At 38.5% G+C, this 107965-nt stretch overlaps 2 protein-coding genes across 2 annotated transcripts; both read left to right on the top strand.

The window, feature by feature from the left end:
- Nucleotides 1-25460: 25460 nt before the first annotated feature.
- On the top strand, nucleotides 25461-54720 carry TMPRSS12 (transmembrane serine protease 12). The gene is made up of 5 exons (XM_070454845.1): nucleotides 25461-25708; nucleotides 26314-26600; nucleotides 38883-39151; nucleotides 48384-48526; nucleotides 54186-54720. The coding sequence occupies exons 1-5, from the start codon at nucleotides 25472-25474 to the stop codon at nucleotides 54435-54437; spliced, it is 1188 nt and encodes a 395-aa protein (XP_070310946.1). The 5' UTR covers nucleotides 25461-25471; the 3' UTR covers nucleotides 54438-54720.
- A 6498-nt stretch (nucleotides 54721-61218) lies between these two features.
- Nucleotides 61219-107230, top strand: TMT1A (thiol methyltransferase 1A). Its single transcript, XM_070454436.1, has 3 exons — nucleotides 61219-61382; nucleotides 96474-97060; nucleotides 105867-107230. Exons 2-3 carry the CDS (start codon nucleotides 96563-96565, stop codon nucleotides 106101-106103), a joined length of 735 nt encoding a protein of 244 aa, XP_070310537.1. The 5' UTR covers nucleotides 61219-61382; nucleotides 96474-96562; the 3' UTR covers nucleotides 106104-107230.
- Nucleotides 107231-107965: the final 735 nt, after the last annotated feature.

Below are 107965 nucleotides of genomic sequence, written 5' to 3'. Positions count from 1 at the left end.
AGACTTATGTCCATCAAGTCGGTGATGCCAGCCAGCCATCTTATCTTCTGTCGTCCCCTTCTCCTCCTGCCCCCAATCCCTCCCAGCATCAGGGTCTTTTCCAATGAGTCAACTCTTGGCATGAGGTGGCCAAAGTACTGGAGTGTCAGCTTCAGCATCAGTCTTTCCAATGAGTATTCAGGACTGATCTCCTGTAGGATGGACTGTTTGGATCTCCTTGCAGTCCAAGGGACTCTCAAGAGTTTTCTCCAACACCACAGTTCAAAAGCATCAATTCTTCAGTGCTCAGCTTTCTTTGCAGTCCAACTCTCACATCCATACATGACCACTGGAAAAACCGTAGCCTTGACTAGACAGACCTTTGTTGGCAAAGCAATGTCTCTGCTTTTTAATATGGTATCTAGGTTGGTCATAACTTTCCTTCCAAGGAGTAAGCGTCTTTTAATTTCATGGCTGCAGTCACCATCTGCAGTGATTTTGGAGCCCCCCAAAATAAAGTCTGACACTGTTTCCACTATTTCTCCATCTATTTGCCATGAAGTGATGGGACCAGATGCCATGATCTTAGTTTTCTGAATGTTGAGCTTTAAGCCAACTTTTTCACTCTCTTTCACTTTCATCAAGAGGCTCTTTAGTTCTTCATTTTCTGCCATAAGGGTGGTGTTATCTGCATATGTGAGGTTATTGATATTTCTCCCAGCAGTCTTGATTCCAGCTTGTGCTTCTTCCAGCCAGTGTTTCTCATGATGTACTCTGCATATAAGTTAAATAAGCACAGTGACAATATACAGCCTTGATGTACCCCTTTTCCTATTTGGATCCAGTCTGTTGTTCCATGTCCAGTTCTAACTGTTGCTTCCTGACCTGCATACAGGTTTCTCAAGAGGCAGGTCAGGTGGTCTGGTATTCCCATCTCTTTCAGAATTTTCCACAGTTTATTGTGATCCACACAGTCAAAGACTTTAGCATAGTCAATAAACCATAAATAGCTGTTTTTCTGGAACTCTCTTGCTTCTTCGATGATCCAGTGGATGTTGGCAATTTGATCTTTGGTCCCTCTGCCTTTTCTGAAACCAGCTTGAACATCTGGAAGTTCACGGTTCACGTATTGCTGAAGCCTGGCTTGGAGAATTTTGAGCATTACTTTACTAGCGTGTGAGATGAGTGCAATTGTGCGGTAGTTTGAGCATTCTTTGGCATTAACTTTCTTTGGGATTGGAATGAAAACTTGCCTTTTACAGTCCTGTGGCCACTGCTGAGCTTTCCAAATTTGCTGGCATATTGAGTGCAACACTTTCACAGCATCATCTTTCAGGATTTGAAATAGCTTAACTGGAATTCCATCACCTCCACTAGCTTTGTTCATAGTTTCCTTAATATTAATTACTATGCATAAGAAACTATTAAAGTAGACATTCATTCAGAAGATACTTATTGAAGGCCTTTTATATGCCAAGCATTACAGGAAGAGTAACAAGGCAGAGTTGTATCTCTTGTGGAACTTAGGTAAGTACCAGTCTCACAGGATGACATTAATATCTAACTAAGGTTATATGGAGATAAGTCCTGGGTGTTCATTAGAAGGACTGATACTGAAGCTGAAACTCCCAATATTTTGGCCACCTCATGTGAAGAGTTGACTCTGGAAAAGACCCTGATGCTGGGAGGGATTGGGGGCAGGAGGAGAAGGGGACGACAGAGGATGAGATAGCTGGATGGTATCACCGACTCAGTGGGCATGAGTTTGAGTAAACTCCAGGAGTTTGTGATGAACAGGGAGGTCTGGCGTGCTGCGATTCATGGGGTCGCAAAGAGTTGGACACGACTGAGCGACTGAACTGAACTGTACTGAAGGTTATATAAGTATTACTAACTAGGGATCTGGGATTTAAACCTAACTTCTAACCATTCAATATAAAACAGCACATATACCCTTACCCCCAACAACACACACCTTTATTTTAAACTTGAAGGGGAGAATGCATCCTATGCTTTTCTGTACCCCCAGTCTAGGGCAGTCCTTACCTGGTTTAAAGGAGTGCTCTATTGTTGTGTTAGTCACTAAGTCGTGTCCGACTCTGTGACTCCCACGGACTGTGAAAGTCGCTCAGTTGTGTCTGACTCTGCCACCCCATGGACTATACAGTCCATGGAATTCTCCAGGCCAGAATACTGGAGTGAGTAGCCTTTCCCTTCTCCAGCCTTTACCCTCTCCAACCCAGGGATCGAAGCCAGGTCTACCCGAGGATTCTTTACCAGCTGAGCCACAAGGTTCCTCTGTCCATGGGATTCTCCAGGCAAGAAGACTAGTGGGTTGCCATTTCCTTCTCCAGGGGATCTTCCTGACCCAAGGATTGAACCCAGGTCTCCTGCAATGCAGGCAAATTCTATACCTAATGTCACTCTACCCAGGGTTACATGGCAAATAGCAAAACTAGGGTTTGGACCTAAGTTTGATCAACTCCAAAGTCTGTGGTCTTAACCTAGAGTGTACCTTCTTAACATGGGCTGGAAAGTCTGAAAAGCTTCACTGAATCTCTGCACTCGAATAGCAAAGATTTTTAAAGTTCTATTTAAATGTGTCCACTAGATGGCAACCTCTGTTTTAAAAAATCACAGAAATTTTCCAAACTTTAAAAATTACATAGAAAACTACACAAGTTAACATATCAAATCCTTGTACATGCACCATTCAGAATTAATAAATGTCAACATTTTGTTGCCTTCAGCCCATTTTCTAAAGAGGAAAAAATACACAGATAAACTCATCTTTCTTTCTCTAGTCCAATCTCCCTGAAGGAAACCACTATCATGAATTCAATATGGAACCAGTCCCATGTTTTTATGTTTACTACATGAACCCATAAATAACATATCAGACTGTAGTATCTCTTAGAAATTTAAAAATGGTACTTTACTTCCCCAAATGAAAGATCAAGCAGACCAAAGAAAATTTAGGATTTTAGCTATGATAAAGTAATACTTTCTTTTGGAAAAAACCTGAATATGAGAGCAATTTTTTTTTTCTCAGCTGACAATTCTTAGAATTTACCATCATCTCTGAAAAATATACTTGCCAAGAAAAAAATTATTTTTTAATTCATAAGATGTGCAAGGAAGCTTAAGCTTAGTTGATAAAACAGTAAACAAAAACAGACCTGCAATGAATTTTAAAAAGGAAAAAAAAAAGTCACGTAATTTCTTTCCCCACTACCCACTGCCATCATAAATAAGCAATCAAATAAAATTTTGAGGAATTAACTGCTCAGTGAAGGATACTAAGTAAACATGAAACATGGTGTTTCACAAGCTCAAACTACTTGGGGAAATGACACAGGACATTGGAAGACCCCTCTACTTTTCACTACATTATTTGCATGTTGTAAGAAATCTAGAAATCTATACCCACTAAAAAAACCTCAGTAATCCAAAAGAAACAGGCAGGACAAATTGCGCCCCCCCAAAAAATTAATAGAAATCTATGCATATTAGTAATCATAATAAATGTAAATGCACTGAACATTTTAGTTAAATATTAAAGATTGCCATGTTGGATTAGAAAACAAAAAAACTCACTTGGAAGATAAAAATACATCTAAACTTCTATACACCTAATAATAGAGTCAAGATGTTAAGCAAAATGCAGAAATAAGAGAGAAAAATTCATACTCTTAGCAGAATTTAATGTACCTCTCTCATAATTGATATAAAAAGCAGGAAAGTAATCAGTATAGAGACTTGAACAATGAAAAAACTTGACCTAACATACTGAATTTCATAATCTGTAAGCCATTACTGATTATAAGACAAGCTATTATCTTAAGTACCACTAAGAGGGAAAGGCCATTGCCAGTTAAACTATACCATGCCATTGATGGCCAGATGCATACTTCATTTCAGAGATGTTTCAATGTGGAAAACATGTATCTTTTAATCAATGAAATTTGATGTAGATGCAACTGTAAATAACACATAAGTATTATTTATGAAAGTAGAACCATATAATATGGGCAATAAAGTAAGTCTCAACAAATTTTGAGGGCTTCCCTTGTGGCTCAGCTGGTAAAGAATCCGCCTGCAATGCAGGAGTCCTGGGTTTGATCCCTGGGTTGGGAATATCCCCTGGAGAAGGGAAAGGCTACCCACTCCAGTATTCTGGCCTGGAGAATTCCATGGACTGTATAGTCCATGGGGTTGCAGAGAGTCAGACACAGCTGAGTGACTTGCACTTTCAACAAATTTTCAAAGAGTTGGTTTGTTACGGACTATGTTCCATTGGTCTATATGTGTCTATCCTTTCAATAAAACCACTGTCTTGATTACTGTAGCTTTATAATAAATCTTAAAATTGGATGGTATGAATTCACATTTTATTTTTTGGTTTTTTTCCCCAAAATTATTTTAGCCATTCCAGTTCCTTTGCCTTCTATATGAATTTTAGAATCAGCTGGTTTCTATCTACAAAAGATCGTTCTAGGACTTTGACTGGGGTTGTGTTAAAAATATACATAGATCAACTGGGGAAGATCAACTGACAACTGAACAATATTGAGGCATCCAATCCATAAATACAATATATCTCCACTTAGTGTTCTTTGATTTTTTTTTTCTTCACTGTTTAGTACTTTTTGGCAGAAACCGTGTACATATTTTATTAGATTTATACCTAATTACTACTTTTTCTTTTTTCTTATAGGGATTTTAAATGTTTAAATTGTTCTTGGCTAATATATGAAAAGAGAAACTTCGTCCTGGGATCATACTAAATGTACTTAGTAGTTCTAGGAGCTTTTAAAACAGATTTTCTTGGGAGATGGGGGGCAGTTTCTATCTAGATAGTGACATTTGTGAATAGAGACAGTTTTATATCTTACTTTAAAGTATGTCTTTATCTTGCTTTATTGTACTGCCTAGGAGTTTTTGTACAGTATTAAATAGAACTGGTAAGAGTGGACTTTTTTTTTATTTTGGCCATGCTCTGTGGTTCGTGGAATCTTAGTTCCTTTCCCAGGGACTGAATCTGGGCCCCGGCAGTGAAAGCACTCAATCCTAACCATGGACCTCCAGGGAATTCCCACTAGTTTTCAGCACCATACTATAAAGTCCTAATGCAATAAAACAAGAAAAGGAGATAAAAGGTATACAGATTGAGAGAGAAGAAATAAAATTTTCTTTGCTCACAGATGATACAATAATCTATGTAGAAAATCCAAAAGATTCGACAAAGGAACTCCTGTAATTAATAAGTGATTACAGCAGGGGTGCAGGATACAAGGTTAATACACAAAAGTCAATTGCTTTCAAATATAACAGCAATGAATAACTGGAATTTTAAATTAAAAATATAATACTATTTACATTAACACTCCCCAAAATGAAATACTTAGGTATAAATCTAACAAAATATGTACAAGATCTATATGAGGAAAACTACAAAACTTTGATAAAAGAAATCAAATAAGAACTAAATAAATGGACAGGTATTCATGTCAATGGATAGAAAGACAACACTGTCAGGACGGCAGTTCCTCCAAACTTGCTCTACAGGTTCAAAGCAAGGCCAATCAAAACCCCAGCAAATTATTTTGTGGATATTAACTGACTCTAAAGGTTATACAGAGAATAAAAGACTCAGAATAGACAACACAGTATTGAAGGAAAAGAACAAAGTTGAAGAGCTGCCAGTACCTGACTTAAAGATATACCATAGAGATACAAAAATCAAGATGACATCACAAAAGGACAGACAAATAGATCAATCAACTAGAACAGAGAGCCCAGAGACAGACTTACATAGGTATAGTCAACTAATCAACAAAGGAGCAAAGGCAATAAAGTGGAGCAAAGACAGTGTTTTTAATAAATGATGCTGGAACAACTGGAGATCCACATTAAGGAAAAAGTGAATCTAGATACAGACCTTGTATCCCCCACAAGAATTACCTCAAAATGGACCACAGACATAAATGTAAAACACAAAAGTATAAAACTCTTAGAAGATAACATAGAAGAGGGCTTCCCCGGTGGTCCAAGGGCTAGGACCCCATGCTCCCAATTCAGGAGACCCAGGTTCAATCCCTGGTCAGGGAACTAGATCCCACATGCTGCAACTAAGACCCAGCACAGTTAACTAAATAAATAACTATTTTTTAAAAAACAGGAAAAAATCTAGATGACCTTGGGTTTGGCAATAATTCCAAAAGTATGATCCATGAAAGAAATAACTGATAAACTAGACTTCATTAAAAATAAAAGTTTCTGCTCTGTGAAAGACAATGAAAAGAAAAGCTATAGACTGAGAGAAAATATCTGCAAAAGACATACTTAATAGAGGACTAGGGGCTTCCCAGGCCGTGCTAGTGGTAAAGAACGCACCTGTCAATGCAGGAGACAAGAGACACAGGTTCGACCCCTGGGTTGGGAAGATCCCACATGCTGTGGAGCATCTAAGCCCGTGTGACACAACTACTGAAGACCACACACCTCGAGCCTGCGCACCACAACAAAAGCCCCTGTTCTCCACAATTAGAGAAAGGCTACAGGCAGCAAAGAGGACCCAGTGCAGCCAAGGACTAATTTTTAAAAAACAAGATTCCACTAACACTCGCTCACTGTTGGGTTGCTAAGACTCTGCGGCCCATAGACTGCAGCACACCACGCTCCTCTGTCCTCTACCATCTCCTGGAATTTGCTCAAACATGTCTATGGACTTGGTGATGCTATCTAACCATCTCATCCTCTGCCACTCCCTTCTCCTTTTGCCTTCAACCTTGCCCAGAATCACGGTCTTTTCCAGTGAGTTGGCTCTTCACATCAAGTGGCCAAAGGACATGATGGAGTTTCAGCATCAATTCCTCCAGTGAATATCCAGGGTTAATTTCCTTTAATATTGGCGGGCTTGATCTCCGTGCTGCCCAAGGGACTCTCAAAAGTTTCTCCAGCACAATTCAAAAGCATCAGTTCTTTGGCACTCAGCCTTCTTTTTTGGTCCAGTTCTCACATCTGAACATGACTACTGGAAAAACTATAGATTTGACTATATGGACCTTTGTTTGCAAAGTAATGGCGCTGCCTTTTTTTTTTTAATTGAAGCATAATTGCTTTACAGAATTTTGTTGTTTTGTGTCAAACATCACAGTCATAGGTGTACATACGTCTCCTCCCTCTGGAACCTCTCTCCCATCCCACCCGTCTAAGTTGATACAGAGCCCCTGTTTGAGCTCCCTGAGACATGTGGCAAATTCCCATTGGCTATCTATTTTACACATGGTAATGTAAGTTTCCACGTTACTCTCTCCATTCATCTCACCCTCTCCTCCCCTCTCCCTGTGTCCATAAGTCTGTTCTCTATGTCTGTTTCTCCACTGCTGCCTTGAAAATAAATTCATCAGTACCATCTTTCCAGATTCCATATATATGTGTTTGTACATGATATTTATCTTTCTCTCTCTGATTTACTTCATCCTGTATAATAGGCTCTAGGTTCAGCCACCACATTAGAACTGACTCAAATGTGAATATTCCATTGTCTATATGTACCACAACTTCTTTATCCATTCATCGGTTGAACGTCTAGGTTGCTTCCATGTTCTAGCTGTTGTAAATAGTGCTGCAGGGAACATTGTGGTACATGTGTCTCCTTCAATTTTGGTTTCCTCAGGGTAAATGGCTAGGAGTGGGATTGCTAGGTCATATGGTGGTTTTATTCCTAGTTTTTTAAGGAATCTCCATACCATCTTCCATAGTGGCTGTATCAACTTACATTCCCACCAACAGTGCAAGAGGGTTCCCTTTTCTCCACATACTCTCCAGCATTTATTGTTTATAGACTTTTTGATGGCCATTCTGACAGGTGGGAGATGATATCTCATTATAGTTTTTATTTATATTTCTCTAATAATGAGCAATGTTGAGCATCTTTTCATGTGTTTGTTAGTTATCTGTATGTCTTCTTTGGAGAAATGTCTGTTTAGGTCTTTTCCCCACTTTTTGATTGAGCTATTTCTTTTTCTGGTATTGAGTTGTATAAGCTGCTTGTATATTTTGGAGTTTAATCCTTTGTCAGTTGTTTCACTTGCTATTATTTTCTCCCATTTTGAGAGTTGTCTTTTCACCTTATTTATAGTTTCCTTTGCTACACGAAAGTTTTTAAGTTTAACTACGTCCCACTTGTTTACTTTTGTTTTTGTTTCCATTACTTTAGGAGGTGGGTCATAGAGGATCTTGCTTTGATTTATGTCACCAAGTGTTCTGCCTATGTTTTCCTGTTAGAGTTTTATGGTTTCTGGTGTTATATTTAGTACTTTTATCCATTTTGAGTTTATATTTGTGTATGGTGTTAGGAAGTGTTCTAATTTCATTCTTTTACATGTAGCTGTCCAGTTTTCCTAGCACTACTTACTGAAGAGGCTGTCTTTGCCCCATTGTATATTCTTGCCTCCTTTGTCAAAAATAAGGTACCCATAGGTGCATGGGTTTATTTCTGGGCTTTCTATCTTGTTCTACTGGTCTATATTTCTGTTTCTGTGCCAGTACCATACTGTCTTGATGACCGTGGCTTTGTAGTATAATCTGAAGTCAGGAAGGTTAATTCCTCCAGCTCCATTCTTCTTTCTCAAGACTGCTTTGGCTATTCAGTCTTTTGCATTTCCATATGAACTGTGAATTTTTTTGTTCTAGTTCTTTGAAGATGTGATTTGGTAATTTGATAGGGATCACATTAATCTGTAGACTGCATTTGGTAGCTTAGTCATTTTCATAACATGGATTCTTCCTACTCAGGAACATGGAATATCTCTCCATTTGTTTATGTCATCTTTGATTTCTTTCATCAGTGTCTTATAATTTTCTGTATACAGTTACCTTGTCTCCTTAGGTAGGTTTATTCCTAGATATTTTATTCTTTCTGTTACAATGGTGAATAGGATTGATTCCTTAATTTCTCTTTCTGATTTTTCATTGTTAGTATATAGGAATGCAAGTGACTTCTGTGTATTGATTTTGTATCCTGCAACTTCGCTAAATTCACTGATTAGCTGTAGTATTTTTCTGATAATATCTTTAGGGTTTTCTATGTATAGTATCATGTCATCTGCAAACAGGGAGCATCCACTTTTCTGATCTGGATTACTTTTATTTCTTTTCTTCTATGATTGCTGTAGTCTAGACTTCCAAAGCTATGTTGAATAATAGTGGTGAGAGTGGACACCCTTGTCTTGTTCCTGATCTTAGAAGAGATGCCTTCAGTTTTTCACCGTTGAAAATTATGTTTGCTCTGGGCTTATCATATATGGCCTTTACTATATTGAGGTAGGTTCCTTCTATGTCCATTTTTTGAAGAATTTTAATCATAAATGGGTGCTGAATTTTATCTGTATCTATTGAGATTATCATATGGTTTTTATCTTTCAATTTGTTAATGTTATATCACACTGATTCATTTGCGTATATTGAAGAATCCTTGCATCCCTGGAATAAACGCAACTTGATCATGGTGTATGAACTTTTTAATGTGTTGGTGAATTCTGTTTTCTAAAACTTTGTTGAGGATTTTTGCATCTATGTTCATCAGGGATATTGGACTGAAGTTTTCTTTTTGTGTGTCATCTTTGTCTTGTTTAGGCATCAGGGTGATGGTGACCTCGTAGAATGAGTTTGGAAGTGTTCCTTCCTCTGCAATTTTTTGAAAGAGTTTTAGAAGGATAGGTATTAGCTCTTCTCTAAATGTTTGGTAAAATTCACCTGTGAAGCCATCTTGTCCTGGGCTTTTGTTTTCTGGGAGATTTTTTTAATCACAGTTTCGATATCAGCGCTTGTAATTAGGTTGTTCATAATTTCTATTTCTTCCTGGTTCAGTCTTGGAAGATTGAACTTTTCTAAGAATCTGTCCATTTCTTCCAGATTATCCATTTTATTTCCATATAGTTGCTTGTAATTGTCTCATAATCCTTTGTATTTCTGCATTGTCTGTTGTAACATCTCCTTTTTCATTTCTAATTTTGTTGATTTGATTCTTCTTTTTTCCTTGATGAGTTTGGTGAAAGGTTTGTCAATTTTATCTTCTCAAAGAACCAGCTTTTAGTTTTATTAATCTCTACTATTGTTTCATTTCTTTTTCATTTATCTTGCTCTGACTTTTGTGATTTCTTTCTTTCTGCTAATTTTGTGTGTGTGGGGGGGGGTCTGTTGTTGTTCTTCTTTTCCCAGTTGTTTTAGATGTAAAGTTAGGTCATCTATTCGATGTTTTTCTTGTTTCTTGAGGTAGGATTGTATTGTTATAAAATTCCCTCTTGGAACTGCATCCCATAGGTTTTGAGTTTTCATTTCATTTTGTTTTTTCTTGATTTCCCCTTTGATTTCTTCAGTAACCTGTTCCTTATTTAGAAACATATTGTTTAATCTCCACGTCTGTGTTTTCTACAGTTTTTTTTCTTGTAGTTGATATCTAGTCTCATAGTGTTGTGGTCAGAAGAGATGTTTGATATGATTTCAGTTTTCTTTTATTTACTGAGGTTTGATTTGTGACCCAAGATGTGGTCTATCCTGGAGAATGTTCCACATGCACTTGAGAAGAAGGTGTATTCTTCTGCATTTGGATGGAATGTCCTGAAGATATCAGTGAAATACATCTCATCTAATGTATCATTTAAGATTTGTGTTTCTGTATTAATTTTCTGTTTTGATGATCTGTCCACTGGTGTAAATGGGGTATTAAAGTCTCCTGCTATTATTGTGTTACTGCCAACTTCTCCTTTTATGTTTGCTAGTGTTTGTCTTATGTATTGAGGTGCTCCTATGTTGAGTGTGTAGGTATTTACAATTGTATGTCTTCCTCTTGGACTGTTCCCTTGATCATTATGTAGTGTCTTTCCATATCTCTTTTAATGGTTTATATTTTCAACTCGGTTTCGTCTAATGAGAGTATTTCTACTCCTGCTTTCTTTGGATTTCCATTTGCATGGAATATCTTTTTCCATCCTCTCACTTTCAGTCTATATGTGTCTTTAGATCTGAAGTGGGTTTCTTGTAGACAGCATATATATGGGTCTTGGTTTTGTATCCATTCATCCAGTCCGTGTCTTTTGGTTGGAGCATTTTTAATCCATTTACATTTAATTATTGATATATATGTTCCTATTGCCATTTCCTTAATTGTTTGGGGTTTGTTTTTGTAGATGTTTATCTCTTCTTGTATTTCCTGACTATATAAATCCCTTTAACACTTGCTGTAAAGCTGGTTTGGTGATACTGACTTCTCTTAACTTTTGCTTGTCTGTGAAGCTTTTGATTTCTCCATCAATTCTGAATGAGATCCTTGCTGGAAAGAGTAATTTTGGTTGTAGATTTTTCCCTTTCAGTACTTTAAATATATCCTGCCAGTTCCTTCTGGCCTGAAGAGTTTCTATTGAAAGATCAGCTGTTAAACATATGGGGTTTCCCTTGTATGTTACTTGTCGCTTCTCCCTTGCTGCTTTTAATATTCTCTGCATTTAATCTCTGTTAGTTTGATTAGTATGTGTCTTGGCGTGTTTCTCCTTGAGTTTATCCCGTATGGGACTCTCTGCATCTCTTGGACTTGATTGACTATTTCCTTTTCCATGTTGGGGAAGTTTTCAACTATAATCTCTTCAAAAATTTTCTCATACCCTTTCTTTTTCTATTCTTCTTCTGGGGCCCCTATAATTTGAATGTTGGTGCATTTAATATTGTCCCAGAGATCTCTGAGACTATTCTCAGTTCTTTTCATTCTTTTTACTTTGTTCTGCTCTTCAGCAGTTATTTTCACCATTTTGTCTTCCAGCTCACTCATACATTCTTCTATTTCAGATATCCTCTTGATTCCTTCTAGAATATTTTTAATTTCAATAATTATGTTGTTTGTATGTTTATTCTTTAATTCTCCTAGGTCTTTGTTGATTCTTGCATTTTCTCCATTTTCAAGATTTTGGATCATTTTTACAATCATTATTCTGAATTCTTTTTCAGGTAATTTGCTTATTTCCTCTTAATTTATTTGGACTTGTGTGTTTCTAGTTTGTTCCTTCATTTGTGCAGTATTTCTCTGCCTTTTCATTATTTTTTTTAACTTACTGTGTCTGAGGTCTCCTTTTTCCAGATTACAGGTTGAATTCCTTCTTTCTTTTGGTTTCTGCCCTTGTAAGTTTGGTGCGATGCTTTGCATAAGTTTCATTAGGGTGTAACTTGTGCTTCTGTTCTGGTGGAAGGAGGGGAGCTTTTTTTTTTCTCTCTGATGGGCAGGGCTGAGTGAGGTGGTAATCCTGTCTGCTGACAATTGGGTTTCTTTTTTTGTCCTGTTTGCTGTTTGGATGAGGCGCCCTGCACAGGGTGCTACTGATAGTCGGTGATGCCAGATCTTATATACAAGTGGCTGCCTTTGTAGGAGTTCTCACTATTTAATATTCCCTAGGGTGAGGAGTTCTCTGGTAATCTAGGGTCTTGGAGTCAGCACTCCCACTCCAAAGGCTCAGGGCTTGATCTCTGGCCAGGAACAGAGATTCCACAAGTGGTCTGTTATGGCATTAAATGAGATTAAAATAAATACCCAAAAACGAGAAGCCAAAGACAACCCCAGACAAATGGCAATTACAAAATCAGGCAAATAATAATTAAAATAATGGACTACACACACATACATATAAACCCATAAGCAAAATCAAAATAGTCCAAAAAAAATAAAGTACAATAGATTGACCCAGTGAACAAAGGAAACCAAAAATGTTACCCACCAGTTAAGAACAAAACTAACTAAAGCACAAACTGGAAAACAAAACTAAAGCAAGGTACCAACTGGGGAATAAAGCAATGAAAGCAAAACTAATAAATATGGTGAGAAAAAGAAAGGAAAGAAAGAAATAGAAATGCAAAGCTAAACAGCAGCAGATAAAGAATATTTATATATATATATTAAAGATTAACATATATATATTAAAGATTAACAGCAAGGGGTAAAGAACAGTAGTAAAAGCAAACAAAGGAATAAATGTAGAAAAAATAATAAGTTTTAAAAATTTAAAAAAAGAGAGAGAAAAAAGGAAAACTCTACAGAACTGCAAAAGGCCAACATAGAGACAGAAGTTTATAACAGAAATAAAAGTGTGATTGAAAAAAAAAATCTCAAAAGCTTAAATAGATTTCACAGTGCTAATAAAATCAACAACTACAACAGAGGGGAGGGGGGAAAAACAAAAATAAATCCAAAGAAACTACAGAACAAGTCAAAATATAAGAATAATACATGTTTTTCTTGAGCCTCTGCTGTCAGCGTCCTTTCCCTCACAGAGTCACAGTCCACCTCACCTCGCTAGGATGCCCTCCAACACTGCGCTGGTCTCTGGACCTGCTGTGAGGGCAGCTTAGACTATAATCTGGTCCTACTTCTGTGTGTTCTTGCCTCTAATGTCCACAGCTGTCAGAACTAGTGCATTTTCTTTTGTGGGAGCTCTCAATGTCTTTTTAATATATTCCATAGACAACAGGGTCTGACTAGTTGATCATGTGGATTTAATCTGCAGCTTGTACAGCTGGTGGTAAGGTTTGGGTCCTCTTCCTTAGCCACACTGCCCCTGGGTTTCAACTGCGGTTTTATCTCCACCTCTGCATGTGGGTAGTCCATGGGGTTTGCTCCTGATGCTGCCTTGAAGAACTCAGGTCTGCCCAGTGAGGGCCAGGTACTGAGGTGGTGCAACTGCTTGGGTTGCAGGGACCCTGGTGGCACCAAGTGTGCAAGGATGCGGACTGCCTCGGCCACAGGAGTTAGAGGAGTGTGTCAGGCACTTAAAGGGGCACCCTGGATGGAGTCTACTCTACCGTTCGCATCAGGCAGTTGATGCGCCAGCCTCTCTATTGTTCAACTGCCGGTGCTGATGTGCAGGGAGAGAGAGGCTCTGGGGATGGCTCCACCCCCTCTGCATGACTCAGCAGCATCCCTGCTTCCACGGCAGCCTGGCTTTCCTCTATAGGCCTTCCCACCACAATCTTCTCCCTCATGCCCTCTCAGTCTGTCTCCACGCAGCCAACAACAGCCCTCACCCTGGGATTGTTCCACAGTCTTTATGCTACAGCTTCCAGCTGCTGCACCTTCTAGGGGACCTGCGTCCCTGTCCAGGGTATGTATGTCTGTAGTAAGGGTGTCTGATTCTCATTTCATTTAGGCTGTCACAGATCAGCTGCTTTATGTTTCTCAGCCTCAAATGTTTCTCCTCTGATCCAGACAATGGCCCCAATGTGGGGATCAGATCCCTGCTTCAGTTCCCCCACCCACCAAGGGCATGTCCAGCCCTACCAACACTCCCTGTTTTTCCCCCTAGTTCCTTCATCCTACCGAGATTTGAGTGGTTCTGTATATTCTTTTTCAGTGGTCAGGTACTCCTGCCTGTTCTCAGTAGATGTACTGCAAGAGCTTCTGTGTCTGAAGGTATATACTTGATGTATCTGTCGAGAGAAATATACACCATGTCCACCTACTCCTCTGCCATCTTGTTCTCTCTTGAAAACTTTTCTGCTTTTTAATACACTCTCTAGGTTGGTCACAGCTTTTCTTCCAAGGAGCAAGCGTTTTTTAATTTCATGGATGCAGTTACCATCCACAGTGATTTTGGAGCCCAAGAAAATAAACTCTGTCATTGCTTCTACATTTCCCCCTTCTACTTGTCATGAAATGATGGAACTGGATACCATGATCTTAATTTTTTGAATGTTGAGTTTCAAGTCAGCTTTTTGACTCTCCCCTTTCACCCTCAAGAGGTTCTTTACTTCCGCCTCACTTTCTGCCATTAGAGTTGGGGTGGTTCTTGTTCGGTCACTAAGTTGTGTCCAACTCTTTGTGACCACATGGACTGCAGCCAGGTTTCCCTGTTCTTCATCATCTCCCAGAGTTTGCTCAGATCCATGTCCACTGAGTCAGTGATGTATCTATCTCATCCTCTGCCGCCCTCTTCCTTTTGCCTTCAATCTTTCCCAGCATCAGGGTCTTTTTCAATGAGTTGGCTCTTCACATTAAGTGGTCAAGGTATTGCAGCTTCGGCATCAGTCCTTCCAGTGAATATTCAGGGTTGATTTCCTTTAGGATTAGAATGATATCATCCATATATCTGAGGTTGTTGGTATTTCTCCCAGCAATCTTGATCTAGCTTACAATTTATCCAGCCCAGCATTTCATACGATATACTCTGTATATAAGTTAAATGAGCAGGGTGACAATATACAGACAGCCTTGACGTACTCTTTTCCCAATTTTGAACCAGTCCATTGTTCCATGTCCAGTTCTAACTGTTGCTTCTTGACCCATATACAGGATTCTCAGGAGACAGGTTAGGTGGTCTGGTATTCCCATCTCTGTAAGACTTTTCCACAGTTCGTTGTGATCTATAGTCAAAAGACTTTAGTGTAGTCAATGAAGCAGATGTTTTTCTAGAATTCCTTGCTTTCTCTATGATCCAACAGATGTTAGCAATTTTATCTCTGGTCCCTCTGCCTTTTCTAAATCGAGTTTGTACATCTGGAAGTTCTCAGTTCACGTACTGCTGAAGCCTAGCTTGAAATATTTTGAGCATAACCTTGCCAGCATATGAAATGAGTGTAACTGTGCAGTAGTTTGAACATTCTTTGGCATTGCCCTTCTTTGGGACTAGAATGAAAACTGACCTTTTAGAATAGACAAATCCAAATGACCAAATGCTGGTAAGAATGTAGAACAACAGGAGCCCACACTCATTGCTAATGGGAATGCAAAAATGGTGCCGCAAGTTTGGAAGACAATTTGGCCATTTCTTACAAAACTAAACATACTCTTATCATATGATCCAGCAATTGCACTGTTTGATATTTGCCCAAAAGAGCTTAAAACTTATGTTTATATAGATATCTGCACACAGGTATTTACAGCAAATGTATTCCTAATTGTCAAAACTTACAAGCAACTAAGTTATTCTTCAATAGGTGAATGGATAAGCTGTGGTATATCCAGATAACAGAATATTATTGATCACTAGAAAAAAGTGAGATCTCAAGTCATGAAAAGATATAGAGGAATGTTAAATGCATATTGCTAAGTAAAAGAAACCAATCTGAAAAGGCTACATACTGTATGTATGTATTATATGATATTCTGAAAAAGGCAAAACTATGGAAACAGTACAAGTGGCTGCATTAACGAAATCTATAAGACAAACACATAAAAGACCTAAGCAGGTACTTAATATGACATAATTAATGTCCCTTAAATACAGGAAGAAAACATATTCAAATACTCAAATTCATTTAAAGTCAGGAAAATGCAGATTGAAACCATGAGTCCTCAATTCATACCTATAAGGCTGCTAAATTAAAAAGCAGCAGAAAGGAGTACGTCAAGGCTGTATATTGTCACCCTGCTTATTTAACTTATATGCAGAGTACATCATGAGAAATGTGGGGCTGGAGGAAGCACAAGCTGGAATCAAGATTGCTGGGAGAAATATCAATAACCTCAGATATGCAGATGACACCACCCTTATGGCAGAAAGTGAAGAAGAACTAAAGAGCCTCTTGATGAAAGTGAAAGAGTAGAGTGAAAAAGTTGGCTTAAAGCTCAACATTCAGAAAACTAAGATTATGGCATCCGGTCCCATCACTTCTTGGCAAATAGATGGGGAAATAGTGGAAACAGTGGCTGACTTTATTTTTTGGGGCTCCAAAATCACTGCAGATGGTGACTGCAGCCGGGAAATTAAAAGATGCTTACTCCTTGGAAGGAAAGTTATGACCAACCTAGACAGCATATTAAAGAGCAGAGACATCACTTTGTCAACAAAGGTACATCTAGTCAAGGCTATGGTTTTTCCAGTGGTCATGTATGGATGTGAGAGTTGGACTATAAAGAAAGCTGAGCGCTGAAGAATTGATGCTTTTCAACTGTGGTGTTGGAGAACTCTTGAGTCCCTTGGACTGCAAGGAGATCCAACCCGTCCATCCTAAAGGAGATCAGTCCTGGGTGTTCATTGGAAGGACTGGTGTTGAAGTTGAAACTCCAATACTTCCTTTGGCCACCTGATGCGAAGAGCTGACTCATTGGAAAAGACCCTGATGCTGGGAAAGATTAAGGGCAGGAGGAGAAGGGGACGACAGAGGATGAGATGATTGGATGGCATCACCAACTCAATGGACATAGGTTTGGGTGGACTCCGGGAGTTGGTGATGGACAGAGAGGCTGGTGTGCATTGCAGTTCATGGGGTCGCAAAGAGTTGGACACGACTTAGCAACTGAACTGAACAATAATATAAACGATGGGAAATTTTATATGTTGTCATTGGAGAGTATATTGGTACACTTTAGAAAACTATCTGACATTATTTAGAGAAGGTGGTGGGCTTCCCTGGTGGCTCAGTGGTAAAGACTACCTGCAATGCAGGCGAGGTGGGTTCAATCCCCGGGTTGGGAAAATCCCCTGAAGGAGAGCATGGCAACCCACTCCAGTATTCTTGTCTGGAGAATCCCATGGACACAGGAAGCTGGTGGCTACAGTCTATAGGGACTCAAAGAGTCAGACACAATTGAAGCGACAGAGCATACACACATGCAAAGAAGGTAATGGTGTATATTCACAGAAGGTGACGGTGTATATTCTGCATGACTCAGCAATCCCAACGTAGTGCATAATCCAAAGAAACTCAGAGTCATACTCTTAACAGTATCAGTTAAAAAAACAAAACTCTGGAAACAATTCAGATGTTCATCAATAACAGATTCCAATGTAGGTAAATACATTGTGGCATATTCACACCATGTGTATGGTAAAAATGATGCTGTGATCACTCTCACCTAGGGACTACAAAAAGTCTCTAGGTGACTGATGAGGGGGAAAAAAAAGGTAAATGGTAGGGGAAAAAACAAACAAAACAATGAACCTAGAGCCAGACATCCTCGAATGAGAAGTCAGTGGGCTTTAGGAAGCATCACTATGAACAAAGCTAGTGGAGGTGATGGAATTCCAGCTGAACTCTTTCATATTCTAAAAGATGATGCTGTTAAAGTGCTATACTCAATACACCAGCAAATTTGGAAAACTCAGTAGTGGTCACAGGACTAGAAAAGGTCAGTTTTCATTCCAATCCAAAAGAAGGGCAATGCGAAAGAATGTTCAAACTACCACATGCTAGCAAGGTAATCCTCAAAATCCTTCAGCTAGGCTTCAACAGTACATGCATTAAGAATTTCCAGATGTAAAAGCTATATCTAGAAAAGGCAGAGGAACCAGAGATCAAACTACCATCCTCTGTTGGGTCATAGAAGTAAGAGAATTCCAGAAAAAACATTGACTTCTGCTTCTTTGACTACACTAAACCCTTTGACTGTGTGGATCACAACAAACTGTGGAAAATTCTTAGAGATGGGAATACCAGCCCACCTTACCTGCCTCCTGAGAAACCTGTATGCAGCTCAAGAAGCAACAGTTAAAACCAGACATGGAACAATGGACTGGTTCAAAATTGGGAAAAGAATACATCAAGGTTGTATATTGCCACCCTGCTTATTTAACTTATATGCAGGGTACATCACCTGAAATGCTGGGCTGGATGAAGTACAAGTTGGAATCAAGACTGCCTAGAGAAACATCAATAACCTCAGATATGCCGATGACACCACTCTAATGACAGAAAGCAAAAAGGAACTAGAGTCTCTTCATTAAAGTGAAAGAGGAGAGTGAAAAAGCTGGCTTAAAACTCAACATTCAAAAAATGAAGATCATGACATCTGGTCCCATCACTTCATGGCAAATAGATGGGGAAACAATGGAAACAGTGACAGACTTTATTTTCTTCGGCTCTGGAATCACTGTGGACAATGACTGCAGCCACAAAATTAAAAGATTCTTGCTCCTTGGAAGACAAGTTATGACAAACCTAGACAGCATATTAAAACGTAGAGATATTACTTTGCAGATTAGGGTCCGCATAGTCAAAGCTATGGTTTTTCCAGGAGTCATGTACGGATGTGAGAGTTGGGCCATAAAGAAGCTTAGTGCCAAAGAATTGATGCTTTCGAACTGTGGTGCTGGTGAAGATTCTTGAGAGTCCCTTGGACAGCAATGAGATCCTAGGAAATCAACCCTGAATATTCATTGGAAGGACTGATGCTGAAGTTGAAATTCCAATACTTTGGCCACCTTATGTGAAGAGTTGACTCACTGGAAAAGACTCTGATGCTGGGAAAGATAGAAGGCAGGAGGAGAAGGGGACAACAGAGGACCAGACAGTTGAATGGCATCATCGACTGAATGGACATGAGTCTGAGCAAGCTCCAGGAGATGATGAAGGACAGGGAAGCCTGGCATACTGCAGTCTATGTCACCGCAAAGAGTCAGACACAACTGAGCAACTGAACAACAACAGTTACAGGTAACTACATGAATGAATGTTTGGAACCTAACACTGAAAGAAACAAAGCTAGCTACAAAAGAAAATGAACTGTCTGATTTAATTGCTATAAAGTTTAAAAACATGCAAAACTAAAATTGTTTAAAGCACTGCTGTCCATCAGAACTTTTCAATGATGCAAATATTCTATAACTTGGCTATTCAGTATGGTAACCACTAGCCACAAAACTAACATGATTGAGAAACTGAATTTTAATTTAACCTTAAATGGTCACCTGTTGTTAGTTGCTACCATACTGTACAGTCAGGTTTATAAAGAGAATCAATGGAATAGTAAGTATAAAATTTAGAATGTTGGTTTTTTTCAAAGGGAAAGATAAAGGGACAGAATCAGAGATGGGTACACAGGGGATTTCCAAAGTAACAATAATGTTCTTTTTCTTAAATAGGTGGCCTTATATTATTTTAATTCTTTAAACTGTACCATAAATATTCTTTCAGAAGGATTAAATATTTAATAACAAGCAAAAATAGTGAATGAGGTGGTGGGTACACAGAAATTTACTTTGTTATTATTTATAGTCTACATAATAAAATATTTTTATTAAAAAGATTTCTAGCACTAACTCAAGTGGACAAGGGAAAACTAGGAAGAATAAAGTCTCCCCTAACTCAAGACCCAGTCAACCCTACCATCCTACCTCCCTGCATCCAACCCCAGGCCGAGAATTAATGCCCTCATCCTCTTTCAAAGACAGGAGAAACAAGATGCATTATCTGCTATGCAACAAGTTATTCCAAAACTTAGCAGCTTAAAAGAACAAATATTTGTTATCTCACAATTTCTGTGGGTCATAAGTCTCATTTCCAGAGTGGCTTAGGGGATGCCTCTGGCTTAAGGTTTCTCATAAGGTTGCATTTATTAGGGTCTTAGCCAGAACTGTAGTTTCATCTGAAGGTGTGACCTGGGAAAGTTCTGCTTCCTAGCTCACTCATGTGGTTTGCTTCCTCATGGGCTGTTAGACACTCCATGGGGCCATAGGGCAGCTCACAACATGGTAGCCAACTTCCCACAGAGCAAGAGAACTAGACAAAAATACAGGCCACAATCTTATTATAATCTAATCCTGGAAGTGACAGCCCATTCCCTCTGTCACTATTTGCTACAAGCGTGTCATTAAATCCAGCCAACTCTAAACGGAGGCAACTTACCAAGGGTGTGGACAGAGGCCATTTTTGAAGCTGCCTACCACTCCAGAGGATATTTGTCTGCTGACTGGAGTAATCCCACAAAGAAAGGAAGTAACAGTGCAGGAGAGAAGAACGAAGACCTAGAGAAAGCAAAGGCATTCCACCACAAGTGCAAAGGCATCCGAACCTTTGCACATATTGACTGGTCCACTGTACTTTTCATTGCCAGTTTATGACTTGGCTGCATGCACCTATTTTTGACCAGGATATTGAAGAGAAATTTGTCAAATCTCTATTATTTGCCACAGCAAGACCCATCATCTTGCCCTGCTTACAATGCATACCCAATCTGATCACATCTCTCCCCCACAGAAACATACCCCAACTGTGTTTTCCCACTTTCAGGTATCACCTTCCACCAAACTATTTGGGGAACAGGAAATTTGTTTCCTTTTCTGCTCCTGGGTCGGGTCAGTTTGTGCTGCAATGTGTTTTGCCAATACCCCTGCCTCCCTCTCAGTGAATTTCAGTTCAGCCCTACACTTCTGTTGTCTTTCTACTTCTTAATACCTGTAAGCCTCAACGGATAGCCTCCTTAGATTTAATGCTGCCAGCCATGACAACCTCAGAGGATGACATGAGCTAGGCACTGTCCTTTTGCTGACCCTTACTTCCAATCCCCACCATGTGACCAGCCTCCCAGACTACCACAGCCCACACTATGCTCTTGTTACTGAAGTAGTTGGGTTAACAGAGGCAAACTTTAGCACAGTTCAATATGGCAATGATAAAACAATTTAAAATCAAATGTTACACATCATTGTTCATAAAAACCTTGGGTCAACCTACCACAGTGAAACTCTCATAGACATCTTTTTGGCTCAAGCCTGGCCTGCCATGTAGCTGGGCAGCTCGCTTCTTTCTTCTCCCTCCCCCAGCCTCCTCTGCACTGAAAAATTTCTCTTCATTATGCTGAGCATACTTACACCCTTAAGTACAAAGCAGGGTCCAAGGCTACTACTGCATATCCAAAACCAAAGTTTAATTGTTCTGCTAAGGGAAAGAAGGGTCATATATGATCCTGAACTCCAAACAGAATCAAATCAAATGCAAAACCAGGAAGACTTCAACTTTGGTTTTTCTCTTATATACCCTGATTAAAATTTTTAAGACATGGTTTCCCTCTTTAGACTCTGTAAAACAACAGAAAACAGTAAAAAATAAATAAATAAAGTTATAAACAAACACTGTATTATCATTGTTGTTCAGTCACTCTTTGCGACCCCATGGACTACAGCACTCCAGGCTTCCCTGTCCTTCATCATCTCCCAGAGCTTGCTCAAACTCATGTCCATTGAGTTGATGATGCCATTCAACCAGCTCATCCTCTGTCCCCCACTTCTCATCTGCCCTCAATCTTTCCCAGCATCAAGGTCTTTTCTGATGAGTTGGCTCTTCGCATCAGGTGGCCAAAGTACTGGAGCTTCAGCTTCAGCATCAGTCCTTCCGATGAATATTCAGGACTGATTTCCTTTAGGACTGACTGGTTTCATCTCCTTGCTGTCCAAGGGGCTCTCAAGAGTCTTCTCCAGCACCATAGTTCGAAAGCACCAATTCTTCAGCATTCAGCCTTCTTTATGGTCCAACTCCCACATCTGTACATGACTACTGGAAAAACCATAGCTTTGACTATATGGACCTCTGTCAGCAAAATGATGTCTCTGTTTTTTAATATGCTGTCTAGATATTATCACTACTGTCGTTAATTTTATGTGTCAATTTGATAGGGCTAAATGACACCAAAGTCACTGGAAAAATATTATTTCTGGGTTTGTCTATAAGGGTGTTTCTGAAAGAGATTAACCTCTGAACTGGTAGACTGAGTAAAAATCTGCCCTCACTAATGTGGATAGCTATCATCCAATAAAATTCATTAAGGGCCCAAACATAACAGAAAGGTGCGGGAAGGGCAATGTCTACCTCTTTACTCTTGAGTAGGAATATCCATCTCTCCTGTCCTCCCACTTCAGAGCTCCTGGTTCTGGTTCTCAGGCCTTTGGCTTGGGGCTGAATTATAACACTGATTTTCCTAGTTCTCCAGCTTGCAGATGGCATATCATGGGATTTCTCAGCCTCCATGATTGTGTGAACTAATTCCCATTAAAAAAATCTCATATATCTCTATATACCTATCGGGCTTCCTTGGTGACTCAGTTGTAAACAATCAAATGTGGGTTCCATCCCTGGGTTGGGAAGAGCCCCTGGAGAAGGCAATAGCAACCCACTCCAGTATTCTTTCCTGGGAAATCCCACAGACAGAGAAGCCTGGCAGCCTACAGTCCATGGAGTCACAAAAGGGTCAGACGTGACTTAGTGAGTAAAACAATACATCTGTATATCTACATCTGTATATCCTATCAGCTGTTTCTCTGGAGAAACACATAGATATAAACATATAGATATAAACATATCGATGCCTTAGTCCGTCTTTATTACATCTCCTTCTTGATCTTCCCCTTCTAAGCTCAGCTCACATCCTCCTCTTACAGGCAGTGTTCCCAAACTGCCACAACTGCCACCAATCCCCTGTGTCTGAATTCATACTAGGCTTGGTTTTCAGGACTTCCTTCTTCATTAATCCCAAGTGAATGATCCCTGATTTTCTCCACTAACCAAGGTATAATGTTCTCCGGGTTGGAGGGCCAGGTCTTAACAAACCTCCCTTAATATGATACTTATTTTGGTGTATGGTACAAAATGTGAGGTTAATATCTACTTGTTCAATGGATTGAATAACTAAGCCCATTTATCTGCGCTCTCTTTCCACAGTGTTGCAACCACAGTGTTTGCAATGTCGGCAATCTAATGGGGCAAGGAAAATTATCTCTCAGGCTGGGGCCTGAAGAGTATGTGTGTGTGTTTGGGGTGAGGTACAATGATCTCCAGTCAGGCTGTGGCCTCACCTTTGTAGGTCCTTAAATTTGATCAGTTTTCATTCCAATCCCAAAGAAAGTTAATGCCAAAGAATGCTCAAACTACTGCACAATTGCACTCATCTCACACGCTAGTAAAGTAATGCTCAAAATTCTCCAAGCCAGACTTCAGCAATACGTGAACTGTGAACTTCCAGATGTTCAAGCTGGTTTCAGAAAAGGCAGAGGAACCAGAGATCAAATTGCCAACATCCGCTGGATCGTTGAAAAAGCAAGAGAGTGCCAGAAAAAAAATCTCCTTCTGCTTTATTGACTATGCCAAAGTCTTTGACTGTGTGGATTACAATAAACTGTGGAAAATTTTTCAAGAGATGGGAATACCAGACCACCTGACCTGCCTCTTGAGAAACATCTATGCAGGTTAGGAAGAAACAGTCAGAACTGGACATGCATGGAACAACATACTGGTTCCAAATAGGAAAAGGAGTATGTCAAAGTTGTATATTGTCACTGTACCTATTTCTTATATGCAGAGTACCTCATGAGAAATGCTGGGCTGGAGGAAGCACAAGCTGGAATCAAGATTGCTGGGAGAAATATCAATAACCTCAGATATGCAGATGACACCACCCTTATGGCAGAAAGTGAAGAAGAACTAAAGAGCCTCTTGATGAAAGTGAAAGAGAGTGAAAAAGTTGGCTTAAAGCTTAACATTCAGAAAACTAAGATCATGGCATCCAGTCTCATCACTTCATGGCAGATAGATGGGGAAACAGTGAAAACAGTGGCTGATTTCATTTTTGGGGGCTCCAGAATCACTGCAGATGGTGATTGCAACCGTGAAATTAAAAGACGCTTACTCCTTGGAAGGAAAGTTATAACCAACCTAGACAGCATATTCAAAAGCAGAGACATTACTTTGCCAACAAAACTAGGTCCGTCTAGTCAAGGCTATGATTTTTCCAGTAGTCATGTATGGATGTGAGAGTTGGACTATAAAGAAAGCTGAGTGCCAAAGAATTGATGCTTTTGAACTATGGTGTTGGGGAAGACTCTTGAGAGTCCCTTGGACTGCAAGGAGATCCAAACAGTCCATCCTAAAGGAGATCAGTCCTGGGAGTTCATTGGAAGGACTGATGTTGAAACTGAAACTCCCAATATTTTGGCCACCTGATGCAAACAGCTGACTCATTTGAAAAGACCCTGATGTTGGGAAAGATTGAAGGCAGGAGGAGAAGGGGACAACAGAGGATGAGATGGTTAGATGTCATCATCGACTCAATGGACATGAGTTTGGGTAAACTCCAGGAGTTGGTGATGGACAGGGAGGCCTGATGTGCTGCGGTTCATGGGGTCGCAAAGTTGGACACGGCTGAGCGACTGAACAGAACTGAACTGAAATTTTATTCTATCAGCTCACGCTAAGATGATCAGTTGAAGGTAAACTACTACAAAACTATAGTAAGATCAACGTGTACAACTGAAATTGGCCTCAGATCCCAACCTCCGTGTTTGTCTGCCTTCTGCTTTACATCTCCCTTCTCCAGCTTACCCACTTCAGTTTAGATGCTCTTCCTTCTGGAAGCCTTCCTGGCTCTGGAAATCTGAGCTAGCAGCGCCCTCCAGTGGTTCCAGCAGCTCCCTTCTTACCACAACAGTCTTACAGTACCGTCTACACGTGCAGATCTGGCTCAGGAAGGCCTCATCAGTTAGGGAATCCCCAGACCCTGGCGGAGGGCGAGATATTCCGTCTGTCCGGTAACTGGAACAGGGGTGAGGCCTGCCTCATCCAAGTTATCTCGGCAGCCTCACCAGCCTCACGTAATGCTCCTAGCCTACTTCACGTGCGCAGTCCTCCCCCGCCGCCCCGCGCGCCTCGACACCGCCTTCCGCTCCCCTCTTTCCCACCTCGCAAACCACATTACCTAGGCCGCAGGGCCACGAGCTCGTGGCGAGGCGGGAGCCGGCAAGAAATGCCTGCCGCCATCTTGCCCACCGGGAGTTCAGACATGGCGCTGGGGCTCCTGAGCGCAGCGCTGCTGTTTCTGGCGAGCGCTCGCGTATGTTCAGAACACTACTCGCTCTTCTCTGAGAGCAGTAGGCGCGGCTCCTCGCGGGAACAGGCTGGCCGTCTGGGGTGGCCTGAGGCCGTGAGTAGGAGGCCCAGAGTACAGAAGGCGCGCGAGGCCCGGGAACAGGAAGAGTTGGACGCAAAGGGCAGTATCTGTTCTCTTCTTTAGACAGTCGCCCTTTCTTTCTTTTGTCCCACTTAAGTAGTGTTTGAATTTGGGGCCCTCCTTTCTGTTTTTACCAACTGCCTTTACCTAAACATTTACAGACCCTAGCAGTTCTATTTTAATGATGACTGTAACAGTAGTGCTTAGGTAGCAATGCCATACACTTGTGCGTCTGTATATGCACCTTAGTCTGGGGTGTGTCAGTACCATTTTACAGATTAATAGTTCACTGAAATTCAAAGCTGAAAGGGCTGTTAGGTGACTTTTTCATGCTACAGTTGATAAAAATTAACCCCACAAGTTAAACGTCAAGTTATTAGAAATTGTAGCTCTTGGTTCACCAGTCCCAGGAGCTCTCAGTTGCCATTTCAGATAGGGAAAAATGCATTACCTGACCAGAGAAACTTATCTCAATATTACACTTTTCAGAAGTAAAGTTTTAAAATTCATGAATTGAGCTTATTTGATGTCTATTTGTGTGCAATTAGAAATCGTTTGTTTTAACTCGCTAAGATTTTTTGGTCAAAATATGGGCATAGTTTAGGTATCCAGCTTGCTCTATCAGTTTTTTAAAATAGGAATTTAAAGATTATATTAATGTATTAAGATTAGAAACTAATACATATAATAATATGTTCAGTTCAAATAATATATCGTTTTTATTTTTAGATTGTGGAATAGCACCACTTATGCGTATGTTCAAGGGGTCTCGGATTGTAGGGGGCACAGAAGCTCAAACTGGCGCATGGCCATGGCTAGTTAGCCTACAGATTCAGTCTGGCAGATATCGTGCTCATGTATGTGCAGGAAGCTTAGTGAAAAACAGATGGGTCCTCACGGCTGCCCACTGCACTAAGGACGCTACGTATGTATTCAGAACATTCCTACTTTTATTCTTTTAGGGGATTTTTTTTTTTTTTTCTTTAGGGGATGTTTTAAAACTCTTCTCACCTATTAAGTCCTGACATTGCACCTTTACTGGTCTGTTCCTTTGACATGGTGGGGAGACTAACACATTTGGAAAGGGGCAACCTGTATCCTAATCCTCCTCTGATACTTTGTAGTGCAGTGGTTTTAAATAAGGTTCCAGAACCTACAAGGTGTACCAATGTGATCAAATAATATAGCTGTGTTATACTGTCACAGAATCTTAAGAGTTCAAAGAGGTATTTTAAGGGTTTAGTTCAATTCTCTGTCCTATATTTGAATCCTTCTTACAGTACTGAAATAAAGGGTTCTCTAGTCTGAAATAATTATTGAGCCAGGCATTTTTTCATACACAGTTTCCACTACTCCCCACAACCACTCTTTGCTAGAGGGAGACCCAGACTGGAAAGCAACAAAATCAGGGGTCAAATCCAGGTGCGTCAGAATGAAAATCCACACACATAACCATAACTATACCATTTGGCTTTCTACTTAAAATACCTTTTGTGGTGATGAACCTTGGAAAGAACCTGATTTAAATTTTGTACAGCTTTAATTCTTAGAAAGCCTTTCCTTATGCTGAATAAGTGTCTTGACTTTCATTCTGCCTGTTGAAGCCATATGTATTAAATTTCATTCCTCTTCCAAGCATTTGAAGATAGTATTAATTTTCCACCTAATGGTTCTCAAGGCTAAAGCTTGATATTTTTACCTTTTTCTCAACAAAAATTTACTCAGTATATACTAGGAATTGGGCAAGATGCTGAGGAAGCCAACATTACTGAGGTACAGTCTATTTTTTAGGAGTTCCTCTTGTTTCAGAAGACTCTGCCACTTCTATTCCTGTTCCCCTTCATTTTCTAAATCTTGCACCATCAGCTGTCCCTTATTCCTTCTTAAAACAACTATTTATCAAAGACCTGCTCTGAGATTAGGTACTGTTTGAGGATGTTACATATAATTCTGATTTAAATAAAATACCCTCCCAGTAGCCCTCTGAAATTGCTGTCACCTCCATTTCACACTTGAGGAATCCAGAGATCAGAGAGATTTGGTAACTTGCCCAACATCACACTGCTGTAAAGTGGCAACCTATTGATTTAAACCTATTCTCAAATCTATGCTGTTTCATTATATCTCACTGTCTCTTGAGTATTTTTCAATATTTTCCTCTTGTTTCTTCCCTACAGCTTTCAAACATGTGTCGGTCATCATTATTTAACAAACAAACAAACCCTACCTGTTTCTGTTCTTCCTTTCACTACTAGATTCCTTGAATAAAAGACTCCTTTTGCTTCATCTGCATTGACTCATAAAATCCCAGTTGCAATCTGATTTCTGTGGCTAGAACACATTATTAAAGACCCGCCTCCATGCCAAATCCAATGAGCTCCACTCAATCCCCATCCTATTTTCTCTCTATAACATTTGGCAAAGTCGATTACTGTTCTCTTCTTTTTCTTTCTGGCTGTACCACGTGGCTTGTAGGATCTTAATTCCCTGACCAGGGACCCAACTCACACCCTCTGCGTTGGAAGTGTGGGGTTTAACCACTGGACCACCAGGGAAGTCCTTGTCATCTTTTAAATTACAGTATTTTCAAGAGTTCCACCTTCTATCCTCTTGCCTTATCATCTGAACTCTTTCCAAGAGATGTCTCATCTCGGAAATGAGATGAGACTCCTGTTTTAGCAGTCATCATGTGCTAGTAACTCCCAAATCTCTCCAGCTGAGTCATATTTCCAGCTCCCTCCTATACATATATATTGGAGTCACATTCTCAAGAAGTCTAAACATGAAATTTTAAAATCTTTCTTCTAATTCTCTTCTCTATTTTCTTAGATAATAGCTTCACCAACAGTTCCATTACCCAGAGAGTTAGTTGACTCTCTCTCTGCCGTATCTCTTAAATTTGTTTCTTTTTGTCTCCCAATACTACTTCCCACTGCTTAGAAGTAGATTCAGAATATCAGTCTCCATATCCTTAGTTCATTACTTACACTATTACTGTGGTAAATATCTGAATGAGTGTGAAGTGGTATCTCATTGTGGTTTTCATTCACATTTCTCTAATGATTAGTGACAGTGAGCATATTTCCATGTGCTTTCTGGCCATCGTATTTCTTCTTCCTTTTTTGAAGGTTTGTTTTACTTTATTTTTGGCTGCATCATGCAGCATGTTCTGTATGCAGGTCAGGAAGCAACAATTAGAACTGGACATGGAACAACAGACTGGTTCCAAATAGGGAAAGGAGTACATCAAGGCTGTATATTGTCACCCTGCTTATTTAACTTCTATGCAGAGTACATCATGAGAAATGCTGGGCTGGAGGAAGCACAAGCTGGAATCAAGATTGCTGGGAGAAATATCAAATAACCTTAGATATGCAGATAACACCATCCTTATAGCAGAAAGTGAAGAACTAAAGAGCCTCTTGATGAAAGTGAAAGAGGAGAATGAAAAAGTTGGCTTAAAGCTTAACATTCAGAAAACTAAGATCATAGCATCCGGTCCCATCACTTCATGGCAAATAGATGGAGAAACAGTGGAAATAGTGACAGACTTTATTTTGGGGGGGCTCCAAAATCACTGCAGATGGTGACTGTAGCTATGAAATTAAAAGACGCTTACTCCTTGGGAGGAAAGTTATGACCAGCCTAGAGAGCATATTAAAAAGCAGAGACATAAATAAATAAATAAATAAATAAATAAATAAATAAATAAATAAAAAGCAGAGACATTACTTTGTCAACAAAGGTCCATCTAGTCAAGGCTATGGTTTTTCCAGTAGTCATGTATGGATGTGAGAGTTGGACTATAAAGCAAGCTGAGTGCCAAAGAATTGATGCTTTTGAACTGTGGTGTTGGAGAAGACTCTTGAGAGTCCCTTGGACTACAAGGAGATCAAACGAGTCAATCCTAAAGGAAATAAGCCCTGAATATTCATTGGAAGGACTGATGTTAAAGCTGAAACTCCAATACTTTGGCCACCTGATGCTAAGAACTGACTCATTGGAAAAGACCCTGATGCCGGGAAGGACTGAGGGCAGGAGAAGGGGACGACAGAGGATGAGATGGTTGGATGCATCACCAACTCAATGGACCTGAGTGTGAGTAAACTCTGGGAATTGGTGATAGAAAGGGAGGCCTGGCGTGCTGCAGTCCATGGGATCACAAAGAGTCGGACACGACTGAGGGACTGAACTGAACTGAACTGATGCAGCATGTGGGATCTTAGTTCTCGGACTAGCAATCAAACCTGGAGGCATGAACCACCAAAAAAGTCCTGTATTCTTCTTTGGAGAACCATTTACTCAAGTCCTTTGTCCATTTTTGAACTGGGCTGTTTGTTTTTTTGTGGATATCGAGCTGTAGGAATGCTTTATATAGTTTCAATATTAACCCCTTATTAAATATATATGATTTGCAAACATTTTCTCAAATTCTGTGAGTTGTCTTTTCACTCTCTTAATAGTGTCCTTTGCTGCAAAAGTTTTAACTTTGACCAACTCCAATTTATTTTTTGTTGTTGTTATTTATATGTTTGATGTCACATCTGAGAATCATTGCCAAATCCAATATGATGAAGCTTTTCTTCTGTGTTTTCTTCTAAGAGTTATATATCTTTATTTTTACACTCAGGTCTTTGATCTGTGTTGACTTAACTTTTGCATATGCTATAAAGTAAGGATCCAATTTCATTCTTTTGTATGTAGATATCCAATTTTCCCAGCACCATTGCTGAAAAGTCTTTCCTTTCTCCATTGAATAGTCTTGGCACTGTTGTCGACAATCAACTGACCACATATGCAAGAGTGTATTTCTAGGCTCTCTAGTCTTTTCATTGCCATATATGCCTGCCCTTATGCTAGTACCACACTGTTTGATTACTGTAGCTTTTCAATAAGTTTTGAAAACTGGAGGTATGATCCTCCAACTTCATTCTTCTTTTTCAAGTTTATTTTGCCTACTTGGGGTCTTTTGATATTCCTTATGAATTTTAGGATTTTTTTAATTTCTGCAAAAACATTGATATTGGTATAGGTATTGCATTGACTTTATGGAGCATTGTTTAGTACTGTCATTTTTAACAATATTAAGTCTTCCAATACATGAACAAGGGGTGTCTTTCCATTTATTTACATCATCTTTAATTTCTTTTAGCAAAGTTTTGTAGTTTTCGGTGTATATAACTCGCTTTCTTAATCTTATGGTCTGAATATAAATTGAAGTCAGTTCAGTTCAGTTGCTCAGTCATGTCCAATTCTTTGTGACCCCAAGGACTGCAGCATTCCAGGCTTCCCTGTCCAGCACCAACGCCTGGAGCTTGCTTAAACTCATGTTCATTGAGTTGGTGATGCCATCCAACCATCTCATCCTGTCATCCCCTTCTCCTTCTGCCTTCAATCTTTTCTAGTATCAGGGTCTTTTCCAAGGAGTCAGCTCTTAGCATCAGGTGGCCAAAGTATTGGAGCTTCAGCTTCAGCATCAGTCTTTCCATGAATATTCAGAGTTTATTTCCTTTAGGATTGACTGGTTTGATCTTCTTGCAGTCCAAGGGACTCTCAAGAGTCTTCTCCAACACCACAGTTCAAAAGCATCAATTCTTTGGCACTCAGCTTGCTTTATAGTCCAACTCTCACATCCATACATGACTACTGGAAAAACCATAGCTTTGACTAGATGGACCTTTGTTGGCAAAGTAATGTCTCTGCTTTTTAATATGCTGTCTAGGTTGGTCATAGCTTTTCTTCCAAGGAGCAATCATCTTTTAATTTCATGGTTGCAGTCACTATCCACAATGATTTTGGAGCCCAAGAAAATAAAATCTCTCACTGTTTCCATTGTTTCCCCATCTATTTGCCATGAAGTGATGGGACCAGATGCCATGATCTTCGTTTTCTGAATGTTGAGTTTTAAGCCAGCTTTTTTACTCTCCTCTTTTGCCCTCATCTAGAGGCTCTTTAGTTGTTCTTCATTTTCTGCCATTAAGGATGATGTCATGTGCATATCTGAGGTGATTGATATTTCTCCCAGCAATCTTGATTCTAGCTTGTGCTTCATCCAGCCCCACATTTCTCATGATGTACTCTGCATATAAGTTAAATAAGCAGGGTGACAATATACAGCCTTGATGTACTCCTTTCCCAGTTTTGAACCAGTCGGGTTCTATGTCTGGTTCTAACTGTTGCTTCTTGACCAATATACTGGTTTCTCAGAAGGCAGGTAAGGTGGTCTGGTATTCCTATCTCTTTAAGAATTTTCCAGTTTGTGATGATCCACATAGTAAGTAATATAAACTGATTTAGCTATTCTTTGTCATTTGATGGAGGGTTTAATCTGTTTACATTTAAAGTAATTATTGATAGGTAAGGACTTACCATTGCCATTTTGTTAATTGTTTTCTGGTTGCTTTATAGATCCATTATTCCTTGTTTATTAGCCTGTTGTTTTGTGTGTGCATGTGGTTTGATGTCTTTTGGTATCAGTATGCCTTGACTTCTTTTTTTTAATTTATTTTTAATTGGAGAATAATTGTTTTGCAAAGTTGTGTTGGTTTCTGCCATACAACAACGTGAATCAGCCGTAAGTATATATATATGTCCCCACCCTCTTGTCACAGAGCACAGGGTTGGGGTCCCTGTGTTACATAGCAACTTCCCACTATCTGTTTTACATATGCTAATGTTGCTTTGACTTCTTTATCATGTCCTTTTGTGTAACTGCTACAGGTTTTTCCCTTGAGATTATAAAAAAGCTTACACAAACTATCTTAAAATTATAACACCATATTTTAAGCTGTTACAACTTCAATAGAATTCCTAAACTTTACACTTTAGCTTCTCCTCCACCTCACATTTTAGGATACTGCTGTCATGATTTATGTATTTTTATGTAACTAATGGATGATTATAGTTATGGTTATTTTTACTACATTAATTTAACTTTTAAAATAAAGTTGTAAATAAATTATGTGCCACTATTACCAAATTACAGAATTTATGTTTGTGTGTTTACCATTACCAATGAGTTTTGCACTACCTTTTAATTTCTTTATGATGTTAATTAGTGTCCTTTTACTTTCACTCAAAGAAGTTTCTTTAGCACTTCTTGTAAGGCTGTTGTTGTTCAGTTGATCAGTTGTGTCTGACTCTGCGACCCCATGAACTGTAGCACACCAGTCTTCCCAGTCCTTCACCATCTTCCAGAGTTTGCTCAAATTCATGTCCATTGAGTCAGTGATGCCATCCAACCATTTGTCCTCTTATCTCCTTCTCCTCCTACTTTCAATCCTTCCTAGTATCAGTAAGTGTGTTAGTCACTCAGTCATGCCTGACTCTTTGCAATCCCATGGACTGTAGCCTGCCAGGCTCCTCTTTCCATGAAATTCTCCAGGCAAGAATACTGGAGTGGGTTTCCATTTCTTTCCCAGCATAGGGTCTCTTCCAGTAAGTCAGCTCTTCACATCAGGTGGCCAAAGGATTGGCACTTCAGCTTCAGCATCAGTCCTTCCAATGAATATTCAGGGTTGATTTCGTTTAGGATTGACTGGCTTGATCTCCTTGCTGTCCAAGGGACTCAAGAGCCTTCTCCAACACCACAATTCAAAAGCATCAATTCTTCGGCATTCAGTCTTCTTTATGGCCCAGCTCTCACATCCATACATGATACTGGAAAAACCACAGCTTTGACTACATAGACCTTTGTCAGCAAAGTAATGTCTCTGCTTTTTAATACACTGTCTAGGTTTGTCATAGCTCTTCTTCCATGGAGCAAATGTCTTTTAATTTCATGGCTGCAGTCACCATCCACAGTGATTCTGGAGCCCAAGAAAATAAAATCCGTCACTGTTTCCATTGTTTCCCCATCTATTTGCCATGAAGTGACTGAACCAGATGCCATGATCTTCGTTTTCTGAATGTTGAGTTTTAAGCTAGCTTTTTCACTCTCCTCTTTCACCCTCATCAAGAGGCTTTTTAGTTTCTCTTCACTTTCTGCCATTAGGGTGGTTATCATCTACATATCTGAGGTTGTTGATATTTCTCCCAGTAATCTTGATTCCAACTTGTGATTCATCCAGCCCAGCATTTCAAATGATGTAGTCTGCATATATGTTAAATAAGCAGGGTGACAATATACAGCCTTGACATACTCTTTTCTCAATTTTGAACCAGTCCATTATGTCCAGTTCTAACTGTTGCTTCTGGACCTGCATACAGGTTTCTCAGGAGGCAGGTAAGGTGGTCTGGTATTCCCATCCCTTTAAGAATTTTCCACAGTTTGTTGTGGTCTACACAAAGGCTTTAACGTAGTCAATGAAGCCAAAGAAGATGTTTTTCTAGAATTCTCTTGTATGGCTAGTCTAGTAGTAATGAACTCCTTCAGCTTTTGTTTGTTCAGGAAGTCTTTATCCAACAATTTGCTGTCTACAAGGGACTCACTTTAGCTTTAAAGGCACACAGAGAGGACTTGCCTGGTGGTTCAGTGGCTAAGAGTTTATCTTGCAATGCAGGGGGTGCAGTTCAATTCCAGTGAATTAAGATCTCATATGCCATGGAGCAACTGAGCCTGCATGCCACAACCAGACAGCACACATAACCAGTGAAAGTTTCTATGTGAGACTATGAAGATTCCATGTGCAGCAACAAAGATTCCATGTGTAGCAACCAAGATCTGAAGCAGCCAAATAGATACATTTAAAAAAAATTTTTTTTAAAGGCACACATAGACTGAGAGTGAAGGGATGGATAATGATATTTCAAGAAATTGGTAACCTCCTAAGAAGCAAGGGTATTTATATTAGACAAAATAGACTTTAAGCATAAAATGGTAAAAGAGACAAGAAAAGATCAGCATACAATAGAAAGACCCTGATGCTGGGAGAGATTGAAGGGAAAAGGAGAACAGGGTAGGAAAGGATGAGATGGTTAGATAGCATCACCCACTCAATGCACATGAATCTGTGCAAACTCCAGAAGATGGTGAAGGACAGGGAAGCCTGGCATGCTGTAGTCCATCAAAGAGTCAGACACAACTTAGCGACTGAACAACAACAATAATAAAGGGGTCAAGCCATCAAGAAGATATAATAACAGTAAATATTTATGCATCCAACATTGGAGTGTCTAAACATATAAAGCAAGAACTAACAGAGTTAAAAGGAGAAATAAATAGCAATTCAGTAATAGTTGGGGAGTTTAGTTGGGGATCTTAACAATTGACAGATCATCGAGAAAGAATCAATAAGGAAACAGCAGATTTAAACAATGCTATACATCAAGAAGGACTTAACAGACAATAGGCAGAACCTTCTAGCAAACAGTAGCAAATTATACATTCTTCTCAAGTACACATGGAACATTTTCTACAACAGACCATATGTTAGGCCACAAAACAAGTCAGCAAATTCAAGGAGACTGAAATCATACCAAGGATCTTCTCTGACCACAATAGCATGAAAGTAGAAATCAATAAAAAGAGGAAAATTGGAAAATGCATGAATACATGGAAATTAAACAATACTCTCCTAGGAAACCAATGGATCAAAGAAGAAACTAAAAGAGAAATTCAAGAAGGATTTTGAGACAAAAATGGAAACACTACTTATGCAGCAAAAGCAGTTCTAAGAGAGAAGTTCATGGCAATAAATGCATATATAAAGAAGCAAGATGATACCAAATAAACAACCTACCTCTGTACCTGAAGGAACTAGAAAAAGGAGAAACTGAACCTAAAATTAGAAGGAAGGAAATAATAAAGATTAGCACAGTGTTAAATAGATACCAAAAATATATAAAACATTAACCAAACTAAGAGTTGGTTCTTTGAAAAGATAGACAGAATTGACAAACCCTTACTTACCAAGGAAAAAAGAGGGAGGACCCACATCAATAAACTTATAAATGCAAAAGGACATAGTACAACTTATATCACAGAAATACAAAGGATCATAAGATTTTTAAAATGGGTATAGAATCTAAATAGATATTTTCCAAGAGAAGATATATGAATGGTCAACAGGTACCTGAAAAGACGCTCAACTCACTAGTCATCAGGGAAATGTAAATTAAAACCACAACGAAATATCACCTTACAATGGCCATCATCAAAAAAGACAGATAACAAATGCTGGTGTGGATGTGGAGGAAAAGAAACACATGTGAACTCCCATAAGAGTGTGTAAATTGGTATATCCACTATGGAAAAACAGTACGGAGGGTTCTCAAGAAATTAAAAATAGTACTATAACATGATCCAGCGATTCTATCTCGGACGATATCCAAAAGGAAAGAAACACTAACTCAAAAAGATATCTGCACCCCCTGTTCATAGCAGAATTATTTACAACAGCTTTTAAGTGACAAGTGATGGATGAATGGATAAAAAAGTAAAGAAATGTGCTGTGTGTGTAATTTAGCCATAAATAATGAGGAAATCCTACCATTTGTGACACTGTGGGTGGATCTTGAAGGCATCATGCTAAGTGAAGTAAGTCTGACAGAAAGACAAATTCATACTGCATGTTCTCAGTTATAAGTAGAATCCAAGAAAAACAAAAAATCCCCACCAAATTCAGAGAAAAAGAGATGAGATTTATGGCTGTTGCCAGAGGCAGGCTGTGGGGAGAAGGGATATTGGAGGAAAGGTAGTCAAAGGTACAAACTTCCATCATAAGACAAATAAGAACTAGGAACAACGTAAAACATGATGAGTATAGTAGGTAAGACTGCTGTGTGATATACAGGAAAACTGTTAAGAGAGTATGTCCTAAGAGTTTTCACCACAAGAATTTTTTCTTTCCTTTTTATTGCATAAAAATGAGATAATGGATGTTAATTAAACCTACTGTGGTAATCATTTTATAATATATGTAGATCAAACCAATATGCAGTATACCTTAATCTTATACTATGATGTATGTCAATTATTTCTCAATAAAACTGAAAAAATTTTAATTCAAGAAAGATAAATTAATTTTACCTTTATCTTTAAAATAAAGATAATTTAATTCAAGAAAGAAAAGAAACATTATTTAAAAGTTCAGTTCAGTCACTCAGTCGTGTCCAACTCTTTGGGACCCCATGAATCGCAGCACGCCAGGCCTCCCTGTCCATCACCAACTCCCAGAGTCCACCCAAACCCATGTCCGTTGTGTCGGTGATGCCATCCAACCATCTCATCCTCTGTCATCCCCTTCTCCTGCCCTCAATCTTTCCCAGCATCAGGGAAATGAGTCAGCTCTCCACATCAGGTGGCCAAAGTATTGGAGTTTCAGCTTCAGCATCAGTCCTTCCAATGAATATTCAGGGCTTATTTCCTTTAGGATGGACTGGTTGGATCTCCTTGCAGTCCAAGGGACTCTCAAGAGTCTTCTCCAACACCACAGTTCAAAAGCATCAATTCTGCGCTCAGCTTTCTTTACAGTCCAACTGTCACATCCATACATGACTACTGGAAAAACCATAGCCTTGACTAGATGGACCTTTGTTGGCAAAGTAATGTCTCTGCTTTTTAATATGCTGTCTAGGTTGGTCATAACTATCCTTCCAAGGAGCAAGCGTCTTTTAATTTCATGGCTGCAATCACCATCTCTGCAGTGATTTTGGAGCCCCCCAAAATAAAGTCAGCCATTGTTTCTACTGTTTCCCCATCTATTTGCCATGAAGTGATGAGACCAGATGCCATGATCTTAGTTTTCTGAATGTTGAGCTTTAAACCAACTTTTTCACTCTCTTCTTTCACTTTCATCAAGAGGCTCCTTAGTTCTTCTTCACTTCTGCCACAAGGGTGGTGTCATCTGCATTATCTGAGGTTACTGATATTTCTCCCAGCAATCTTGATTCCAGCTTGTGCTTCCTCCAGCTCAGTGTTTCTCATGACATACTCTGCATATAAGTTAAATAAGCAGGGTGACAATATACAGCCTTGATGTACTCCTTTTCCTATTTGGAACCAGTCTGTTGTTCCATGTCCAGTTCTAACTGTTGCTTCCTGACCTGTATACAGGTATTTAAAAGTAGCTTAAAGCATTTAAACACAATAGAACTAGGACTTTAAAATATTTTTACAGAGTTTTTAGAGGTTACCTAGTCCACTTTTAAGATAGTTAAATATCTTCTACTTCCTTGGAATAAACTCTAGAAAGCTGAAATGCAGTGTCAAATACAACGTAGCTTTTATAGGTTACTGGTACATGCTGCCAAAGTAGCCATCTATTTATATTTTCCCCAATGACTAAGAGTAACTTATGTTCCTCTGACTCTTGTCTGTACTGAGCATAATAATCAAATATGCATACATACGGTTTGCCAATTTGAAGGGTGAGAGGAGCTTCACCATTTGTAAACAACAGGGTATAAAGTAAATAGTTCCTCCAAACCAAATTCAAATGCAGTAACTATTAACCACTTGAGGCTTTAATTGCTGATTTTTGACCTACAAAAGATTTTTTGGTTTAGTTTGATTTCTGCTTGCTTTTGCTTCTAAAGACTGTCAAGATCCATTAGTTGCTTCTTTTACATTTAGTGTCTTGCTTTATAAAGTCCTTTCTCACAAAGATACAGTCCAGTGGAATATATAAAGTCCTTCCCAACACCAAAGTTATATATTCATCTATATTTTCTTTCTGGTTTAAGTTTTAAACCTCTCATCCTAATTTAATATCCAAATGTTTTATTCAAGGATTTAAAAAATGTTAAAAAGTAAATAGTTTAGTGAATTCCCAATACATATTATGCAGCTTCAGTTCATCAGCTCATGCCTGATCTTATTTCATCTTTATTCTTGCCAACTCCCCCTCCAATTATTTTGAAAGAAATCTCAGACATACCACTTTATGTATCTCTGAAAGATAAGTCTTTATTTAAAAGATCTGTGTGTTTAAATATTTAATCTATTTGGAGTTTATTTTACTGTTTAGTATTTTTCAGAGATTTAATTTTATTTCACTTTTCAAACTTGTTTGTTAGTTCCAAAGAACTGCTACCATATATTAAATTCTCAGGTACTCGAATCTGTTTGAGACTTTCTGTCCCACTGATCTTTTTCTCCTTTCCTATATCACAGTAGTTAGGTTTTTCCTTGATATGACTTTGTCAGATGAAAGTAGGTTTAATTTTTATTATTATTAATCTAACATGAGAAAAACAAAAACTAGTGGGAGAAAAAATATTTACTTAAATAACCATGTTTATAACAAAAGCATTTACTTTCTTTCAGAAATCCTGTAATGTGGAGAGCTGTGATTGGAACTAATAATATAAAAGGGAGTGAGCCACACAGCAAGAGGATCAAAGTTAATGCAATCATTGTCCATCCAGACTTCAATGTGGAATCTTATGATAATGATATTGCACTTTTTTACTTAAAAAAAGCAGTGCGTTATAATAATTACATTCAACCTATTTGTCTACCTTTTGGTGTTTTCCAAAGACTAAACAAAAACACAACATGTTTTATAAGTGGCTGGGGAAGAACAAAAGAAGAAGGTAATTATAATCTGAATTTTGCTGATACAGATTTTCCTGATAATCGGCAGAGGGTGAACTCTTTTATGTATGTCTTTTATATCTCTTTATATCATGAGTTTGAACAGTAGGTCTTTATAAACCAGTGAAAAAAAAAATGTCTTTTAATTTTCTTTTTAATTTTTTTCTTCCTTGTGGGAGAGAGAAAGTTATCTTCCAAAGCAGAAATAGAGACTTCTTTTGTTATACATGCCTACATCTTTTAGACTTTCTCAGAGAGAATGATGGTTCCAAGTGTTACTATAGTTTCTGAGACTCCTGGGTGATAAAGCAAGTTCTGTGGCAGATTTACTTATCTTAGATGATAAGCTTCTGGCTATAAGGAATCAAATTTAGTATCCTTTTTATTTAGTGTACTGTTTAGTATCAAACAGGTTGATTGCCATGTATTTTCTATGGTGCACAAAGGGGCACAAAAAACTGACTATCTGAACTAATGGAAGGAATAAAAAAACATAGAAAACAGTCTCTGCAGGCAATATTAAAGAAAAATAGAATTGTATGACAAACATTATAACTTCCCTATGATAGTAGGGGATTTTCACACAACTCTTTTATTATTGGCATATTAAGCAGATGAAAAATTAGTAAAGATTTAGAATGTTTGCCTTTCCAGTAAGTGGCCTGAGGTGACCTCTAAAAATAGTGCGCTATTCACTCGACCCAGAAAACCCCACAAAATCATGCAAATCAGGAGGTTCAAATCTTTGTGTTCACTTTAAGAACACTTGTGGAACTGCCCAGGCCATAATTGGTATGGATATCCGAAAAGCCACCAAGTATAAGGGTGTCACTTTATTTTTTTTTTGTTTAGTTTTGTTTTTTTCATTTATTTTTATTAGTTGGAGGCTAATTACTTTACAATATTGTAGTGGTTTTTGCCATACATTGACATGAATCAGCCATGGATTTACATGTGTTCCCCATCCTGAACCCCCCTCCCCCTTCCCTCCCCATCCCATCCCTCTGGGTCATCCCAGTGCACCAGCCCCGAGCACTTGTCTCATGAGGATGTCACTTTAAAGAAGCAGTGTGTGCCATTCTGTCGTTACAATGGTGGAGCTGGGAGGTGTGCACAGGCCAAACAGTGGAGCTGGATGCAGGGTCGGCGGCCCAAAAACGGGTGCTGAATTTTTACTGCACATGCTCAAAAATGCAGAGAGTAATGCTGAACTTAAGGGCTTGGATGTAGATTCTCTGGTCACTGAGCACATCCAGGTGAACAAAGCCCCCAAGACGTGGCACAGGACTTACAGAGCTCAGGATCAACCCCTACATGAGCTCTCCCTGCCACATTGAGATGATCCTTACTGAAAAAGAACAGATAGTTCCTAAACCAGAAAAGGAGGTGGCACAGAAGAAAAAGAAATCCCAGAAGAAACTGAAGAAACAAAAACTTATGGCCCAGGAATAAATGCTGCAGAAAATAAATGAAAATAAAAGTGTTGGTTGTTAAAATATATATATAATGTTTGAATTAGAAAGCTTGATTTAATAGCCAAATCAAAAAATTCTGCACCCCAAAATCAGACACTTTCATCTTTTCAAGTACAGGTAGAACCTTTATAAAAACTGACTGCTTAACTAGGACATAAAGAAAATCACCAAGTTCAAAGGACAGGTAATGTACAGACTATATACTCTGATTACAATTAATTTAGGAATAAGAGAGATGGGAATATGATGGAATAAGGAGGTCGGCAAATCCTCATCCCCCAACATAAGCATAAATTGGAAAAAAACTCAAAAACTGTCAAAAGCAACCATTTCAGAGCCCTGGAAATAAAAATGCATAATAAATTGAGGAATATTTGTTTATTATAAGCATCTAGAAATTTGGGTAAAAAGAGGAACTTGTAGTTTTCTTGCTCTGGCTGCTCCTAACTCCCTTTCAGATCAGTCAGTGTAATAGCTTTATCAAGACCATGAGGATTATGGGGAAAAAGGATCTTGCTACCAGAGGATAAGGACTTGATTTGGAATAGTAGTTGATAATCCAGGCCAGCAGCACTGTCAATAAAAGTAATTGATTCAAAAAACTAAATAAAAATCTTAAAGAATAAATTTTAAACAGTATTGGACTCAGCAAGAGATGAATGGGGGAAACACACAGCTCTGCTGGTCTGGGATTGTGATCCTAGACGCAGCCAGGAGTGGAAGAGTTCAGAAATTTGACAAGAAGAACCTCAAAATGAGACAGCTACAGAATGGCTAGATAAGCTCTCTAAACATCCTTGGTTTACTGGGAAACATACATGTATACACGTGTGGGGAGAAAAACCTGAGAGAGCTTAGCATAAAGTGAAACCAAGGCAGACTTGAAATCTGACTGAACTCTGAACACACTCCCCAAACCATACATAGATTCATCAGCAGAGGATGAAAGCCCAAATCATTAACTGATAAGCAAACTATGCAGACATATGGGTAAGCCCAGTGAAGGCAGGTTAAAAGGTAAAAATCAGAATTAAAAAACAGCAGAGACATCAACAGTCACACAGTGTGTGACACACAGATTTCTACAATCTAAGTCCAGGCAAGTTATTTTTAAGAAAACACAACAACAGTGTTGAGAAGAGAATAAAAACCCAGAGTTGTTAGAGTACATCAATCTGAAAATGCACAATTTTCAACAGAAATACTGTAAGACATCCAAAAAACTAAGAGAAAAAAAAAACCCCACAGAAATGTGACCCATACTCACGGGGGAAAAGTGGTCAATAGAAACTGACTCTGGACAGGTTTAGATGTTGAATACAGCAAAGACTTCAAAGAAGCTCTTTAAATATGTTTGACAAATTAAACAGAAATTATTGTTCAAAGAATTAAAAACATGATGACAATGACTTAATAGGGAATGCCTGTGGAGAAATAAACAATTTTAAAAAGAACCGAATGGAAATTCTAGAGATTTGATATGGCACAAGAAAGCACCTGTGAACTTAAACTACAGAAACAGAAATAATATAATCTGGAGAAAACAGAGAAAAAATTCTTGAAGAAAAATAAACACACTCAGAGAGGCCTTTGGCACAACATCAAGTATACCAGCGTACATATAGTAGGATTTCTGGAAAGGAAAGAAAATTAAAATGGGGACAAAAAAATAGCTGAAGAAAATAATGGCCCCAAACTACCTGAATTTCATGGAAAAAAGAAAACACAAAACTTTAATTTATAAAAAAGAAGCTCAACAAATCCCAATTAAGATTTTGAAAAGACTAAAAACGTGCAAAACATGTATACTTAAAACTACAAAATGTTACATAGGGAAATTAAAGAAGACCTAATAAATGGAAAGACATACCACATTCATGGATTCAAAGACTCAATATTGTTAATATGGCTATTATCCTCAGATTGACCCATATATTCAATGCAATCCCTATCAAAATCCCAGCAAGGTTTTTCATACAATTTGACAAGCTGATCCTAAAATGTATATGGAAAGGCAAAGAACCTAGAATAGTCAAAAAGTTTTTTTGAAGAACAACAAAACTAAGTTACTCTACCTAATTTAAAAGTATACTAAAAACTACAGCCATTAAGACAGTATGGTATTGATTTATTTTCTGGTAGCATGTTTTGAATTTTCTATGTATAGTATCATGTCATCTGCAGATAATGACAGTTTTACTTCTTCCTTTCCAATTTGGATTCCTTTTATTTCTTTTTCCTCTTCAATTGCCATGACTAGGACTTCCAAAACTATGTTGAATAAAAGTGGCAAGAGTGGGCATCCTTGTCTTGTTCCTCATCTTAGAAGGAATGCTTTTAGCTTTTCACCATTGAGTATGATGTTAGTTATGGCCTTTATTATACTGAAGTATGTTCCCTCTATGCCCGCTTTCTGGAGAGCTCTTATTGTAAACTGAAGTTGAATTTTATAAAAATTCATCTGTATCTATTGAGATGGTCATATTGTTTTTATTTTTCAATTTGTTAATAGAATGTATCACACCGATCATTTTACAGACTTTGAAAAATCCTTGCATCCCTGGGATGAATCCCACTTGATCATGATATATGATCCTCCTAATGCATTGTTGGATTCTCTTTGCTAGTACTTTGTTAAGGATTTTTGCATTTATGCTCATCAGTGATACTGCCCTGTAATTTTCTCTTTTTTGTGATATCTTTGTCTGGTCTTGGTATCAGGTGATGGGGTCTCAGAGAGTGAGTTTGGAAGTGTTCCCATGCAAGTTTTTGGAATAATTTCAGAAAGATGTTAACTATTCTTTAAATATTTGGTAGAATTCAACTGTGAAGGCATCTGGTATTTGTTTGTTTGCTGGGAGTTTTTAAATTATTGATTCACTTTCAATACTGTTAATTCAAATTTGGTTTCTTTTTGGTTCAGTCTTGAGAGATGGTACCTTTCTAAGAATTTGCCCCTGTCTTCTAAGGTATCCATTTTATTGGTGTATATTTGCTTGTAGTAGTCTCTTATGATCCTTTGTATTTCTGCAGTGCTGGTTGATTAAACATAGCAGAGATCAATGGAACACAATACAGAGTCCAAAAAAAAGCCCTCGAACAACCCAACTTATATTTATGACCAACTGATTTATTTATACAAAATTCCTAGAAAAGGCAAACCTACAGAGACAGAAATTCTATCAGTCATTTTCTGAGTGTGAGGCTGGAGATGAGAATTGACTGCAATCGGGCATGGAAGTGTCCTAAAACTGGATGTGGGCCTGCTATAAGTTTACCAAAAATCATTGAATTGCTGTCTTACAGTGTGAGAATTGAATGTAAATTAAACATAAATAAAGCTTCTTTTAAAATGACCAAAAGAATTTAAATCACACATTTGAAATTTTTTAAATGTACTACTAAATAACTCATATGTCAAAGAAGAAATAATAATAATCTTAATCCTTATAACTAGATAATAATGTATATCAGTTTAGTTCAGTCGCTCAGTTGTGTCCAACTCTTTGCGACTCCATGTACTGCAGGATGCCAGGCTTCCCTGTCCATTACCAGGGAAGTTTACTCAAACTCATGTGCATTGAGTCGGTGATGCCATCCAACCATCTCATCCTCTGTCATCCCCTTCTCCTCCCACCTTCAATCTTTTCCAGCACCAGGGTCTTTTCCAATGAGTCAACTCTTCGGATGAGGTGGCCAAAATATTGGAGTTTCAGCTTCAGCATCAGTCCTTCCAATGAATATTCAGGACTGATTTCCTTTAGGATGGATTGGTTGGAGCTCCCTGCAGTCTAAGGGACTCTCAACAGTCTTCTCAGACACCACAGTTCAAAAGTACCAGTTCTTTGGTGCTCAGCTTTCTTTATAGTCCAACTGTCACATCCATACATGACTTCTGGAAAAACCATAGCTTTGACTAGACAGACTTTTGTTGGCAAAGTATGTCTCTGCTTTTTAATATGCTGTCTAGGTTGGTCATAATTTTTCTTCCAAGGATAGAGCACCTTTTAATTTCATGGCTGCAGTCACCATCTGCAGTGATTTTGGAGCCCAGAAAAATAAAGTCAGCCACTGTTTCCACTGTTTCCCCATCTATTTGCCATGAAGTGATGGGACCAGATGCCATGATCTTAGTTTTCTGAATGTTGAGCTTTAAGCCAACTTTTTCACTCTCCTCTTATCACTTTCATCAAGAGGCTCTTTAGTCCCTCTTTACCTTTTGCCATAAGGGTGATGTCATCTGCATATCTGAGGTTATTGGTATTTTTCCCAGCAATCTTGATTCCAGTTTGTGCTTCATCCAGCTCAGCATTTCTCATGATGTACTCTGCATATAAGTTGAATAAGTAGGGTGTCAATTTACAGCCTTGACGTACTCCTTTTCCTATTTGGAACCAGTCTGTTGTTCAGTGTCCAGTTCTAACTGTTGCTTCCTGACCTGCATACAGGTTTCTCAAGAGGCAGGTCAGGTGGTCTGGTATTCCCATCTCTTTCAGAATTTTCCACAGTTTGTTGTGATCCACACAGTCAAAGGCTTTGGCCTAGTCAATAAAGCAGATGTTTTTCTGGAACTCTCTTGCTTTTTCGATGACCCAAGAGATGTTGGCAATTTGATCTCTGGTTCCTCTGCCTTTTCTAAATCCAGCTTGAACATCTGGAAGTTCACAGTTCACATACTGTTGAAGCCTGGCTTGAGAATTTTGAGCATTACTTTGCTAGTGTGTGAGATGAGTGCAATTGTGAGGTAGTTTGAGCAGTGTTTGGCATTGCCTTCTTTGGGATTTTGAAAACTGACCTTTTCCAGTCCTGTGGCCACTGGCTGAGTTTTCCAAATTTGCAGCACTCTGAGTGCAGCACTTTCACAGCATCATCTTTTAGGATTTGAAATAGCTCAGTGGGAATTCCATCACCTCCACTAGCTTTGTTCACAGTGATGCTTCCTAAGGCCCACTTGACTTTGCATTCCAAGATGTCTGGCTCTAGGTGAGTGATCACAACATCTGGTTATCTGAGTCATGAAGATCTTTTTTGTATAGTTCTTCTGTGTATTCTTGCCACCTCTTCTTATCTGCTTCTGTTAGGTCCATACCATTTCTGTCCTTTATTGTGCCCATCTTTGTATGAAATGTTCCCTTGGTATCTCTAATTTTCTTGAAGAGATCTCTAGTCTTTCCCATTCTACTGTTTTCCTCTATTTCTTTCCATTGATCACTGAGGAAGGCTTTCTTATCTCTTCTCTTTGGAATTCTGTATTCAAATGGGTATATCTTTCCTTTTCTCCTGTGTTTTTTGCTTCTCTTCTTTTCTCAGCTGTTTGTAAGTCCTCCTCAGACAACCATTTTGACTTCTTGAATTTCTTTTTCTTGGGGATGGTCTTGATCACTGCCTGCTGTACAATGTCAAGAACCTCCGTCCATAGTTCTTCAGGCACTCTGTTTATCAGATCTAATCCCTTGAATTTGTTTGGCACTTCTAGTATATAATCATAAGGGATCTGATTTAGGTCATACCTGAATAGTCTAGTGGTTTTCCCTACTTTCTTCAATATAAGTCTGAATTTGACAATAAGGAGTTCGTGATCTGAGCCGCAGTCAGCTCTCGGTCTTGTTTTTGCTGACTACATATAGTTTCTCCATCTTTGGCTGCAAAGAATATAATCAGTCTGATTTCGGTATTTACCATCTGGTGGTGTCCATGTGTAGAGTGTTCTCTTGTGTTGTTGGAAGAGGATGTTTGTAATTGATCAGTATTGTATTTGTGCAAGAATATTCTAAGTGACCAGTGGAACAAAACAGAAAATGCAGGCATCTATCTCTGCACTCTCTTTCTCCTATTCACTTTGAAAATCTCTAGTTATTTTGAATAACCCTACACCAATCAACATTCAGAAAACTACAATCATGGCATCTGGTCCCATTACTTCATGGCAAATAGATGGGGAAACAGTGGAAACGGTGTCAGACTTTATTTTGGGGGGCTCCAAAATCACTGCAGATGGTGATTGCAGCCATGAAATTAAAAGACGCTTACTCCTTGCAAGGAAAGTTATGACCAACCTAGACAGCTTATTAAAAAACAGAGACATTACTTTGCCAACAAAGGTCCATCTAGTCAAGGCTACGGTTTTTCCAGTGGTCATGTATGGATGTGAGAGTTGGACTGTGAAGAAAGCAGAGCACCGAAAAATTGATGCTTTTGAACTATGGTGTTGGAGAAGACTCTTGAGATTCCCTTGGACCGCAAGGAGATCCAACCAGTCCATCCTAAAGGAGATTAGTCCTGGGTGTTCATTGGAAGGACTGATGCTAAAGCTGAAACTCCAATACTTTGGCTACCTCATGCGAAGAGTTGACTCATTGGAAAAGACCCTGATGCTGGGAGGGACTTAGGGGCAGAAGGAGAAGGGGACGACAGAGGATGAGATGGCTGGATGGCATCACCGATTCGATGGAAATGAGTTCGAGTAAACTCTGGGAGTTGGTGATGGACAGGGAGGCCTGGTGTGCTGTGATTCATGGGGTTGCAAAGAGTTGGACATGACTGAGCTACTCAACTGACTGACTGACTGACACCAATACCACACTGGATTAGTATTGTTCATAAATCAGGCGGTAGGTTTACAGATGTTCATTTCATTATTATATCTGGTTAACGTCTATGTTACATATATTCTTTTATATACAGTCAGTATTACTTTAATTATTTGAAAACAAAGAGTAGAAATGCGTCTTTCCTCTAGGAAGCCTTGATCCAGGAATTTGGATGTCATTAGATATACTTTATTTCTATTTCTTATTCTTATCCATGTTGACTTTACTTTCTCAGGCTGCCTGTCCTCATAAGTGTGGAACTATGGCTGCAGGCTGATTTGAACTTATATTAATAGCTAATCATGTGACTAGGGTGAAACAGATTCTTCTCTGGCAGCTCCAGTTAAAAAATGCTGGATAAGGCTGGATAAGTATTCCAATTGACTAGGCTTATACCAAATATAGTTACCTCTAGACTAATTCCAGGGGAATGGAATTCTGTGAATGGAATAGTTTGGTCATTTTCCCACTTGCAGTGAAGGGGAAAATGTCATTACTTGAAAAGCTAAGGAAGAATGTGGCGCACATAAAATAATCAGCTTCCACATGTGACAACTGCAATTCTGAGACAGCCTGATGGTATCAGATGCTGCTGTTACAGTAGCTTTTCTGTGGATAAATCTTAGAATAATCTGAAGTGTTATCTTGTATCTGCCTATCTTTTCTGTAGCAAAGAACCACTTTATGTTCAAGAATAAGCAGAGAAGTTAGGGGAGTACATGAATTAGAAATCTGCTTTATTTTCACGTTCAACATTTTGCAAGACAGCATCATTAGAAAATTTAATTAAAATTATTCACAACTTACAACATAAGACTGACCTCAGCATTTACCTCTTTAGCCCTTGACAATTTTTACATTTTTATTTTGTAACACTACAGATCCTTCTGTGAGACCTCTAAGAAACACAAGAAAGCAAAGATTAAAAAACAGTAACCTGAAATTCCTACTATCTAGAGATAACTATCATTAGGACTTGGTAGACTTTCTTTCACTGAATCTCCAGGCATACATACATGCATACATATCTGGATACAATTTTACACAATTGTTCAATCAGTCACTATGGAAAGAAAACCTGTTGAACATGAACATTTTATATTGCTGTCAAAATGTCTGCTCTCCAAAATAATTTAACTGGTATTTCTTGTTGTTGTTGTTAATAGGTAATGCTACCAATGAATTACATGAAGCAGAAGTGCATTATATTTCTCGAAGTTTCTGTAATTCTGAGATGAGCTATGGGGGTATAGTTCCTAACACTTCATTTTGTGCAGGTGATGAAGATGGAATTTTTGATTCTTGCAGGGTAAGACCAAATAATTTTCCTTAGCAATATTTTCTAAAGACAGAAGGAAACATGAACAAGTCTTTGATCACTTTCTGGTGAAGTCTTAATTCTCAAGTCTAAATTATTTTTCTCCTTTTTAACTATTCCAACAATCCAAATCATCATGCTTGCCTGATTCTTTGGTTTCTACAATCACGATCAACCTTAAGAAATATTTGCCCTGAATCTTTTTTTTCATTACCACCTTTATTGAGATACAATTTACAATTCACCCATTTAAAGTATAAAACTCAGTGTGGGATTTTATATTTAGAGTAGTGCAACCATTACCATAATCTAATTTTTAGAACACTTTTGTAACCCCCCTCAAAAAAAAAAGAAAAACTCTTCCCACTAAGGCAACCATTAGTCTGTAGAGATCTGCCTATTCTGGAAATTTCCTATGAACAGGATCATTCAATTTGTGGTCTTTTGTTACTGGGTTCTTTTACTCAGCATAATGTTTTCAAGGTTCGTCTCCATTATAGCATGTATACCTTATTCACTTTATTGCCAAATAATATACCATGGTTTGGATATGACACATTTTATTCATCCATCCATTTGTAGATAGACATTTAAGCTATTTTTGCTTTTTTGGCTATTACAAATAACATGGTTATAAATATTTGTGTACATGTTTTTATGTGTATGTTTTTATTTCTCTTGGAAATTGCACCTAGGAGTGGAACTGCTGAGTTAATGCTTAACCTTTTGAAGAACTGTCAAACTGTATTCCAAAGTGCCTACACCATTTTACATTCTTATGCAACAATATGAGAGTTCTTCTGTTTTTTATTGGAATATAGCTGGTTTACAATGTTGTGTTAGTTTCAGGTATAGAGCAAAGTGAATCAGTTATATATATATATACGTATATTCACTTTTTCAAGGTTCTTTCCTCATATAGGTCATTACAGAACACTGAGTAGAGTTCCCTGTGCTGTATAGCAGGTTCTTTAGTTATCTGCTTTAAATTTATTTATTTTTTTAATCTGCTTTAAATTTAGTCATGTGTATATGTTAATCCCAATCTCCCAGTTTACCCCTCCCCATTTATCCCCTGCTAACCAAAACTTTGTTTTCTACATCTGTGACTCTAATTCTGTTTTGTAACCAAGTTCATTTGTACTCCTTTTTTTATATTTCACATATAAGCAATATCATATGTTTGTCTCTCTGTGTCTGACTTACTTCACTCAGTATGACAATCTCTAGGTTCATCCATGTTGCTGCAAATAGCATTACTTTTTTACTGGCTGAGTAATATTCCATTGTATATATGTATCACATATTCTTTATCCATTCCTCTGTTGATGAACACTTAGGTTGTTTCTGTGTCCTGACTATTATAAACAGTGATGCAATGAACGTTGCAGTACATGTAATCTTTTTGAAATATAGTTTTCTCTGGATATATGCCCAGGAGTGGGATTGCTGAGTCATATGGTAGTTCTAGTTTTAGTTTTTAAAGTAACCTCTATACTGTTCTCCACAGTAGCTATACCAATTTATATTCTCACTAACAGTGTAGAAGGGTTCCTTTTTCTCCAGTATTTACTGTTTGTAGATTTTCTGACGATAGCCATTGTGACTGGTGTGAGGTGATACTTCATGGTGGTTTTGACTTGCATTTCTCTAACATTGATAATTAGTGACGTTGTGCATCTTTTCATCTGCCTTTTGGCCATCTCAGCAATGTATCAGTTCAGTTCAGTCGTTTCCGGCTCTTTGCGACCCCATGGACTGCAGCACGCCAGGCCTCCCTGTCCATCACCAACTCCCGGAGTTTACTCAAACTCATGTCCATTGATTTGGTGATGCCATCCAGCCATCTCATCCTCTTTCATCCCCCTTCTCCTCCCACCTTCAATCTTTCCCAGCATCAGAGTCTTTTCAAATGAGTCAGTTCTTTGCATCAGGTGGCCAAAGCATTGGAGTTTCAGCTTCAGCATCGGTCCGTCCAATGAATATTCAGGACTGAGATGGACTGGTTGGAGCTCCCTGCAGTCCAAGGGACTCTCAACAGTCTTGTCCGACACCACAGTTCAAAAGCATCAATTCTTCAGCACTCAGCTTTCTTTATAGTCCAACTCTCACATCCATACATGCCTCCTGGAAAAACCAAAGCCTTGACTAGATGGACCTTTGTTGGCAAAGTAATGTCTCTGCTTTTTTTTTTTTTTTATGTCTCTGCTTTTTAACATGTCTAGGTTGGTCATAACTTTCCTTCCAAGGAGTAAGCGTCTTTTAATTTCACAGCTGCAGTCACCATCTGCAGTGATTTTGGAGCCCAGGAAAATAAAGTCAGCCACTGTTTCCACTGTTTCCCCATCTATTTGCCATGAAGTGATGGGATCAGATGCTATGATCTTAATTTTCTGAATGTTGAGCTTTAAGCCAACTTTTTCACTCTCCTCTTTCACTTTCATCAAGATGCTCTTTAATTCTTCTTCACTCTCTGCCATAAGGGTGGTGTCATCTGCATATCTCAGGTTATTGATATTTCTCCCGGCAATCTTGATTCCAGCTTGTGCTTCCTCCAGCTCAGCGTTTCTCATGATGTACTCTGCAAATAAGTTGAATAAGCAGGGTGTTAATTTATAGCCTTGACATACTCCTTTTCCTATTTGGAACCAGTCTGTTGTTCAATGTCCAGTTCTAACTGTTGCTTCTTGACCTGCATACAGGTTTCTCAAGAGGCAGGTCAGGTGGTCTGGTATTCCCATCTCTTTCAGAATTTCCCACAGTTTGTTGTGATCCACACAGTCAAAGGCTTTGGCCTAGTCAATAAAGCAGAAATAGATGTTTTTCTGGAACTCTCTTGCTTTTTCGATGATCTCTGGTTCCTCTTCCTTTTCTAAAACCAGATTGAACATCTGGAAGTTCACAGTTCACATACTGTTGAAGCCGGCTTGGAGAATTTTGAGCATTACTTTGCTAGTGTGTGAGATGAGTGCAATTGTGCGGTAGTTTGAGCATTCTTTGGCATTGCCTTTCTTTGGGATTGGAATGAAAACTGACCTTTTCCAGTCCTGTGGCCACTGGCTGAGTTTTCCAAATTTGCTGACATATTGAGTGCAGCACTTTCACAGCTTCATCTTTTAGGATTTGAAATAGCTCAACTGGAATTCCATAACCTCCACTAGCTTTGTTCCTAGTGATGCTTCCTAAGGCCCACTTGACGTCACATTTCAGGATTCTGGCTCTAGGTGAGAGATCACACCATCGTGATTATCTGGGTTTCTAATTTCTCCACATCCTTGTCAGCACTTGTTATTGTCTATCTTTTTTTAAATACAACACAAAGAATTTTCAATATTGTATTAGTTTCGGGTGTACAGCAGATTGATTCAGTTATATGTGTATATTTTTCCAGATTATTTTCCATTATAGGTTATTACAAGATACCAAATATAGTCCCCTGTTCTATAGAGTAAATCCTTCTTGCTTATCTATTTTATGCATAGTAGTTTGCATCTGTGAATCCCATACTTCTAAATAATTTATTCCTCTCTCTATCCCTTTCCCCTCTGGTAATCATAAGTTTATTTTCTATGTCTGTGAGTTTGTTTCTGTCTTGTTTAACGATTTTTAAAAACAGTTTTATTTATTTTTGACTGTGCTGGGTCTTCATCGCTAGGCAGGCTTTAGCTGTGGTGAGTAGGAGCTACTCTTTGTTGCAGTGTGCAGGCTTCCCATTGTGGTGGCTTCTCGTTGCTCAGCAAGAGCTCTAGGCACGCAGGCTTCAGTAGCTGTGGCACACGGGCTCAGCACATGCGGTTCCTGGGCTCTAGGGCACAGGCTCAGTAGTTGTGGTACATGGGCTTAGTTGCTCCACAGCATGTGGGATCTTCCCTGACCCGGGATCACCCCATGTCTCCTGCATTGGCAAGCAGATTCTTTACCCCTGGGCCACCAGGGAAGGACCATCTTTGATTTTTTTTCTTTTTTTTTTAATATTTACTCGGCTGCACTAGGTCTTAATTGTGGCACTCAGGATCTTCAATCTTCACTGCGGGATCTTTAGTTGTGCCAACTGAACTCTCAGATCTGGGAAGTGGGATCTAGTTCCCTGACCAGGGATTGAACTCAGGTCCCCTGGACTGGGAGCACAGACTCTTAGCCACTAGACCACCAGGGAAGTCCCATCGTGATTTTTCTATTTTTCTCACTTTTTGTTTTCGGCTGTACTGGGTCTTCTTTCTGCACATGGGCTTTCTCCAGCCACAGCGAGAGGGGAATACTCTCTAGTTGCAGTGCACAGGCTTCTTATTGCAGCGGCTTCTCTTGTTGCAGAGCACAGGCTCTAGAGGGTGCAGGCTTCAGGAGTTGCAGCATGCACGCTCCAGAGCAGGGGCTCAGTAGTTGTCGCACCCAGGCTTAGTTGCCCTGCAACCTGTGAAATTTTCCAGAACCAGGGATCAAACCCATGTCCCCTGTATCAGCAGGTCTCAACCATTGGATCACCAGGGAATTCCCATCTTTGATTATTATTTTTTTTTTTTACAAAATCCAATTTATCTGTTTTTTGTTTTGTCCCTGTGCTTTTAAAATATTTCTTTATTCCTCTTTTTTCTTCACTGCTTCTAAATCTACCAGCACATCACTCCCAAACAGTGTCCCATGCTCTGATCTCTTCCTACTCATTCTGATTTCTGCTATTCAGGGTTTATCTTTCCTGTATCCTTTTCCTTAAAAGTCTTACCGAGTAGAAGAATTCAATCTGATTTCTTTCAGAAGTGAAACATTCTCATTGTCAAAAAATAGTTTTTAATGCTTTCCCTATATAGAGAATTTGAAAACACCTTAGAAACATGATCCTTAAACTTTAAGCATTAAAACAGTTATCTCAGTGTCCTTATTGTTTTGAATGATTAATACTCTTCAGTAATGGTGCTTCAGTGTATGAACAGTCTAGTATAAACTATGACAGGGATTTGTCATTTGTAATACCATTAAATGTTAGCTGCTCAGTCATATAGACTCTGTGATCCCATGAACTGTGACCCACCAGGCTCCTCTGTCTATGGAATTCTCCAGGCAAGAGCACTAGAGTGGGTTGCCATGCCCTTCTCTCAGGGATCGAACCCCAGTCTCCTGCATTGTATGCTAGCTATTTATTCCTATGATCCCACACCAGTCAATGTCAACACTTAGAAAGATGCCGGGTCTCACAATCTTGCCCATTCACTCCTGTCCTCTAGTTAGCAAACCACACACATACCTAAATGAATCTATTATATATCTTAGTTCTACCATTCCTACACAGGATTAATACAAGTATTCTAATAGGCAATATTTATAGTATTTTTCACAGCTCCTAAATTATATTCCTCCTGAGTAACTACACTAAAAAAAAATCCAAATAATTCGATTTATAGTATTTTGGTTCAAAACTATGCAGGTGGAAAGTTTATCCACCAGCTATAGGGTTCCTCAAAAATAACAGGCCAGCCTGAATACCTGTTTCAGCTGGAATATTAAACTGAAAATCTATGTATCTTTATAAGTTGGAAGTAAGTTAAAAATGTATATTTATATAAATATATGATTAATGTGATTAATTTATTCCAGATTTATTGTTGTTTAAGGACTACTGGAAGTAACTAATACTATTTTGGGACTTTTTTAATAGGGTGATAGTGGTGGACCATTAATGTGCTACCTACCAGAACGTAAACGATATTTTGTAATGGGAATTACCAGTTACGGATATGGCTGTGGTCGAAAAAATTTTCCTGGTGTCTATAGTGCACCATCCTTCAACCAAAAGTGGCTGACAGAGCAACTCTACCAGTCAAGCAATAAAGGCATATTTAATATAAATATTCTACTTGGACAGGTCCTTCTAGCCTTAGGTTCTGTTTTCTTACTTGCAACTCCATAAGAAAATTCTGAAGAATCTTTATTTTGCATCGTGTCCCTTTCCATGTTCTATATAATGAAAATCATTTATTCTTTTGACAAATAATTGCCCATTTTAGAGTTCTCATGTGAACATTTTTTGGAATAAAAGGATTGTGATGTATTAGATAAGTGATTACAAATTTGGCACTCAATCACATTCTTCCTTGATGTATCTTGTTATACTTTATAATCATAATTTTGCATTTGGAATATCTTCCTAGAATTGTATAAACAGCTAAATATATATTTTATGTATATAAATGTCAAATAATAAAGAGTTAATAATTAAAAGAAAAGTTGGTTTTTGTTAAATTAATAAAAACTTTTAAGTTAGGTTTTATTTTATTCAAAAACATTTGGTTGTATGATATATATTGTTTAAATTATCATCTTGTTTCTGACTCTCAAAGGATATTTGAAGAAGTAAGTATCTGCCTATTATTCAAATTCTAATTAGAACTATTTAATATTAATACTTCCTTTCTGATGCCAAGAGAGAATTGTGGTGCAAACACCTCCAAATACTTTACTTTTTATTTAGAAATGTATATTAAGACTTTTTTTTTGGCAAACATTATAACCTACTTTCTGGACGTTATTTTCTTGAAGCCCATGCTAAAAGTCTATATTCCTTGGGCTCTTGAATTAACTGTGAGGAGAGGTGACTGAGAAGCATGCTCAGAAAGGAAGAATACCAACTGGGGTTAAATTTATGATGACTAATCTATAACATGAATTATTGAAACAAAAAAGACAGGATTAGGATCTACTCACATCTCCCTTAAACTTTGGAGAACTCACACATAAAGGAGAAATAATTATTTTCTCATCCTTCCTTTTAACATTCAACCAGTTAAAACCATGTATTTTTGTTGTTTTGTTTTGCTTAGCTTTAACCTAATTTTAGGATTTAACTGAAAGTAAGCATGAGTTTTCCATCAATTAATTCCCTTGGGGATCATCAGCAGTTTAATGTTCAAGGGGTAGAAAATTTATTTTTTTATAGACATGTGAGCAACATTCAGGGGATACTGACTTTTCGTTTTCAAAGGAGACCCTACTTTATCCATTGACAAGGTCTTATAAGGAATTAGTGGGTGATGCTTCTATAACAATCAGTATAATACATTAGTCATTTTCTGTTTATTCTACCTGACTATCATTCAGATTCACTTGATAAGCCCTGGATATTAATGTTAAAAAACTCTGCAAAATGTATTGACAGCACTGGAGGGAAGATCCTTGCTTTTCAATTCAAAGGTATGTCCTACTTACTGCTTAGGTCTGCCTATCTAATCAGGCAGCATCTATTATCTGCAACCTCTTATCTTTTTGCCCAGTTTAGTTCACTTATTTCAGCCAATCAGAATTCAGTTATATAACATTTCTCTCCACCACAAGAGACTATTATAGGACAGATTTTGGAACCCAAGACAGACTTTGTTTCAAACTTCATTCTGTTAACTTAGTATTTGTAAGAGTTGGGACGATTATTGATACCTACTTGGCGCCAGTGTTATGATGATTAAACAAGTTGATTATACAAAGTTTTGATATACTGAAGGTGCTCAGTTCCTATTATTATTATCCAAAGTAGCACTAGGGGTAAAGAACCCACCTGCCAGTGCAGGAGATATAAGTGATGCAGGTTTGATCCCTGGGTTGGGAAGATCCCCTGGAGGAGGAAATGGCAACCCACTCCAGTATTCTTGCCCGCAGAATCCTGCGGACAGAGGAGCCTGGCAGGCTACTGCCCACATGGTCGCACAGTCAGACACGACTGATGCAATTTAGCACACACATGATTCATACAGTCTTTTATTATATAGATAGGTATATATATATATATCAGATAGATACCTTATTTCTTTCAAAATCTGAAAAACTTACTAGAACAAAGGCCTTCTTGTTCTATTACTTATAAACTCAAATTTTAAAGTATATTATTTTTAACATAAAAGAAGCAGACTCACAGATATAGTGGTTACCAGTTTGGGGTAAGGACAATATAGAGGTGGAGAGTGGGAGGTACAAACTACTGGGTATAAGATAGGTTCAAGGATGTACTGTACAACATAGGGAATACAGCCAATATTTCATAATGGAAAGTGGAAAGTTACCTTTAAAAACTATAAAATACGGCAGTTCCCTGGTGGTTCAGTGGTTAGGACTTGGTGCCATCACTGCTATGGTCTGGATTCAATCCCTACCAGGGAACTAAGATCCCACAAGCTGTGTGGCGCAGCAAATAAAATATTTTATAAAATTAAAAAATTAAAGTATACTATTATAAATTTTATTTTTCCAATTCCCAAAATAGTCTATCCTCATATTATACTATCAAAATCTGAAGTACAGAAAATAAGCAGAGAAAAAATCATACATAGGCATACCATGCAAAGGCAGCTACCATAAGTTCTGCCTATTTCATTTATAAGGAGGATTTTTACAGACTCTTCTTAAGCATTATTTTATCCCAGCTATTTTAAAAATTTTCAGTCTAAAAGGCAAAAGATGAGTACTATGACTGTCCGCGTTTATTCACCAAACATTAAACTCTTGCCCTGTTTGCATATTCATTTTTTCTCTCTCCACACACACTATTTTTTTTTTTTTTTTTGGTTTAACAATCTGAAAGCAATTACTAGAACACATTATCTCCCAGGAATAAGAATCACAATACCATTATCCCACCAATGAAATTTAACAATGATTTATTAATACCATCTAATATATAGGGTCTATATTCCAATCTTCCTGTCTTAAAAATGTTTTTATAGTCTCTGCCCTACTCTAGGATATAATTCAAATTCCACACATTGCAGTGTCCTTTAATTTAAAATAGTTTCCTCTGACCTTATTTTATATTCTTTTTTGTCTTTCATAACAGTGATAGAGTCCAAGTCAACTATCTTATAGAATCCTCTGCATTCAGGCTCACCACAGGGATGGGGATACTGGCAGCAGCAGTCCTGGAAGATCCCCCTAGGCCTAAGCCCTCTTGGAGGTCACCATTAACCTCACCATAGAGCCCACAGACCCCAGGCCTGGGTTGCTTCAGGCCAAACAACAGGAAGGGAGCAAAACCGCAGTTCAGTTCAGTTGCTCAGTCATGTCTGACTCTTTGTGTCCTCATGGACTGCAGCACGCCAGGCCTCCCTGTCCATCACCAACTTCCAGAGCTTGCTCAAACTCATGTCCATCCAGTCGGTGATGCCATCCAACCATCTCATCCGCTATGTCATCCCCCTCTCCTCCTGCCTTCAATCTTTCCCAGCATTAGAGTCTTTTCTAAGGAGTCAGTGCTTTACATCAGGTGGTCAAAGTACTGGAGTTTCACCTTCAGCATCAGTCCTTTTAATGAGTATTCAGGACTGATTTCACTTAGGATTGACTCATTTGATCTCCTTGCAGTCCAAGGGACTCTCAAGAGTCTTCTCCAACACCACAGTTCAAAAGCATCAATTCTTTGGCACTCAGCTTTCTTTATAGTCCAACTCTCACATCCATACATGACTACTAGAAAAACTGAGCAAGGCTCTGCCCACCAGAGCAAGACCCAGTTTTTCCTGGTCCTTCCCATTACAAGGGGCTTCTCTCATAGCTCAGTTGCTAAAGAATCTGCCTGCAATGGAGGAGACCTGGTTTGATTCCTGGATCAGGAAGATCCTCTGGAGAAAGAAATGGCAACCCACTCTAGTATTCTTGCCTAGAGAATCCCATGGACAGAGGAGCCTAACAGGCTACAGTCCATGGGGTTGCAAGAGTCGGACAAGACTTAGCAATTAAACCACCAGGTGGTAGTTCTATTTTTTCTTGTTTTTTTTTTTTTGGGGGGGGGGGGTCGGTAGGTAAAGAATCTGTGTACAAAAAAGATCTTCATGACCCAGATAATCACAAAGGTGTGATCACTCACCTAGAGCCAGACATCCTGGAATGTGAAGTCAAGTGGGCCTTAGGAAGCAAACTATGGACAAAGCTAGTGGAAGTGATGGAATTCCAGCTGAGCTATTTCAAATCCTAAAAGATGGTGCTGTGAAAGTGCTGCACTCAATATGCCAGCAAATTTGGAAAACTCAGCAGTGGCCACAGGACTGGAAAAGGTCAGTTTTCATTCTAATCCCAAAGAAAGGCAATGCCAAAGAATGCTCAAACTACCTGCACAATTGCACTCATCTCACACACTAGCAAAGTAATGCTCAAAATTCTCCAAGCCAGGCTTCAGCAATATGTGAACAGTGAATTTCCAGATGTTCAAGCTGGTTTTAGAAAAGGCAAAGGAACCACAGATCAAATTGCCAACATACTCTGGATCACTGAAAAAGCAAGAGAGTTCCAGAAAACATCTATTTCTGCTTTACTGACTAGGCCAAAGCCTTTGGCTGTGTGGATCACAACAAACTGTGGAAAATTCTGAAAGAGATGGGAATACCAAACCACCTGACCTGCCTCTTGAGAAATCTGTATGCAGGTCAGGAAGAAACAGTTAGAACTGGACATGAAACAACAGACTGGTTCCATTGGAACCAGGAGTTCCAATGGAAATTGGAAAAGGAGTACGTCAAGGCTGTATATTGTCACCCTACTTATTTAACTTACATGCAGAGTACGTCATGAGAAACGCTGGGCTGGAGGAAGCAGAATCTGGAATTAAGATTGCTGGGAGAAATATCAATAACCTCCGATATGCAAATGACACCACCCTTATGGCAGAAAGTAAAAAAGAACTAAAGAGCCTCTTGATGAAAGTGAAAGGGGAGAGTGAAAAAGTTGGCTTAAAGCTCAACATTCAGAACACTAAGATCATGGCATCTGGTCCCATCACTTCATGGCAAATAGATGGGGAAACAGTGGAAACAGTGGCTGACTTTATTTTTCTGGGCTCCAAAATCACTGCAGATGGTGACTGCAGCCATGAAATTAAAAGATGCTTACTCCTTGGAAGGAAAGTTATGACCAACCTAGACAGCATATAAAAAAGCAGAGACATTACTTTGTCCACAAAGGTCCATCTAGTCAATGCTATGGTTTTTCCAGTGGTCATGTATGGATGTGAGAGTTGGACTATAAAGAAAGCTGAGTGCCAAAGAATTGAAGCTGTGAACTGTGGTGTTGGAGAAAGACTCTTGAGAGTCCCTTGGACTGAAAGGAGATCCAACCAGTCCATCCTAAAGGAGATTAGTCCTGGGTGTTCATTGGAAGGACTGATGCTGAAGCTGGAACTCCAATACTTTGGCCACCTGATGCGAAGAGCTGACTCACTGGAAAAGACCCTGATGCTGGGAAAGACTGAGAGTGAGAGGAGAAGGGGACGACAGAGGATGAGATGGTTGGATGGCATCACCGACAGAGTGGACATGAGTTTGGGTAAATCCCGGGAGTTGGTGATGGACAGGGAAGCCTGGCGTGCTGTGGTTCATGGGGTCACAAAGAGTTGGTCACGACTGAGCGACAGAACTGGACTGGTAAAGAATCTGCCTGCGATGCAGGAGACTCCAGTTCGATTCCTCAGTCAGGAGAAGGGATAGGCTACCCACTCCAGTATTCTTGGGCTTCCCTTGTGGCTCAGCTGGTAAAGAATCCATCTGCAATGTGGGAGACCTGGGTTCGATCCCTGGGTTGGGAAGATTACCTGGAGAAGGGAAAGGCTATGCTCTCCAGTATTCTGGCCTGGAGAATTCCATGGACTTTATTGTCCATGGGGTTGCAAAGAGTTGGACATGACTGAGTGACTTCCACTTTCCCATTAGGAAGCTTACACAAGCTCTTAGCTTTCTCCATCCCAAGGCAGACAGAAGAAGCAAGAAGAACCACAATGCCACAGATGCTAGAACAAAAACCACATTACAGAAAGTTAATCAGGAGGAAAAAACAGAAGTTATGTCCCAGATGGAAGGACAAGATAAAACCCCAGAAAAACAACTAAATGAAATGGAGATAGATAACCTTCCAGAAAAAGAATTCAGAATAATGATAGTGAAGATGATCCAGGATCTCTAGAAAACAATGGAGAAGAGGCAAGAAATGTTTACCAAAGACCTACAAGAACTAAAGAACAAGCAAAGATGAATAATACTCTAGAAGGAATCAATAGAAGACTAACTGAGGCAGAAGAACAGATAAATGACCTGGAGGACAGAATGGTGGAAATCATTACCAGAGAATAGAATATAGAAAAAAGAATTAAAAAATTCTTCTCTCTCCCTAAGAGAACTCTGGGACAACATGAAATGTACCAACATTCACATTATAGAGGTCTCAGAAGGAGAAGAAAGGACCTGAAAAAATATTTGAAGAGATAAAAGCTCAAAAATTCCTGAACAGGGGAAAGGAAGTAGTCAACCAAAGTCCACGAAGTGCAGAATCCCAGGCAAGATAAATCCAAGGAGGAAAACACTCAGACACATAGTAATCCAACTGACAAAAATTAAAGACAAAGATAAAATAGTAAAAGCAACAAGGGAAAAACAACATACAAGGGAACTCCCATCAGGTTATCAGCTGATTTCTTAACAGAAACTCTATAAGCCAGAAAGGAATGGCACAATATATTTAAAGTGATGAAAAGGAAGAACCTACAACCAAGAATATTCTACCTAGAAATATTCTCATTCAGATTTGATGGAGAAATTTAAAGCTTTCCAGACAATCAAAAGTTAACAGAATTCAGCATCACCAAACCAGCATTATGACAAAAGCTAAAGGAACTTCTCTAGGCAAGAAACACAATAGAAGGAAAAGATCTACAGAAAATAAACTCAAAACAACTAAGAAAATGGTAACAGGATCGTACACATTGAAAATTACCTTAAATGTAAATGGATTAAATGTATCAACCAAAAGACATAGACTAGCTGGGCGGATGAAAACATGTTCATCTATGCACTTCCACTTACCACATCACTCTGCTTGAACACCCCAAATTGTATGTATTATTCTATATTGTTAGGTTAATCATGTTCCCATTATGGCTTGCAGTTGTAATCATCTTTTATTTTCTGTCTGGCTATTGATTGTGAAAACTGATAAACATCTTTTACTATTCTGATTATGCACCTGTTACTCAATACCATTATATCATGATTTGTCATTGGACAAATAATAGAAGTCTATATCATCAAAACTACCATTTAATAGAAAAATATGTAATCACTTTTTAAAATACAGATGCATATCAGACTTATCTTGGAATTTCTTTTGAAAAATACAGATGTCCAGGTATTTTTTTCTCCAAAGCTCCAGATATGTTTCCAATGAGCAGCCATGTTTAAAAACAACTAGACTATATGATGATCTTTTATCTAGCTCATTTCACTTTTTCTATTTCATATGCAGTGCTCTCATTTCATTTAGTTTATGTTTTCCAATTTCTCCATCTCTTTTTTTCTTTCTCAAGCCTTTATCAAGCAAAGTTTTTGTATACTTATAAATAGTATGTATAATATACATCAGAAAACTTACAAATTTTAACCTAACTAAAAATTTTATAACATTTTGATTCCACTTGTTTGACTTAATATGAATAGAATGCTAGATTTCTAATTAAAAATAGATATGCAACAAGCAACAGAGGTTTACTGTATAGCACAGGGAACTACAGTCAATATCTTGTAATAACCTATAATGGAAAATAATTTCAAAAATAATATTTGTGTATATGTATAACTGAATCACTTTGCTGTGAGCCTGAAACACTGTAAGTCAACTATACTTCAATAAAATATATATATATTAAGAAAAAAGAATCAAAATAGACTTATTCTGAATAAACAAAATGCTTTAAAACTGTGAATTTTAATAAAATACTTTGTTAAACCTTTGACATTATTTAAGGATAGTATGGGATTTTAAACATATTTCATTGATTTTAAAAAAGAATCCTCTGCATTTTGAATTTATCTGAATTCCTCATGATAAGTCGGAGTAAAGATTTTCTCACAAGTACTGTTGTTGTTGTTCAGCTGCCAAGTTGTATCTGACTCTTCACCACCCCACAGACTGCAGGACACAAGGCTTCCCTGTCTCTCACCATCTCCCAGAGTTTGCCCAAGTTCATATCCATTGAATCAGGTGATGCCACCCAACAATGTCATCCTATGTCGCCCTCTTCTTCTGCCTTCAATCCTTCCCAGCATTAGAGTCTTTTCCAATGAGTCAGCTGTTCCCATCAGGTTGCCAAAGTGTTGGAGCTTCAGCATCAATCCTTCAAAGAGTATTCAGGGTTGATTTCCTTTAAGGCTGACTAGTTTGATCTCCTTGCTGTCCAAGAGACTCTCAAAGCCTTCTCCAGCACCACAGTTCTCAAGCATCGATTCTTCAACACTGCCTTCTTATTGGTCCAGCTCTCACATCCGTACGTGACTACTGGAAAGACCATGGCCTTGACTATAGGACCTTTGTCAGCAAAGAGATGTCTTTGCTTTTTAACACACTATCCAGGTTTGTCATAGCTTTCCTGCCAGGAAGCAGTCATCTTCTAATTTCATGGCTGCAGTCACCATCTGTGATGATTTTAGAGTCCAAGGAGAGGAAATCTGTCATTGCTTCCACCTATTCCCCTATCTGCCATGAAATGATGGGACTGAATGCCATGATCTTAGTTTTTTTGAGTTTTAAACCAGCTTTGTCACTCTCCTTCTTCACCCTCACCAAGAGGCTCTTTAGTTCCTCTTTGCTTTCTGCCATTTGATCAGTATCATCTGCATATCTGAGGTTGTTGATATTTCTCCCGGCAATCTTGATTCCAGCTTGTAACTCATCCAGTCCAGCATTTCGCATGATGTACTCTGTATAATAATTAACTAAACAGGGTAACAATATACAGCCTGCTGTACTCCTTTCTCAATCCTGAACTAGTCAACTGTTCCACACAGTGTCCTAACTGTTGCTTTTTCACCTGCATACAGGTTTCTCAGGAGGCAGGGTAGGTGGCCTGGTATTCTCATCTCTTCAAGAATTTTCCACAGTTTGTTGTGATCCACACAGTCAAAGACTTAGACATAGTCAATGAAGCAGAAATAGATATTTTTTTCTGCAATTCTCTTACTTTTTCTATGATCCATTGGATGTTGGCAATTTGATCTCTGGTTCCTCCACCTTTTCTAAATCCAGCTCAAATATCTGGAAGTTTTCAGTTCATGTGCCGTTGAAGCTTGGCTTGGAGAATTTTGAGTATTACTTTGCTAGAATGTGAAATGAGTGCAATTGTGTGGTAGTTTGAATATTCTTTGGCATTGCCCTTCTTTGGGATTGGAATGAAAACTGACCTTTTCCAGTCCTGTGGCCACTGTTGAGTTTTCCAAATTTGCTGGCATATTGAGTGCAGCACTTTCACAGCATCATCTTTTAGGATTTGAAATAGCTCAGCTGGAATTCCATCACTTCCACTAGCTTTGTTCGTAGTGATGCTTCCTAAGGCCCACTTGACTTTGCACTCCAAGATGTGTGGCTCTAGGTGAGTGCTCATACCATCATGGTTATCTTGCCACCTCTTAATCTCTTCTGCTTCTGTTTGGTCCTTACCATTTCTGTCCTTTATCGTGACAATCCTTGTGTGAAATGTTCCCTTGATATCTCCAATTTTCTTGAAGAGATCTCTAGTCTTTCCCATTCTGTTGTTTCCCTCTATTTCTTTGCATTGATCACTTAGGAAGACTTTCTTATCTCTCCTTGCTATTCTTTGGAACTCTGCATTCAGATGGGTATATCTTTCCTTTTCTCTTTTGCCTTTTGCTTTTCTCAGCTATTTGTAAGGCCTCCTTAGACAACCGTTCTGCCTTTTTGCATTTCTTTTTCTTGGGGATGGTTTTGATCATCACCTCCTGTACAGTGTCACAAACCTCTGTCCATAGTTCTTCAGGCACTCTGTCACATCTAAAATCCCTTGAATCTATTTGTCACTTGCACTGTATAATTGTAAGGGATTTGATTTAGATCATACCTGAATGGTTCTAGTGGTTTTCCCTACTTTATTCAATTTCAGTCTGAATTTGGCAATAAGGAGTTCATGATCTGAGCCACAGTCAGCTCCCAGTCTTGTTTTTGCTCACTGTATAGAGCTTCTCCATCTTCAGCTGCAAAGAATATAAACCATCTGATTTTGGTATTGACTATCTAGTGAGATCCATGTGTAGAGTCTTCTCTTGTGTTGTTGGAAGAGGGTGCTTGCTATGACCAGTGCGTTCTCTTGGCAAAACTCTGTTAGCGTTTGCCCTGTTTCATTCTTTACTCCAAGGCCAAACTTGCCTGTTACTCCAACTATCTCCTGACTTCCTACTTTTGTACTCCAACGCCCTATGATGAATAGGACTTTTTCTTTTTCTTTTTCTTTTTTGATGTTAGTTCTAGGAGGTCTTTTAGGTCTTCATAAAACTGATCAGTTTCTTCAGCATTGGTGGTTGGGGCACAGATGTGGATTACTACGTTTATGATATAAATAATATACTTCTACTGTATTTCATCAAAACATACAATGTCAGTTTGTCCCATTATAGGTGATGCTGTTTGGTCATCTTATCACTTTTATCTTGAATAAAGTGATATTTGCCATATTTTCTTATTGCAAAGATATGCTTTCTCTTTCATAATTAATTAATAACCTTTGAGAGGATACTTGGAGATCATATGAATATCCTTTTCCTCAAGAAATTTACATTCAATGGTTTTAGTTGAAGTTCCCTGCTCAAATCAACTACTACATTAAGGATTGCAAAATGCTTATTTCTCATTCTTTTTATATTTGTTAGCAAATATTTTTTTGCAGAAGAGCTTTCTTCCTCTCTCTCCTCCTTTTTTTCAACATCACAATGGATCATAGGCTTCTTTCTAGAATTTAGTGTGTAATCCAGTTACCACCATTATTCTTTTGGTGCCCAAACTGTTGCAAATTTGGCCAATGAAATTCAAGGTGGCTTCTATGTTCTTCTGACATTCCTCCATTAGCTTTTAAGCACTTCCTTTCTAGCACAACAAGATGTTCTAGACTAAACTTTTAGTTTTCCTGACTCATATCTAAAAACCACTCAATTCTCCAAGGAACCCTAATTTCTTTTAATGGGAAATGGTTTTAAAAACCAAGAATAGGGTTATCGTTACCATCTTTCTAAATTCCATATATATGTGTTAGTATACTGTAATGGTCTTTATCTTTCTGGCTTACTTCGCTCTGTATAATGGGCTCCAGTTTCATCCATCTCATTAGAACTGATTCAAATGAATTCTTTTTAATGGATGAGTAATATTCCATGGTGTATACGATAATGCTATATGCAAAACAGAAAAAGAGACTCAGATGTATAGAACAGACTTGTGGACTCTGTGGGAGAAGGCGAGGGTGGGATGTTTCAAGAAAACAGCATCGAAACGTATATTATCTAGGGTGAAACAGATCACCAGCCCAGGTTGGATGCATGAGACAAGTGCTTGGGCCTGGTGCACTGGGAAGACCCAGAGGGATGGGGTGGAGAGGGAGGTGGGAGGGGGGACCGGGATGGGGAATACATGTAAATCCATCGCTAATTCATTTCAATGTATGACAAAAACCACTGCAATGTTGTAAAGTAATTAGCCTCCAACTAATGAAAATAAATGGAAAAAAAAAAAAACAAGAATAAGGAATAGTCACTGCTACTGAGTTGTCATTAACTCTAGGTTAAGTGGAGAGAAATAAGAAATACATTTTTTAAGGCGTGACTTCATCCTGGTTGGACTACCTTGGTGGCTCAGACGGTAAAGAATCTGCCTGCAATGCAGAAGACCTGGATTCCATCCCTGGGTCAGGAGGATTCCCTCAAGGAGGGAATGGCTACCTACTCCAGTATTCTTGCCTGGAGAATCCCACGGACAGAGGAGCCTGGTGGGCTATAATCCATGGGGTTGCAAAGATTCGGACACCACTGAGTGACTAATACTTCATATTTCCAATTTAAATCCAACACCAAAGTGTTACTCAGTACCTTTCCCCAGTTCATATTTGCACCTCCCTTCTTTTGCAATAATTACCCACAACATAATTTACTAATTTTCTCTGTAACACACACAAAATAGTTTCATAATCACTACACTGAAATCTATACCAGTAGACACCTACTTGGTAAAATTCAAGACATCACTGTATCTCTTTTTTCATTCTTAGAATATATCCCACTGTGAGGACAGAGTACTATATTGAAAGTTACATGAATTAAGTAATTTTCTGTGTAGTAATTTTATCCATGAATAATATTTACTTCCATTTGCATCTGATTTTAGGGTTTATTGTTTCCTTTTAACTAAGATATAATTGTTATCAACTCAATTGAGATATCATTTATAAACAACATGTACACATTTTAAGTGTACAATATGACTTGAAAAATGTATACACCTATGTAACCATCCTCATAATCAAGACATAGAATATTTTCCTCAGCTCAAAAAGTTCCCTTGTTCCCCTTGCCATTAAATCCCACCTTGATCAGTTTTCTATCATGATATATTCTATATGTCCTTTCGAGCATTTCATATTAGTGAAGTCATTAATGCATACTCTTTTGAGGCTGGCTTCTTTCACTTAATATGACCTTTCTAAGACTCTTCCATGTTCTTTCACATTCCAGTAGTTCTTTCCTTTCACTGCTGAAAAGAGGCAAATGTGAATATGACACAATTTGTTTTTCCATTTAGTATTGATGGACATTAGCGGTGTTCCAAGTTTGGGACTTTTATATATAAACCTGCTATGAACATTTATATACATCATGTGCACATAATTTTCCTTTCTCTTGTGCAAATACCCAGGAGTGAAATTGCTAAGGGCTAATACAGTTAAGTGTATGCTTAACTTTATTAGTAACAGGCAATTTTCCAAAGTTATTATACCATTTACATTCCCACCAGTTAATGTATGAGCATTCCAGTTGCATTGGTTTGGCCAAAAAGGTTGCTTGGGTGTTTCTGTAACATGGGAAAAGTTAATAAATTTTTTGGCCAACCCAATACACTCATGCTAACATTTGGTATTGTTAGTCTTCAAAATTTTAGCCATTCAATTAGGTGTGTGGTGTTATCCATTTGTGGGTTGAATATGCATTTCTCTGATGATTAATGATGTTGAAGATTATTATTAGCCAAAACAAGTTTGTTATTTAAATCTTCTACTCATTTATTTTAGGCTGTCTTGTTACTGAATTAAGAGTTCTTTTTAGATATTGAATATAAGTCCTTTGTCAGATATAAAAGATATTTTCTTCCATTCAGTGGTTTGCCTTTTAGTTTTAAGTGTCTTTTCAAAGAGCAGAGATTTTCAATTTTAATAAACTACAACTCATTATATATGTGATATGCTTAATGTCATTTACATAACACACATATATATACACCATATTTATATATAATACACAGCTTATATGTATGATTTGTACTTTTTATATCTATCCTAAAAATTTTTACCTAAAAGAAAGTCATATGGATTTTTTTTTAAGAAGTTTTAAGTTTTTGCTTTTATATTTAGGTCTATGATCAACTCTGAGTTTTTGTATAAATGAGGTAAAGGCTGCAGTTTAGTTTTCTATATAAGGATATTCAGTTGTTCCTGTCATTCTTTAAAAGATTACCCTTTTCTTCATCAAATTACCTTGGCATTTTGCTCAAAAATCAATTGACTGTATATGATGGGTCTAATTCTGGACTCTATTCTAGTTATTGATATATTTATATTTACACAAAAAACACATTGTCTTCATAATTGTAACTCTTTTTGTAACATAGTTTAAGCCCTCTAGCTTTATTTTTCTCTTTCAAAATTATTTTGGCTACTCTACATCCTTTGTATTTTAATAGAAATTTTATTTTTTATTTTTTTCTGTTTTCTTTTTTTTTTCCATTTATTTTTTTTTTCATTTTTTTTTTATTTCCTGATTTTTATTTTTTATTTTTTTTTATTATTTTTTTTTTATTTTTATTAGTTGGAGGCTAATTACTTTACAACATTGCAGTGGTTTTTGTCATACACTGAAATGAATTAGCCATGGATTTACATGTATTCCCCATTCTGGTCCTCCCTCCCACCTCCCTCTCCACCCGATCCCTCTGGGTCTTCCCAGTGCACCAGGCACGAGCACTTGTCTCATGCATCCAACCTGGGCTGGTAATCTGTTTCACCCCAGATATACATGTTTCGATGCTGTTCTCTTGAAACATCCCACCCTCGCCTTCTCCCACAGAGTCCACAAATCTGTTCTATACATCTGAGTCTCTTTTTCTTTTTTTGCATATAGGGTTATTGTTACCATCTTTCTAAATTCCATATATATGTGTTAGTATACTGTAATGGTCTTTATCTTTCTGGCTTACTTCACTCTGTATAATGGGCTCCAGTTTCATCCATCTCATTAGAACTGATTCAAATGAATTCTTTTTAATGGCTGAGTAATATTCCATGGTGTATATGTACCACAGCTTCCTCATCCACTCGTCTGCTGATGGGCATCTAGGTTGCTTCCATGTCCTGGCTATTATAAACAGTGCTGCGATGAACACTGGGGTGCACGTGTCTCTTTCGGATCTGGTTTCCTCAGTGTGTATGCCTAGAAGTGGGATTGCTGGGTCATATGGCAGTTCTATTTCCAGCTTTTTAAGAAATCTCCACACTGTTTTCCATAGTGGCTGTACTAATTTGCATTCCCACCAACAGTGTAAGAGGGTTCCCTTATAATAAAAGCTATATATGACAAACCCACAGCAAGCATCACCCTCAATGGTGAAAAACTGAAAGCATTTCCCCTGAAATCAGGAACAAGACAAGGGTGCCCACTCTCACCACTACTATTCAACATAGTTTTGGAAGTGTTGGCCACAGCAATCAGGGCAGAAAAAGAAGTAAAAGGAATCCAGATAGGAAAAGAAGAAGTGAAACTCTCACTGTTTGCAGATGACATGATCCTCTACATAGAAAACCCTAAAGACTCTACCAGAAAATTACTAGAGCTAATCAATGAATACAGTAAAGTTGCAGGATATAAAATTAACACACAGAAATCTCTTGCATTCCTATACACTAACAATGAGAAAACAGAAAGAGAAATTAAGGAAACAATACCATTCACCATTGCAACAAAAAGAATAAAATACTTAGGAGTATATCTACCTAAAGAAACAAAAGACCTATACATAGAAAACTATAAAACACTGACAAAAGAAATCAAAGAGGACACAAACAGATGGAGAAATATACCGTGTTCATGGATTGGAAGAATCAATATTGTCAAAATGGCTATACTACCTAAAGCAATCTATAGATTCAATGCAATCCCTATCAAACTACCAACGGTATTTTTCACAGAACTAGAACAAATAATTTCACAATTTGTATGGAAATACAAAAACCCTCGAATAGCCAAAGTAATCTTGAGAAAGAAGAATGGAACTGGAGGAATCAACCTGCCTGACTTCAGACTCTACTACAAAGCCACAGTCATCAAGACAGTATGGTACTGGCACAAAGACAGAAATATAGATCAATGGAACAGAATAGAAAGCCCAGAGATAAATTCACGAACCTATGGTCACCTTATCTTCGACAAAGGAGGCAAGGATATACAATGGAAAAAAGACAACCTCTTTAACAAGTGGTGCTGGGAAAACTGGTCAACCACCTGTAAAAGAATGAAACTAGAACACTTTCTAACACCATACACAAAAATAAACTCAAAATGGATTAAAGTTCTAAATGTAAGACCAGAAACTATAAAACTCCTAGAACAGAACATAGGCAAAACACTCTCTGACATAAATCACAGCAGGATCCTCTATGACCCACTTCCCAGAATTTTAGAAACAAAAGCAAAAATAAACAAATGGGACCTAATGAAACTTAAAAGCTTTTGCACAACAAAGGAAACTATAAGCAAGGTGAAAAGACAGCCCTCAGATTGGGAGAAAATAATAGCAAATGAAGCAACAGACAAAGGATTAATCTCAAAAATATAAAAGCAACTCCTGCAGCTCAATTCCAGAAAAATAAATGACCCAATCAAAAAATGGGCCAAAGAACTAAACAGACATTTCTCCAAGGAAGACATACGAATGGCAAAAAAACACATGTATTTTAATAGAAATTTTAGAAACAACTCCTAATTTTTACATAAAGCTTGCTGGGATATTTACTAGAATTGAATTAAAGTTACAGATTAATTTGGGAAGAATTGACATCTTAATCATATTGAATCTTTTGATTCATAAACCTGGTATATTTTTCCATTTCTAGTCTTTAATTTCTCTCAGCAGTCTTTTGTGGTTGTTATTGTATACACTTTTTTGCTAAGTTTATCTCCAATTATTTAATGTCTTTGACACTATTTACATGACAATTTAAATTTAATTTACTTAAATTTCAATTTCCAATTGTTCCAATTGACATTATTAGTCTTACCTGTTAACTGTGTATCTCATCACCTTGCTAATAAACTCTCTGAATAACTTTAGTAGGTTTTCTGTAAATTCCTTAGGATTTTCCACATACACAATCACGTCTGTGAATAACAACTGCTTTACATTTTTCTTTCCATATGACTTTTATTTCTTTTTCTTGCTTTTTTTTTTTTACTGTCTAGGACTTCCAGCACAATGCTGACTAGAAGTGGTAAGTGTGGAGAGCTTTGCCTTATCCCAATCTTAGAAGCAAATACAACTATTTAAAAAAAAAAAAAGAGCAAGTATTTATTAGGATGTAGACAACCCTTGTGCACTGTTGGTAAAAAATGTAAAATGGTGCAACTGCTATGGAAAATAGTATAATGAAAATTTTAAAATGAATCACCTATGATTCAGCAGTTCTACTCCTGGGCATATAACAAAAGAATTGGAAGCAGGCTCTTGAAGAAATATTTGAATAATCATGTACATGGCAGTATTACTCATAGTAGCCAAAATGTAGAAGCAACCTAAGTGTCCATCAACAGAATGGTATACATGTACAACAGAGCATTATTCAGCCTTAAAAAAGAAAGATATTGTGTCACTTACTACAACATGGATGCACCCTGAGGACACTATATTAACAAAAATAAGGCAGTCACAAAAGGACAAATATTGTATGATTCCAATCATATGAGGCATTGAGAGTAGTCAAATTCACAGACAAAAAGAATGGTGGTTATCAGATGCTGGGGAAAGGGGAGAAATGGAGAGTTATTGCTTAATTGGTAGAGTTTTACATGATGAAAAGAATCTGTGGATGGAAGGTAGTTACAGAAGCACAACAATATGTATGTACTTACTGTTGCTGAACTGAATACTTAAAAATGGTTAAGATGGTACATTTCATATTATGTCTATTTTACCACAAGTTAATGTATTAAAAAAGTTTTAAGGCAATGATTACCAAACTAGGTAAAAAACAAGAACCAAGTGATCTCCAGGCAAGAATACTGGAGTAAGTAGCCAATCCCTTATCCAGGGGATCTTCCCAACCCATGGATCAAACCCGGGTCTCTTGCATTACAGGCAGGGAAGCCCAAAGATGTCCGTAAGGTGCATTTAAAATATAAAGATACATATAGATAAAAACGTAAAGTTGGAAAGAGGAAAGAAACATAAGAAAGAATAAGGAGTGGCTGCATACATATCACACAAAATAGACTTTAGAACAAAAACAAACACTAAAGAGGGACACTTCATATTCATAAAAAGGAAATATATCAGGCAGCTATGACTATTATATATGCATTTATGCCTAATAATGGAATCTCAAAATACATGAAGCAAAAATTAAAGTAACTAAAGGGAGAAACAAATTCACAGTCATAATTGTAGGGCTTCCCAGGTGGCTCAGTGGTAAAGGATATGCCTGCCAATGCAAGGAGACACAAGAGACACAGGTTTAATCCCTGGGTCAGGAAGATCCCTTGGAGGAAGAAATGACAACCAATGCATTTCAGTATTCTTGCCTGGAAAATCCCAGGAACACAGGAGCCTGGGGTACTGCAGTCCATGGGGTCACAAAGAGTCAGACACAACTAAGTGACTGAGCATGCAATACATCTTTCACTATAACTGATAGAGCAACTAAAAAAATTAATAATACAGAAGATCTGAATGACACTTTCAACTACCTTAAGTTAACTGACATTTATAGAACATTACACCTGACGACTTCAGAATACACATTCTTTTCAATGAACCTGGACCATTTTCTAAGAAAGAATATATTCTGGGTGATAAAGCAAATTTCAATAGACTTCAAAAGACTGAAGCCCACATAGTATGTTCTGTGACAATATAATTATTGATAAATTAGAAATCAATATATGTAGATACCTATGAAAGCCCAAATAATTAAGCAACTTCTAAATAATCCACAGGGTCAAGGGAAAAAAAAACACACACACACACAAGGAAAATTAGAAAATATTTTAAGTTGAATGAAAATGAAAAGACAATACATCAAATTTTGTGCATCCACCTAAAATAGTACTATAATAAAAATTAAAAAAAAAATTTACAGCTTCAAACACTCATAGAAGAGGAAAAGGGGTTAATATCAATTATCAAGGCTTTCAACTTCAGAACTGAAAGATGATCAAATTAAATGTGATGTAAATAGAAGAAAAAAATACTAAAGTTCAGAAAATAATGAAACAGAAAACAAAGACTAGAGAAAAATTAACAAAACTAAAAGCTAATTTTATGAAAAGACCAATAAAAGACATAAACTTTTGGATAAACTGACCAAAAAAAGGACACAGACTATGTTAGAGAAGGTCTTCAAGAGGACATGATCAGTGACTGACAGATGAGCTGGACTTGAGCAATCAGAGGCTCCTCACCCCCTCAACTGTCCCAGGAATGTCTGTTTTCCCCTGTTCCCAGTGGAAGCTGTTTCCTCGAGAGAGAAAGGTGCTGCTGAGACCATCTGAACTGTGGAGGTGACAGATCCCAGTGAAGAGCTCTATTTAAACGTTTATGATTCTGGCAGTGGGTGTGGAGATCTATTCATCTCATGGCCACCTAAGACAGGGGAGGCATTGTTGAATAACTAGTGATGGTAAACACTCTAAGGGTATATTTGTATGAAATTTCTAGAAATCTACTATGTCCTGGTATAATATTATCAATCATAAATTTTAAATGTATGTCACAGAAATAACTAAATTTTCTTGTGAATTGCACTATATCAATGAACCCTCATCAGATCCTTAACCATGGCCATTTTTTAAGTCTTTTGTCATTTACAGATCATTACAGTTTTACCCTGATGCTTTCAAAAAAGTGTCCCTGCAAACATGCTTCATCTTTAACAAGATTCATGGGGAAGACTCTTAACAAGTACCGGGTTTCTGATAACTAAGATCAATCTGCCTTCATGTGGAGGGATAATAGTGTACCTTTCAAGTAACTCCCCAAGGCTACGTGCACAGCCCTACAATATGTTGTAGAACTGTAGTGCAAGATTTGTTCCTGTTTCCACACCAGCAAAATGGACCCATTACATTGATGATATGATGTTAACATGTGAAGATCTGCCTCTGCTGCAGGGTGAGGAAAAGGAAGGGTGGTGAACCCGCAGAAAATTCAAGGCCCCAGGCACTGTTTTCAGGAGTTGTCTGGTCAAGAAAGTCACGAGTTGTCCCAGAAGCTATGATTGATAAGCTGCAAGCCTAGTCAAATCCTACGAATATAAAAGAGGTGTGAGCCTCTGTAGGGATTTGTGGTTTTGGAGCACTCTTTACCCTCACCTCTTTACACCTCGCCTTGTCAAATAGACAGCAATTGGAAGTCAAGTTTCAAAGGTCAGGATATGCAAGTCTGGGCGAAAGAACATGACACTGAATGGAGGCTCTATTTCACCTATAACCTGTGAGCAGTAGGGTTGGTAAAAAGGAAAAACAGAATATTGGAAGCAGTAGACTAAAGTACTAACAGGAAAAAACACCTTGGCCAGGTAGACTAAAGTATTGTCCCAAGTTTTAATACATCTGAATGATCAATCAGTAGGGCCAGTCACCCCACATGCAAAAAGGGGGACCCCTGCAAAGACATCCAACACCATAAAGTCACAGGAAAGAGCCACTGCCCTGACTTCCACCATAAATCAATGTGCTGTTCTGCTGAAAACACCAAGTCCCATCACACCTGGGAAACATGTTATCTCCTGGAATGTGTAGTAAAACATCCCTCCAGGATGGGTGAGTTACTTCGTGCCCCTGGGTGAGTGGCAATCCATCTCCATTGGGATCCTATTTTCTTGCTGCAAGTTGGACCTGCTGAAACACTATGCCTGAAATTGAACAAGCCACGTGGACAAAGAGAAGAAGGTGTGGGTCCTGGTCTGGCATATCCCACCACCCAGCCCATCTCCTCACACCTGTGTGCTGCCTCCCTCAGCCCCATGTGTGGCACCTACAACTAGGTCAAGTTCCTAAAGTTGCCAACCTCCTACTCAAGGCCAGGTGAGCACATTCTATCTTCCTCTGGGTTTATCATTTGGCTGCTGTCTTTGTTCCCTCCACTGGCCTGGAAGACAATACAGTTTACATAAAAGTCCTCACTAAATTTACCCAGCAAGCCTTAAACGACAGTTAGAAAAGCCCGTCCTTATCAAACCCTGAAATGTCTCTAACAAGAAAAGCTGTTCCTTAGACATTATTCCTGCCTCAAAAGGAGGCACTTGCGCCATCATCCTAACAGAATGTTGTGTGTTCATACAGATGAATCTGTTAAAGTGTCATCTCTATTAAATCAAAAGAAGACACAAATGAATGCCCTCAGTGACCTGACCCCCAGCACAGGGGACTGAATAAACCAGTGGTGTGGATCATGGGGCTTAGTGGGAAAAGTTAATTATTTTGGGAATCATTGTCTTAATCTGTGTTTTCTCTTGCATGTGTCTATACTGTTGCTGTACCATCTGCTTCCAACACAGACAGCCACCAAATAAGCCACCTCCATGCCAATAAAACTGCTTACTGACTGCTTCAGGCACACTGTGGAAGGGGAAATGTGTAAGATCATTAGTCAGTCGCAAGCGGTGAAGTGCTGGAGGAGGTAATTCAAAGGACATCACAGCCAGCTGACCTGTGAGCTGGACCCAGGCAGTCAAGCTCCTCACCTCCTCCTCTGTCCATGGAATGTACACTTTGCCTACCATTCCCACATTGGGAGCTGTTCCCAGGACTCATCCTTGAGTGAGTAAGGTGCTGCTGAGGCCAGCAGTACACAGATGAATCCAGTTAAAGCCACTAGATAAATTTTTACAATTCTGATGGGCAGGTGCGGAGATGAACTTGTCTTGAGCCTGCCCAAGACAAGCTTTGTAAATAAGTTCCCTTGCTTATTAAAACCACCACCTACCAGGGAATGTAACTTTGCACAGCCAGTATGGAAAACAGCACAGAGCTTCCACAAAAAAATTACAAATAGAACTACCATATGATCTGGGTTTCCCAGGTGGTGCAGTGGTTAAAGAATCCACCTGCCAATGCAGGAGATGCAAGAGATGCAGGTTCAATCCCTGGGTTGGGAAGGTCCCCTGGAGTAGGAAACAGCAACCCACTCCAGTATTCTTGCCTGGGAAATTCCATGGACAGAGAAGCCTGGCAGCCTACAGTCCATAGGATCACACAAACACGACGGAGCAACTGAGCGACTGACTGACTATGCTGCTGCTGCCGCTGCTAAGTCACTTCAGTCGTGTCCGACTCTGCGACCCATAGACGGCAGCCCACCAGGCTCCTCTGTCCCTGGGATTCTCCAGGCAAGAACACTGGAGTGGGCTGCCATTTCCTTCTCCAACTGACTGACCATATGATCAAGCAATTTCACTTTTGGGCACTTAATCAAAGAAAACAAAAACATTACCTAGAAAAGATATATGCACCTCTATGTTCATTGTAACATTATTCACAATAGTCAAGGTATAGAAGCAACCTAAGTGACCACTGATAGATGAAGGATAAAGAAGCTGTGGTATATACACACAACATAATATTACTCAGTCATGAAGAAAGAATGACAAGATGATTGGACCAGAGGGAATTATGCTAAGTGAAATACAAATACAGACAGTGAAAGACAAATATCACATGATTTCACTTGTATGTGGAATATAAAAACCAAATCAAAAAATATAACAAAACAGAAACAGAGTCATAAATACAGAGAACAAATCAGTAATGGTCACAGATACAGAGAACAAACAGGCAGATGCCAGAGAAGAGAGGGGTAGGAGACGAGTGAAATAGGTGAGGGAAATAAAGAGGTGCAAATGTCCAGTTACAAAATAAATGAGTGACAGGGACTGAATGTACAGTGTGAGAAACAAAGTCAATAAGAGTATAATATCTTTGTGTGGTAACTAGACTCACCATGGTCTAACATCTAGACTTAACATTTTGTTATATATAGATATATCAAATCATTACGTTTTACACCAGGAACCAAACATACTATTGCAGATCAATGATACTTCAAAAACAAAACAAACTCATAGACAAAGAGATCAAATTTGAGGTTACCAGAGACAGAGAGTAGAGGGAAGGCAAAATGAATGAAGGTACTCAAAAGGTACAAACTTCCAGTTTCACAATAAATAACTACTAGGGATGGGATGTACAACATGCTTAATAAAATTAATACTGCAGTAAATAATATATGAAAGTTGTTAGAAGGGTGAATCCCAAGAGTTCTTATCACAAGGAAGTTTTTTTTTTCTTTAATTTTGTATCTATATGAAATGATGGATGTTCACTGAATGTATTATAATAATCATTTCATGGTGGATGTCAGTCAATTCATTATTGCTGTATGCCTTAAACTTATACAGTACTGTATGTAATTATATCTCAATAAAACTGGAAAGCAAAAAATAATAAAAATGAATAAATGAAAGCACTACCTACCAGTCTGGAGTGGTCTGCCTCTTTATTTGCTCTCTCCTTGCCCTATGTGTACAGGCACCAGTTTGCAAACTACCAACTATCAGTATCAATACCGAAGAGAGGACACTTCTACAGTTCCTACAGGGATTAAAAAGATAATAAGATAATAATATGAACAACTCTATGCCAATACATTCAACTTTGACTTAGAGGTGGCAAATTTTTGAAGCACAAATTAACAGACACAAGAAAAAATATAAAATTTGAATATTTATTTACTAAGCAAATTAAGTTTATAATTAAAAACTTGCCCACAAAAAAACTGTAGGCCTAGATGGCTATACTGGTTATTGAATATTTATTTAAGGAAGGACTAACAGCAATCCTGCACAAATTCTTTCAGAAATTAGAGGAGGGAACACTTCTCAGCACATTTTTTTTTTTTTTTTTTTGAGGCCAGTATTACCCAGATACCAAAACCAAACCTTTCGAGGAAAACTACAGACCAATATCTCTCATTAACATAGATGTAAAAATCCTTAACAATATTCCAGCAATCAAATCTAACAATATATAGGACTTCCCTGGTGGCACAGGTGGGTAAGAATCCACCTGCCAATGCAGGGAACACAGGTTCAATCCCTGGTCCAGGAAGATTCCACGTGCCATGGAGCAACTAAGCCCATGTGCCAAAACTACTGAGCCCATGATATAGAGCCTGTGAGCTGCAACTGTTGAGGCTGTGTGCCACAACTACTGAAGTCTGTATGCCCTAGAGTCTGCATGCTGCCACTACTGAAGCCCATACACCTAGAGCCTGCATGCTGCAGCTACTGAAGCCCATACACCTAGAGCCTGCGCTCCACAACTAGAGAGACCATCACAATGAGCAGCTCATGCACTGCAACAAAGAATAGTCCCCACTCGCTGCAACTAGAGAAAGCCCACACAAGGCAATGAAGACCTAGTGCAGCCATACACACACACAAAAATCTAACAATATATAAAAAGTATAATACATCATTTGCAAGTAGTTCTATCAAAGGAAATGCAGTATTGATTTAATAGTAAAAATTAATCAACTTTGTGAATATATACCACTGTATTGTACACTGAATTTTATAGTATGTGAATTTCATCTCGATTTAAAAATCAATCATTACATTAACAGACTACAGGGGGAAATTACATGATCATCCTAATACATATGTGTGTATGTGTCACTCAGTCATATCCGACTCTGCGACCTCACAGACTGTAACCTATCAGGCTCCCCTGTCCATGGGATTTTTTCAGGCAAGAATATTGCAGTGGGTTGGACACAGAAAAACTTTAGATAAAATCCAAACACCCATTCACTATACACACTCAGAAAAAATAAGAATAGAAGGAAAATTATTATAATAAAAAACATCAATCAAGATTGCCAGGAGAAATATCAATAACCTTATATAGGCAGATGACACCACCCTAATGGCAGAAAGCAAAGAGGAACTAAAGAGATTCTTGATGAAGGTGAAAGAGGAGAGTGAAAAAGCTAGCTTAAAACTCAATGTTCAAAAAACTAAGTTCATGGCATCTGGCCTCATCACTTCATGGCAAATAGATGGGGGAAAAAATGGAAACAGTGACAGACTTTATTTTCTTGGACTCCACAATTACTGAAGATGGTGACTGAAATTAACAGACACTTGCTCATTGGAAGAAAATCGATGACAAACCTAGACAGCATGTTAAAAAGCAGAGTCATCTCTTTGTCGCCGAATGTCCATCTAGTCAAAGCTATGGTTTTTCCAGTAATCATGTACAGGTGTAAGAACTGGACCATTAAGAAGGCTGAGTACTGAAGAACTGATGCTTTCGAACTGTGGTGCTGGAGAAGACTCTTGCAAGTCCCTTGGACTGCAAGGAGATCACACCAATCAATCCTAAAATAAATCAACCCTGAATATTCACTGGAAGGACTGATGCTGAAGCTGAAGCTCCAATACTTTGGCCACCTCATGCAAAGAGCCATTGGAAAAGACTTTGATGCTGGGAAAGATTGAGGGCAGGAGGAGAAGGAGGCAACAGAGGATGAAATGGTTGGATGGCATCACCAACTTAATGGACATGAGTCTGAGCAAATTCCAGGAAATGGTGAAGGACAGGGAAGCCTGGTGTGCTGCAGGCCATGAGTTACAAGGAATCAGACATGACTGAGCAACTAAACAACAACAACAAAGGATATCAACAAATAATCCTGTTATCACAAGGCAAGGGTATCTGCTCTCACCACTTAAATTCAACAGTGAACTGGAGGTTCTAACGTCTGCATTAAGGCAAGAAATTAAATAAAAGGCCATAGTAAAACTGTCTTTATTAAAACAGCCAATATGATCATATGTATAGAAAACGCTGAGGGATCTATTAAAAAAAAAACCTACTAGAGTTAATAAATGAATGTAGCAAAGTCAAAAGATACAGGGTAAATAGAAAAAAAACTATGTATTTTTATGTACTAACAATAAACTAGAAAAGTACTTTTAAAATTCCACTTAAGATAGCATCTAAAGATATTAACTACTCAGGGATAAATTTCACAAAATACGTGCAAAATCTATGAAGTTAAAGCTATAAAAGAAACCTGTAGAAACTGATGGGAGAAACTAAAGACCTAAACTAATGGAAAGATATACCATGTTTATGGACTGAAATACTCAATGTTATTAAGATGTAAGTTCTCTCCATATTGATTTACAGATTCAGTGCAATCCCAAGTAAAACTCCAATTGGTTTTTTGTAGAGATCAGCTCTTTCTAAAATTTACATTAAAATGCAATGGTTCTAGAATAATCAAGGCAATTTTGAAAAAGAAGAGTTGGAGGACTTAAACTATCTAATTTCAAGATTTGTTATAAGCTACCATCATCATCACCATGTGTACTGGCATATGTATGGACAATATAGATCAATAGAGCAGAATCCTAGAAATAGATTTACATATATATAACCAATTGACTTTCAACAGAGGTGCCAAGAAAATTCTATGAGGAAAATAAAGTCTTTTTGATAAACTGTGCTGGAATAACTAGTTACCTGTGGAAAAACTATCAACTTGCCCTTTTCTTTATCTCATATGCTATATAAAAAATAACTTGAATCATAGACCTAAACATAAAAGCTAAAAGTATAAAACATGTAGAAAGAAAATATAAAAGAAACTCTTTGCAACCATGGAGTAGACAAGGATTACCTAGGCAATCAATCAACCATGAGCTACAAAGTAAAACCATAGACTTCCCTGGTAGCTCAGCTGGTGAAGAATACTCTTGCAATGCAGGAGACCCCGGTTCAATTCCTGGGTGGGGAAAATCTGCTAGAGAAGGGATAGGCTACCCACTCCAGTATTCTTGGGCTTCCCTGATTGGTGGCACATCTGGTAAAGAATCTGCTTGCAATGTGGGAGACCAGGGTTTGATCCCAGGGTTGGGGAAAGCGCCTGGAGAAGGGAACGGTTACCCAACTCCAGTATTCTGGCCTGGAGAATTCCATGGTCCATGGCGGTCACAGAGTCAGACATGACTGAGCGACTTTCACTTTGACAAAGTAAAAAAAATAATAAATTGAAGTTACCAAAATAAAAGACACAGCTAAGAAAATGAAAAGGCATGGATCAGACGCAAATATCTCACACATATTTGTGTTCTTTTTATATGTGTTCTTTAGTATATTCTGTATATAAGTCCCCTGTTAGATGACAAAGAAACAGCAGCTGTTTCTGTGCAGCAAAAACTAGATTCAAAGAAGTTATGGCTAACAAGCTGATACCTCAAATCCTTTATATTTACAGTTTTTTTTTTAATTTTATTGAAATATAGCTCATTTATAATGTTGTGCTAATTTCCACTATACAACAAGGTGATTTGTTTGTCCACATATTCTTTTTCATATTCTTTTCCATTATGGTTTATCACAGGATAGTGAATATAGTTCCCTGTGCTATACAACAGACCTTGTCATCTATCCATCTTATATATAATAGTTTGCATCTACTAATCACAAACTCCTAATCCTTCCCTCCCCTACCTCCCCTTGGCAACCAAAAGTCTGTTCTCTATGTCTGTGAGTTTATTTCTATTTCATAGATATGCTCATTTGTGTCACCCTTTAGATAAGTGGTATCATATGATAACTTGTCTTTCTCTTTTTCAATTGAAGTATAGTTGATTTACAATATTAATTTTTGCTGTAAAGCAAAGTGATTCAATTGTACATATATAGACACATTCTATTGTATATTCATTTCCATTATGATTTATCCCAAGATACTGAATATAGTTCCCTGTGCTATGCAGCAGTACTTTGTTGTTTATCCATCCTATACATAACAGTTTTACAATCCCAAACTCCCAGTCCATCCTTCTCCCCCTCCCTTTGGCAACTGCAAGTCCGTTCTTTATGTCTGCGAATCTGTTTCTATTTCACAGAAACATTTACATATTCATTTGTGCCATATTTTAGATTCCATATAAAAGTGATATCATATATTTGTCTTTCTCTTTCTGACTGACTTTGCATACTATGATCATCTCTAGGTCCATCCATGTTGCTGCAAATGGCATTATTTCATCCTTTTCATGTCTGAGTAATATTCCACTTTACATATACCATTTAGCTTGTGTTCTGGCAAAACCACAAAATTCCTTGGCTACCACAAGTCACATTAGTTGACTGTGAGATTTCTTAATCTTTTTTTTTTTAAATAGCAGTATATGGATCTTTAGTTGCAGCATACTAACTCTTAGTTGTGGCATGTGGGATCTAGTTTTCCGACCAGGATACGAACCTGGGCCCCCAGGATTGGGAGCAGGGAATCGTAGATACTCGACCACCGGGTAAGTCCCTCATCATCTGTTACTTTAAGACGCACACTCCCATCAGAATGTCTACACTGAGAACCATCTGCACCTTCAGAGGGTTGGCAAGGTTAAGCCTTCTCAACTGCACAGCTGAACTTCTGCCAGGACTGCAACTGTGGAATCATTTGCCAGTGGGGAAAGGGAGAAGGGAAGGGAAAAGCTGTGGGGCAGGAAGTGGTAACCCTGACCCACCAACCTGCCTTCCACAACTCCCACCAGATTCAAATCAATGGAGAAATCAAAAAGTAAGAGTAAATGATATTGGGTCAGCTGAATAGCCAACTGAGAATAAAGATGGATCCATAAGGATCACAAAAGGGTAACTTCCAAATTGCTGTCAAGGATTTAAATGTAAAAACAAAACCGCACATTTCTAGAAAAAGCCCTGAGGGAATTTCTACAGAACTTCAGAGTAGGGAAGGCCTTTCCAACTATGACATAAAACCCAGGAGCCATAAGAGAGACTGATTCATTCTACTACTGAGAGAGTCAATTCCTAGGCAGGTTGATAAAAAGTATGGGGGTCCCCAAGGAGAGAGGGGTTTGGGGTTATCGAGGAGGAGGAAAGGACAAATGTTTTTTTTCCTCCACATTCCTTAGTCTTAGTAGCATAAGATGTTTTTATCTTTAAGCCTCAAACTGATGATTACACAACAAACAACTCAGTTTAAACAATCCAGCTGTACTAAGGATGATATAACAACAATGTATCCTGCCTGAGGACAGTTTCTCCCTGAAAACCTCTGGCTAATCCTGTTATCTTAAAATGTAAGTTATGGGAGTAGGTCTAGTAAGATCTTTACAACCTCCAGACATTCTTTTGATTCACTGTAATAACTAATTTAAAAGTGTATAACTACATTGCTGATGCTAGCAAGGGGGCACTCCTTCTGCCCCCATATGATGTCTATGTCAGAAGCTTTCTCTCTTTTATACTTTAATAAAACTTGATTATACAAAAGCTCTGAGCAATCAAGCCTCATCTCTGACCCCAGATTGAATTCTTCTCCTCTGGAGGCCAAGAATCCCAGCGTCTTTCGTGGTTCAGCAACAACCTTTCACACTCTATTTTATTCATTTCAATATGCCTTTCATCCCAACAATAGTAATAAATGAACTTCAAAGGCCAATATGTTCTTTATATGCCAAATCCAGAGGTCAATTCTCAGTCTTCATTCTTTTCAATCTCACTGTAGTATGTGACAGTATTAATCATCACTATTTTCTTGAAACACAGTTTTGTTTTGTTTTTTTCCCCTGACTTTCAAGGCACCACACTCTGCTGGTTTTCCTACTATACTAGCTGCTCCTTCTCTGTCACATTCCCTGGATCTTCCTCTTTTCCTGCTCTTAAATATTGCAGTATTTCTGAATTTAATGCTCATCTCTATCTACCATTATCCCCTATCTCATATAAAGGTTGATATGCTGATTACCTGAAAATTTGCAACTCTTGATAATCTCTCCTAAACTCCAGATTCATATAGCCAATTGCTTACTTGACATTTCCAGCTGAGTGCCCAATACATTTCTCAAAGTTAACATATCTAAACCTAATTTCTTGACTCTCGTCAAAAGCTGCTACTGTCCCTTGTCTCTATTCTCATAAGGCACCACCACTATCAGCTCTGGCCAAAAATTTTAGATTTTTAAATTGAAGTATACTCAATGTACAGTATTACATAAGTTCATAAGTTACAGGTATACAGTATAGTGATTCAAACTTTTTAAAAATTACACTCCATTTATGAGGGAGACCTGAGTTTGATCCCTGGGTTGGGAAGATCCTCTGGAGAAGAGAACGGCTACCCACTCTAGTATTCTGGCCTGGAGAAGTCCATGGACTCTACAGTTCATGGGGTTGCAAAGAGATGGACACAACTGGGCAACTTTCACTTTCATTGTTATTATAAAACACTGGCTATATTTTCTGTACTGTACAATATATCCTCACAGCTTCTTTTTAATAGTTTGTACCTCCTAATCTTATACCCCTATCTTGCCCCTCCTTCCTTCTCCCCACTGGCAACCCTAGTTTTTTCTCTTTATCTGTGAGTCTGCTCCTGTTTCACTATAATCACTAAATGGTTCTATTTTTTAGACTGTGTATTTGTCCTTCTCTGACTTATTTCACTTAGCATAGGACCTTCCTAGTCCATTCACCTTGCTGATGGGTGGAGCTGTGATCTCGCCCAGTTGGTTTTTTTGGCCTGAGGCATTCCAGAACTGGCTCTGCAGGCTTCGTGGGTAGGGTCAGGTTTTGATGTTTAATAAGCTAGAGGGAGGTACCCTCCCACAGTGGTAGGAAAGCTCCCAAGAATAGCTGTCACCAGTGTTTATATCCCCAAGGTGAGCTGTAGCCACCACCATTCCCACCTCTCCAGCAGACTTTCCAAGAACAGCAGGTGGGTCTGGATCAGGTTCCTGTCAAACTACTGCCTTTTCCCAAATTTGGGGGCTTTCCAGCTGGCTCTAGTGGTAAAGAATCCACCTAGCAATGCAGGTTAGATGTTAAGAGAAGCGGGTTTGATTCCTGGGTAAGGAAGATCCTCTGGAGGAAGGCATGGCAACCCCCTCCAGTATTCCTGCCTGGAGAATCCCATGGACAGAGGAGCCTGTCAGGCCGCAGTCCATAGGGTCGCACAGAGTCAGACACGACTGAAGTGACTTAGCATGCACGCACGGTGCATTTGAGATTTTGAGTGTGCCCTTTAAGAGGAAGGTATCTATTTACCCCCTGTCCTTTTGGACTCCAGAAATTAAGACCCGCTGGTCTTCAAATCCAACTCTGAGGGCTACTCTTCCCTTGCAGGATCCCTGGGCTGGGGAGCCCAAAGTGTGATTGAAAACTCTCACTCTTGAAGAACCCCTGCAATATAATTATTCTCCAGTTTGTGGATCTCCCACCTGGGGATACGAGACTTGATTCAATACCATGAGTCTGCCTCTCCCAACGTCTTCTTGTGGTTCCTTATGTCTTCAATTGTAGATCTTTTCTGGCAGGTGCCAATCTTTTTCACTGATGGTGTAGTGAAGATAGTTGTGACTTTGGTGAGTTCATCAGAGAAGGTGAGGTCAGAGTTTTCCTATTCCATCATCTTGGCCAAACTCTAGAGTTATTTTTAACTCCTATCCTTCTCTCATATTCTACATCCAGTACTGGCAAATCCTGTTAAATACATATTCCAAATGCAACCATTTAAGACTGCTCTACCACACCATTTAATCCAAGCCATTAGCAACTCTCTCTGAACTATAGTATAATAATAGTCCCCTAACTGGTCTCTGATTCCATTCTTGTCTCCTTCAGTCTATTCTCTACATTACCACAGTGATCCTTCTAATAAATAAATCAGATCATATCTTGACCTGATCCTGCTTGATCAATCTTGATCCTGCTGTCAATCTTCCAATGATGTGCCATCACATTTAAAATAAAATCCAAGTCCATATTATGTGATAGACCTTGCCTATCTATCTCTCTGTCTTACTACTTTCACTCTAACAGTGCTATGTGGTGTGGTGATATAATATGTGAGATATTGATAAGAGCTATGAAGAAAACTAAAGCAGAGTCAAGAGACAAAAAGCAATGAGGGTGCTATTTTACATAAGATATACCTTACACCTCTCTAAGGAGGTGACACTTGAGTAGAAACATGAAAGGATATAAGGGAATGAACCGTGCAAATATCTGCTATAACAAACTTGGTAGTTTAAAACAAATGTATTCTCTTCACTTCCATAGGTCAGAAGTCAGACACAGGTTTCCATCCTCTAACTCAGCAATCTTACATTTCTCTGACTCTGTCTATCTTTACATATTTCTTTATGACAGCAGCTTGAAAAGGTTCTCCACTTTTAAGGATTCAAGTGATTAGATTGAGCCCACTTGGATAACCCAGCATAATCTTTTTAACTCAAAGTTCAGTTCAGTTGCTTAGTTGTGTCCAAGTCTTTGCAATCCCACGGACTGCAGCATGCCAGGCTTCCCTGTCCATCACCAACTCCCGGAGTTTATTCAAACTCATGTCCATTGAGTCGGTGATGGCATCCAACCATCTCATCCTCTGTCGCCCCCTTCTGCTCCTGCCTTCAATCTTTCCCAGCGTCAGGGTCTTTTCCAATGAGTCAGTTCTTCGCATCAGGTGGCCAAAGTACTGGAGTCTCAGTTAAAGCATCAGTACCTCCAATGAATATTCAGGACTGATTTCCTTTAGGATGGACTGGTTGGATCTCCTTGCAGTCCAAGGGACTCTCAAGAGTCTTCTCCAACACCACAGTTCAAAAGCATCAATTCTTCGGCGCTCAGCTTTCTTTATAGTCCAACTTGCTCATCCATACATGACTACTGGAAAAACCATAGCATTGACTAGACGGACCTTTGTAGACAAAGTAATGTCTCTGCTTTTTAGTATCCTGTCTAGATGGGTCATAACTTTCTTTCCAAGGAATAAGCGTCTTTTAACTTCACGGCTACAGTCACCATATGAGTGATTTTGGAGCCCCCAAAAATAAAGTCAGCCACTGTTTCCCCATCTATTTGCCATGAAGTGATGGGATTGGATGCCATGATCTTAGTTTTCTGAATGTTAAGCTTTAAGCCAACTTTTCCACTCTCCTCTTTCACTTTCATCAAGAGGCTCTTTAGTTCTTCTTCACTTTCTGCCATAAGGGTGGTATCATCTGCATATCTCAGGTTATTGATATTCCTCCCAGCAATCTTGATTCCTGCTTGTGCTTCTTCCAGCCCAGCGTTTCTCATGATGTACTCTGTATATAAGTCAAATAAGCAGGGTAACAATATACAGCCTTGAGGTACTCCTTTTCCTATTTGGAACCAGTCTGTTGTTTCATGATCAGTTCTAACTGTTGCTTCCTGACCTGCATACAGGTTTCTCAAGACGCAGGTCAGGTGGTTTGGTATTCCCATCTCTTTCAGAATTTTCCAGTTTGTTGTGATCCACACAGTCAAAGGCTTTGGCATAGTCAATAAAGCAGAAGGAGATGCTTTTCTGGAACTCTCTTGCTTTTTTTGATGATCCAACGGATGTTGGCAATTTGATCTCTGGTTCCTCTGCCTTTTCTAAAACCATATTGAACATCTGGAAGTTCACTGTTCACGTATTGTTGAAGCCTGGCTTGGAGAATTTGGAGCATTACTTTACTAGCCCATGAGATGAGTGCAATTGTGCGGTAGTTTGAATATTCTTTGGCATTGCCTTTCTTTGGGATTGGAATGAAAACTGCCCTTTTCTAGTCCTGTGGCCACTGCTGAGTTTTCCAAATTTGCTGGCATATTGAGTGCAGCACTTTCACAGCATCATCTTTTAGGATCTGAAATAGCTCAACTGGAATTCCATCATCTCCACTAGCTTTGTTCATAGTGATGTTTCCTAAGGCCCATCTGACTTGGCATTCCAGGATGTTTGGCTCTTGGTGAGTGATCACACCAACATGATTATCTGGGTCGTGAAGATCTTTTTTGCATAGTTCTTCTGTGTATTCTTGTCACCTCTTCTTAATATCTTCTGCTTCTGTTAGGTCCATACCATTTCTGTCCTTTATTGAGCCCATCTTTGCATGAAATGTTCCCTTGGTATCTCTAATTTTCTTGAAGAGATCTCTGGACTTTCCCATTCTATTGTTTTCCCTCTATTTCTTTGCATTGATCCCTGAGGAAGGCTTTCTTATCTCTCTTTGCTATTCTTTGGAACTCTGCATTCAAATGGGTATATCTTTCCTTTTCTCCTTTGTTTTTTGCTTCCCTTCTTTTCACAGCTATTTGTAAGGCCTCCTTAGACAGCCATTTTGCTTTTTTGCATTTCTTTTTCTTGGGGATGGTCTTGCTCCCTGTCTCCTGTACAATGTCACGAACCTTCATCCATAGTTCATCAGGCCCTCTGTTTATCAGATCTAGTCCCTTAAATCTCAAAGTATATGCTATTAATCACATCTTTAAAGTCTGTTTTGCTGTGTGAGGTAACAAATCCATAGTTTCCAGTTATTAGAGCCTGGACATCTTTAGAAGCTATCATTTTACCTGCTATACCTGTCTTCTGCCCCAGAAACAGCATTTATTTTTAAGCTTATGCAAGTCTGTTTTATATGTCTTAAACTATTTACAATTTTATTCTTGTAAAGGCTCATTTGTCTCAACAACAAAAACTATTCTTACATATTTTGTTTTTCTTATTATTGCTATAACTGTTTCCATTATCTTTTCTAACTGGGTTTCATATCCATCTACTTTGTCATGAATTTAACATTAATTCAAGGAGTTCTTCATTCTCCTGGGTTTTATGGTTCTAGAGTCATTGACAAAGATAATTTTATCTAGTAGTTACACTATATTTGGCCATATACACTTTATTTGGCCACAACTTCTAGAACCATAATTAAATATTAATGTTGACAGTGACAATTCTTGGATATATGTCTTGTAAGAGAAATTATTAAGTATGAACCTAGTATTCAGTGTAAGATATTTTTGTCAAATTACAGAAAAATCATAGTTTTCAAAGGGAACTAATACTAGCTTTTCTGGCATCCTTTTACATAATTGTTCATTTGATCACAGTTTTCATAGTTCTTACTGGCTGAAGGTATTCATTTTTTTCAAAAGTAAAGTAATTAAAGCAGGGCTCCACTCAGCCCTACTGAACTTTGAATTTTTTTCAAAAACTTTTACATGTTAAGTAAACACATACAGAAAAAAAAAATGCCTAAAGCATATGTACAGCTTAATGAATTTTGAGTATTATATTATATATATTATAAGGTGAATATGCATGTAACTAGTACTATCTAGGAATAGACCTCTCCCAGAACTCTAGAAGCCTTCTGAGTTACCCTTCTACATCAAAACAACTTCTTTTACCCTGACTAATGGTAGTTATTGCCTTGTTTTTCTTTATAATTTCATATTTTTCTTTCTAACATTATATTTACAATGTATGGATACTTAAACACTATCTTTTCATTTTTCCTGTTTTTGAACTTTATATGAATTATGTACTTAATTATGTATGTAATTAATTATGTACTCTTTAGTTTCTGATTTTCTTCACTCAACATGGGAGGGAGGTTCAAAAGGGCGGATATATGTATACCTATGGCTGATTCATGTTGAGGTATGACAGAAAACAAAATTCTGTAAAGCAATTATCCTTCAATTAAAAAAAAAGAAAAAATATAACACTACTCACCTTTGTTATATGTTAGGAGTCAATGCATTACTCTGAAAATTGATAAAAATATAGGGGGGAAAAAATCAAGCATTTATCCTTCCTTTCCTGAAAAAACTGTAGTTTTCAGAGTAACTAAATTGTTGGTAAGTTTTTATTTATATAAGTATTTGATTAATAAAGAGAATATTATTATTTGCTCTGTAATAAAATAATGGATCTAGACAATAATGACTAGTGACTGGTAAAACCACTGGGTGAAAAGTCAATAGAAACCTTTTTCACGGATAGATCAAGTTGACAATACCATAACATACTGATCTTAGGATCAAGAAGAAAAATGACACAGCATCTAAATATATAAAGCAAATGCTAACATGCCTGAAGGGAGGAAACAGACAACACCACAATAATAGCAGGACACTTTAACATCCAACTTTCATCAATGGATAGATCATCCAGACAGAAAATCAATAAAGAAACACAAACACATTGCAAATATGTACTTAAGAAACATACACGGAAGATTCCATCCAAAAGCAACAAAATACCTATTCTTCTCAAAGGCACATAGAACATTCTCCATTAATGTCTCCAGGATACATTAAATGTTAGGCCACAAAACAAGTCTTAGTAAACTTAAGAACACTGAAAGCATATCAAGTATCTTCTTTAGCCATGGTGGTATGAAACTAGATATTAATTTCAAGAAGACTGGAAAATTTGCAAATACATGGAGGTTAAAAAGCATGCTATTGAACAATCAAAGAGGCAATGAAAAAATCAAAAGAGAAATTGAAAGATACCTTTGAACAAATGAAAGTGGAAATACAACATACTAAAACTTATAGGATGTAGCAAAAGCAATTCTAAGAGGCAAGTTTAAAATGATCAATGCCTGCCTCAAGAAACAAGAAAAATTTCAAATAACTTGATTTTATACCTCAAGAAACAAAAAAAAGAAGTACAAATAAAGATCAAAGTTAGCATAAGGAAGTGTTAGGGGAGTGTAATCTCCTTGGTTCTGTCTCTTCTCAACAAAAATTTGAAGCGATGGACGTTAAAGCTCTCTGCATGTCACAGCTCTCAAGACAGACCATGTTATAGCTCTCGGGTCTCGGACCAACCGTGTTATAGCTCTATAGCTCTTAGACAGATCAGTGTTAGAGCTCTGTGTTACAGCTCAGTTTTTTAGAAAATAACAGGAAAATACATCCCCGAGGCGTGAGGGCATGCTGACCCAAAGACGTGAAGAGAAGAGAGGGCCCCAGCCCTTTGGCTCCACTTTTTATATGTTTTTTTCTTACCCCTGGGCCTGCCCTATGTAAATTGGGCTAGCCAGGAGTGCTGTTTGTTCTACCTGAGGTCCTAACTCCGGTCCTCAGACCTTCCTTTGTTCTATTTTCATGGGCTTTTCCCTTGTCTTTTAGCCACTGCCATTCTGGACTCCTGTTTCCTAGTCTAACTACCCAATAGAAGGTCTGTGTAAATAACAAAGATCAGAGTGGAAATAAATAAAACAGAGACTAAAAAGACAATAGAAAGATCAATGAAACTAAGTACTGTTTTTTTATATTTTTTTAAAAAAAGATTTAATAAACAAAACTTTAGCTACACTCATTAAGAAAAAAGAGGACCCAAATAAACAAAATCAGAAATGCAAGAGAACACTTAACAATTGGTACCACGGAAATACAAAGAACTGTAAGACACTACTTTGAGCCAACAAATGGGTTAATAACCTAGAAATGAATAAATTCCTAGAAACATACCACCTACCAAGACTGAATCATGAAGGAATAGAAAATCTGAACAGATACTTCATGGTGTTCAGTCACTAAGTCATGTCTGATTCTTTGAGACCCCCTGCAGCACGTCAAGCTCCCCTGTCCTTTACTGTAATGCTGTATAATGTATATAATGTTTTACTATAATACTACAATACCAGAGTTTGCTCAAATTCACGTCCATTGAGTCAGTGTTGCTTTCTAAACTTCTCATCCTCTGCCGAGGCCTTCTCCTTTTGCCTTTAATCTTTGCCAGCATCAGGGTCTTTTTCAGTGAGTCAGTTCTTCACATCAGGTGGCCAAAGGATTGGAGCTTCAGCATGAATCCTTCCACTGAATACTCAGGGTTGATCTCTTAGAGGACTGACTAGTTTGATCCCATTGCAGTCCAAGGAACTTTCAAGAGTCTTCTCCAGCTCCACAATTCATGAGCATCAATTCTTTGGTGCTCAGCCTACTTTATAGTCCAACTCTCACATCCATAAATGACTACTGGAAAACCTCAGCTTTGACTAGATGGATGTTTGGTGACAAAAAGATGTCTCTGCTTTTTAATATGCTGTCTACGTTTGTCATAGCTTTTCTTTCAAGGAGCAAGTGTCGTTTAATTTCATGGCTGCAGTCACCATCTGCAGTGATTTAGGGGCTCAAGAAAATAAAATCTGTTACTGCATCTACTTTTCCCCCTTCTATTTTGCAATGAGGTGAAGGAACCAGAGGCCATGACCTTAGTTTTCTGAATGATGAGTTTTAAGCCAGCTTTTTCACTCCCCTCTTTCACTTTCATTAAAAAGCTCTTTAGTTCCTCTTCACTTTGTGCCATTAGAGTGGTATAATTTGAATATCTGAGGTTATTGATATTTCTCCTGACAAACTTGATTCCAGTTTGTGATTCATCCAACCTGGCCTTCTCAAGATGTACTCTGCATATAAGTTAAATAAGCAGGGTGACAATATACAGCCTTGGTGTATATTACTAGAAGGTTATGAGACAGATTACTAGTAAGGAGATTAAATCAGTAGTCAAAAATTATACAACAAATAAAAGCATAGGACTAGAGGACTTCACTACTGAACTCTATCAAATATGTAAAGTATTAATACCAAGAATTCTCAAACTCTTCCAAGAAATAGAAAGAGAAGAAATGCTTCCAAACTCATTGCACAAGGACAGAATTATTCTGATACCAAAACCAGACGAGGAAGCCACAAGGAAGAATTTCTGCACTTCTGAAAACACCATTAAAAAGACAAGCCACAGAGTAGGAAAACATCTGCAAATCACATATTTGGTACATGACATGTACATACATACATACATGATTTGATACAAGAATCCTCAACACATAATAAGAAAATAATCCAATTTTAACAAGTTCAGGGGATTCCTTGGCAATCCAGTGGTCAGGATGAAACACTTCCACTGCAGGGGGTGTAGCCTCAAACCCCTAGCTGGGGAACTAAGATCCTGCACTCCGTTCAGCATGGCCAAAAAAAACAATAATAAAAAATAAAATGTTCAAAAGATTTGAACAGACTCTCCGAACAAGATATATGGATGGCAAATAAGCCCATCAAAAGATGCTTGATGTCATGAATTATCTGGGAGATGTAAATTAAAGCTACAATGAGGGACCACTAGATACATTTCAGGGTGACTAAAATTAGAAGGACAACCACACCAAGTGTTGGTGAGGATGTAGAGCAAGTAAATCTCTCATACACTGTTGGTGGTACAATCAGTTTGGAAAACAGTCTGGCATTCTTCTTTGAGAGATAAACATATACCTACCATGTGACATTTACATTATATTAAAGAAATTTATCCATGAGAAATGAAAGCATATGTCCATACAAAGGCTTGTACACTAATGTTCACAGTAGCTTAACTTTTAAAAAAATATGTATTTGACCATATTGAGTCTTAGTTGTGGCATGCAGGATCTTTGTTGCATCATTTGGGATCTTTCGTTGAGGTGCACAGACTGTCTAATTGTGACTTGTGGGTTCCAGAGCACTCAGGTTCAGTAGCTGTGGTGTGGGGGTGAGAGGGTAACAGGCAGGAAGGCTAGGGGTCTCCAAATGGAAGAAACAGGCTGCAAGTGTCAGACATTTTTTTTGTCTCTCTCTTAAGCAGCAGGAGGAAACAAACTGTAAGTGTTAGTGTTTTTATCCCCTTCTCTGGTAGTGGTGATGGTTTAGTCACTAAGTCGAGTCCAACTCTTGCAACCAGGACTGTAGCCTGCCAGGCTCCTCTGTCCATGGGATTGTTCCAGGCAAGAATATTGGAGTGGGTTGCCATTTCTTTCTCCAGGGGATCTTCCCAACCCAGGAATCGAACTTGGGTCTCCTGCATTGCAGGCAGATGATTTACCAAATGAGCTATGAGGTAAGTCCTCCCCTTCTCTATACAAATTCAAAAAGAGGTTTCTTTTAAGATCTGTGTTGCCATGATGACACCTGATTCCACCTGAACTTAACTTTTCTCAAACCTTGAGCTAACCAATGCATTTTTCTTATGGAAATGTCTGTCTTAAGCTATGTTAATGAACTATGTATTTACCCTAGACTCTGTCTTCAAGTCAGTTCCGCCTAAGATTCAAAACAGACTTTGACAAACCAGTATGTTTTACTCACGCAAATGTTCTCTTAAGCTATATTAATGAGACTGTATTTGCTTGGAAACCTGCCTTTCTTCAAAATTCACCTCAATCATTTTATGGTCCGGGACATCTCCCCTTGTGCCAATGTTATCTCAAAATGCAAGTTGTGGGTGAGGGGCCTGGTACCAGTCTCTGAGTTTTGAGTCATTTCCTTTCTCTGATTAGCAGACTGCTAGTAGCTATATAACATCCAGCTAAAGACTAGCAGGGAGGCAGTCTTTCTGCCTCCTCCTGATGTCTATGTCAGAAGTTTTCTCTATCTTTTCTATACTTTAATAAAACTTTATTACACAAAAGCTCTGAGCGATCAAGCCTCGTCACTGGCCCCAGATTGAATTCCTCTCCTCCAGAGGCCAAGAATCCCATCATCTTTCACACTCAGCAACAACCTTTCAGGGGCTTAGATGCTATGCAGCATGTGGGATCTTAGTTCCCCCACCAGGGATCAAACCTGAGTCCCCTGCATTGCAAGGGGTTCTTAACCTCTGGACCACTGGAGAAGTCCCCATTGTAGCTTCACTTGTAATAAGCTACTACTGTAATAAGCTACGGAAACTGTTAACAACTCAAATATCCATCAAATTCAGGTGAGTAGATAAACAAACTGGTATAGATCCACACAATGGCATACTACTCAGTGGGAAATCAATGGATACATACAACAGTATAAATGACTCTTAATTATGCTGGATGAAAGAAACCAGACAAAGTAGATACTGTATGATTCCAATTAACATAAAATTATAGGATGTATGTGTATGTGCTTACTCGCTCAGTCATGTCCAACTCTTTGCGACCCCATGGACTGTAGCCTGCCACGACCTCTGTCCACGGGGATTCTCCAGGCAAGAATACTGGAGTGGGTTGCCATCCTCCTCCAGGGGATCTTTCCAACCCAGGGATCAAACCCAGATATCCCACATTGCAGGCAGATTCTTTACCATCTGAGCCACTAGGAAAACCCAAGGATACTGGAGTGGGGACTCTATCCTTTCTCCAGAGGATCATCCTGACCCAGGAATCCACCAGGAATTGAACTGGGGTTGTCACGTGAGTGTATGCTCCTAGGTTCTCTGTCTTGTCACAACAAAATTTGGAGTGACGGACATTGAAGCCCCCTAGGCGGGTCACAGCTCTTGGAGGACAAACCGTGTTATAGCTCTTAAATAAATCAGTGTTACAGCTCTATTTATTTAGATAATAGCAGGAAAATCCATCTTCAAGTCATGAGGGCACGTCGATCCAAAGACATGAAGAGAAGATCGCCCCATCGCGCGGGAGAGGGAGAGAGCGAGCGAGAGAGAGAGCGAGAATTTGGCTCCTCTTGTTATATGTTTTTTGTTCCCCCTGGGCCTGTCCTATGCAAATTGGGCTTAGGCAGGAGCGTTGTTTGTTTTACCTGAGGTTCTCACTCAGGTCCTCGGACCTTCCTTTGTTCTATTTTTGCAGGCTTTTCCCTTCCAGGTCTTTTAGCCACCGCCATTTTGGACTCCCTTTCCCTATTCTAACTACCTAACATTGTCTTCTGCATTGCAGGTGGATTCTTGTAAGCCCAAACTATAGGAAAGGCAAACTAACATCCAGTAACAGAAAACAGATCAGTGGTGGCCTGGGAGTGGGGAGGGCAGGAAAGAGGAATCACAAAGGGGCAAGAGGTATTTGGGAGGTAGGGAGTGTGATTGATATGTTCATTACCTTGACTGAAGCAATGATTTCATGTGTGTGTACGTGTGCCAGAATTTAACCAAATGATACAGCTTAAATATGTGTAGTTTATTGTATGTTAATTCCACCTCAAGAAAGCTGTTAAGATGGAGCACATATTTATAAAACATGCATTGGGTGTAACATATAATGAAACAAAACACTCCCTGTGTCCATTACATTACATGGTGTTAAAAAGTAAACATTACAATTATGTTTGGGCATTTCTATGTTTCCTGAACACCCTAAGGCCAGGCTTTCTTGTTAAAAACAGATGGATGTCTGAAAATATTTTCTTAACACTTTAGGTTCCTAAAAGTGAATATTCTGGGGACTATTTTTATGTAAGTTAATTCAGTAATGTAGTAGCTTGGCACAGTTTGAAGGTGAAACTTGCCCTTTAAAAGATGGGCGGCCCAAAACGGTGACTTAAAAATAATCCCACTGTGCAGTTATGAACATCTTAGAACCTCTGCCTAGAATGCAAAAGGGAAAACTCTTGCTGTGACCAGACAGGCATGTGATTTCACTTCTTTTTTTTAAAAAATGAGGCAGAGGTGGGCAGGATGGAACACAAGCAGGATGGGGCACAAACTAATAAATCGGGTTTAGCAACAGCTGGTGTGTTTTAACCAGGCTCCACCCACAGCTTCTATTTTCTTAGGAGAGACTGGAAAACAGACAAGCTGTGAATACACTCTGCATTTAAAACTGCAGCAGTAGTCTCCAAGCAGGAATAGGGGGTTGTAATCGGCTTTCCTTCTAAGGAAAAGCTGGGAACCTTCTCATTTCACTTCATGAAAAATAAGTGATGAGGCAATTTCTGCCAAACATCTATTAATTGGATAAAACAGGTCTCTTGCCCGAGATCTGACTTCAGCTGTTTATTTCCAGCACAACCAGTTCTTCTTTCCTCTGCAGCTGATTGGCTCTGGAGTGTGGCCAGAAACCTACTTCCCGCAGTTAAAGGAGTCAGATCTCTGTTGATCTGTTTTCTTCTCTTCTGAGTGATGGCGCTCACCATTTTAATCCTCCGGCTGGCCGTCTGCATCCTGGCATTTCCCATGTACCTGCTGGACTTTCTGGGCTTGTGGAACTGGATATGCAAACAGTGGTTCCCCTACTTCCTGGCGAGGTTCACTGTGATGTACAACAAACAGATGGTGAGCAAGAAGCGGGAGCTCTTCAGCAACCTGCAGGAGTTCACGGGCCCCTCTGGGAAGCTCTCCCTGCTGGAGCTGGGCTGTGGCACCGGGGCCAACTTCAAGTTCTACCCCTCTGGATGCCAGGTGACCTGTGTTGATCCCAACCCCAACTTTGAGAAGTTCTTGATCAAGAGTATTGCCCAGAACCCACACCTGCAGTTTGAGCGCTTCATAGTGGCTGCTGGGGAGAACATGCACCAGGTGGCCACAGGCTCCATGGATGTGGTGGTCTGCACCCTGGTGCTCTGCTCCGTGAAGAACCAGGACCAGATCCTCCAGGAAGTGCACCGAGTGCTGAGGCCGGTGAGTATGGGCTGAGAAGGGCTGCTTAGTAGCAACCACCATCACCAAGGGCAGTCCTCCCAATTTCACTAGATCAAACACCCTAACATAAAAGTAAAGCTACTAGAAAAAATACTGTTGAATTTTTTAAGAAAAAAATCTTAGAGTGCAGAAGAAGCTATGAAGGAAGAGATTGATAATACATGAATAAAAAATATTTTAGAACTCCTGCAGGGAAAAGGACTATAAATAAATTTGAAGTACAAAAATGTTTTGTAAAAAATATTTGCCAAGGATGATAATGAGTTAACTTCCTTCATAAAGGCATTACACATCAACAAGATCAACAGGATTCTTAAATAAATTATATTTATTTAGAGAAAAAAAAGCAAAGCACAGGAACAGAAATATAAATAAAAATAGCCAATATATGATTTAAATATCTAGTCTTGTAATTAAACAAATTAAAGCATGATATTTTATACTGGAATCTTTAAAATAAAACAAATGAATATAATAAAACAGAAACAAATTCATAGATATACAGAACAAACTAATGGTTACCAGCTGGGAGAGGGAAAAAAGGAGGAGCAAGAGTGGTATGGAATTAACAGATATAAACTAGTATGTATAAAATAAATAAGCAACAAGGATATATTCTACAGCACAGGAAAATATAGTCATTATTTTGTAATAACTTTAGATGCAGTATAAACTATAAAAATTTTGAATCGCTTTGTTGTACACCTGAAACTAATATTATAATCAACCATGCTGCTGCTGCTGCTAAGCTGCTTCAGTCGTGTCCGACTCTGTGTGACCCCATAGACAGCAGCTCACCAGGCTCCTCCATCCCTGGGATTCTCCAGGCAAGACTACTGGAGTGGGTTGCCATTTCCTCCTGCATAATCAACCATACTTCAATTAAAAAGAAATTAAAGCAAGACCCTTTTCATCTACTATTCTACAGAGACTTTTAAGTTCAATATGGTATTGGGGTGGGTCTGGGGGTCTGGACACCCAACTGGAAGAAGTGTCCTCTTTGGAGGACAATTTAATAATATCAAATTTTCAAGTAATTTACATCTTCATCCAACAGGAATTTATCCCATAGCTATCCTGCAAAAATATGCAAAAACTCAAAAGATAAAAATATTCATTACAATATTTTAATATAATAAATTGGAAATAACATCCATCAATTGGAAGTTGTTAAGTAAATTGTCACATAGTATAAAACAAGAAATTTTTACCTATGTCAATGAAAAAAATCCTCAAAGAGATAGTGTTAATTTTAAAAGCAATGAAAACAGAATATTATGTAGAGTACTAATCCATTTGTGTGTGTGTGGGGGGGAGAATATACTTATATAAGTATTTATGTTAATGGGAATTATAAACACGTAATTATTAACAGTAGTTACCTATTGGGAAGGGAATTGGATGAGGGAAATAATTTCTTTTCATTTTATACCTCTCTGTATAGTTTGAAATTCTTTATACCTGTATGTAATTTTCACATATTACCTTTATTGTTTACTTAGAAACTAGTTTTAAATAGAAGCTTGGTGTACTGCAGTCCACGGGATCGCAAAGAGTCAGACACAACTGAGAAACTGAACAACAACAATTCTAAACGAAGCTGAACATACATAAAATATGAGTATTTTAACATTTGAATTTACTCTTCTAGGGGAAAAAGATGGTCTGTAATCCCCAGTTTTATTTTCTCCCATCCAAGTACTAACCAGGCCCAACCCTGCTTAGCTTCTGAGATCAGACGAGATAGCCATGTTTAGGGTAATACTGCCGTAGACCACAGTTTTATTTTCTAACAGAGGAAGCTCCTCAGAAAGAAAGGGACTTGAAGATAGTGTTTAGAGGCAATAATATACAGTTGTCCCTCAGAGTCACTCCCTGCCCCCACCACAGATACCAAAAGCTATACAAGCTCAAGTCCCTTACATAAAATGGTATCGAATCTGCATATGATCTATGCATATCCTCCCACATACCTTAAATCATCTCTAGATTACTTTTAATACCTAATACAAGGTAAATGCTATATAAATAGTTGCCAGCATGTGGGAAATTCAAGTTTGGCCTTTTTTTGAACTTTCTGGATTTTTTTCCCCAATATTTTTGATCTGTTGGTTGAATCCATGGATGCAGAACCTGTGGATACAGAGGGCCGACTGTAATTCTGTGTTTGGCTCAAGAATAGGCCACCATCAAAACTGTAACGGAAAAAGGTCTGATTCTGACATTCAAATCCTGGGTTCTTCTGTCCCAAGACTGGGCATTAACTGGGCACATTTAAGAGACATTTTGCTTATGTGTTACTAATCTCACAATGCCTCTGCAAAGCAAATAATGATCACCTCGGGTTTAAGCACTGAGAATGCTCTTAGGGGATCGTAAGTCTTCCTTTAGCTCCTACAAAGCACCCACTCACTGCTGCATAGAACCAGAGGCTTTCCTGCATTCTCATTCACCCCATCACACAGTCCTTAACGCAGGGACTGTCTTCATGTTGGGTTGGGGAAACAGACCTAGAGAAGTTAAGAAACTTGCCCCACATTACACAGCCTGCTGCTGCTGCTGCTAAGTTGCTTCAGTCGTGTCCGACTCTGTGCGACCCCATAGACCGCAGCCCACCAGGCTCCCCTGTCCCTGGGACTCTCCAGGCAAGGATACTGGAGTGAGTTGCCATTTCCCCCTCCAATGCATGAGAGTGAAAAGTGAAAGTGAAGTTGCTCAGTCGTGTCCGACTCGTAGCGACCCTATGGACTGCAGCCTACCAGGCTCCTCCGTCCATGGGATTTTCCAGGCAAGAGTACTGGAGTGGGGTGCCATTGCCTTCTCTGACACAGCCAGCAGATCTGACTTTAATGCATATATTCTTATCACTGCACCACAGTGCTTATCACTGGGGCTTTGTATTGCTCCAACTTCAACATTTCTACCACTTTTGCTGGCTAGTCTTCCTCTGCCCATCCCTTAAACACTGGAGTTTCTATTTTGGCTCTAATTTTGCTTATATACACCCCCTGTGTAATCTCATGTACTGCCAAAATTTTCAATTACCATGCACACAGATTTGGTTTCCAAATCTAAGTATCAAGCTCAGATCTCTCTTCTAATCCCAAATCTTCATGCCTAGTTGGCTACACAAATCACCTGAAAGGGTAACAGGCTCTCTAGCCTAACCTGTGTAACCCGGAGGGCATCAGCAACCTCCTCAGACCTGGGTCTCCTCTTCTCTCCTGTCCTCTTCCCTGGAAAAACTTTTTTCCATCAGGAAATTTCAAGTTTTCCATTTCTGAACACACATCTCATACTTGCCCACAGAGGGGCAAGTAGAGGGAACTCCCTCTCTAATCTCTGCCTGGACAGCCAAGACTAGGGAAGCTAGAAGAGGCGAAGGAGAATGGGACCGTCATCATGGGTTTTGAAGGTACTCATTGGTCCCTTTCCTCCTTCTCCCCCCAGAGGTTAGGTTAAGTAGAAAACTTCTGAAGACTCGTTAATAATGTGTACCCTCTACTGTGTCCAGACTTGATCTATATTTACAGGACTGTCCTAGATGAAACCAGCAGTTACTGCTATTTGACAGTTATTTACATACAGTATCCACTGATTGAAAAAAAAATCAAATTACAAAATATTATCATGAATTCAGTAACACTTTTAGATGGCTCAATAGCTTTGTCCTTTTTTAAAAAAATTATTTTTTAGATGAAAGATAACTGCTTTACAGAATTTTGTTTCCTGTCAAATTTCAACATGAATCAGCCATAGGTATACATATGTCCACTTTCTCTTGAACCTCCCTCCCCATCCCACCCCTCCACACTGATACAGAGCCCCTATTTGAGTTTCCTGAGACATACAGCAAATTCCCATTGCTTATATATTTTATATATGGTAATGTAAGTTTCCATATTACTCTCTCCATACATCTGACTCTCTCCTCCCCTCTCCCCATGTCCATAAATTTGCTCTCTATATCTGTTTCTCCATTGTTGCCCCGCAAATAATTTCTTCAGTACCATCCTTCTAGATTCTGTATATATGTGTTAATATATGGTATTTCTCTTTCTGACTTACTTCACTCTGTATAATAGGCTATAGGTTCATCCATCTCATTAGAACTCGCTCAAATGTATTCCTTTTTATGGCTAAGTAATATTCCATTGTGTATATGTACCACAAGTTCTTTATCCATTCATGTGTTGATGGACATCTAGGTTGCTTCCACGTTCTAGCTATTGTAAATAGTGCTGCAATGAACAATGGGGTACATGTGTCTTTTTCAGTTTGGGTTTCCTCAAGGTATATGCCTAGGAGTGGGATTGCTGGGTCATATGGTGGTTTTATTCCTAGTTCTTTAAGGACTCTCCAAACTGTCTTCCATAGTGACTGTATCAACTTAAATTCCCACCAATAGTGCAAGAGGATTCCCTTTTCTCCACACCCTCTCCAACATTTATTGTTTGTAGACTTTTTGATGATGACCATTCTGACTCATTGTGAGGTGGTATCTCACTGTAGTTTTGATTTGCATTTTTCTAATGAGTGATGTTGAGCATCTTTTCACATGTTTGTTAGCTATCTGAATGTCTTCTTTGCAGAACTGTCTGTTTAGGTCTTTTTGCCACTTTTTGGGGTTGTTTGTTTTTCTGGTACTGAGTTGTATGAGCTGCTTGTATATTTTGGAAATTAACCCTTGTTTCGTTTGCTATTATTTTCTCCAATTTTGAGAGCTGTCTGTTCACCTTGCTTATAGTTTCTTTGGTGTGCAAAAGTTTTTAAGTTTAACTAGGTCCCACTTGTTTACTTTTGTTTTTATTTCCATTACTCTAGGAGGTGGGTCATAGAGGATCTTGCTTTATGTCATCAAGTGTTCTGCCTATGTTTTCCTCTAAGTGTTTTACAGTTTCTGGTCTTACATTTAGGTCTTTAACCCATTTTGAGTTTATCTTTGTATATGGTGGTAGGAAGTGTCCTAATTTCATTCTTTTACATGCAACTGTCCAGTTTTCCTAGCACCACTTACTGAAGAGGCTGTCTTTGCCCCATTGTGTATTCTTGCCTCTTTTGTCAAAAATAAGGTATCCACAGGTGCATGGGTTTATTTCTGGGTTTTCTATCTTGTTCCATTGGTCTGTATTTCTGTTTTTGTGCCAGTACCATACTGTCTTGATGACTGTAGCTTTGTAGTATAATCTGAAGTCAGGAAGGTTGATTCCTCCAGCTCCATTCTTCTTTCTCAAGACTGCTTTGGCTATTCGGGGTCTTTTGTGTTTCCATATGAATTGTGAAATTTTTTGTTCTAGTTCTGTGAAAAATGCCATTGGTAATTTGATAGGGATCACACATTGAATCTGTAGACTGCATTTGGTAGTACAGTCATTTTCACAATATGGATTCTTCCTTCCCAGAAACATGGAATATCTCTCCATCTGTTTATGTTGTCTTTGATTTCTTTCATCAGTGTCTTATAATTTTCTGTATACAGTTCCTTTGTCTCCTTAGGTAGGTTTATTCCTATTTTATTCTTTTTGTTGCAATAGTGAATGGGATTGATTCCTTAATTTCTCTGATTTTTCATTGTTAGTATATAGGAATGCAAGTGACTTCTGTGTATTGATTTTGTACCCTGCAACTTTGCTAAATTCACTGATTAGCTCTAGTAATTTTCTGATAATATCTTTAGGGTTTTCTATGTATAGTATCATGTCATCTGCAAACAGAGAGCACTCTACTTTTCTGATCTGGATTCCTTTTATTTCTTTTTCTTCTCTTATTACTGTAACTAGGACTTCCAAAACTATGTTGAATAATGGTGGTGAAAATGGATACCCTTGTCTTGTTTCTGATCTTTGGGGGAATGCTTTCAGTTTTTCACCATTGAGAATAATGTTTGCTGTGGGCTTATCATACATGGCCTTTACCATGTTGAGGTATGTTCCTTCCATGCCCATTTTTTGAACAGTTTAAATCATAAATGGGTGCTGAATTTTGTCAAAGGCTTTTTCTGCTTCTATTGAGATTATCATATGGCTTTTTTCTTTCAATGTTAATATGGTGTATCACATTGATTTGCATATACTGAAGAATACTTGCATCCCTGGAGTAAACCCAACTTGATCATGGTGTATGAGTTTTTTAATGTATTGGTGAATTTTAAATGTATTGGTGAATTGCTAAAATTTTGTTGAGGATTTTTGCATCTATGTTCATCAGTGATACTGGCCTGTAGTTTTTTTGTGTGTTGTCTTTGTCTGATTTTGGAATCACAGTGATGGTGGCCTTGTAGAATGAGTTTGGAAGTGTTCCTTCCTCTGCAATTTTTTGAAAGAATTTTAGAAGGGTGGGTATTAGCTCTTCTCTAAATGTTTGACAGAATTCACCTGTGAAGCCATCTGGTCCTGGGTTTGTTTTCTGGGAGATTTTTGATCACAGTTTCGATTTCAGTGCTTGTAATTGGGTTGTTCATAATCTCTATTTCTTCCTGGTTCAGTCTTGGAAGATTGAACTTTTCTAAGAATTTGTCCATTTCTTCCAGGTTATCCATTTTATTGCCATATAGTTGCTCAGAAGTCTCTTATAATCCTTTGTATTTCTGCATTGTCTATTGTAACCTCTCCTTTTTCATTTATTTTGTTGATTTGATTCTTCTCTCTTTTTTCCTTGATGAGTCTGGTGAAAGGTTTGTCAATTTTGTTTATCTTCTCAAAGAACCAGCTTTTATTTTTATTAATCTTTACTATTGTTTCTTTCATTTCTTTTTATTTTTACTCTGATCTTTATGACTTGTTTCCTTCTGCTAATTTTGGGGGTTTTTTGTTCTTCTTTTTCCAGTTGTTTTAGATATAAAGTTAGGTTGTCTATTCAATGTTTTTGTTTCTTGAGGTAGAACTATATTGCTATAAACTCCCCTCTTAGAACTGCTTTTGCTGCATCCCATAGGTTTTGAGTTGTGTTTTCATTGTCATTTGTTTCTAGAAAATTTTTAATTTCCCTTTTGATTTCTTCAGTAACCTGTTCATAACTTAGAAACATATTGTTTAATCTCACAGTGCAGCTTGTCACTTGTGTACATCTTGCAGGTGGACTTTCCTCCACCTCACGGACAGGGTCTCCAAGATGATGAGGCAGAGACTCCTCCAGGCTCACAGGAAATTTCACTTTACTCGCTTCTCCTGCTCAACGATCTCTCTGGTCAAAAGGATGTTCTTCTCCTGCGTCTCAGTCTTCTTCAGCTCGGCCTCATTGAAGCTGTTGATTTCCCCATGCTGGGCTTGTCTGCCATGTTCTTAAAACAATCCGAGAAGTTCCACTTCAAGTCTCCTGTCCCAGTGCTCCCATCCGTGTCACTGCCAAAAGAGACCTAGTGTTTTTGTTTTGTTTTGTTTTAATTTCAACAAACCAAAAACTTGTGCTTTTATTTTTTCCCTATTTTTTAAAATTAATTTGTATTAAAGTATAGCTGTTTTACAATGTTGCATTAGTCTCTACCGTGCAGCAAAGTGAATCCCTTCTGGACTTCCTTCCCATTCCGGTCACCACAGAGCGTTAAGTAGAGTTCCCTGTGCCATACGGTATGTTCTCATTTGTTAGAAGATTCATTTTTTAAAATTAATCCTATCACTTACATTCTGTGACAACGGTACAAAAGTACAAGACATGGTTATTTAGCCTCAGACAGTGGTTGGCATGGATTCAGACTCCCACAGGCTTGCAAAGCAGAGCCTAAGAACAATTTTCAGATGAATTTAAAGGTAGTTTTTTTTTTAATAAAAAGAGAAGTTTAAAAAATTGTCATTAAAAGGCAAACAACAAATAGGGGAAACATTTGTACTGTATGTAGTTTAATTATACTAAAAGTCCTTACTAATCAGTAAGAAGAAACCAACAACCTATTAGAAAACTGATAACAGACATTAACAGACAAATCAGAAAAACAGAAATCCAAACAGCCAGTATTAGTAGTCAAAGTGTTAGTCACTCAGTCATGTCGGACTCCTTACGACCCCATGGACTGTATACCCCACCAGGCTCCTCTGTCCATGGAATTCTCTGCAAAAATACTAGGGTGGGTTGCCATTCCTTTCTACAGGGGATCTTTCCAACCTATGACGTTTAGTAAAAGATACTATGATTTAAAATACTAAAGATATGCATGTTATAAAAAATACCACAGTACACATCAAATAGATTTTAAAAAATATAGATGAGCATTTATTGAAAATGGGCACTCACATCTATTGCTGGCATGAATACAAACTGCTGCAACTCTTCCAAAGGGCAGTTTGACAACCAGGCTTCCGAGGTGGCTCAGTGGTAAAGAATCCACCTGCCAATGTAGGAGATGCAAGAGACATGGGTTCAGTCCCTGGGTTGGGAAGATCCCCTGGAGGAGGGCATGGCAACCCACTCCAGTATTCTCCTCTCCATGGAGAGAGGAGCCTGGTGGGCTACAATCCATGGGGTCGCAGAGTTGGAAGTGACTGAGGACGCAAGCACGCATGTGACAGGCATTAAGAATAGGCCCTTGAATGCTTTAAACTGCTTTAAATTTTAGCTATCATTATATATTACTTTTATGAACAGACAATATAGATTGGCAGCTCTGTATACAGTCTGACAGAAGATGACACTATTAACCACAATGGTATCATAGTAAGTTTGGATTTCTCCATGTGTTCTCGTGAAGTGGACCTCTGGGGCCACTGAACTCTGACATTTAAACATCTTATCAAATTGTTTGTCCCAAACTAAAATTCTTGGTGTGGTTTTCTTTCCCCCTTTTCTTTATCAGGGAGGAGCTTTTTATTTCATGGAGCATGTAGCAGATAAGCCTTCAACCTGGAATTACTTCTGGCAACAGGTCCTGGATCCCGTCTGGTACCTTCTGTTTGATGGATGCAACCTGACCAGAGAGAGCTGGAAGGCCCTGGAGCAGGCCCGCTTCTCCAAGCTGAAGCTGCAGCACTTACAGGCCCCTCTGTCCTGGGAGCTCGTGCGCCCTCACATCTACGGATATGCTGTGAAATAGTGGAAGCAGGGAGATGAGACCCAAAGGGTTCAAATAATTTAAGGTTTTGGCTTCATTAACTGGAAGATGGGAACTCCCTTTTTTGGGTAAATTTGAATTTCATCCCTAAAAGTTTATGTTATAACCTAGTTAGCCATTTTCTATCATCTCCCAAGAGTCAAAAACAAAACAACTTTGAACTCTCTCTTGAAAGAAACAGTGGGCTTCCATAATTAAATTCTACCATTATCCTCAGATCTTACTTTATTCCATAACTTCATAATTTTTCTTATTTAAATTATGACCCAACAGATTTTAATTTCACCCTTTCTATGAGAGGCTGATGCTAATAAGAATTAAATCACACAAAAGAAGATTTTTAAAAGGGAGATGGGAAAAGATCTTAATAATTCACAAACTGAATAAAGAAATACTAACTATTTGAAAAATCCAAACCTAAAAGCACAGTTTTTTGTTTTTTGTTTTTTTTTTTTAAAGGAATCTGAATCTACTTGCTGTTCTTAATATCAATGGGCTGGCTTTCAAAATTAATGTACCAGGATGCCACACCTGGTTCTGCCCAGCTCTGTTATGTTTTTTATTCCAGTATTCCACCAGAGTTCTCCTGCATTCCAGTCTTTAATTCTTACAAGAAAGATTTTACTTTAGTATGATACACTTTAGTATATCCATAAAACTACATGAAGCAGAGTTCTTGGGTTCATTTTGCCTATTATCTAGCATGTACTTGGCTGAATCTTTTAAACTGCAAGCAAAGAAAAGGCCTACTGTAATGAGGGAAACACTGAATGCTTGGGTATACTTTGTAAGAGCCCCCTCAAAATAGGCAACCTGTGAATCTGTAAAGAGATAGACAAATATTGTTTGGATTATTCTGATCAAATTTCTACTCTGGTCCCAAGATGATTTCTTTGTTCCTTGTAACCACAGAAACCTTGGAAAATAATCACAAGTGCATTGAAAACAAGTTGGTCAGTTAGACGATTTAGAATTTTCAGCAATAGTTTGTACGCATTTTAATAAGTTTAGTATGTCTTCTGAGATGATTTTGCAAAAGCATTATTTTAAATATCAAATCAATAAATTCAAATATATTTGAGGAATGAAAATAAAATGAATGATTTATATCTTTGTTGACTTACTTTCATTTTTCTTAGCATCTATGGGTGGGCTTTCCTTCATGGTGGAAAATTAAGCTATTTGAATGTACAGATTTTTCCTTCTACAGCCAGATAACTAAATACAGCTAGCAGACTTCAGAAAAAGCAAGTTGGGGACTTTCCTGGTTGTCCAATGGTTAAGATTTGCATTTGAAATGCCAGAGGATGCTGGTTCAGTCCCTGTCAGGAAACTAAGATCACATATGCCATGTAGCATGGCCAAAAAATAAAAATAAAAGGCAATTTTGGAAGGGTCTGAATGGGTTTTGAAAAGTTCAAGTCCAAAAACTCCATTTGTGAAATCCATAGAGCATAAACAAAGGAAGTTTACTATTCTCTCTTGTGCATGAAAACACTTACCATTACGGTGAGGTTAGGACATGAGCCTACAGTCTCCTGAATTATGGAATGTGAATATCCTCCCTCCAGGGTCTCCCAAAAGTAGGGGTGTCCTTATTTGCCCAACTTACTACTGGTAAGGTCAGTCTAGGGATTGAGAAATCTGAAAAACCACAGGTTGATCTGGTGAAGTATTATTGGCATGCTGGAAGATGTGTAATACCAAAGTACAAAGTACTAGGCACATTCTTCTCAACTCCGTTTTGTTTAAATGGTGTAGCAACCACATTAACAAATTTAAAGATAAAAACCATATGATTATCTCAATAGATGCAGAAAAAGCCTTTGACAAAATTCAACATC

The sequence above is a fragment of the Odocoileus virginianus genome, chromosome 24 (assembly GCF_023699985.2).
Source record: "Odocoileus virginianus isolate 20LAN1187 ecotype Illinois chromosome 24, Ovbor_1.2, whole genome shotgun sequence".
In the NCBI taxonomy this organism is placed as follows: domain Eukaryota; kingdom Metazoa; phylum Chordata; class Mammalia; order Artiodactyla; family Cervidae; genus Odocoileus; species Odocoileus virginianus.
Note: the sequence above shows the minus strand (reverse complement) of the source record. Positions and strands in the feature narration are given on the sequence as shown.

Bases quoted from the DNA above. Each gene is read 5' to 3' on its own strand.
- TMT1A (XM_070454436.1), top strand. From the start codon at position 96,563: ATGGCGCTCACCATTTTAATCCTCCGGCTGGCCGTCTGCATCCTGGCA. The intron at 97,061-105,866 runs GTGAGTATGGGC...TTTCTTTATCAG, and splicing joins TGCACCGAGTGCTGAGGCCG to GGAGGAGCTTTTTATTTCAT.
- TMPRSS12 (XM_070454845.1), top strand. From the start codon at position 25,472: ATGCCTGCCGCCATCTTGCCCACCGGGAGTTCAGACATGGCGCTGGGG. The intron at 25,709-26,313 runs GCAAAGGGCAGT...TTTTTAAAATAG, and splicing joins GGGAACAGGAAGAGTTGGAC to GAATTTAAAGATTATATTAA. The intron at 48,527-54,185 runs GTAAGACCAAAT...CTTTTTTAATAG, and splicing joins GAATTTTTGATTCTTGCAGG to GGTGATAGTGGTGGACCATT.